Genomic DNA, 144,179 nt, shown 5'->3' on the forward strand with positions numbered 1-144,179 from the left:
AACGTCAGCACAAGAACTGTTAGTTGGGAGCTTCATCAAATGGGTTTCCATGGCTGAGCAGCCACACACAAGCCTGAGATCACCATGCAAAATGCCAAGCGTCGACTGGAGTGGTGTAAAGCTCGCCGCCATTGGACTCTGGAGCAGTGGAAATGCGTTCTCTGGAGTGATGACTCACGCTTTACCATCTGGCAGTCCGACGGAAGAATCGGGTTTGGCGGATGCCAGAAGAACACTACCTGCCCCAATGCATAGTGCCAACTGTAAGGATTGGTGGAGGAGGAATAATGGTCTGGGGCTGTTTTTCATGGTTCGGCTAGGCCCCTTAGTTCCAGTGAAGGGAAATCTTAGCCCTACAGCATACAATGACATTCTAGACCTTTCTGTGCTTCCAACTTTGTGGCAACAGTTTGGGGAAGGCCCTTTCCTGTTTCAGCATGACAATGCCCCTGTGCACAAAGCGAGGCCATACAGAAATGGTTTGTCGAGATCAGTGTGGAAGAACTTGACTGGCCTGCACAGAGCCCTGACCTCAACCCCATCGAACACCTTTGGGATGAATTGGAACGCCGACTGCAAGACAAGCCCATTGGCCAAACATCACTGCCCGACCTCACTAATGGTCTTGTGGTTGAATGGAAGCAAGTCCCTGCAGCAATGTTCCATCATCTAGTGGAAAGCCTTCCCAGAAGAGTGGAGTCTGTTATAGCAGCATTGGGGGGACCAACTCCATAATAATGCCCATGATTTTGGAATTAAAAATTTGACGAGAAGGTGTCCACATACTTTTTATCATGTAGTGTATGTCTGTTCTTAGCGCAGGGCTTATTGCAGAGCTAGACTACACTTCTGTTCTGGGGATCTGATTAACGAACATTGTAATTTGAGTGATAACTGTTAAATAACTGTTAACTCTCTAACTGTTAACTCTTAAAAACACAAACACCTGAAAAAAAAACACACACACACACACACACACACACACACACACACACACACACACACACACACACACACACACACACACACACACACACACACACACACACACACACACACACACACACACACACACACACACACACACACACACACACACACACACACACACACATATATCTTTGTTTGTCTTGGGTTTTTAAAATCTAATGACATTTTCAACTCATCTATTGTTTGTAGTGAACCAACCTCCAATGTATATTGGTTTTGTGTGACCGGGGGTTGGTTCACAATTTACAATATTTCTGATGATGTCTGAGGTCTGGGGATATAGTCTATGTTAGCTCTGGCTGAAAATGAAAGGATCTTAGTGAAGCTTCAAATAAGTGATGTAATGAAAACTATTTACATAGAGATGGTCCCGTGTGGCTCAGTTGGTAGAGCATGGTGTGTGCAACGCCAGGGTTTTGGGTTCGATTCCCACAGGGGGCCAGTACAAAAAAAATGTATGAAATGTATGCATTCACTACTGTAAGTCGCTCTGGAAAATGTAAATGTAATGTAATGTAGAAAGGTCTTGTGGGGTTGGGAGAGAGGCCTCTACCTGTTTAACCTGAATTTTTTATTTGATTTACTGGCTGTCACTCTGGTCCCAATGGCTGAAGGGTCTGCTGGAATCTGGAAAAATAATGATCCAGAGCTACTGATCTTGAAGCACAGGACACCGAGAATATTTACTCTCTGGCTGTGACAGAACACTCATGCCCCCCTCTGCTGGCTAGACCTGGTAACTGTCATCTGAGTTCACACAAAACCAGGAAGTGTTGACAGAAAACAAGGGCTTCCAATACATAACACAGCAACAAAATCAGACTCCACAGTCACAAAGTCAAATTTGGCTACAAAAATGTTATTTTTGGTCTTAATTTAAGGTTAGGGTTGTTTTAACTAGTGACGAACAAATACAACCTACTCAGCAGGACCCAACGCTTTGGAACGGTCAGATAGAAATAGGCTATTCAGAACTAACATACCTCTCTGACATGGGGGGGGGTGTGTGTGTGTGTGTGTGTGTGTGTGTGTGTTTTTTTCAGGTGCTTGTGTTTTTAAGGCGTGCGTGCATGCACACGTGTGTGTGTTTGTGTGTGTGAGAGGGTGGTGGTTACAAGCAAGCCCTTGCCCCCCTCCTTACTTAGACGAGGAAGGAACGAAGGAACATTCCTGAGGAGGATGTGTGGGATGAGAAATCTGCCCTGTAACTTATGCTCTCTTTCTTCTTTCTAACATTCCTTTCTTTCATTTTCTAGATCCTATTTTTTTCCTCTCACCCCCTCTGTCACTTAGTCAGTCTTTCTTTCTCCCTTACTCGGGTCTCTCTTCACCTCTCTCTTCCCTTCTCTCCATTCCCTCTCATTCCATCTCATCCTCTCTCCTTCACTTTACCTCTTTCTCTACTTCTCTCTCCCCCCCCTTCTCTCTCCAGGTGTGCCCTCCCTCCCTCTCCTCCTCCTGTGTAATCAGGAGTAGGGTGGTCACCCCTAGATGCTGACCTAAAGTCAACTTTGCATTATCCCCACTAATGGTAAAGGTTATGATTAAGGGAGGGGAAGCTGATCCTAGATCTGTACATAGGGGAGACTTCACACACGGGAGCATGGGATCACCAGACCTCAGTGGACTCCATCATTACCCAGGGGCCTCAGGGAGACTGATGTCTCCGCCCTGTCATCCTATCCAGGGGACCATTTAGAGGGGGACACACAGATTTTATTCTGGAGGGGATCGTTTAGTGGGGGGGACACAGAGTTCATCCTGGAGGGGATCGTTTAGTGGGGGGGACACAGAGTTCATCCTGGAGGGGACCGTTTAGTGGGGGGAGGGGGGTAGAGCTATACCACCCACTCACTCGGTGTAATTATAGAGACAACCAACTATAAAGACAGAACTAACTCTGTCAACACTGACAGACAGGCATGCCAACACAGAGAGAAGACCATGGGACACCGAGGAGGTGATATATCAGGGTTGGGCAATTCCAGTCCTCCAGGGCCTGATTGGTGTCACAGTTTTGCCCCAGCTAACACACCTGACTCCAATAATCACCCAATCATGATCTTCAGTTTAGAATTCAATATGATTAATCAGCTGTGTTTGCTAGGGATGGAGAAACAGTGTGACACCAACCAGGCCCTCGAGGACTGGAGTTTCCCACCCCTGTGATATATCATGAGACTGAGACATAAGGAAAAACATACAAAGAGACAAGACAGAGACAGACTTAAGACTATATGGACTATGTAGACTATGTATTTCTCATGTTGTCCTTTCAGCATACTGTGGCCACCTTCACACTAGCGTTAAAGTTGGCTGCATGGTTCTCATCGAAAATATGTTCAATCTAAAAGTTGACCGAAAGGGAGGGGAGGAGGAAAGGAGACTTGGGCCCCTGTGGAGCCCTGCTTCCAACAGTGGGGAAGAAAACAGCCGTGGAGGCTGCCAATAATCAATGTGAAAACTGGAGAGATCGTGTCTGCGGCCACCGGCCTCACAGCGCAAACAGTCAGTCATGGGACCACGAAGCAGTTGGCCAGCTGGCTCGGGGAAAAACTTTGATGTGTGATGCACCAGGGAGAGATGCTGTCTTGAGGTCGCTGCTAGGAGGGAAGTACGCTCACACACCATTTGTTTTACATTGTAGTCATTTAGCAGATGCTCTGGACTTACAGTAGTGAGTGCATACATTTTCATACTTTTTTCCCCCATACTGGTCCTCCACGGGAATCAAACCCACAACCCTGGTGTTGCAAGTGCCATGCTCTACCAACTGAGCCACACAAATAAATGATGTTGATGAGCAGGTCTGTTCTCTGTTTATATTGCCCCTTCTTTCAGTTTGACAACAGATATAGGCCCTAATGATGGCTAAATAGTTACTCATGACAAATGGATTTGGATGACCTATTGTATTTTAGTTATTTGCCTCTATTTTCTTTTCTGTTTTTATAGTAGCTTGCCTAAGGCTATAGATATTGGTTCCCTAAAATTAGGTCAAATTAGTTTTATATTGGATATATGGTGGAAATTCGGTTTTCTCTCATCAAAAGCTATTAAACCAAGCATGCCTTGACTATTCTGAATCAGGGGAGGATGGACAAAAATACACAGCTTTAGTTTTTTTAGTTTATTATTGTATTTTTTGCTTTCAATCTTCCATAGCTCTTAGACAAAGCTTGCCATGACTATGTGTACGGATCGACGCTGGTAGAAACGAGAAGCAGGTACAGGGAGTGAACATTTAATTATCAACAGACATGGATTGGAACAGGACAGGGCAGCGTCTGCACAAGAACACATAACGACATTAATGCAGACACAGGGAACAAACAAGGGAGCAGTTCATTATATACGGGGCAATCAACAAAGTAAAGGAGTCCAGGTGAGTCCAATGAGCGCTGCTGCGCGTAATGATGGTAACAGGTGTGCGTAATGAAGGGCAGCCTGGCGCCCTCGAGCGCCAGAGAGGGAGAGCGGGAGCAGGTGTGACAATACCCCCCCTCTAGGGGCGCCACCCGGCGTCCCACCTGGGCGAGCCTGACGGGCCGGCCGAGGCATGGGTACTGGACAAGCCGGCTGGGGCATAGAAGCCTGACGAACCGGCTGAGGCGTGGGAGTCTGACAATCCGGCTGAGGCATGGGAGCCTGATGGGCCGGCTGAAGCATGACGTGGGGTGGGCGCCTGCAGAGCCATCTGAGGCAAGACAACCTTTCGAGCCAGCTAAGGCATGGTAGCCCGACGAGCTAGCTGAGGCACCCTCAGTTCCCTCGGCAACGGCACCCGGACCCAACGTCACCAACCAAAACTCCCTGATGCTTCTTTTAGTGGTGTCTGCATTCTGTAGGGATCGACGCTGGTCGAGATGAGAAGCAGGTACAGGGAGTGAACATTTAATTATCAACAGACATGGAAGGGAACAGGACAGGACAGAGTCTGGACAAGAACACATAACAACATTAATGCAGACGCAGGGAACAAACGGGGGAGCAGACAGTTATAGATGGGGCAATCAACAAAGGGAAGGAGTCCAGGTGAGTCCAATGAGCGCCGCTGCGCGTAATGATTGTGACAGGAGTGCGTAATGAAGGCCAGCCTGGCGCCAGAGAGGGAGAGTGGGAGCAGGTGTTACTATGAAAATATATTCGTTACTATTATATATTCTGAATCGGGGGAGGATGGATAAAAATCCACTGCTTTTATTTTGTAGAATTTATTTATTATTTAATTGCTTTCAATCTTCAATAGCTCTTACACAAAGTGTGCCATGACTACGAAAACGCTATATTCTGAATCAGGCTTAGATTTTTTTGAAATGTCGTATTAATTACAATTGTTTTGCCTTCAGTCTTCAATAGCTCTTAGACAACGCGTACCATGGCCATAAAAATCACATATTCTGGATCAGCGGAGGATGGCCAAAAATCCACTGCTTTTTGGGGGGATATCTTTAAATCAAATCAAATCAAATCAAATCAAATTTATTTATATAGCCCTTCGTACATCAGCTGAAATCTCAAAGTGCTGTACAGAAACCCAGCCTAAAACCCCAAACAGCAAGCAATGCATGTGAAAGAAGCACGGTGGCTGGGAAAAACTCCCTAGGAAAAACTCATGAGAAAGGCCAAAAACCTAGGAAGAAACCTAGAGAGGAACCAGGCTATGAGGGGTGGCCAGTCCTCTTCTGGCTGTGCCGGGTGGATATTATAACAGAACATGGTCAAGATGTTAAAATGTTCGTAAATGACCAGCATGGTCAAATAATAATAATCATAGTAATTGTCGAGGGTGCAACAAGCACGTCCGGTGAACAGGTCAGGGTTCCGTAGCCGCAGGCAGAACAGTTGAAACTGGAGCAGCAGCATGGCCAGGTGGACTGGGGACAGCAAGGAGTCATCATGCCAGGTAGTCCTAGGGCTCAGGTCCTCCGAGAGAAAGAAAGAAAGAAAGAAAGAGAGAATTAGAGAGAGCATATTTACATTCACACAGGACACTGGATAAGACAAGAGAATACTCCAGATGTAACAGACTGACCCTAGCCCCCCGACACATAAACTACTGCAGCATAAATACTGGAGGCTGAGACAGGAGGGATCAGAAGACACTGTGGCCCCATCCGATGATACCCCCGGACAGGGCCAAACAGGCAGGATATAACCCCACCCACTTTGCCAAAGCACAGCCCCCACACCACTAGAGGGATATCTACAACCACCAACTTACCGTCCGAAGACAAGGCCGAGTATAGCCCACAAAGATGTCCGCCACGGCACAACCCAAGGGGGGGCGCCAACCCAGACAGGAAGACCACGTCAGTGGCTCAACCTAATCAAGTGACGCACCCCTCCCATGGACGGCATGGAAGAACACCAGTAAGTCAGTGACTCAGCCCCTGTAAAAGGGTTAGAGGCAGAGAATCCCAGTGGGAAGAGGGGAACCGACAAGGCAGAGACAGCAAGGGCGGTTCGTTGCTCCAGCCTTTCCGTTCACCTTCACACTCCTGGGCCAGACTATACTTAATCATAGGACCTACTGAAGAGATAAGTCTTCAGTAAAGACTTAAAGGTTGAGACTGAGTCTGCATCTCTCACATGGGTAGGCAGACCATTCCATAAAAATGGAGCGCTATAGGAGAAAGCCCTACCTCCAGCCGTTTGCTTAGAAATTCTAGGGACAATTAGGAGGCCTGCGTCTTGTGACCGTAGCGTACGTGTAGGTATGTACGGCAGGACCAAATCGGAAAGATAGGTAGGAGCAAGCCCATGTAATGCTTTGTAGGTTAGCAGTAAAACCTTGAAATCAGCCCTTGCCTTAACAGGAAGCCAGTGTAGGGAAGCTAGCACTGGAGTAATATGATCAAATTTTTTGGTTCTAGTCAGGATTCTAGCAGCCGTATTTAGCACTAACTGAAGTTTGTTTAGTGCTTTATCCGGGTAGCCGGAAAGTAGAGCATTGCAGTAGTCGAGCCTAGAAGTAACAAAAGCATGGATTAATTTTTCTGCGTCATTTTTGGACAGAAAGTTTCTGATTTTTGCAATGTTACGTAGATGGAAAAAAGCTGTCCTTGAAGCAGTCTTGATATGTTCTTCAAAAGAGAGATCAGGGTCCAGAGTAACGCCGAGGTCCTTCACAGTTTTATTTGAGACGACTGTACAACCATCCAGATTAATTGTCAGATTCAACAGAAGATCTCTTTGTTTCTTGGGACCTAGGACAAGCATCTCTGTTTTGTCCGAGTTTAAAAGTAGAAAATTTGCAGCCATCCACTTCCTTATGTCTGAAACACAGGCTTCTAGCGAGGGCAATTTTGGGGCTTCACCATGTTTCATTGAAATGTACAGCTGTGTGTCGTCCGCATAGCAGTGAAATTTAACATTATGTTTTCGAATGACATCCCCAAGAGGTAAAATATATAGTGAAAACAATAGTGGTCCTAGAACGGAACCTTGAGGAACACCGAAATTTACAATTGATTTGTCAGAGGACGAACCATTCACAGAGACAAACTGATATCTTTCCGACAGATAAGATCTAAACCAGGCCAGAACTTGTCCATGTAGACCAATTTGGGTTTCCAATCTCTCCAAAAGAATGTGGTGATCGATGGTATCAAAAGCGGCACTAAGATCTAGGAGCACGAGGACAGATGCAGAGCCTCGGTCTGACGTCATTAAAAGGTCATTTACCACCTTCACAAGTGCAGTCTCAGTGCTATGATTTAATAGCTCTTACACAAAGCGTGCATGTAACGATTGGCGTCGGGTGATGAGGAAGTGGACCAAAACGCAGCTGGGAGCGAACACATGTTTATTCTTACACTGAATTAAACACGTACACAAAACCAAGAAAATGCCTGATCATTAACTGCTCAAACAAAAGAGACAACAACCCACAAACATCGTGGGGGGAAAGGAACTTAAATGTGATTCCCAATCAGACATAACTAGCGACAGCTGTCTGATTGGAAATCACCCCCAGCCCAACATAGAAATAAACCACAAAGAAAGGCTATAACAAAACATAGAAAATAAACCATAGAAATACCACACCCTGACCAAAATAGCAGAGTTCCCCTGGTCAGGGCGTGACAGTGCAATTACGATGAAAGTGATATATTCTGAATCAGGGAGGATGGACAAAAATCCACTGTTTTTATTTTGTATTATTTTTATTTATTTGATTTTTGCTTTCAGTCTTCAACAGCTCTTACACAAAGTGTGCCATGACGATGACAATAATATGTTCTGAATTGGGGGAGGATGGACAAAATCGAAATTTGTAAAAAACTAAAGCCTTAGATTTTTGTCTATCCTCCCGATTCAGAATATATATAATTGTATAGACTTGGCACACTTTGTGTAAGAGCTATTGAAGATTGAAACCAAAACAATATATATAATACTTTTTTTCAAAGCCGTGGATTGTTGTCCATCCTCACCTGATTCCGAAAATATAATGTTCATATTCATGGAACGCTTTGTGTAAGAGCTATTAAAGATTGATAGCCAAAATCTTATTATTAAAAAAAAGTTGATGTGGCTTTATCTCCATCCAATCTGATTCAGAATATACCATCTTCATAGTCATGGCATGCTTGGTTCAAAAGCTATTGATGAGAGAAAACCGAACATCTACCGAATATCCAATATAAAACACATTTTACCTTGGTCTTTCCTAAACTGTTATTCCCATTAAGTCATCATGGTGACAGAGAGCTACAGTGTTTGAACAGGTGTACGCTTCAAATCCGTTATTCTCGCAAGGGTTAAATCTTGCGTTAGGACCACCGGAGCGCAGTGGAAGGGCATATTTTACGCACCTCTCTCATTCCCACAGCAATGAGCATCACGAACAAGGGGCATAGAACTGCAAACCACCGGCACTTCGGATGCACTTGTCCAAGCTGAGGCGAAGTGCGTAGAAATACAATGTTGGGAAGAATATAGGCTCGTGGTGGAATTACCATGCATGGATGAAAAAATCTAGAACAACAACATCTGTGCGTAACACCTTTGGGACATTTAATTCCGGACTATATGTTGCAAGCCTGAAGCTTCATGATTAAATTGTAGCCAAAAGGCACAGCATCTGTAAAGGATGCTGCGATTCAGCGCTGACTTATCTATGTGAACCCTTCCGTCTCCCCTCTCTCGCCATGAGGCTTTGGAGCAGACCCTGGCACTGCCGGCGGATGATGCTCTGTCTGACTGCTTATTTTCGCACTCTCCGTGGCCACGCTGGGCCTCACGGACCTGGTCTTTCGGGATCAAACCCAGACACCTCCCAGATTTGACCTGCCGTCCCGTCCAACATCTCTCCGGTGATCGTGAACTCCTGGAACCGGGCTAAACCGGTCTCCAGTTGCTTAACTTGCTGCAGGAAGGCCAGCTTCTCTACATGCCCTCAGCCCAGGTGAGGAACCCAGCTCTTCCACCGAGGAAGGGGAGTTACCGGGTGGTTATATTGAGCGCCAAGAAGGAATCGGCAGTCCCGGTGCTACCGACGCGCGAAGATATGGGGAGACCGGTGCGGTTGAAGCTGGAGGGGCTGGAGAAGGACATGAAGAAGTCTGCTTTGCAGAAATACGGCTTTAACGAGGTGGTGGGGAGTGAAAGGATGTCACTGCAGCGGACTGCCCGAGGAACGTCATCCTGCGTAAGTGTCCTGCATGTGCCGAAGGAGTGGACCACGGTAAAATAGCTTTTTTTTCTTCATTTAAATTTATTTAACTAGGCAAGTCCGTTAAGAACAAATTCTTATTTACAATGACGGCCTACACCGGCCAAACCCGGACGACGCTGGGCCAATTGTGCGCTGCCCTATGGGACTCCCAATCACAGCCGGTTGTGATGCAGTCTGGATTCGAACCAGGGTGTCTGGATTGACGCCTCTAGCACTGAGATGCAGTGCCTTACACCGCTGCCAAAATTACGAGATAACTCGATCAAGGATAAAAATGTCGTCTATTTTCAACATATCCCTACCCCGAAATATGGTATATTGTTCATGGGTAGCCTATGGGTTCATGCGTAATTGCCCACCCCCTCTCTATTCTCCTGCCAATCAATGGGAAAGCTTTGACTGGTGCCTCGTGGAACGTTACAGTGAGTCCCTGCCGTCCGAGAGCGTAGTGGATCTGTTTCCATGACGAGGCTTGGTCTACGCTTCTGCGCACTGTGCACAGCATGCCCAACACTGCGCCAAAGCAGCATCTGCTCAAGGTCCTTCTCGTGGACGACTTTTAGTCAGTATGGTGCATAAAGAAGACACAGTACTCAAACACAAGACAGGAGGTGTATCTCAATAGGCTAAAGTACCACTACAACATAACTGCATATCAAACTAAACTTGTTCACTTTCTTCTCACCCCCAAGTGCCCCAATTAGTCGATCTGAGTGGTGCTTTGCCCATTTTACAACTGTGCCCATCCATCCCAAGGGTTCATTTGGAATTGGGCATTTGTCTGACCCTGACCCTACATCCCTTATCTCTAGGTCACCTGAACCTACATCCCTTATCTCTAAGTCACCTGAACCTGACCCTACATCCCTTATCTCTAGGTCACCTGACCCTGACCCTACATCCCTTATCTCTAGGTCACCTGAACCTGACCCTACATCCCTTATCTCTAGGTCACCTGACCCTGACCCTACATCCCTTATCTCTAAGTCACCTGAACCTGACTCTACATCCCTTATCTCTAGGTCACTTGAACCTACATCCCTTATCTCTAGGTCACCTGACCCTGACCCTACATCCCTTATCTCTAAGTCACCTGAACCTGACCCTACATCCCTTATCTCTAGGTCACCTGAACCTACATCCCTTATCTCTAGGTCACCTGACCTCAACCCTACATCCCTTATCTCTAAGTCACCTGAACCTGACCCTACATCCCTTATCTCTAGGTCACCTGACCCTGACCCTACATCCCTTATCTCTAAGTCACCTGAACCTGACCCTACATCCCTTATCTCTAGGTCACTTGAACCTACATCCCTTATCTCTAGGTCACCTGACCCCAACCCTACATCCCTTATCTCTAAGTCACCTGAACCTGACCCTACATCCCTTATCTCTAGGTCACCTGACCCTACATCCCTTATCTCTAAGTCACCTGAACCTGACCCTACATCCCTTATCTCTAGGTCACTTGAACCTACATCCCTTATCTCTAGGTCACCTGACCCCAACCCTACATCCCTTATCTCTAAGTCACCTGAACCTGACCCTACATCCCTTATCTCTAGGTCACCTGACCCTACATCCCTTATCTCTAAGTCACCTGAACCTGACCCTACATTCCTTATCTCTAGGTCACCTGAACCTGACCCTACATCCCTTATCTCTAGGTCACCTGAATCTACATCCCTTATCTCTAGGTCACCTGAACCTACATCCCTTATCTCTAGGTCAGCTGAACCTACATCCCTTATCTCTAGGTCACCTGAACCTACATCCCTTATCTCTAGGTCACCTGAACCTGACCCTGCATCCCTTATCTTATATCTTATATTTGCTCACATTGTATATAGACTTATTTTTCTACTGTATTATTGATTGTATGTTTGTTTTACTCCATGTGTAACTCTGTGTTGTTATGTGTCGAACTGCTTTGCTTTATCTTGGCCAGGTCGCAATTGTAAATGAGAACTTGTTCTCAACTTGCCTACCTGGTTAAATAAAGGTGATATAAAATAAATAAAATAAATAAAATCTCTAGGTCACCTGACCCTGACTCTGCCTCTCCTATCTGTAGGTCACCTGAAGAGTGTGCAGAGTGAGTATGTGTCGTGGCTGGAAGGGGTGAGTCTGGTCCGCAGGACGTGGCATCTGGGCGTGGCAAGTCGTCGCCCTCTGGGTGCAGCCAGCGCTGTGGGGGGGGGGGCACTGGTCTTCATGGACTCACACAGCGGGTGCCACAGTGGCTGGCTGGAGCCACTACTGGAGAGAGTGGCACAGGACAGGTATCCACACATCAGGACCGCACGCACACAAACATCTCTATCCCTTATGTCTCTGTGTATTATATCCAGTCCTGAACTGCCTCCGGACCTACAGTACGTAGCTGGTGTGCAACCGGGCTGAGCTTTGTCCAGCAGGGTAGCAGCCATTAAGACTAGTTGATTAAACAGAGTCCTTATCCTACTGCCTGGCACTACTCCACCTCTCTCTCCCCCCTCGCTCTCTCTCCCTCTCTTTCTCCCCCCCTCTCTCTCTCTCACCTCTCTCTCTCCCTCTTTCTCCCAACTCTCTCTCTCCCCCTCTTTCTGTCTCCCACCTCTCTCTCTCCCCTCTATCTCTCTCTCTCCCCCTCTCTTCCCCCCCTCTCTATCTCGCTCTTCAGACCCTTTATTTCCTACTGTCTCCATCCCCCTGCTCCTTTTCCATTATCTTTATTTCCTACTGTCTCCATCCCCCTGCTCCTCTTCCATTATCTTTATTTCCTACTGTCTCCATCCCCCTGCTCCTCTTCCATTATCTTTATTTCCTACTGTCTCCATCCCCCTGCTCCTCTTCCATTATCTTTATTTCCTACTGTCTCCATCCCCCTGCTCCTTTTCCATTATCTTTATTTCCTACTGTCTCCATCCCCCTGCTCCTCTTCCATTATCTTTATTTCCTACTGTCTCCATCCCCCTGCTCCTTTTCCATTATCTTTATTTCCTACTGTCTCCATCCCCCTGCTCCTCTTCCATTATCTTTATTTCCTACTGTCTCCATCCCCCTGCTCCTCTTCCATTATCTTTATTTCCTACTGTCTCCATCCCCCTGCTCCTTTTCCATTATCTTTATTTCCTACTGTCTCCATCCCCCTGCTCCTCTTCCATTATCTTTATTTCCTACTGTCTCCATCCCCCTGCTCCTCTTCCATTATCTTTATTTCCTACTGTCTCCATCCCCCTGCTCCTCTTCCATTATCTTTATTTCCTACTGTCTCCATCCCCCTGCTCCTCTTCCATTATCTTTATTTCCTACTGTCTCCATCCCCCTGCTCCTCTTCCATTATCTTTATTTCCTACTGTCTCCATCCCCCTGCTCTTCTTCCATTATCTTTATTTCCTACTGTCTCCATCCCCCTGCTCCTCTTCCATTATCTTTATTTCCTACTGTCTCCATCCCCCTGCTCCTCTTCCATTATCTTTATTTCCTACTGTCTCCATCCCCCTGCTCCTTTTCCATTATCTTTATTTCCTACTGTCTCCATCCCCCTGCTCCTCTTCCATTATCTTTATTTCCTACTGTCTCCATCCCCCTGCTCCTCTTCCATTATCTTTATTTCCTACTGTCTCCATCCCCCTGCTCCTCTTCCATTATCTTTATTTCCTACTGTCTCCATCCCCCTGCTCCTCTTCCATTATCTTTATTTCCTACTGTCTCCATCCCCCTGCTCCTCTTCCATTATCTTTATTTCCTACTGTCTCCATCCCCCTGCTCCTCTTCCATTATCTTTATTTCCTACTGTCTCCATCCCCCTGCTCCTCTTCCATTATCTTTATTTCCTACTGTCTCCATCCCCCTGCTCCTTTCCATTATCTTTATTTCCTACTGTCTCCATCCCCCTGCTCCTCTTCCATTATCTTTATTTCCTACTGTCTCCATCCCCCTGCTCCTCTTCCATTATCTTTATTTCCTACTGTCTCCATCCCCCTGCTCCTCTTCCATTATCTTTATTTCCTACTGTCTCCATCCCCCTGCTCCTCTTCCATTATCTTTATTTCCTACTGTCTCCATCCCCCTGCTCCTTTTCCATTATCTTTATTTCCTACTGTCTCCATCCCCCTGCTCCTCTTCCATTATCTTTATTTCCTACTGTCTCCATCCCCCTGCTCCTCTTCCATTATCTTTATTTCCTACTGTCTCCATCCCCCTGCTCCTTTTCCATTATCTTTATTTCCTACTGTCTCCATCCCCCTGCTCCTCTTCCATTATCTTTATTTCCTACTGTCTCCATCCCCCCTGCTCCTCTTCCATTATCTTTATTTCCTACTGTCTCCATCCCCCTGCTCCTTTTCCATTATCTTTATTTCCTACTGTCTCCATCCCCCTGCTCCTTTTCCATTATCTTTATTTCCTACTGTCTCCATCCCCCTGCTCCTCTTCCATTATCTTTATTTCCTACTGTCTCCATCCCCCTGCTCCTTTTCCATTATCTTTATTTCCTACTGTCTCCATCCCCCTGCTCCTTTTCCATTATCTTTATTTCCTACTGTCTCCATCCCCCTGCTCCTCTTCCATTATCTTTATTTCCTACTGTCTCCATCCCCCTGCTCCTCTTCCATTATCTTTGATGAAATGATTCTGGTTATGAAATGGTTACTTGCAGATAACTATATCCAGCCAGTCAGAAATCAGCAGCAGAATGGCCGAACTGATTTTTGGTTGCTATGATACAAGTCCCCCCAGATAAACATATTATAGAATTTTTTAATATTTTAGTCATTTAGCAGACACTTATCCAGAGCGGCTTACAATTAGTGCATTCACCTTAAAATAGCTAGGTGAGACAGCAACACATCACAATCGTATCAAATACATTTCCCCTCCATTTGTCGAGGTTGCGCTTGATGTAGAGGGTTGACATCCAAGCTGAGATGTCTGCCAGGCATGCAGAGACATTTTGACATGATAGAAAAAGTCATGGAGTCTGAGTGGACTCAATGGAGACTCTATGTATGTGTATGTATGTATGTATGTATGTATGTATGTATGTGTGTGTGTGTGTGTGTGTCTGTCTGTCTGTCTGTCTGTCTGTCTGTCTCTAAATCTATCAACTGTCTGTCTGTCAACTCTGTGTCTGTCTCTAAATCTATCAACTGTCTGTCTCTGTCTGCCAACTGTCGGTCTCCGTGTTTACCACCTGTCTGTGTCTGTAAACAGTCTCTGTCTGTCTCTGTGTCTGCCAACTGTCTGTCTCCATGTTTGCCACCTGTCTGTGTCTGTCAACTGTCTGTGTCTGTAAACAGTCTCTGTCTGTCTCTGTGTCTGCCAACTTTCTGAGTCTGTCTCTAAGTCTGACAACCGTCTCTGTCTGTCTCCCAGTCTGTCAACTGTCTGTCTCTATGTCTGTCAACTGTCTGTCTCTGTCAACTGTCTGTCTCTGTGTCTTTCAACTGTCTGTCTCTGTGTCTGTCAACTGTCTGTCTCTGTGTCTGTCTCTGGTCTGTCAACTGTCTGTCTCTGCTGTATGTCTGCCAACTGTCTGTCTCTGTGTCTGTCAACTGTCTGTCTCTGTGTCTGTCAACTGTCTGTCTCTGTGTCTGTCAACTGTCTGTCTCTGTGTCTGTCAACTGTCTGTCTCTGCTTTATGTCTACCAACTGTCTCTGTCTGTCAACTGTCTATCTGTCTGTGTGTCTCTGTCCAGGGGTAGTTGTGTGGGGGATTCCATTGAGGTGGTCCCCTGTCCTACCCCCTCCCTGACCAGGACATCCTCCAGAGGAACAACATCCGCATCGCTGACAGCTGGCTGGAAGATCTACTATCAGAGAGATCACTTCATCAGACAGGTAGGGTGTGTGTGTGTGCATGCGTTTATATCAGTGGAGGCTGCTGAGGGGAGGATGGCTCATAATAATGGCTGGAACGGAGAAAATGGAGTGGCATTAAAAACATGGAAGCCATGTGTTTGATATATTTGATACCATTCCACTCCAGCCATTACCAAGAGCCCATCCTCCCCAATTAAGGTGCCACCAACCTCCTTTGGTTTGTATCCATAGGTGTGTGTGTGTGTGTGTGTGTGTGAGCGTGAGAGAAAGCGAGAGCGTGAAAGAGAGAGAGATTGTCATTGATCTCAAATGAATTTGTGTGTCCTCTTCTCTGTGTAGTCTGAGAGTCCTAACATTGGAGAGCTAGTAAGACTGAAGAAGAGACCGGGCTGCAGAAACTTCCACTGGTTCCTGACTGATGTCTACCCAGACCTCTATATACCACAGGACAGACCTTCGCTCTCAGGGGAGGTAGGAGTCTCTCTCTCTCTCTCTCTCTCACACACACACACACACACACACACACACACACACACACACACACACACACACACACACACACACACACACACACACTTTGAATAGCCTTATCTGTATTTTTATTTTATTTATATACTTTTTTTTCTCTTGTATGTTGAACATGTATCCTGTAATATATTATGCCTGTATTTTTTAAGCTGTACAATGTTGGCACTGGCTATTGTGTAGATTACCCTGGAGGATGGGGTCCATAGCACCCTGCAACAGCAACGGGTACCAGGTAACCATGAGGATGATGACAGTGATGATGATAATGGTGGTGATGATGATGATAATGGTGGTGATGATGATAATAATGGTGGCGATGATGATAATGGTGACGGTGATAATGGCGGTGATGACGATGATAATGGTGGTGATGATGATGATAATGGTGGTGATGATGATGATAATGGTGGTGACGATGATGATAATGGTGGTGATGATGATGATAATGGTGGTGATGATAATGGTGATGATTATGATATTTGAGACTGTGAGAGCAGATTGTAAATTCCTAAATCAAAACGTCATGATGATTCTGATATAGTGATAAAGACTAGAGTTTTACTTCCCTGTCTGTTCTCTCTCCACCACTGTGAGCTGAACTCCGTGGTCGAGGTGCTTTGGGGGCCAGAAAAGGCAGCTGTGTTTTGACGCCCAGGGGGAGAAGGTGGTACTAACGCCCTGTCCCGCCCATCAGCTGCCCCACAGCAAACCACAGTGGAGGGTCATCAAGGTCAGTGACAGGGCAAAGGTTATGAAGTGACATCAATGCCCACAACTGCAAACTTCAACAAAATAAATCATTTATATTTGTATGAAATGTTACTTATTTACAGTGTCTTCAGAAATTATTCATACTCCTTCACTTATTCCAGCCTGAATTCAAAAGGGATCAAATAGATTATTTTTCTTACCCATCTACACACAATACTCCATAACTACAAAGTGAAAACATGTTTTTAGAATAGGTATTCACACCCCTGAGTCAATACATGTTAAAATCACCTTTGGCAGCGATTCCGGCTGTGAGTCTTTCTGGGTGAGTCTCTAAGAGCTGTAAGTCTTTCTGGGTGAGTGTCTAAGAGCTGTGAGTCTTTCTGGGTGAGTCTCTAAGAGCTGTGAGTCTTTCTGGGTGAGTCTCTAAGAGCTGTGAGTATTTCTGGGTGAGTCTCTAAGAGCTGTGAGTTTTTCTGTGTGAGTCTCTAAGAGCTGTAAGTCTTTCTGGGTGAGTGTCTAAGAGCTGTGAGTCTTTCTGGGTGAGTCTCTAAGAGCTGTGAGTATTTCTGGGTGAGTCTCTAAGAGCTGTGAGTTTTTCTGTGTGAGTCTCTAAGAGCTGTAAGTCTTTCTGGGTGAGTGTCTAAGAGCTGTGAGTCTTTCTGGGTGAGTCTCTAAGAGCTGTGAGTCTTTCTGGGTGAGTCTCTAAGAGCTTTCCACACCTGGATTGTACAATCTTTTACCATTAATCTTTTAATTTGCTCTGTCAAGTTGGTTGTTGATCATTGCTAGACAGACAATTTCAGGTCACCATAGATTTTCGAGCTGATTTAACTCACAACTGTAACTCGGCCACTCAGGAACATTCAATGTCGTCTTGGTAAGCAACTCCAGTGTAGATTTGGCCTGGTGTTTTAGGTGGTACTCAGTGATGTGTTGTGTTGGATTTGCCTCAAACATAAAGCTTTGTATTCAGGACATAAAGTTAATTTCTTTGCCCAAATTTTTTGTAGTTTTACTTCAGTGCCTTATTGCAAACAGGATGCATGTTTTGGAATATTTTTACTATGTACAGGCTTCCTTCTTCTCACTCAATCATTTAGGTTAGTATTGTGGAGTAACTACAATGTTGTTGATTCATCCTCAGTTTTCTCCTATCACAGACGCTCTAACCACTAGGCTACCTGCTGGTTACTGGCCCAACGCTCTAACCACTAGGCTACCTGCTGGTTACTGGCCCAACGCTCTAACCACTAGGCTACCTGCTGGTTACTGGCCCAACGCTCTAACCACTAGGCTACCTGCTGGTTACTGGCCCAACGCTCTAACCACTAGGCTACCTGCTGGTTACTGGCCCAACGCTCTAACCACTAGGCTACCTGCTGGTTACTGGCCCAACGCTCTAACCACTAGGCTACCTGCCTCCCCCCTCTAACCACTAGGCTACCTGTCTCCCCCCCTCTAACCACTAGGCTACCTGTTTCTAACCACTAGGCTACCTGTTTCTAACCACTAGGCTACCTGTCTCCCCCCCTCTAACCACTAGGCTACCTGTTTCTAACCACTAGGCTACCTGTCTCCCCCCCTCTAACCACTAGGCTACCTGTTTCTAACCACTAGGCTACCTGTCTCCCCCCCTCTAACCACTAGGCTACCTGTTTCTAACCACTAGGCTACCTGTTTCTAACCACTAGGCTACCTGTTTCTAACCACTAGGCTACCTGTCTCCCCCCCTCTAACCACTAGGCTACCTGTTTCTAACCACTAGGCTACCTGTCTCCCCCCCTCTAACCACTAGGCTACCTGTTTCTAACCACTAGGCTACCTGTTTCTAACCACTAGGCTACCTGTTTCTAACCACTAGGCTACCTGTCTCCCCCCCTCTAACCACTAGGCTACCTGTTTCTAACCACTAGGCTACCTGTCTCCCCCCCTCTAACCACTAGGCTACCTGTTTCTAACCACTAGGCTACCTGTTTCTAACCACTAGGCTACCTGTTTCTAACCACTAGGCTACCTGTCTCCCCCCCTCTAACCACTAGGCTACCTGTTTCTAACCACTAGGCTACCTGTCTCCCCCCCTCTAACCACTAGGCTACCTGTTTCTAACCACTAGGCTACCTGTCTCCCCCCCTCTAACCACTAGGCTACCTGTTTCTAACCACTAGGCTACCTGTTTCTAACCACTAGGCTACCTGTCTCCCCCCCTCTAACCACTAGGCTACCTGTTTCTAACCACTAGGCTACCTGTTTCTAACCACTAGGCTACCTGTCTCCCCCCCTCTAACCACTAGGCTACCTGTTTCTAACCACTAGGCTACCTGTTTCTAACCACTAGGCTACCTGCCGACCCAACAAAGGGGTTGAATACTTATGGACTCAAGACAGTTCAGCTTTTCATTTATTTGTAAAGATTTCCCCCCAAAATAATTCCACTTTGACATTACGGGGTATTGTGTGTAAGCCAGTGACACACAATCTCCATGTAATCCATTTAAAATTCAGGCTGTAACACAAAATTTGGAAAAAGTCAAGGGGTGTGAATCAGTGGAGGCTGCTGAGGGGAGGACAGCTCATAATAATGTCTGGAATGGAGCTAATGGAACGGCATCGATCACATGGAAGCCACGTGTTTGATACTATTCCACTCCAGCCATTACCACGAGCCCGTCCTCCCCAATTAAGGTGCCACCAACCTCCTGTGGTCTGAATACTTTTTGTGTGGTTACTTGACATGATGATACAGACACAATTCATTATTTAGATTTTTCTTCAGCTGAGTGGCCAGATGGTTCACCTGCAGACCCAGAGATGTCTAGAAGCTGTGAAGGAGAAGGGGGGTGAGAAAGAGAAGGACACGGAAGATCACCAGAGATGGGCCAACGCTACCCATGTGGCATCAGCATCTTGCCTCCGTCGATACCTGTGTTTCTGTTAAGGATATAATGCAAGTGCTATGGTGTGGAAATAATTTAACCATACATTACAAAGGAAATTAACTATGATTTTGTACAATGCCGCACATAAAGGAATATTCTATTTTATGAAATTGCCAGATTTTGTTGGCAAAAGCCTATAATGTAGGCTTAATGATTCATCTTTTTATTTGTTTTTATTGAAAACAAACACAAAACAGGCAGGTACAATGCACAAGTTACAATTACATCATCTTTGAATCAGTCAATTTCCAATTCTGAATCCCATTTCTCCCAGCATTCCTGACCTCTCTCATTCTGTGTTCTAAAGGTCATAGTAATGAAGCCTATGTGATATGGTGTGTTGTGTTCTGCCGTCTTAAAAGAGGAGTCGTGCTGAGGGTCTGACCTTTATTCACACATCTGGTTCACAAGGCAAGAGGAAAGGGGACATCAGGGCTGGACGTCATACAGGCTATACAGCGCATTCAGAAGTATTCAGACCCCTTCCCTTTTTTTCACATTTGGTTACATTGTATCTATTTTACAATAAGGCTGTAATTATAAAAAAAATCCCTCATCAATCTGCACACAATACCCCATATTGACAAAGCAAAACAGGTTTTATACGCAACAGAAATAACTTTTTTACATAAGCATTCAGACCCTTTGCTATGAGACTTGAAATTGAGCTCAGGTGCATCCTGTTTCCATTGATCATCCTTGAGATGTTTCTACAACTTGATTGGAATCCACCTGTGGTAAATTCAATTGGTGGAACATGATTTGGAAAGGCACACACCTGTCTATATAAGGTCCCACAGTTGACAGTGCATGTCAGAGCAAAAACCAAGCCATGAGGTCGAAGGAATTGTCCGAGACAGGATCTGGGGAAGGGTACCAAAAAAATTTCTGTAGCATTGAAGATCCCCAAGAACACAGAGGCCTCCATTATTCTTAAATGGAAGAAGTTTGGAACCAACAAGACTCTTCCTAGAGCTGGCCGCCCGGCCAAACTGAGCAATCGGGGGAGAAGGGACTTGGTCAGGGAGGTGGCCAAGAACCTGATGGTCACTCTGACAAAGCTCCATAGTTCCTCTGTAGAGATGGTTGTCCTTCTGGAAGGTTCTCCCATCTCTGCAGCACTCCACCAATCAGGGCTTTATGGTAAAGTGGCCAGACGGATGCCACTCATCAGTAAAAGGCACATGACAGCCCGCTTGGAGTTTGCCAAAAGGCACCTTAAGGACTCGTGACCATGAGAAACAAGATTATTTGGTCTGATGAAACCAAGATTGAACTCTCAGGCCTGAATGCCAAGCATCACGTCTGGAGGAAACCTGGCACCATCCCTACGATGAAGCATGGTGGCAGCATCATGCTGTGGGGATGTTTTTCAGAGGCAGATACTGGGAGACTATGTACAAAGAGATCCTTGATGAAAACCTGCTCCAAAGTGCTCAGGACCTCAGAACTGGGGCGAAGGTTCACCTTCCAACAGGACAACGACCCTAAGCACACAGCCAAGACAACACAGGAGTGGCTTCGTGACAAGTCTCTGAATGTCCTTGAGTGGCCCAGCCAAAGCTTGGACATGAACCGGATTGAACATCTCTGGATAGACCTGAAAATAGCTGTGCAGTGACGCTCTCCATCCAACCTGACTGAACTTGAGAAGATCTGCAGAGAAGAACGGGAGAAACTGCCCAAATACAGGTGTGCCAAGCTTGTAGCGTCATACCCAAGAAGACTCAATGCTGTAATCGCTGTCAAAGGTGCTTCAACAAAGTACGGAGTAAATGGTCTGAATACTTATGTAAATGTAATTTTTTTTGTTTTTGCAAAAATTCGATTTTTTTGCTTTGTCATTATGGGGTATTGTGTGTAGATTGAGGGGGGAAATGATTTAATCAATTTTAGAATAAGGCTGTAATGTAACAAAATTTGGAAAAAGTCAAGGGGTCTGAATACTTTCCGAATGCTCTGTATTTGCTATGCCTCCCCTAGTTCAGATGGAAACAGTTCCAATTAGTGTATTTCTTTAACAATGCCTAAACATTGGGTCACATTGGGGGGGGGGGGGGCATTTTCTGAAGATAACTGACTGAATAATTTTGTATTAGTGTAAACAATCAAGATTTGAGCCATACAATTCAGACCATTCAGACGGCAGACTGATCAATTCGCTGACTGATAACTTTTGTTTCTCTTTCTTAGGCTTTGTCACCATGAGTCAGCATACAGTAATATTATTTCAAATGAAATGAAAATGACAAAAGTACTAAAAAGGGTGTTCATTAACAAAACAATGTAACTATGATCTACTATACTGAAGAAAAATATAAAACGCAACAATTTCTAAGATTTACTGAGTTACAGTTCATATAAAGGAAATCAGTAAATTAAAATAAATAAATTAGGCCCTAATCTATGGATTTCACATGACTGGGAATACAGATATGCATATGTTGGTCACAGATACCTTAAACAAAAAAGTATGGGTGTGGATCATAAAACCAGTCCGTATCTGGTGTGACCACTATTTGCCTCATGCAGAGTGACATCTCCTTCACATAGAGTTGATCATGCTGTTGATTGAGGCCTGTGGAACGTTGTCCCACTCCTCTTCAATGGCTATGCGAAGTTGCTGGATATTGGTGGGAACTGAAACACGCCGTCATACACGTTGATCCAGAGCATCCCAAACATGCTCAATGGGTGACATGTCTGGTGAGTATGCAGGCCATGGAAGAACTGGGACATTTTCAGCTTCCAGGAATGGTGTACACGTCCTTGCGACATGGGGCCGTACATTATCATTCTGAAACACGAGGTGATGGCGGCGGATGAAGGGCACAAGAATGGGCCTCAGAATCTCGTCACAATATCTCTGTGCATTCAAATTGCCATCGATAAAATGCAATTGTGTTGGTTGTCCATAGCTTATGCCTACCCATACCGTAACCCCACCACCACTGGGCATTTTGTTCACAACATTGACATCAGCAAACCACTTGCTCACACAATGCCATACACATGGTCTGCGGTTGTGAGGCTAGTAGGATGTACTGTCAAATTCTCGAAAACGACTTGAGGTGGCTTCTGGTAGAGAAACTAACATAGCATTTTTCTGGCAACAGCTCTGGTGGACATTCCTGCAGTCAGCAAGTCAATTGCACGCTCCCTTAAAACTAGAGACATCTCTAGCATTGTGTGTCGTGACAAAACTGCATATTTTTGAGGGGCCTTTTGCCCCCCAGCACAAGGTGCACCTGTGTAATGGTCATGCTGTTTAATTAGCTTTTTGATATGCCACACCTGTCAGGTGGATAGATTATCCTGGCAAAGAAAAAATGCTCACTAACAGGGATATAAACAAATTTGGCACAACATTTGGGAGCAATAAGCCTTTTGTACGTATGGAAAATTTCTGGGATCTTTTATTTCAGCCCATGAAACATGGGACCAACCCTGTACATGTTGCGTTTCTATTTTTGCTCAGTATAATAATGTTTCAATGTATTCCATGACTATATAACGCTATTGTTTCACTGTGGTGGATTAATCTAAAAGTGATTCCTATGAATACAATGAATTTCATAATAAAAAGGTGTCATAAAAAATGGCAACCATGATCATTTACGACATCTAGGCAGGTGTTTGGAGAGGTGTGCTTTCCGAGTGAAGCTGAAAAGGCAGTGGGGGCAGGGATACGGTCTCTCCCCTGTGTGGGTCTTCATGTGGACTTTGACGTGACTCCGTTCATAAAAGCTCTTCCCACATTCTTGGCAGGAGTATGGCTTTACATCACGGTGAGTGTGGGTCCTCATGTGACTTGTCAGAGAACCAGAACGGTTAAACCGGCTGGGGCATTCAGGGCATTCAAATGGCTTCTCCCCAGTGTGTAGGAGCTTGTGCTTGGACAGATCCCCAGACTGAGTGAAGCTTTTACTGCACTCGGTACAGGTGTATGGTTTCTCACCCGTGTGAGTCAGATGATGGTTCTTCAGGTGTGAGAGTCGAAAAAACTTCTTGTCGCACACTGTGCAGTGGTAGGGCCTCTCCCCGGTATGTGAGCGCATGTGTAACTTCAACAACCCCAGCCTCAAGAACGCCCGCCCACAAACCCCACAGTGGTAGTTCTTCTCGTTGCTGTGGATCTTCAGGTGTGTTTTCAGATACGCTTTGTCAGCAAAGTCTTTACCACAAACGGTGCATTTGAAAGGTCTCTCCCCCGAGTGTGTTCGCAGGTGAAGCTTCAGATGGGCCCTGCTTGCATACCTCTTATCGCATTGGGTGCAGGAGAACTTCCGCTCACCAGTGTGAACCGACAGGTGAGTCCAGAGGAGCGACTTCCGTTTGAAAGTCTTCCCACAGTCCTGGCATTTGAACGGCTTGAGCCCCGAGTGTATTAACGAGTGATAACGGTAACCGCTGTTCTCTGAGAAGCGCTTGCCGCACTCCTTACATTCGTATGGCTTCTCTCCAGTGTGGATGCGCATGTGAGTGTCCAGGCTCGTAGGAGTACTGAGGATCTTCCCACACTCTGAGCAATGGAAGCCGACTTCCAGACAGACCACAGTCTTAGTGTCCTTAGGTTTAGTGCCCTCTGGTTCTTGACACCGGTGTGGCCCTAGTCCCCAGCAATTCTCAAAGCTCTTCCCACAGTCAGCACAACTGATGTGGCCATCGGTGCGAAAAACAGCCATTTTGTGCAAATTCTTGCAGTGCTTCAGCAGGGTTCCCAGGTACGGGAATCTACGGGCACACTGCGGGCAGGGGTGGAGTTTCCCCGGAACCCTGGGGGGACGGGCAGGTTTCTGGGGAAGGGCAGAGGGGTGGGCCTGGCGGGTGTGGATGTGTAGCTGTCGTGGGGTATGGAACATGCAGCTACACTGGGGACAGCTGTGTGTGGGGGCGTACACCGTTTTACTCTTTGAGACGTGGCTTTTCAACATGGCCAGGTACTGCTTCTGGTGTTTGGTCTTGATGTGGTTCTCCAGGAAGTAACAGTCAGTGAAGGAGATGGTGCAGTGTGGACAAGGAAAGAACTGCGGAGAAGAGACTGAGGGAGAGGGATAAAGAGGTGATTAGGCCTTGAACTCAGAATAGCCTATGTTCTGTTCAGCTTGAGAAGGAGAGCGTGAAGATGAGGAAGACCGGAGATCAACTTTGATAGCTTGCTACTACTATAATAGATTATTAAAAACAATATGTTTTTTGCCCGTTATGTATTTATCAGTTATTGACCTCACAATAAGCCATATTCGAGTAACTTACATTGTGGTGCTGAAACTTGAAGAAGCAGCCGCAGCACAATCGAAAATGGCTTATGGTGCAGAAAGTAGGTAAATTTGAGTAGGCATAATTTCAAGGTCTTCATTTTAAATTAGACTTTACTAACAACAACAGGGCTTTGTGTTGGAGCCTATTTCTTCCCATTTAAGAAATGAGGTAGGCCTACAAACAGACTAAATTAGGCTATATAGTCTGCTATATCCATGGATTGTATTGGTCAATTCCTCCACCCAATATCCACTCTTTAAGCGGGTATGCCATAGACCTACCTTTAATTAAAGAAAATGACAAAACGCACAGGCCTACCGTTGTTAGCTTAAGATTTAAGAAAATAAAACACATCTAATTAAATAAAGTGATATACAGTTGAAGTCGAAGTTTACATAAACTGAGTTGACTGTGCCTTTAAACAGCTGGAAAATTCCAGTGGGTCAGAAGTTTACATACACTGAGTTGACTGTGCCTTTAAACAGCTGGAAAATTCCAGTGGGTCAGAAGTTTACATACACTGAGTTGACTGTGCCTTTAAACAGCTGGAAAATTCCAGTGGGTCAGAAGTTTACATACACTAAGTTGACTGTGCCTTTAAACAGCTGGAAAATTCCAGTGGGTCAGAAGTTTACATAAACTGAGTTGACTGTGCCTTTAAACAGCTGGAAAATTCCAGTGGGTCAGAAGTTTACATAAACTGAGTTGACTGTGCCTTTAAACAGCTGGAAAATTCCAGTGGGTCAGAAGTTTACATACACTAAGTTGACTGTGCCTTTAAACAGCTGGAAAATTCCAGTGGGTCAGAAGTTTACATACACTAAGTTGACTGTGCCTTTAAACAGCTGGAAAATTCCAGTGGGTCAGAAGTTTACATACACTAAGTTAACTGTGCCTTTAAACAGCTGGAAAATTCCAGTGGGTCAGAAGTTTACATACACTAAGTTAACTGTGCCTTTAAACAGCTGGAAAATTCCAGAAAATGATGTCATGGCTTTAGAAGCTTCTGATAGGCTAATTGACATAATTTGAGTCAATTGGAGGTGTACCTGTGGATGTATTTCAAGGCCTACCTTCAAACTCAGTGCCTCTTTGCTTGACATCATGGAAAAATCTAAAGAAATCAGCCAAGACCTCAGGAAAAAAAAATGGTAGACCACCACAAGTCTGGTTCATCATTGGGAGCAATTTCCAAACGCCTGAAGGTACCACGTTCATCTGTACAAACAATAGTACTCAAGTATAAACACCATGGGACCATGCAGCCGTCATACCGCTCAGGAAGGAGACGCGTTCTGTGTCCTAGAGATGAACGTACTTTGGTGCAAAAAGTGCAAATCAATCCCTTAACAACAGCAAAGGACCTTGTGAAGATGCTGGAGGAAACAGGTACAAAAGTATCTATATCCACAGTAAAACGAGTCCTATATCGCCATAACCTGAAAGGCTGCTCAGCAAGGAAGAAGCCACTGGTCCAAAACCGCCATAAAAAAGCCAGACTACGGTTTGCAACTGCACATGGGGACGAAGATTGTACTTTTTGGAGAAATGTCCCCTGGTCTGATGAAACAAAAATAGAACTGTTTGGCCATAATGACCATCGTTAAGTTTGGAGAAAAATGGGGGAGGCTTGCAAGCCGAAGAACACCATCCCAATCGTGAAGCACAGGGGTGGCAGCATCATGTTATGGGGGTGCTTTGCTGCAGTGGGACTGGTGCACTTCACAAAATAGATGGCTTCATGAAGGAGGAAAAGTATGTGGATATATTGAAGCAACATCTCAAGACATCAGTCAGGAAGTTAAAGCTTGGTTGCAAATGGGTCTTCCAAATGGACAATGACCCCAAGCATTCTTCCAAAGTTGTGGCAAAATGGCTTAAGGACAATAAAGTCAAGGTATTGGAGTGGCCATCACAAAGCCCTGACCTCAATCCCGTAGAACGTTTGTGGGCAGAACTGAAAAAGCGTGTGTGAGGAAGGAGGCCTACAAACCTGACTCAGTTACACCAGCTCTGTCAGGAGGAATGGGCCAAAATTCACCCAACTTATTGTGGGAAGCTTGTGGAAGGCTACCTGAAATGTTTGACCCAAATTAAACAATTTTACGGCAATGCTACCAAATACTAATTGAGTGTATGTACACTTCTGACCCACTGGGAATGTGATGAAAGAAATAAAAGCTGAAATTAATCACTCTACTATTATTCTGACATTTCACATTCTTAAAGTAAAGTGGTGATCCTAACTGACCTAAGACAGGGAATTTTTACTAGGATTAAATGTCAGGAATTGTGAAACGGAGTTTAAATGTATTTGCCTAAGGTGTATGTAAACCTTCGACTTCAACTGTACAACAGCGCTTTGGTCTGCGATGCTTTATGCTAGAAACAAGCTGTAAAATCCCCGGGAAAGACGTGACTCCAATGCATATGGGGATATATAATGCTTTGTTTCTTTGACATTCAGAGGCTAAGCTACACGCTTGTATAGCAGAGGAGACAAATGTATTTTGCTTGGGAAGTAATCTAATTCTGTCACTATTAAATGATTAAGCTATTCACCTTCTGTACAATAGAAGATGTTTAAACCCAGACAGCTTTTGGGGAAACATTTGTTACCTTCTCTCATTGGGTTAAGCCACGGAAGAAGAGTAGCCAGCAGTTAAAGCTGTAATTTTTCTGCGTCGGTAGACCTACTCTGCCTTGGGTGGAAAGGTAGTCCTAACATTTGAAAGTACCATGCTCAAATTCCTAACGATGTCTCAGATTGAATTATTTGCAAACAGGGACAGTTTGGTTGCAAACAAGACAGTGATTTGGCATTAGAGAAATATGATAAGATGAACACAGGCCTCGCTCTCCGTCCATTACTATTATCCTGTCATTTGTGTGATATTAAAAAAGATTCTGCTAATATGTACAATTGCATGAAATGTTTAAAAAAGGCAATTTTTTCTCTGACCTGCAAACACAAAGATAGATTCATGCAATGATTTTACAATAAAGGAGATCTTTCCACCCCAACTCTTGTCCACGGCGAACCCACAACCTTCTGACTCTCAGCCCTGTGTGCTATAAAAATTCCTGCGTGGCCATCTAATGCTTACAGGACAAATAACAGTTTATAAAACTACATATGTAAGGCTCTAGTCTGTCCAAGAAGTGAGGGTAAATGCTATGCATGTTTTCTGCTACCCGCTTTGTGTTTTAATTTTTTATTTGGGGTATAGGGGAGGGTGACTTGTTTTTTTAAAGTGTTCAGGGAGGGTTTAGGTCAAATATATTTTGCTGAAGGGAGGCCATCCATTTTCATTAGAGGTCTGATTTTCATCATCTAACCCTTATTGTAAATAATGTTCACTCCCTATGGGGTGGTAGAGGGAACAAACAAAAAAGAGAAATGCCATTTTCCTAATTCAAGAATAAGGAAACAATCCCTGCTGATCTTCAGTAATTCATCACCCATTTTCACTGCAGTATTGGGTGTAGATTGGAGTATGTACATGTCCTACCTTCATTGTAGTCTTCTTCCCTCCTGGCATCCGTCTCCTCCTTCACCAAACGCACTTTAGCTTCTCTCAGAAGAGTCTTCAGCACCACCTTATAGATTACAAAGATGAAGAAACCGCAGTAAGCATAAACCAACAACTACACTGAACAAAACTAGAAACGCAACATGCAACAATTTCAAAGATTTTACTGAGTTACAGTTCATAGAAGGAAATCGGTCAATTAAAATAAATTAGGCCCTGATCTATGGATTTGGCCTGTGTAAGGTTTTCCCACTCCTCTTCAATGGCTATGCGAAGTTGCTGGATATTGGCGGGAACTGGAATATGCTGTCGTACACGTCGATCCAGAGCATCCTACTCTTGCTCAATGGGTGACATGTCTGGTATGTATGGCACGACAATGGGCCTCAGGATCTCGTGTATTCAAATTACCATTGATAAAATGCAATTGTGTTTGTTGTCCGTAGCTTATGCCTGCCGATAACCTAACCCCACCACGGGGCACTCTGTTCACAACGTTGACATCAGCAAACCACTCACCCACACGACACCACACATGCTGTCTGCCATCTGCCCGGTAGAGTTTAAACAAGGATTCATCTATGAAGAGCACATTTCTCCAGCAGGTCAGTGGCCATCAAAGGTGAGTATTTGCCCACTGAAGTCGGTTACGAAGCCGAACTGCAATCAGATCAAGACCCTGATGAGGACGACAAGCACACAGATGAGCTTCTCTGAGACGGTTTCTGACAGTTTGTGCAGAAATTCTTTGGTTGTGCAAACCCAGTTTCATCAGCTGTCTGGGTGGCTGGTCTCAGATGATCCCACAGGTGAAGAACCCGGATGTGGAGGTCCTGGGCTGGTGTGGTTACCACATGCCAAATTCTCTAAAACGACGTTGGAGGCAGCTTATGGTAGAGATATTAACATTCAATTCACTGGCAACCGCGCTGGTGGACAGTCCTGTAGTCAGCATGCCAATTGTGGCATTGTGTTGTGTGTCAAAAACAGCACATTTTAGAGTGGCCTTTTATTGTCCCCAGCATAATGATCATTCTGTTTAATCAGCTTCTTGATATGTCACACCTGTCAGGTGGATGGATTAGGAGAAATGCAAACAAATTTGTGCACAATAAGCTTTTGTGCATATGGAACATTTCTGGGATCTTTTATTTCAGCTCATGAAACATGGGACCAACACTTTACATCATTTGTTTATGAGCTGTCCATTTTCGATTGATTGTGCTGCGGCTGCTGCTTTAGTTTCAGCACAATGGAAGTTACTCAAATCTGGTTTATTGTGAGGTCAATAACTCTGATAAATGGGCAAGAAACATCATTGATTTAATTAAAAACAATATAGTAGTCGCAAGCTATCAAAGTTGACCTCCGGTCCTCATCTTCGCACTCTCCTTCTCAAACTGAACAGGATACAGGCTAGTCTGCGAGCAAGATAGTTCATCTTTTGGACTAGGCCTAATCAAAAATGATTTGCGGAAGAAGCCTTTGACTCTCTTGCTGAACTGCCACTGTAGGCCTACACAGCACAGCCATTGGTTAGGCAGATCAGTAAGAGCAGAGCAGGGCTCGGGGTTGGAATTTCCATTGCAGTGTGTAATGCAGCCTAGTTGTATTTACACCATCCCAGCAGCTATCTTAGAAATATAACTTTGCTCTGTGCATCACACTAAAGCCAATACGCTCATTTGATATTGTGCGCCCAGCTGAGAATCAGAGATGAGGGGCAGCATCAGGCACGTCGATATATAGCATAATAAGCAACTCATTCTAAAACTGAGAAAAATAGAAATTTCATAAATGACATGACCCTCCCCTGGACTAGATTTTCCTCCAGGTAACCATTCTGTAAATGTCGATCCATCCCTAAAAGTCACATGTTGATGAAAGACTACTAACTCATCTTACGTTGGACAATTTTGTTAGTATCACCACAGGACTCCTCGATATCTTGTTATACCGGGTCGCTTGGACGGACGTAGTTTGATGTTGCTTGACGTGCTTTTGCTGCTCCAGCAAAGGACGTTTGGAATGGTCACCAATTTCCTTCCGTTCAAAGTCTCCTGGTTCTTTTTTTATTCGGATGGAGTTGAAAGTAACCCCATTAGTGTTGGACTGTTTAGTCCTCTTGGTTGTGTTGCTTTGCTTTTTCCCTGGTTTGTTATTCATCGTGTGGACTTGAGTACCTCCGTCGACACCTTCCCCTTCCTTTGAATTCTGCGAGAAAGACTAGCTAGGTAACGTTAGACTGAACTCAAGACCAGCTCATCACAATGATATCCTATCCAACACACACAAAAAAAGTTTACATTAGGCTGCACTATCCAAAAATTAGATCCACAGAATTATGAAGAAACCATACATCTGCATGACCCAAATGCTGAAGCCTGACTGATTATTGACAGAACATCCATGTGGCGTGCGCAGTGTCTGCGCAAATATGAACACGCCGTCAATCACTTCCGGAGTCAACAGATCTCCCACACGTTTCAGGAAGGTTATCTAACTTGCAACAAGATCATATCAAACATATTCTCATACATTGGCAAGACTTCCTTTTCACAGAGACTAGCTATATTCCGTAGGGAATGTAGTCAAAGCTACGATAGGTGTAAATGTTAAGTGAAAAGGTGTGACTGGGCTGGCTGAGCTAGCTGGCTGAGCTAGCATCATGCTATGGATTTCTCCGTTTTAAAAACGGTGTAGCTAGCATGCTACACCAAACGTAAACGTTAGCTAACTCGTTAGCTAGTATCTACAAATGACTCACCTGCTTGCTGTCATCTGTTAAATATGGTTTAGATCACTATAGCGTCAGCTAGCTAGCCACCAACACCAACTTTCTCCCTCAATAGGTTGCCTCTCTAAAGAAAAGGTAAAGTGACATTATATTGCACATGAGCGTCCTCTGTATACTTTCCATGGCTACTCAAAGCTTCACACTGCCGGGGGCGTCCGGCGGGCTGATACGGTCGCGGGTATTGTGTTCGATCACACGGTGAGTTGGGTTTCATATATAACATGTCAAGTAGCCCGTCACCCCTCTGTCACTGTTGGGGGGTTAGGAGCGGGCTTGGGGCTGGTTGTGCGGCTACTACACTTTTGTCACGTCTTTAACAACACCAAAGCTGCCATACACTCGGAACTACTCGCCTGTTTTTAGATGATCAGGATTTACATGAAGTTCGCAGGACCCATCTGACAATAGGTACACGTCTATTTATTGTTTGTTTTGACGTCGCACACAGGTGAGACTACAGTCTCTTTCTAGGGGCCATTGAGGTTATACATGTAACCGACCTTTGTGGTGATTAGCTTGGCTACATTATTTTCTGATAGACAGACGTGTTTAAATAAAGTAGGCACTTTTGTTGTCTTTTCAGGAAAATGTCATCCAGAAGACAAATGGGCCATCTAGAGAGGACAGCCAGCAACTACAGACAAGATGTGAGTAACCATCCACCTGTGTTTGTACTGTAGCAACAAACCTGTGGCTTATGCAATCCAAAGCTGAAAACAGTTTTACGATCTGATGTGTTATGTGTTATGATGAGACTGACAATATCGAATACATTTTGTTAATCCGTGTATGTCTAGGCTAAAGGTTTCTAATGTACAGATTTTCAACTATTTCCACAGTTTAATTGTGTTAATCTTCATGATTGATTGACAGGTTATTTCATTTGTAAACTGTGTGTTGGTGTGTGTGTCCAGCGTGTATATCTGGCGCGGGTATGTGGCATCATGGATGAGTCTGAGACAGTGAAACGCCTCCAGCTAGCTGTCCATCCAGACTTCACTTTCAGAGCTGGACAGTGGTGAGTAGTACAGTACTGTCATTTGTTTGGCTACATTCATAGCTCATTGAAAGGAGACTGAATATAGCATTTACACCAATGGCTTTGGGGAGAGGATGTTTACACCTATCCAATCCTTTCAGATCTGCACAAGTGCGTAGGTTATAGGTATGGGTAGACACGGTATAGGGGGACAGGCAGTGTGTTGTCACAACCTCTTACATCTAGGCGTTCCACTAGCGGAACCCCTAGCCAACAGCCAATGGGATCGCATGGCGCGAAATACAAAAACCTCAAAAATCCAATAATTAAAATTTTTCAAACATATGACTATTTTACACCATTTGAAAGATAAACCTCTCCTGAATCCAACCAAGTTGTCCGATTTCAAAAAGGCTTTACAGCGAAAGCAAAACATTAGATTATGTTAGGAGAGTACATAGACAAAAATAACCACACAGCCATTTTCCAAGCAAGCATATATGTCAATAAAACCCAAAACACAGCTAAATGAAGCACTAACCTTTGATGATCTTCATCAGATGACACTCCTAGGACATTATGTTATACAATACATGTATGTTTTGTTCAATGAAGTTCATATTTATATCCAAAAACAGCTTTTTACATTGGCGTGTGATGTTCAGAAAATGTATTCCCACCAAAAACTTCCGGTGAATTTACAAAAATACTCATCATAAACCTTGACAAAATACATAACAATTATTTGAAGAATTATAGATACAGAACTCCTTTATGCAAACGCTATGTCAGATTTTAAAATAGCTTTTCGGCGAAAGCACATTTTTCAATATTCTGAGTACATAGCTCGCCATCACGGCGAGCTATTCAGACACCCGCCAAGTTCGGCGCAACCTAAACTCAGAATTAGTATTATAAATATTGTATTACCTTTGCTGATCTTCGTCAGAATGCACTCCCAGGACTGCTACTTCCACAAGAAATTGTGTTTTTGTTCGAAATAATCCATAGTTATGTCCAAATACCTCCATTTTGTTTGTGCGTTCAGGTCACTATCCAAAGGGTAACGCGCGAGCGCATTTCGAGACACAAAAAGTCAAAATGTTCCATTACCGTACTTAGAAGCATGTTTAAAATAAATTTTTATGGTATTTTTAAAGTGAAATTGCGATAATATTCCAACCGGACAATAGTGTATTCATTCAAGGAGGAAAAGAAAAAACAGCGTGCTCGCGGGAACGCGCATATCCAATCCCTTTGTTGCCAGGCAGACCACTCAGTAACTGAGCTCCTATACTCTGCCCAGAGACAGGAGAAGGCTCTAGACAGCCAATGGAAGCCTTAGAAAGTGCAACGTAACAGCACAGATACTGTAGTTTCGAAAAGGACTAGAAAGAACAACATTTCTCAGATCCTACACTTCCTGGTTGACTTTTTCTCAGGTTTTTGTCTGCCATGTGAGTTCTGTTATACTCACAGACACCATTCAAACAGTTTTAGAAACTTCAGAGTGTTTTCCATCCAAATCCACTAATAATATGCATATTCTCGTTTGTGGGCAAGAGTAGTAACCAGTTTAAATCGGGTACGTTTTTTCATCCGGCCGTGAAAATACTGCCCCCTATCCATATCAGGTTAACCAGTATATCACATCAACAGTTTGTTGGACAAAAGGTCCACACAGGGTTATAGAGGTTATCAAGTTCATTATCTGACACAGGCTGCTGTCAATCATCATGCGCAGTAAGAGAAATTACCTGCTGCAATCCATCAAGGTCGTGCGCAATCCTCTTTTTCTAATGACTGTAATACCTTTACTAGGCACTAGAGGGAAGTGTTGTATTGAATGTGTGTTACGCTATTTAACAGTGTTGCTCTCCCCTGCCACTGTTCCACAGGTCATTGTGTTAAAAGACAATGTTCTCAATCAACCCACTTGGTTAAAATACAGGTAAATAAATAAGTTGATAAACAAATGCATATGATGACAGCAGGAAGCAGTTAGGGGGGATTTCCAACTTGCAAGATTGTTTCAGACCCACTAACAGGCTTCATAACATGTTCCATTTAGCACTCTGTTTTTCCAAAGCGACTTAGTCATGCGTGCATTCATTACCAATGGGTTGTCCCGGGAATGGAACCTACTACCTGGCATTACACGTGGCACGCTCACTGAGCTACAAAGGAAAACGGCATTAGTGTTGTAGCTAAAAGCAAAGCACACATCCATAAACATGTTTCATTTATGGGATAATATAAATATCTCCTTCAACTCTGTGGTCCATACTGTTGGTGGGCGGTTTGTGTTGTGGATAAACAGAAGGGCTTGGTGAGTTGTCCCGCCGGTGTTCAGTAATGGATGTAAAACAGATGTAAATACTTTGGTTACACCTCCTCCAGTCCATATGACAGGTGGGTGGGAGAAACATATGTGTGTCTCTGTTTAGGTGTCAGAGAGGGAGAGATGCTTGCTAGTTGTTATTGCCTTGGAGGGCTGTGTACTTTTTTGGGGGGGAAAGTTACCACTTCCTGTGGTATGTTATGTAGAGATATGTGAGAGACATGGACACATTCTGTACATTTTGAGGTTGAGTTTGAATCCGTTAGATTACGTTCTCAGTTGGACATGCTTTGCATTACTTAACAATAAGGATGCTCTTTTTGTCTCTCTGTCTCTCTGTGTGTCCAGGGTGGACTTCTTCATCCCTGGTATGGAGAAGGTAGGAGGATTCTCTGTGTGTCCAGGGTGGACTTCTTCATCCCTGGTATGGAGAAGGTAGGAGGATTCTCTGTGTTCCAGTCCAGGTCTGCTCCAGAGAGAGGGCGTTATCGAGCTGGCTGTCAAATACACACAACATACCCCCGCACATTGGATACACACCAAGGTGAGTGTGTGTGTGTGTGTCTACATTGAAATGAACATTTTCACATGTAGTTTTAGTTTCTGCCTCAATCAATAGCAGTGTCTGTCAGTCTTTCTGCCTGTCTCTCCATCTGATGTGTGTGTTTATAGGTTGTATTGTAAGTCTGATCTCATCCAGTAGCTGTGTGTGACTGGTTGTCGCCACATAAAGCTGTCTGATATTCCACAGTAAAGTGGTTGGAGACTGTACTCAGCCCTGGGATTGTTTGATGAGCCTGTTGTTAACTCTTCCTCCCATCTGTACTGGGTTAGAGTGTGGGGACTGTGACAACAGATAAAGCAGAGGAGTGTATACGTGTGTGTGTGTGTATAAAGGGAAAGGGAAAAGGGGAGGGAATTTGCTGCTGTTGTCTTCGAAATACCCCCCTACCAGCTATAAGATCTCTCTCTCCCATCGTGTGTGTGTGTGTGTGTGTGTGTGTGTGTGTGTGTGTGTGTGTATAGCAGCGTCTGTGTCTCCTGAGACTCCAGTCAGAAGTATCTTAACCAATGCTGCACTGGAAGTTGTTTTTTTTTAATCTTTAAAACAGACTTTCTCCACAATAGGGAACAGAAAGCAGACTTCTAGAATGTGGACACATCTCATACCTGAGTTATTTATCATTACAAAATAAACAATATTTTTATTCTTTCTCTCTCCTCAGTGCACCATGGACTCCCATGTAGCGATGCGTGTGGGCGGTAACTTCTTCTTTGACCCTCTGACCCCTGTGTTGACCTGTTGTTGAGGGCGTGGGCATTAACCCTTTATACTCCATCCTGCTTCACACCGCTGACCTGCTACGACAGAACCCCACTATCGTAGGGAGGGGCTACAACATAGGCTCCACCCACCTCTGCTACAGCGCCAAGAACGCACAAGAGCTGCTCTTCAAAGTGAGGGCGGGGTACGTGGGTTGACTCATAACCCGCAGACCCTGTGGTTATATCCGCGGGGCGAGTGGGTTTAGGGTCATGAAATATTGTGTGGATAAAAAATAAAATCAATGTACCCTATACTGTACATATAATTCATATCTATAGGCTACATTGAGGTTTTTCTTTTATTTATTATCTGCTGTTAGTGCGTAGCCTAAGGGACTTCATACACATATTTAGCAGATGTTATTGCGGGTGTAGTGAAATGCTTGTGTTCCCAGCTTCAACAATGCAGTAATATCTGTCAAAATTGCACGTCAAGGGAACTGTACTGTTCATATGGGTTAAATGGAATAGTAACCTAACTGAAATCTGAACTGTAGGTCTATAACTTCTCACATTGCCTAATATAACATTAACTCCTGCAGAATGAAGCATTTCTTGCAGTAAAATTAAACACCAAATGTACATTTTGACTCGGGAACAGGAGTGGAGAAAAATGATTTATTTATTTCAGCATAGAGAATGAATACACGGTTAGCACTACCACATTTACAGATGGTCCCTATCTTTATAAGCATCATAAAAGCTGATTTTAGTAATTCAACCACATAAAATATGCATCTAAGCCAAACAAAACATTTTTTGGGGTCGTTTTAACAGCTTTTAATTTCCTTAAAACCGGTCAAACTGATGTCAGTTTGAAAATGTTGCTTTTTTTGCATTATTGCATTTTCTCCCCAGTCCCTAAACATCTTTGCTGTGTGAGAGAAGCAGAGGATTTTGATTTGATTTTATTAGGTTCCCCATTAGCCGACGCCAATGGCGACATCTGATCTTTCTGGTGTCTGACACAGAACAAAAAAGACTACAGACAAGACTTTACAACCTACATGCATTCAAAAACATTAACATGTAGTGTGTGTGTGTGTGTGTGTTTTTCTATCAGTTCCACATACGTCAGTACATACACACAACAAGTAGGTCACATGGGGGAGAGGCGTTGTGCCGTGTTGCTTTATTTGTTTTTTGAAACCAGGTTTGCTGTTCACTTGCGCTATGGAAGGGAGTTCCATGCACTCATGGCTCTGTATAATACTGTACGTTTCCTTGAATTTGTTCTGGACTTGAACTGTGAAAAGATGTCTGGTGGGGGAAAGTGTGTTTCTCAGTGCTGTATGTAAGTTGACTGTGCAACAATTTGGAGTTTCTTATAACTTGAAAGTGATGCAGTCAGTCTTTCCTCAACTCTTAGCCAAGAGAGTCTACCATGCATAGTATTGATATCACCCCTCTGATTACAATGAAGAGTAAAATGTCCCGCTCTGTTCTGGGCCAGCTGCAGCTTAACTAGGTCCATCTTTGCAGCACTTGGCCATATGACTGGACAATAATCAAGATGACCATCCTTGATGCATTAATTCTATCGATTTATGACATTCTGTTGAGCAAGGGTTTACAGTTGAAGTCGTAAGTTTACATACAACGTAGCCAAATACATTTAAACTCAGTTTTTCACAATTCCTGACATTTAATCCTAGTAAAAAGTCCCTGTCTCAGATCAGTTAGGATCACCACTTTATTTTAAGAATGTGAAATGTCAATAATAGTAGAGTGATTTATTTCAGCTTTTATTTCTTTCATCACATTCCCAGTGGGTCAGAAGTTTACATACACTCAATTAGTATTTGGTAGCTTTGCCTTTAAATTGTTTAACTTGGGTCAAATGTTTCAGGTAGCCTTCCACAAGCTTCCCACAATAAGTTGGGTGAATTTTGGCCCATTCTTCCTGACAGAGCTGGTGTAACTGAGTCAGGTTTGTAGGCCTCCTTGCTCGCACACGCTTTTTCAGTTCTGCCCACAAATTTTCTATAGACTTGAGGTCAGGGCTTTGTGAAGGCCACTCCAATACCTTGACTTTGTTGTCCTTAAGCCATTTTGCCACAACTTTGGAAGTATGCTTGGGGTCATTGTCCATTTGGAATACCCATTTGAGACCAAGCTTTAACTTCCTGACATGTCTTGATGTTGCTTCAATATATGCACTTCATTTTCCTCCCTCATGATGCCATCTATTTTGTGAAGTGCACCAGTCCCTCCTGCAGCAAAGCACCCCCACAACATGCTGCTGCCACCCCCGTGCTTCACAGTTGGGATGGTGTTCTTCGGCTAGCAAGCCTCCCCCTTTTTCCTCCAAACATAACGATGGTGATTATGGCCAAACAGTTCTATTTTTGTTTCATCAGACCAGAGGACATTTCTCCAAAAAGTACGATCTTTGTCCCCATGTGCAGTTGCAAACCGTAGTCTGGCTTTTTTATGGCGGTTTTGGAGCAGTGGCTTCTTCCTTGCTGAGCGGCCTTTCAGGTTATGTCGATATAGGACTCGTTTTACTGTGGATATAGATACTTTTGTACCTGTTTCCTCCAGCATCTTCACAAGGTCCTTTGCTGTTCTGGGATTGATTTGCACTTTCTGCAACCAAAGTACGTTCATCTCTAGGAGACAGAACGCGTCTCTTTCCTGAGCGGTATGACGGCTGCGTGGTCCCATGGTGTTTATACTTGCTTACTATTGTTTGTACAGGTGAACGTGGTACCTTCAGGCATTTGGAAATTGCTCCCAAGGATGAACCAAACTTGTTTTTTTCTGAGGTCTTGGGAAAATCAGCCATGTCAATCAAAGAGGCACTAAGTTTGAAGGTAGGCCTTGAAATACATCCACAGGTACACCTCCAATTGACTCAAATTATGTCAATTAGCCTATCAGAAGCTTCTAAAGCCATGACATCATTTTCTGGAATTTTCCAGGCTGTTTAAAGGCACAGTCAACTTAGTGTATGTACATTTCTGGCCCACTGGAATTGTGATACAGTGAAATAATCACAAAGTGGAAAGTAGATGTCCTAAACGGCTTGCCAAAACTATAGTTTGTTAAGACATTTGTGGACTGGTTGAAAAACTAGTTTTAATGACTCCATCCTAAGTGTATGTAAACTTCTGACTTCATGTGTATTTCGTCTGCTGGGGCAACAAGTAATGACAGAAGATAAGCTGCATGGATCTAATTATAGACAAGTTGACTAACAAACAGCCTCTCAAAAAATCGTTCCGCTGTCTGACTGTAGACTACTGTGCATTTTCTAATTTAGTGTCGGGTGTGGGCCTCAGATCTTCACTTTATCACATATAGTCGGGTGGTTGCGGCTGGGTTATTAGCAATTGTGGGCGGGTGAAAAAACAGCTGACCCGCGCATCACTAGTGTGTGTGTGTGTGTTACTGAGCTACAGTTCATATAAGGAAATCAGTCAATTGAAATAAATTCATTAGGCCCTAATCTATGGATTTCACATGACTGGGAATACAGATATACATATGTTGGTCACAGATACCTTAAAAATAAAGTATGGGCGTGGATCATAAAACCAGTCAGTATCTGGTGTGACCACCTTTTGCCTCATGCAGCGCGACACATCTCCTTCACATAGAGTTGATCATGCTGTTGATTGTGGCCTGTGGAACGCTGTCCCACTCCTCTTCAATAGCTGTGTGAAGTTGAAAGTCCCAAACTTGCTCAATGGGTGACATCTGGTGAGTATGCAGGCCATAGAAAACTGGGACATGTTCAGCTTCCAGGAATTGTGTACAGATCCTTTTGACATGGGGCTGTGCATTATCATGCTGAAACATGAAGTGATGGCGACGGATGAATGGCACAACAATGGGCTTCATGATCTCGTCACGGTATCTCTGCATTCAAATTGCCATCAATAAAATTCAATTGTGTTCGTTATCCGTAGCTTATGCCTGCCCATACCACAACCCCACCGCCACCATGGTACAGTTGAAACCTGGATTCATTATTGAAGAGCACACTTCTCCAGCTTGCCAGTGGCCGTTGAAGGTGAGCATTTGTCCACTGAAGTCATTTACGACACCGAACTGCAGTCAGGTCAAGACCCTGGTGAGGACGACGAGCACACAGATGAGCTTCTCTGAGATGGTTTCTGACAGTTTGTGCAGAAATTCTTTGGTTGTGCAAACCCAGTTTCACCAGCTGTCCGGTTGGCTTGTCTCAGATGATCCAGCAGGTGAAGAAGCTGGATGTGGAGGTCCTGGGCTGGTGTGGTTACACGTGGTCTGTGGTTGTGAGGCCGGTTGGCTGGTCTCAGATGATCCAGCAGGTGAAGAAGCTGGATGTGGAGGTCCTGGGCTGGCGTGGTTACACGTGGTCTGTGGTTGTGAGACCAGTTGGACGTACTGCCTAATTCTCTAAAATGATGTTGGAGGCAGCTTATGGTAGAGAAATGTAAATAAAATGTCTTGTGAAACAGGTGTGGTTGACATTTCTACAGTCAGCATGCCAATTGCACGCTCCCTCAACTTGAGACATCAGTAGCATTGTGACAAAACTGCACATTTTAGAGGGGCCTTTTATTGTCCCCAGCACAAGGCGAACCTGTGTAATGATCATTATGTTTAATCAGCTTCTTGATATGCCACACCTGTCTCAGGTGGATGGATTATCTTGGCAAAGCAGAAATGCTCACTGATAAATTTGTTCACAACATTTGAGAGAAATAAGCTTTTTTGTGCGTATGGAACATTTCTGGGATCTTTTATTTCAGCTCATGGGACCAACACATGTTGCGTTGATATCTTTGTTCAGTGTTTATATACACTGCTCAAAAAAATAAAGGGAACACTTAAACAACACATCCTAGATCTGAATGAAAGAAATAATCTTATTAAATACTTTTTTCTTTACATAGTTGAATGTGCTGACAACAAAATCACACAAAAATAATCAATGGAAATCCAATTTATCAACCCATGGAGGTCTGGATTTGGAGTCACACTCAAAATTAAAGTAGAAAACCACACTACAGGCTGATCCAACTTTGATGTAATGTCCTTAAAGCAAGTCAAAATGAGGCTCAGTAGTGTGTGTGGCCTGTATGACCTCCCTACAACGCCTGGGCATGCTCCTGATGAGGTGGCGGATGGTCTCCTGAGGGATCTCCTCCCAGACCTGGACTAAAGCATCCGCCAACTCCTGGACAGTCTGTGGTGCAACGTGGCGTTGGTGGATGGAGCGAGACATGATGTCCCAGATGTGCTCAATTGGATTCAGGTCTGGGGAACGGGCGGGCCAGTCCATAGCATCAATGCCTTCCTCTTGCAGGAACTCCTGACACACTCTAGCCACATGAGGTCTAGCATTGTCTTGCATTAGGAGGAACCCAGGGCCAACCGCACCAGCATATGGTCTCACAAGGGGTCTGAGGATCTCATATCGGTACCTAATGGCAGTCAGGCTACCTCTGGCGAGCACATGGAGGGCTGTGCGGCCCCCCAAAGAAATGCCACCCCACACCATGACTGACCCACTGCCAAACCGGTCATGCTGGAGAATGTTGCAGGCAGCAGAACGTTCTCCACGGCGTCTCCAGACTCTGTCACGTCTGTCACGTGCTCAGTGTGAACCTGCTTTCATCTGTGAAGAGCACAGGGCGCCAGTGGCGAATTTGCCAATCTTGGTGTTCTCTGGCAAATGCCAAACGTCCTGCACGGTGTTGGGCTGTAAGCACAACCCCCACCTGTGGACGTCGGGCCCTCATACCACCCTCATGGAGTCTGTTTCTGACCGTTTGAGCAGACATGTACATTTGTGGCCTGCTGGAGGTCATTTTGCAGGGCTCTGGCAGTGCTCCTCCTGCTCCTCCTTGCACAAAGGCGGAGGTAGCGGTCCTGCTGCTGGGTTGTTGCCCTCCTACGGCCTCCTCCACGTCTCCTGATGTACTGGCCTGTCTCCTGGTAGCGCCTCCATGCTCTGGACACTACGCTGACAGACACAGCAAACCTTCTTGCCACAGCTCGCATTGATGTGCCATCCTGGATGAGCTGCACTACCTGAGCCACTTGTGTGGGTTGTAGACTCCGTCTCATGCTACCACTAGAGTGAAAGCACTGCCAGCATTCAAAAGTGACCAAAACATCAGCCAGGAAGCATAGGAACTGAGAAGTGGTCTGTGGTCTCCACCTGCAGAACCACTCCTTTATTGGGGGTGTCTTGCTTATTGCCTATAATTTCCACCTGTTGTCTATTCCATTTGCACAACAGCATGTGAAATTTATTGTCAATCAGTGTTGCTTCCTAAGTGGACAGTTTGATTTCACAGAAGTGTGATTGACTTGGAGTTACATTGTGTTGTTTAAGTGTTCCCTTTATTTTTTTGAGCAGTATATATCTAGTTGTATTATATCAGTGTTTGTGTGTGGGAATGAGACCAATAATTGTTCCTCCTTGTCCCTGCTCTTCTTCTCTGCTCTCAGAAAACCATCATAGATGTGTGTAAAGAATTCCCAGAGAAATTCTCCTGTGACTTCCACATCACTGCACAGACGGCAGACATCAACCAGGAACTCCAACCGTCCATGATCCGGAAGTACTACAGAATGACCTTAACACAACCACAAATGTTTACTGAGACAATCTGCGATGGGTTGGAAATGAAATTATCTATAGTTTAAGTGGATATGTTTCCGTTGGCTGCTAGAAAATACATTCCCAATGAATTTAAATGGATGCTAGTCCATAAGACGACAGCACTACATGAAAGTACATTTTCCATGTCTTTTTAGTTTTTTTAAATAAATGTTGATTTGATCTTCCACATGTGGGAGGCTATCAGAGGGGGAGTTGCGTCGCCATGTCGACCCTAACACTACGCTGTGTTACCTGTGTGGCCCTCCACCCATGATAGAGAGCTTGGTCCAGACACTACTCAGCCTAGGCCTATCCCAGGACAGGATACTGTTTGAGAAGTGGTGGTAGTGCATACTGGAGACAGACCTCTTCATCAAATATCCACTGCTGCGTCACTGGATATTGTATATCAATGGTGGGAGGACCCACCCTGCTCTCTCCCCCAGTCCCTATGAATTCTAAGACCAACCCAGCACACACCACCCAGACCACGCACCCGCCCACGTTACCATGGCAACATTTTTGGGGCCTTTGGACCATATTTTTCAACAGGTGTGACCTGACCGCATCATTTGATTTATTTTACCTCGCCTAAACGTGTATTTCTACCAGGTACCAACTTGTACAACTGGCTCGACTCGGCTACAATTTGAACAAATTAACGCATAACTGAACATTCAACTCAACTATCACCTGACTGGGGTGTTCACCAAATGCAATGAACATCATTTGTACACCTGAGTGTGTATGGGGCCATTGATCTGAGCCTGGTTGATGGTGACCTCTGACCTGTGTGAAGTGCAGTATAATGTGTGTATATATAGCTTTCCTGATTATCCACTACAAGGGTGGAGAAACACACTCAAACTGTCCTCAACTCAGTGACAGTTATAAACTGAATCCTGTAGGGATGGGGGGGGGGGGTTGGATCACAGCTGTCTAAGAAAACGAGTGATCCGCGTTTGGAGCAATACTGGCTGTATCCAAGGCTCCGCCAATCGTTTACATAACAACAGAATGTAGCGCAGCACGCGACTGACACGGAACCCAAACCGGCTGCGGACGTGCGCCATCGTGCATAAATGAATTTTGTCCCCCTACACCAAACGTGATCACGACACGCAGGTTAAAATATCAAAACAAACTGAACCAATTACATTAATTTGGGGACAGGTCGAAAAGCATGAAACATTTATGGCAATTTAGCTAGTTAGCTTGCACGCTGTTGCTAGCTAATTTGTCCTGGGATATAAACACAGGGTTGTTATTTTACCTGAAATACACAAGGTCCACTACTCTGACAATTAATCCACACATAAAACGGTCAACCGAATCGTTTCTAGTCATCTCTCCTCCTTTCAGGCTTTTTCATCTTTGAATTTATATGGTGATTGGCATGTAAACTTTCATAGTATTACTATGACGACCAGCAAGACAGTTCGAGGGTATAACCAATGAGGAGATGGCACGTGGGTACCTGCTTCTATAAACCAATGAGGAGATGGCATAGGCAGGACTTGCAGCGCGATCTGCGTCAGAAATAGAAAGGACTAGTTTATCCCTTGGCAACGTTGATGCGTGCGAGCAGTGTGGGTGCAATAATTGAATAACAGATTTCTAAATTTATTTTGCAACGCTCGTGCACGCGACGCGAGTGGTGTGGTCAGCCTGTTAAGAAAGAAGAGACAGCCAATTTACTAGTTACAGCATCAGCGTGCGCACTGGAAAGGCAGCTTGTCAGTTACAGCAGCGCGCCCCAAGAACGGTAACGAAGAGGTAACGTTACAGGCTGACCACAACGCTCACGTCGCAAAATAAATTTAGAAATCTGTTATTCAATTACTGCAGCCACACTGCTCGCACGTGCCAACGAGCGTCTGCGTTGACAAGGGCTAAAATAGAGGTTCTATTTTAGACGCAGATCGCACTGCAAGTCCTGCCTCTCCCAACTCCTCATTGGTTTATAGAAGCAGGTACCCACGTGCCATCTCCTCATTGGATGAACCCACGTGGGTGACTGAAAGATGAACGAGGTCGGTGGCGGTAACGCACCTAATTTATGACATTTTCCAATCGCAATATAAAGTCAATAGAAGAAAAAGCCTGGAAGGAAGAGAGATGACTAGAAACGATTTGGTTAGCGTTTTAATATGTGGATTAATTGTCAGAGTAGAGGACCTTGTGTATTTCAGGTAAAATAACAACTCAATGTTTATATTTGACAGTAACACGTGTGGGGGGGGGGGATTATCTATATATTTTGTTTTACTCTGAACGTTATTTTTGCACACATGTAGCCTTGTGCACTTGATCAATGTCTATAGTGGCCACTAATAATAGAGCAAACAGAATGAAACAGGCATTCTATTTCTACTTTAAGTTGTTTTGCAATATTTGTGTGTGTTCACAAGTGTTCTATTATAAAGGCTGTCAATGCTAACTGCAATATTAGTGTCGTTTTTTTCTCAAGACTTGAGTGTCATTTGCAGTAAAGTCTAGGCAACAAATAACATTGGATTGCTTTCTTTACATTAACCACGTTTATTTTACACACAGAGACTGATCATATTCTTTGTTGTTAAAAGCTGCATTTCCCCATAGCAGGGATTTGTTTTGCATGTTTCAGTGCAACAAAAAGTGCCACCTTTTTGGGCCCTCACTAGTTTGCACCCCTGATCCTGCCCTCTTATAGACCTATTTTCTGAGTGACTTTTTCTGTATCAAAATACTCATTTAATTCAGGGGTATTGTATTTGAGTAAAGAATGTGTATGTACAATTCTGTACAGGATAATTATTTAATAACTGAATCTTATTTCTTGCTGCAGAGGTCATTTATAAAGGAATGAGTTTGACAACCCACCCACCAGAAGCCCTGTTTATACCTGGTGCTAAAATACATCCTGATATTGTCCACATTCTGATTCTGCCCACATTGTCAGCTCAAGCGTTGGAGCTGTCAAAATCGGTGAGCAGCAGCTCTTGATCATTGTCATGAAGCCACACCCCACACGCGTTAGAAATTCAGAATGAGCAAGTGTAGCTATATAGAAATGACACTAACAAAATAGTGATGATTTTTACCAGCCTAATCGAGGTGTGGATTACATCTCACATTCCAGTGTTCGAAAGGCTGCATGGGATTTCTCTTAATGTGACTACAGTGCAGCCAATGGCAATGTCTGCTTTAGACATGCCAGGAGCCACTTGTGGATTTGACAGCTCTAACATGTCAAACCAACCGCTAAGCAGATGTCAGCTAAAGCAGATCTGATTGTGATCAGATCTTCCTGACCACCTTCGGAGGTAGTCAGGGACGATTTGATTGGTTGAATGAAAGCTCAGTGGGTGGAGATTACAGGTGAGAGTCAAATAAAAGAAACCAGAAGGTCCCAGGTTTTAATCTTGCAGATGCCCCCTCTCAAAGTTATTCATAGCACTGGTTACACCTCGCATTAACATGTTTTTTGTGTGATCCGATTTTGTTTATTTTATTTAACTAGGCAAGTCAAGTAAGAACAAATTCTTATTTACAATGTTGGCCTACTCCGGCCAAACCCGGACGACGCCGGGCCAATTGTGCGCCACCCTATGGGACCCCATTTACGGCCGGCTGTGATACAGCCTGGATTCGAACCAGGGATTGTAGTGACGCCTCTTGCACTGAGATGCAGTGCCTTGCGCCACTCGGGAGCAAATCAAGAATCCAATCACTATCAGGGACAATCAGAATGTGGACAATATCAGGACACATTGTTAGCACCAGGTATAAAGGGGCTAGAGAGATCACACCAGCAATAGTATTTATAGAAAGCGAAAACTATGTAGACCTTAAAACATATCTCCCACACATCCTGGCAAATGTCCCCTTATCCCCTCTCTTCCGTTGACTTGCACACACATCACGACTTCAATCACACACTCATACAGGCCTGAAATCACACACGTCTCACATGCACAAATGAGTTTGCGTACAGGGGCAGAGGGGATCTCCCATGGTGCACTGTAATGGAACCTCTAGGTGGTGCCTGATTGGTCCATAGCATGACGTCTCTCTCTGAGATTGTTGTGAGATTCTCATTTTGCCGTGATGATTAACACATTTTTCTGAGTTTTTGCTCCTCAGAGGTGGGGAGACTGAGTGGATAACACAGACAGCAGTATCATTGGAATACAGGGTGAAATAAAATAAAATGGAATCCACATATTGTTTTGAGAACTGTTTATTCCTCCTGTTTGTCTGTCAGGAGGTTAAATCCCAAATAGCACCCTATTCCGTACATAGTGTACTGCTTTTTACCAGCCCTGAATGGGAATATGTTTCCATTTGGGATACTACCAAAGACTTGCTAACCACACCACTCACACAACACACTTCCAGAGCAGAAAGGGGACTATGGTGGCGTACAAATATTCCTAAAACGTATTCCGTAAATCCCTTCCGTAAAGTATAATCACTGACCTGACACATGATAGGTGAAAGCTATGCAGCGGAACCATGACACCTATCCAATCATGATATGCAGATTAAGTACTCACTCAGGGCCATAGACCTTGACTATAATGGGTTAAATAGAGTATCTACTCAAATGTACAGTATTATTTGATACAGTGATCCATAGGTAGGAGAAAAACATTGATGTTACCATGGCAATTAAAGCTCTTACCTCAAAATCCTGACCTACATTATGTGCACATTCTCATTGGCCATTACATGAACCAATGACACTAGCCAAAAGCAGATGCATAACAACTGTACAAATGCATGTCCATATATTAATGCCTAATAGGCTAGTACATTACAACACTCTGGGGTGAAGTTTCCCATAGGTACAGATCTAGGATCAGCTTTCCTGCCCCAATCCTAACCATTGGTGGAGGAAATGTTAAACTGACCCAAAATCAGCGTCTAGGGGCAACTTCACCCTACTCCACATGACAACATCTGATGCAACAGGTCAAATGTGTGCCTTGAAGGCTGATTGAAGCCGTTACATGTTGGAAGCAGTCCATATGAACATACACAGATCCATATGGAAATCTATATATATGACAATACCAGGAATATAAAGGCTTTGAACTAAATCACCATTCTGGTAAGTTCCTTGGTTTCCATTGATGAGCTACTTGTTCTTAGAATATACACATAGTTTTTCATCTTCTGTCATACTATATATTTCTTTATTCCAGTCCTGGGACTAAATAGTTTGAAATCTTACAATTTCTGCAAGCCTGCCTAGAGTGTCATGTGGGCTGGGTTTGGAAATATTCCATTGGTTCCATCCAGGCAAGGCACCATGCAAACTCAAATACTATTTGAACCCAGGTCAGGGCCTGTATTCACAAAGCATCTCACAGTAGGAGTGCTGATCTAGAATCAGTTACCCCTGCTTATTCATTATGATTTAGGAGATAGAACTGAACCTAGATCATGGGGGCATTCATTACGATCTTTAACGGAAACCGTTTAAGAACCAAACGGAAGCAAGTGGAATGAAATGGGGAGGGACCTACCTGATTTTGTCCAATAGAAACTCTCGTTTCCGTTGCAAAACATTTTCCGTTTGGAGCAAACAATTTCTGTTTGCAAAATGTTTAGCAACAGAATCGCCATAATGAATACACCTCAGCACTCCTCCTCTGACACTTTATTGTGCACAGATTCTATCTGTCAGTTCTTAATTAACATACTCCAGAAAACAGCGCTCTTTCACTCAGCTGCTGTGTGATCTTCTCCTCTGACTTCACTTCATCATTCTTCTGATTGACATACGCAAACCTAACAGCCTTCTCCTGTCTGGCCAATGGGACTTTGCCATTCTCCCGCTCTACTTCCTGGTTGAGGTCTGTGGCCACACCCTCTGTACCCTGGGGGAAGTCTTCTTGAGATTCTGTCTCACACTCTCTCTCCTCCTCTTCTCTCTTGAGTCCTCCTCTCTCTACGGTTCTCCCTTTCTCATTTCTGTTGTTGTCCCAGTTTCTTCTCGCCTCGCTCTCCTCCTCTTCCGTGTTTCTCTTCTGTTCATCCATCCCTCTCTCCATCACTGGGGACATGTTCTTTCTCTCCTCTTTCAGCATTTCTCCGGCAGAGTTTTTCTTCGCCTTGTTCCGACCCCTGAGGTTCAACTTCTGAAAGAGACATTTTAAAGAGATACTTTTTTTCTTTCTTTAAACTCTGTCTTCAGACACCTGACAAAATCACTACAAAATCTATCTCGGTAATGCTTCTCTCTTGGACAGTTAACCGCAAATAATTGACCAAATCTCCTTTGGACTGTAATGTACTAAGAAATGCCTATTATTAGACAATATAACTGTCCCTCTGAGCGTTAACAGTACCAGAGTAGACCTATATCAGCTGGCTTATCTACCGCTATATTTAGAAGTGACACCAACTGTGACACAGCATTCTGTAGGTTGTGTGTGAGAGAGTGTGTGAGAGAGTGTGTGAGAGAGTGTGTGAGAGAGAGAGTGAGTGAGTGAGTGAGTGAGTGAGTGAGTGAGTGAGTGAGTGAGTGAGTGAGTGAAAAAGGGCAACCAGTGAAGAACAAACACCATTGTAAATACAACCTATACTTGTGTTTTTTTATTTTCCCTTTTGTATTTTAACTATTTGCACATCATTCCAACACTATATAGACATAATGACATTTGAAATGTCTCTATTCCTTTGGAACTTTTGTGAGTGTAATGATTACTGTTCATTTTTGATAGTTTATTTCACTTTTGTTTATCTTTTTCACTTGCTTTGGCAATGTAAACATATATTTCCCATACCAATAAAGCCCCTTGAATTGAATTAAATTGAGAGGGAGGAGAGAGAGAGAGCAAATAAGCAGATGAGCTCCTGCATTTTTCAGCATGTTTTCACAAAAAATAGAGATTTAGAGTTAGATAAACTTGGATTTTTCTACAAGGACATACACAGGATACTACCCTCCACAACACAACCATTACTCCAAATCAAAACTCCGAACCTACAACCTGATTTTGGACTAAATTACCGGAAGGATTCCTACTATCAAAGATTCTTATTTGCAAGGACTATACAGCAAATGCTCTGGCAAACCAACGACCTGCAAAAGAAGCACAACAGAAATCTGAAAACACCATCCAATCTGGAACTGAGTGAGTAATGTTTAGTCTGAAGCTACTTTTAAAGCCAACAAGAAAAATACAATTACAATAATATATTTTACTTTATAAGAACTGAATGCTAAATTAAGGCTACCAAGCTTGCTAGGAAAGAACATATCTGACTGCAACTTCAATTAGCACTGAGGTGTGAAGTGAGCGGTATCAAAGCCCTTGAACCCAACAATGTCAGGAGAGTGTCTGCACTCTGGACTGTGGTGAGACAACTTCAACAGGTGAAAGATCAGGAGTGGAAGAAGGAGGCCCAGCGGCAGGAGAAGATGAGAGCAGAGCAGGAGAAGAACAGCGCACTAGAGGAGAAGGTGGGAAAGATGACATGTGACAGAACAACCCATTAGAGAGCTGGCCACTCCCGCAGAGAAGCCAGAACAGCAGCCCACCTCTGATCCTGACCAAAGTCTTAACACCACAGCAGAACAGTCCACCCCAGACCATAGCCTCAAAACCACAGCAGAACAGTCCACCCCAGACCATAGCCTCAAAACCACAGCAGAACAGTCCACCCCAGACCATAGCCTCAAAACCACAGCAGGACAGTCCACCACAGACCATAGCCTCAAAACCACAGCAGAACAGTCCACCCCAGACCATAGCCTCAAAACCACAGCAGAACAGTCCAGCCCAGACCATAGCCTCAAAACCACAGCAGGACAGACAAATGAAGAACCCCAAGCTCAGGGGAACCCACTCCCTCTGAACACCCCTCGTCAGCCACCCTTTTTTCAATTTAACTAGGCTCGGAACAGACAGCCTAGGAACAGTGGGTTAACTGCCTTGTTCAGGGGCAGAACGACAGATTTTACCTTGTCAGCTCGGGGATTTGATCTTGCAATCTTTCAGTTACTAGTCCAAGGCTCTAACCACTAGGCTACCTGCCGCCCCAGGAGGGACCCTGATAGCCCTCCTGACAACCCCACCACACCCACTGAGGACATACACAAGCCACAGATTGTACTCAAATGGGAAATGAATACAAGAAAATACACTTTTTCCCAAACAAACAGTGTCTTAACACTCAGCGCGCCCCAGACCTTCTGTCTGAGGACCAACTAGGGTCACCTAGCCACATAATAATACACACAGGCACAAACGACCTGAGAGCACAGCAGGAAAGGGTGGCCACAGCTCTCAAGGGAGTGATTGAAAAAGCTTCTTCTACTTTCCCCAACACACAAGTGGTTATCTCCACCCTGCTACCATACAGCGGGTAAACGCAAGTATTTCCAGTGACTGTGCCTCAAAACCAAATGCTTACCTGGCCCACCACTCCACCCTGGACTTTATGACCATGTCCACCTATACAAGACAGCAGTGCCCACCTTCGCCAGGACCCTAAAGGACATCGCCATCAACCGCAGCCTCAATACCTCACACAGGAGCAACAGATCAACAGACACCCCGCTCAGACCAGCGAGACACTCTTCCAGACCTGAGGGACCCCCCCAGACCTACACAGAGGATCCACGCTGAGAGGACCCACATTCAGACCACAGCACCACCAGCCACATCCACACCCCCACCAATCAATATCCTCCCAAACCAACCATGCCCACACCCCATATAGGTCAGATCAGACCTATGCCCCTCCAGCCCATCCCATGCCCCCCCACTCCCACAAAGAGGGCCTCAACATGAAAGTCACACATACGCCCAGGCCGTGAGCAGGCAAACAGGCCCAACCCCCATTCTTACACTGGCCCAAGCCAATGGCATGTATCAGATGCTTAGCAGGCTCTGCTCACACTTACTGGTCTGAGGCCAAACCACACATTAGACACTATGAAACACAACGCCTTCACTATCTCAGCTGGTAGTCCCATCCACCAAACTACCAGGAGTAAAACAGGGAAGGGACTCAGGGGGTATGCTAATTTGGTATAGAGCAAACCTAACTCACTCTATTAAATTCATCAAAACAGGAACATTTTACATTTGGCTAGAAATTCAAAAGGAAATGATCTCAGAGAAAAATGTCCTACCTATATCCCCCCACTAGAATCCCCATACTTTAATGAAGACAACTTCTCCATCCTGGAGGGGGAAATCAATCATTACCAGGCCCTGGGACATGTACTAGTCTGTGGCGACCTAAACGCCAGAACTGGACAAGAACCTGACACTCTCAGCACACAGGGGGACAAACATCTACCTGGAGGTGACAGCATTCCCTCCCCCATATGACCCCCTAGGCACAACTACGACAACATAACCAACAAAAACGGGTCACAACCTCTTCAGCTCTTTCGCACGCTGGGTATGTACATAGTCGATGGTAGGCTTCGAGGGGACTCCTACAGTTGGTACACCTATAGCTCATCTCTTGGCAGTAGTACTGTAGACTACTTTATCACTGACCTCAACCCAGAGTCTCTCAGAGCATTCAGTCAGTCCACTGACACCCCTATCAGATCACTGCAAAATCACACTACTTGAACAGAGCAATACTCAATCATGAGGCATCAAAGCCAAAAGGAACTGAATAATATTAAGAAATGCTACAGATGGAAGGAAAGTAGTGTGGAGCCCTACCCCAAAAGAATTAAGCAACAACAAATTCAATCCCTTTCAGACAACTTCCTGGACAAAACATTTCCCTGTAATAGTGAAGGTGTAAACTTGGCAGTAGAAAACCTAAACAGTATATTTGACCTCAGTTTCCCTATGGAATCTAAAAATGTTGAGCAGAAAACCTAAGAAAATTAACAACAACGACAAATGGTTTGATGAAAAATGCAAAAACCTAAGAAAGAAATTGAGGAACCTATCCAACCAAAAACACACAGACCCCGAAAACCTGAGCCTACGCCTTTACTATGGCGATTCACTAAAACAATACAGAAATGCAGTACGGAAAAAGAAGGAACAGCACGTCAGAAATCAGCTCAATGTAATTGAAGAATCCATAGACTCAAAACATTTCAGGGAAAATTGGAAAACACTAAACTAACACCAGTCTCAACGTCAACAGTAAAGAGGCGACTCTGGGATTCTGGCGTTCTAGGCAGAGTTCCTCTGTGCTGTGTCTGTTCTTTTGCCCATCTTAATCTTTTCTTTTTATTGGCCAGTCTGAGATATGGCTTTTTCTTTGCAACTCTGCTTAGAAGGCCAGCATCCTGGAGTCGCTTCTTCACTGTTGACGTTGAGACTGGTGTTTTTGAGGGTACTATTTAATGAAGCTGCCAGTTGAGGACTTGTGAAGCATCTGTTTCTCAAACTAGACACTCTAATGTACTTGTCCTCTTTGCTCAGTTGTGCACCGGGGCCTCCCACTCCTCTTTCTATTCTGGTTAGAGCCAGTTTGCGCTGTTCTGTGAAGGGAGTAGTACACAGAGTTGTACGAAATCTTCAGTTTCTTGGCAATTTCTCGCATGGAATAGCCTTCATTTCTCAGAACAAGAATAGACTGACGAGTTTCAGATGAAAGGTCTTTGTTGCTGGACATTTTGAGCCTGTAATCAAACCCACAATTGCTGATGCTCCAGATACTCAACTAGTCTAAAGAAGGCCAGTTCTATTGCTTCTTTAATCAGCACGGCAGTTTTCAGCTGTGCTAACATAATTGCAAAAGGGTTTTAAAATTATAAACTTGGATTAGCTAACACAACGTGCCATTGGAACACAGGAGTGATGGTTGCTGATAATGGGCCTCTGTACGCCTATGTAGATATTCCATAAAAAAATCTGCTGTTTCCAGCAACAATAGTCATTTACAACATCAACAATTTCTATACTGTATTTCTGATCAATTTGATGTTATTTTAATGGGCAGAAAATGTGATTTTCTTTAAAAAACAAGGACATTTCTAAGTGACCCCAAACTTTTGAACTGTAGTGTATATCAATGAATTGGCTTGGGCACTAGAACAGTCTGTAGCACCTGGCCTCACCCTACAAGAATCCGAAGTTAAATGTCTACTGATTATCTGGTGCTTCTGTCCCCAACTAAGGAGGGCCTACAGCAGCATCTAGATCTTCTGCACAGATTCTGTCAGACCTGGGACCGGACAGTAAATCTCAGTAAGGCAAAAATAATAGTGTTCCAAAAAAGGTCCAGTTGCCAGGACCACAAATACAATTTCAATCTAGACACCGTTGCCCTAGAGCCCACAAAAAACTCGACATACCTTGGCCTAAACATCAACGCCACAGGTAACTTCCACAAATCTGAACGATCTAAGAGACAAGGCAAGAAGGGCCTTCTATGCCATCAAAAGGAATGTGTAACCTTTATTTAACTAGGCAAGTCAGTTAAGAACAAATTCTTATTTACAATGACGGCCTACCCAGGCCAAACCCGGACGACGCTTGGCCAATTGTGCACCGTCCTACGGGACTCCTAATCATGGCCGGATGTGAGGCAGCCTGGATTCGAACCAGGTACTGCAGGGATGCCTCTTGCACTGAGATGCAGTGTCTTAGACCACTACGCCACTCAGGACAACATTCGACATGCCAATTAGGATCTGGCAAAAAATACTTAAATTAGTTATAGAACCCATTGCCCTTTATGGTTGTGAGGTCTGGAGTCCGCTCACTGAACAAGAATTCACAAAATGGGGGACATACCAAATTGAGACTGCATGTAGAATTCTGCAAAAATATCCTCTGTGTACAACGTAAAACACCAAATAATGCATGCAGAGCAGAATTAGGCCGATACCCGCTAATTATCAAAATCCAGAAAAGAGCAGTTAAATTCTATAAGAAGCGATTCACAAACCTTCCATAACAAAGCTATCACCTACACAGAGATGAACCTGGAGAAGAGTCCCCTAAGCAAGCTGGTCCTGGGGCTCTGTTCATAAACACAAACAGACCCCACAGAGCCATCACCTACAGAGAGATGAACCTGGAGAAGAGTTCCCTCAGCAAGCTGGTCCTGGGGCTCTGTTCGCAAACACAAACAGACCCCACAGAGACCCAGGACAGCAACACAATTAGACCCAACCAAATCATGAGAAAACAAAAAGATAATTACTTGACACATTGGAATGAATTAACAAAAAAAAAAACTGAGCAAACTAGAATGCTATTTGGACCTAAACATAGAGTACACAGTAGCAGAATACCTGACCACTGTGACTAACCCAAAATTAAGGAAATATTTTACCATGCACAGACTCAATGAGCATAGCCTTGCTATTGAGAAAGGCCACCGTAGGCAGACCTGACTCTCAAGAGAAGACAGGCTATAAACATACTGCCCACAAAATGAGAAGGAAACTGAGCTGCACTTCCTAACCTCCTGCCAAATGTATGACCATAGAGACACATATTTTCCTCAGATTACACAGATACACAAAGAATTCGAAAACAAAACCAATTTTGATAAACTCCCATATCTACTGGGTGAAATACCACAGTGTGCATCACAGCAGCAAGATTTGTGACCTGTTGCCACAAGAAAAGGGCAACCAGTGAACAATCACCATTGTAAATACAACCCATATTTTTGTTTATTTATTTTCCCTTTTGTACTTTAACTATTTGCACATAATATGACATTTGTAATGTCTTTATTCTTTTGGAACTTTTGTGAGCGTAATGTTTACTGTTACATTTTAATTGTTTATTTCACTTTTGTTTATTATCTATTTCACTTCCTTTGCCAATGTAAACATATGTTTCCCATGCCAATAAAGCCCTTTGAATTGAATTGAAATTGAATTGAGAGTGAAAGTGAGAGAGAAAGAGAGAGAGAGGGAGAGAGAATTCAGGAAAAAGGATGGTGAGGAACCTTGAAGTCTTTCCTTTTGCGTTGCAGGGTAGGTCTCTGGAGGAAGAGGATCTGCTTAGTGGACAAGCTGCCATCACTGAGGAAAGAACAGTGCTATTAATACCATGTGAATCACATCAGTACTGGCTTCACATCTTGTAAAAACTTTTAGTCTTATTCTGGGTCTTTTACTTTTACTGGGTCTGTAATGTGACAGAAAATGTGAAAGGTAATTGTGTTCCAAATGATGTGCAGTGTTTCAATGTTGAGTATGGTTTAGAGCAGGGAAGGGCAACTTTGATGGGGGTGGGGGACACCAACAATCGGAATGCAATTGCTCACGTGTCTGCATACCCACATCCATACCCCCCCCTTTTAGTGGCCCTCCTCTTTGACAGAAGAGCGAAATGTAGATAATTTCGTGCAATTCTACACATTTTGCCATGGAGCGGAGAGAAGATTTTGCACTTTTATAACTCATTTTATGCAATTCTACTCACTTGCCATGTGGCGGAAAGGGAAATTAGCTGTTTTACAATTCTACACATTTTCCCATAGGGTGGAGGCAAATGCTTGCAGTTTTTGATATGATATCTGAGTGAGACTGACTGATGAAGGCCCCCCGGACAGTAATTCAACCAGGATAACAAGTTTAGATAGATGGCCACTAAACTTACTTAACAATCTAAAAACAATTGCTGACATGGACTAATTGACTTACTATCAGTAACTGACATAAGAGAAAAACTGCTCATGCACAAACACATTTCTAACTTGCACCTTGTTTATTCTACTATTCTAACTAGCAAAACTAAGTTGAGACTCCGACTGAGTTCCTAAAATTAAAAAAAAATATATATGTATTTTTTGGGGGTTGGAAATTGATCCAAGGGCCTTCAAAAAGGGGGCGGACCACCAGTTGCCCATCTCTGGTTTAGAGAAATACTGTAAGTATTAGTCCGTACTAGGCTGGTATAGTGCCTAGTGCCTAGTGTTCCTGACTGGTGGGTTGGGACAGTACCTGTTGGTCTTAACGATGGGAGTAGGCAGAACACACATCAGTCTCCAGCCATAGGGAGCCAGAGACTGGAGCAAGGGAATGTAGTCAGTCCTTACCACTACACCCTGGAGAGGACAAAAAGAGTGTTACACACACGTCGACAATGAACGGACACACACACACACACACACACACACTAACATCGACAATGGTCCACTGCTCCACCACGATGGCGTCGTATGAAGTGGGTGGGGTTTCTTCTGAGGAGCTCTGAAAGATGAACACAATGTCCACAGAGAAGACCCCGCTGTCTGAAAGAGAGAGAGAGAGAGAGAGAGAGAGAGAGAGAGACAAACAGACAGAGAGAGACAGAGAGACAGAGACACACACAGAGACACGAGAGAGAGACACAGAGACAGAGAGAGAGAGAGAGAGAAGTCATGCAGAAGAACAGCTCCTGAGTTGGTATAACTTTTGGTTGTTAATTGACGCGATTAAATTTGCAAAAAATGTATAGGTAATCAAATTGTATAACTGAAGATCAACACAGGAGGAAAAGATTGACAGAGAGTGAGTTAAAAGACCAATCTTCACCGTGGTAGCTAGCCAAATTCAAATCTGTCAGCTAGCTCACCGTCTAGCTCTAACCGTTTACTGGTGGTAACCATAGCAACATGGCCACTGAGGCAGCGCTAGCAGCGACAGCAACTGCAGAGACAGAGACTTTCTCCGCTGTTTTTTGAATACCCAGCAGAAATCAAATCAGAGAAGGGAAGAATCAACTTTAAACACAGAATTCTGAGGGAGAACCCAGAAACTTTGTTTGCCGACTGCTCACAAAACGGGACTGTTACAAACCTATTATTTTACACAGACCACACTACTGCCTGGCATACAGCTGTAACCAGGCATTTCAGCTATACCACGAAGAAAGGCATCTGCAAGGGAAGACAAATCCACATTTTTGAGGACAGCGATAAGGACCAGGAAAACAGGTTTGACGGTAAACATGTATCAGAACGGCACTAGCATGGTCCAGGGCAGTGAGGCTGCACTCAGCTCTGTTGTGCAGGACTTCCCCACCCTAAGGAAGATGGCAGAAAGCAAAAAAGACAAGGACAGCACCCCGACCTCTCCCCTCACCTCAGGCACCCCAACAGCAGGACTATCCTCCCCCCTGCCTGCCTACAACCACCAGAGCCAAGACCACACTACCATCAGCCTGTTGAGAGACAGGCTGGCTCTGTTAGAAGTATGGGTTACTGAGCTGAAGGAGCAGCCCCCCAGCTACACCACCTCCAGCCCAGACACAGAGCTTCTACAGGACCAGATCAACCAGTGCAGGACCCAGCTGAAGAACTCTGTCTAGGAGCTGAGAGAGAGCCTTACCACAGCTCTTGAGGAGGTAAAGGCCACCATGAGGAGAGAGCTAGTGCAGGTAAAGGAGGAGATGGCAAAGGAGTTGTCTGTCATCAAGAGGGTACTACAGCACAGAGAACAGACTGTAGAGACTCCCAGAGAGAAGCTGCAGCCACTCACCACCCCTAACAACCCCACTGACCCACCTTCACCCACAATCCCCCCCCATACCGACAACACTTTACCCACACCCCCAGTCAACAAAGAGGCCCACATAGAGACACCTACTACAGAGAGAAGCTCTCTGGCCCCCCCTGACACACCCCCACACACCCCTCCATGTACACAGGCCCTGTGTACTCCAGCCCCAGACCGAAAACGCACTAATCTGGTAAATCCCACTGAGGTGGCCATCCTCATTGACTCAAATGGGAAATTCATTCAAGAAGATAAACTCTTCCCCCAACACAAGGTGTGCAAAATATGGTGCCCAAAAACACAAGATGCACACCACATCCTGTCCCAGCCTGACTTTGGCACACCAGGCCACATTATTATTCACACCGGCACCAACAACCTGTGAGAGGAGCAGGAGAGAGTAGGCAGCCTGGTCAACAGAGTAGCAGAGAGGGCCTCTGTGGTTCCCCAACTCCCACATCACCATCTCCACTCTGCTGCCCCGCAAAGACTTTCATCCCCGTACCATCCAGAAAGTCAACGCTGACATCACCAGAGGGTGTGGCCTACTCCCGAACATACACATTGCTCACCACCCAACAATCACCCCAGAGCATCTACACGACCACTCCCACCTGAGGAAGCAGACAGTAGGGATGTTTGCCAAGTCCCTAAAGGACGTAGCACTTGGTAGACAAACACCCCATGCTGTACTGGACAGAGGAGCACCCAGAGACCCCTACCAGACCACTGCACCACCAAGGAGCCCCAGGCCCCTTGAACGCCACACCAGACCCAGTGCACCCCACAGGCCCCACCCACCCCCAGAGCATCACCACTTCCATCGGCTTAGCCAGACCAGACCGGACCCAGCCTATTATCCCGCACCAGACCACCACCCCTACCAGACCAGAGAGGAAGTCCCACGGCCCAGACCTGGCCCCCCTCCACCTCACAGGGCCCAACAGCAGGACCAGCGCAGCTACGCGGAGGTCGTCAGAGGACAGGAGAACCCTGTAGGATTAAGTGAGATTAAACAGCTCCTCCAATACATCTGCACTAAACTGCACTAAACACACACGGACGCATACACACACACCCACACCTATTGTACTAGAATTTACTTGTTCAATGAATAGGAATATTTAACAGAATAACAGAATAAATGTTAGCTGATATCCTGTTTATCTCACTCTTAACAACTTATTAGTTAATTGTTACTGTTTTTCTGACTGCTATTCTTTCTTTTTGCAACATGAAATCACTATCAGTTAGCATGTGGAACATTCAGGGTCTAAACTCAACAACCTTTGGTCTGAAGAGTTTAGCACTGGAGTTCAACAAAAATCTGAAAGATGTTGACGTCATCATTCTGCAGGAGACATGGTGTAAGGCTGACGTTGTCACTCACTGTCCCACAGGCTACAGAGAGGTCATTGTGCCATCACAGAAACAGCTCTGTCAATAGAGGCAGAGACTCTGGAGGATTGATCATTTGGTACAAATCCGAACTACAAAATCTAATTGATCCCCTCAAAATTGGCAAATACCACATTTGGTTAAAACTAAAAAAAGAACTTGTACTGACAGAAAAAGATGTGTTCCTTTGCGCAATATATATCCGCCCCTCAGAATCCCCATATTACTCAGAGGAGATCTTCCCCACCCTCGAGGAAGAGACGTGCCATTTCCAGGCCCAGGGAAATGTGCTCATCTGTGGGGACACAAATGCGCGCACAGGAACACTACCTGATCTAACGAGCACACGAGGGGACAGCTTTATTACAGGCCATACTGTTTCTAACTATCTTAATCTCCCCCATAGAAACAACAGTGACAGCAACGTCAACAAAAATGGAAGGGATCTTTTGCAGCTCTGTAGAAGCCTGGGTCTGTACTTTGTCAATGGTAGGTTACGGGGGGACTCTTTGGGGAGATTCACCTACTGCTCACCTCTTGGCCACAGTACAGTAGACTATATGACTACATGGACCCTTTCTCTCTCAGCTCATTCACTGTCAAGCCACTAACACCTCTGTCTGATCACAGCCAAATTACGTTGTTCCTCAAAAGAACAGACCTGGAAACAACCACACATTCACAGCCCAGTAAGCTGTACAACATCAGAAATTCATACAGATGGGCCCAAAACAGCACAGAAGAATACCAGAAAGCAACCTGGAACCAAAATATCCAAACACTCTTAGATAACTTTCTGGATACCACATTCACTCACAGTAAAGAAGGCATCAATCTAGCAGTACGAAACATCAACTATATATTCAGGCAAACGGCAAAAGAAGCACAATAGAAATTGATAAAAAACAAAACAAAAAAAAATCACAGATGACAACTGGTTTGATGCAGATTGTAAAATTATAAGGAAAAAACTTAGAACACTATCCAACCAAAAGCACAGAGACCCAAATAATGGTGAATTACGCCTTCATTACTGTGAGACTTTAAAACTCTATAAACGTACACTCAGAACCAAAAAAGCACAGTACAACAGCAAGCAGCTGACACTAATTGAGGAGTCCATAAACACAAACAACTTTTGGCAAAATTGGAAAAAACTAAAAAAATCTAAACAAGAGGAATACAAAGAGCGATACAAAATGGTGACATATGGACAACCCATTTCAAAACACTCTACAACACCGTTCAAATTGACACAAACGCAGAACAACGCCAAATCCATGAGAAGTTGAATGGATTAGAAAAAGCTATAAAGGACAATCAAAACCCATTGGACTCCCCAATTACTGACCAGGAGCTCTATAAGAAACTTCAGGCTCTCAAATTTAAAAAAGCCTGCGGACCTGATGGCATCCTAAATGAGATGCTCAAACTCACTAGTGCAAAATTTCAATTGGCTATATTAAAACTGTTTAATTTGATCCTGAGTGTAGGTTATTTCCCTGACATCTGGAATCAAGGACTCATAACCCCAATCTTTAAGAATGGAGACAAATTTGACCCTAACAATTACAGAGGCATTTGTGTGAACAGTAACCTGGGGAAGGTTTTCTGTAGTATCATCAATGTAAGAGTTCTAAACTTCCTTAATAAGCACAATGTCTTGAGTAAAAGCCAAATTGGATTTATACCAAAACATCGCACAACTGATCATATTTACACCTTACACACCCTGATAGATAAACATGTCCACCAAAATAATACCAAAATATACACTTGCTTTATCGACTTCCAAAAAGCATTTGATTCTATTTGGCATACAGGACTGTTCTACAAAGTTATTGAAAGTGGTGTAGGGGGTAAAACATATGACATAATTAAATCAATGTATACTGGCAATACGTGCAGCATTAAAATTGGTAAGAAAATAACAGAATTCTTTAACCAGGGGCGGGGCCTTCGTCAGGGTTGCAATCTGAGCCCTGCACTCTTCAATATTTACATTAACGAATTGGCCACTATTCTAGAAAAATCCTCAGCCCCTGGTGTTAGTCTCCACAATTCAGAAGTTAAATGCCTACTCTTCGCAGATGACCTATGCCTGCTGTCACCCACAGCACCTGGCCTACAGCAGAGCCTGGACCTGCTAGAGCAGTACTGCCAGACCTGGGCCCTGGCAGTAAACCCCAAAAAGACTAAAATAATGATTTTCCAGAGAAGATCCAGATCTCAGGGAATTAGACCAAAGTTCTCAATTGGTACAAAATATATAGAGTACTGTACACACTACAATTACTTAGGTTTAAAAATAAGCTCAACTGGACACCTTAATGAGGCAGTGAATGAACTGAGAGAGAAAGCACGCAGGGCATTCTACGCCATTAAAAAGCTAATTCAAATTGAAATACCTATTAAAATTTGGCTAAAACTAATTGAATATGTCATTGAACCAATTGCACTTTATGGCAGCGAGGTGTGGGGTCCACTTGCAAAACAAGATTTCATCAAATGGGACAAACACCCCATTGAAACCCTACATGCAGAGTTCTGTAAGATTCTCCTACGTGTCCAGAGGAAAACTACAAACAATGCATGCAGGGCAGAATTAGGCCAATATCCACTAATAATAAAAACTCAAAAAAGAGCAATTAAGTTTTGGAAACATCTCAAATACAGTGACCCCCTCTCATATCATTACCAAGCCCTGCAATGCCAAGAGCTGAGCAAAGAAAAGAGTCCCCTCATCCAGCTGGTCCTGGGGCTGAGTTCACAAACCTGTTCTACTAACACACTGAAGCCTCAGCACCAGAACATCCAATCAATCAGAATAAACCAAATTACAACACAGTCAAAACAAAACTACATTGCTTATTGGGAAACAAGCACAAACACAAAGCAAAAGCAGTGCTATCTGGCCCTAAATCGACAGTACACTATGGCTAAATATTTGACCATGGTTACTGATCAGAACCTTAGAAAAACCTTGACAAAGTACAGGCTCAGTGAGCACAGCCTTGCCATTGAGAAGGGTAGACACAGGAAAACCTGGCTCCCTGTAGAGGAAAGGCTGTGCAACCACTGCACAACAGCAGAACCTGAGACGGAGCTGCATTTCCTGACAAAATGTAAAAAATATAAAACAATTAGAGAGTGTCATTTCCCCAAATTTGAAACCCTTATTCAAGGTTTTAAAGACCTCTCTGATGAGGATAGGCTACCCATCCTGTTAGGGGAGGACGCAGAGAGCTGTGGGTTGGCAGCGCACTACATTGCTGCCTGCCATAAGTTGAGGGACAGTGTCTGACAGACCAATAAACCTGCACATGTCCTCAACTGTATGATTATTGTTATTGTTGAATGTATGGTTATATTGACCGTTGGTTATTGTTGTTACTGTTGTCCCGTTGACAATTTTTGATTCTCATTTTTATATTGTAAATATGCAAAGTAAGCTTTGGCAATATGTACATTGTTACGTCATGCCAATAAAGCGAATTGAATTGAATTGAGAAAGAGAGAGAGACAGAGAGACACAGAGAGAGAGAAAGAGAGAGAGACAGAGAGACACAGAGAGACACAGAGAGAGAGAGAGAGAGAGAGAGAGAGAGTGAGACAGAGACACTTGCTTTGGCAATGTTAACATATGTTTCCCATGCCAATAAAGCCCTTAAATGGAATTGAATTGAGAGAGAAAGACAGAGAGAGAAAGGGAAGCCCAACTTATTCTGTTACAGTTGAAGCTCTTCCACAGATTTGGAAGAGACAGAGTTGATCGGATCTGGTCTTTGCATGTAGTTCCATGCATCATGGGTGAAGGAACATGGATAAGGCTGAGCCTACACACTTTCCAAGTAGGCCTTTAACATTTTCCCCTAAATTCAAAACGTTTTCAGTATATTGACATGGTAAACACTATAACCTGATGACGTGATGAAGATCCTTGCAGGATGGAACCGTTTGTTTGTGAATAAAGGTACATGGTGAAGTTATGAGTGTGCCAGCTCCATTTCTTTAATCACTACTACATCACTGGCCTTGTCCCAGATCTGTTTGTGCTCTTGACAACTCCAGTGCTCATTGACAAGTCAGTCTGGCCTCTTAGCAATCTTGAAATATCAACATGCTACCATTAATGAGCTTGAGGAGAACAGAGTGTTTGGCATGCCAAAGAGTGACAATGAGTTGCCATGACAGCACAAACAGACTGACACTCAGGCTACTATAACACGTCACCATTGTCGTCTCCAAGGTGAAAGAAACCGTCGATGAGGCGAGCTCCACTGATGAAATGCTGGGTCATGTGATCTAGCCAGTGGGCATCGACCTCTGTCACTAGCCCCGCCTCTCTCTGCAGCCCCAGTGGAACCCTAAGGGAGTAAGACCTCAGAGAGCTGGACAGCTCCCCTGTGTGGTTGTACAGGGCAAACAGCTGCCCTCCTACACACGCACGCACGCACACACGCACACACATACACACACGCGCACACACACACGCATGCACACACACACAGAGAGAAAGAGAGGCACATATCATTTGTTTATATTTTTTTGCCAGGAAGTACACGACTGAAATTAATCAACATTGCAATATTCGGTATAAACTTCAACTCATGGCAATGCCAAATCAAAGTTTCTGAGGAGCCAGAAGCAGAGCTGCCCTATCTGTCAGCATCATCTCACACCAGCAGCCTGTCAGTAATGCAGTCGTAACAGTAGTAGATCCCACACTCACTGCTCTGTGCTGGTGGAGACCCCACAGCCCTCTTATCTCTGTCTGGACTCTTGACCCGAATGTGATTGTTGTTGTTGTGGGGCGGGCCTCTGCTGCTTCTCTGATACTTATCCAGGTCACCCCCCGTACCCCTGTTTCCATGGTTGCGCCCCCTCTCAGTCCAGGATTCCGACCCGCGGTCGCCGTTGTCTAGTTCTGGTGACCGGACCAGGTTGTCTGTGCCATGGTCCTGTTTTGGTATCAGTCTCTGGTTCTGTGTCTGAGGGCTTGGACTCTGTCTGTCTCCCTGGTGCCGTCTGTCTGCATCTGGACCACCAAGTCCATGTGTTAACTCTGCTGGGCTGAAGTTTGGTAGTAGAGTCCTGATGAAGTCTACTTGGCTTTCATTCTGTTGTCCCTCTATACATGTGGTCTCTATTGGGTTGCAGGACTGTAGTTGATCCTGGTCGCTACTGAGTTCAGTTGGGACATGGTTGTGGTGGTCACAGGCTGGATCTATTGGGCTGGGACTCTGCAGTCTCTCTGGTGGGTCTGCTGCTTCATCTGGACTATGGTTTGGTTGATCCTCTATTGAGGGTATTCTGACTGGACTGTGATTGTGTTCCCTGTCTGTTGATTCTACTTCAGTAGAGTCCTGCGTGTTCTCTACAGGTTCTGTTGAGCTCCAGTCCAGCTCCACCTGACTGGTATCTGTAGGATTCTGTTCAATTGTTCTGAGTTCTACCGACTTGTATTCTGGTGTTCTCACTTCTGTGTTCCGGTCGTGTTCTGGTTGTAAGAGATTCTGGTGGGGTTCCGTAGACTCTGTAGAGATGAGGTCTGGTATAGTGGGTTCTGAGGGGCTGGCCGTGGTACTGACAGTGGTACTGGCGGGGTGTCTGCGTATGGGGGAGGGGCTGGAGTGCAGGGAGGACAGGTCTTCAGGGTCCATGTGCCCCAGGAAACAAGGTCCCCCACCAGGCTGCTGCAGGAAGCCCACAAACAGAACACCCTGCTCCGCTGCATCCTGGATCTGGATACACACACACACACACACACACACACACACACACACACACACACACACATACACACACAGTAGGCAGGTTTCCATTGACCCAGGTTTATTAGACAAAAGCAATGTCGCAAAACAAATAATTGCGACATGTGTAATGGAAATGGTGGATATAGGAGACATTTCTGAAAGATGAATTTGATCTGTTCAACAGGGGAGGATTTTAATTGTCTAACTTCCTTTACTGCGACAAATAATGATCCACACTTTTTCAAAAAAAGTTAACCAAATACAACCACCGTTGCTGTTGCTCTAAGATGGCCAACAGCACAAATGCGCATGTGCCAATTGAATCTCAACAAAGGAAACAGTCGGTGGTTGTATTTGATTAACATTTATTGAAAAAGTGTGGATTTCAGCAAACAAAGAAAGGCATGCTACTACAGAGGACAAACATAGGTATAAGGTCGACGTTTCATAATTCATATTTTTTGAAGTATTGAACTTGGGCTAATGATTCAGTCAGAGCTAAATTACATAAAGCCTGGTCTCCGCTCCACTCTATTGGTGGAAACTTCCATGACCATAGAGTGGAGATTTGTCCGCTGTAATACCCCACACAGTGACGTGACAGACCGGGAGCTGTAATACCCCACACAGTGACGTGACAGACCGGGAGCTGTAATACCCCACACAGTGACGTGACAGACCGGGAGCTGTAATACCCCACACAGTGACAGACCAGGAGCTGTAATACCCCACACAGTGACAGACCGGGAGCTGTAATACCCCACACAGTGACGTGACAGACCAGGAGCTGTAATACCCCACACAGTGACGTGACAGACCGGGAGCTGTAATACCCCACACAGTGACGTGACAGACCGGGAGCTGTAATACCCCACACAGTGACAGACCAGGAGCTGTAATACCCCACACAGTGACAGACCGGGAGCTGTAATACCCCACACAGTGACGTGACAGACCAGGAGCTGTAATACCCCACACAGTGACAGACCAGGAGCTGTAATACCCCACACAGTGACGTGACAGACCAGGAGCTGTAATACCCCACACAGTGACGTGACAGACCAGGAGCTGTAATACCCCACACAGTGACGTGACAGACCAGGAGCTGTAATACCCCACACAGTGACGTGACAGACCAGGAGCTGTAATACCCCACACAGTGACGTGACAGACCAGGAGCTGTAATACCCCACACAGTGACGTGACAGACCAGGAGCTGTAATACCCCACACAGTGACAGACCGGGAGCTGTAATACCCCACACAGTGACAGACCAGGAGCTGTAGGCGACTAATGTGATTGATCCATTCAGCTTCATGCAGTGATCTGTCGTTAGGCACGTCAACACACAGGATTGATGGGCAGCTACAGAAATAGAAACGGCCCGGGCTATATTTATAATTATCAACTGGGTGGTTTTTGCCCCGAATGCTGATTGGTTGAAAGCCGTGATATATTAGACCGTATACCATGGGTATGACAAAAATATACTTTTTACTGTTCTAATTACATTGGTCACCAGTTTATAATAGCAATAAGGCGCCTCGGGGGTTTGTGGTATATGGCCAGTATAACACAGCTAATGGTTGTATCCAGGCACTCTGCGTTGCGCCGTGGTTAAGAACAGCCCTTAGCCGTGGTATATTGGCCACATACCTCCTCGGGCCTTATTGATTCATTCTGTATTCTAATAGCTACAGATCTGGCCAGTGAGGCCTTTGGCTGCCATTGTCAGTTAGCTCTGGTGTACTGTTGTATGAATGACATGCTTGGTATATTGATTCACATACAGTACGTCATTTACACACTCACCAACACAGAGGCTCATTTACACACTAGACATTCTGCAAAACATTCTGCAAAATAACAGCCAACCTAATCATCCCTAAAGATCAAATATTCTAATGACAAAGGAACCTAATTATCCACTGTGTGTGTGGGTCATTATCGTGTGTGTGTGTATGTGTGTGTGTGAGTCTGTCATTAGTGTGTGTGTGTGTGTGTCTGTCATTCTCCTTCTCCCTCACACGGAGCTCCTCTGGTTAATTGTCAGTTGATTTTAACGCTGACAGTTTGAGTGGGGCTCGTCAGAGAGAACACAGAATGCTAACTACCACACAAAATAATGAGACCTCTTTCCCCATTATCATCCCTCCACCAATCACAATCAACACAATGACAATCAACACACACACATTTTGTGGGGCGAGACAGATGAATAAGGGAGACACTGAACAGACACTGCCCACCAGTTGAGTCTGTCAAGATTGGGGTGAAAATACAAAATATATGCGCGCGTGTGTCACACACTCCCACCCAAAGGTTCATTATACCTCCTTGACATTTACTTCTTCATATTTAGTGTGTGCATGTATGTGTATCATAGGGAAGCAGGGCTCACCTCTGCAGTGTGATAAGACCGGTCTCTCTGTCCCTCACTCTCCTATTGGCTCCTGTCTGTGGTTCTTTTCAGCTATTTCCTGGCAGCCAGGCTGCCATCTGATTGCCTATTCATGTCATGCTGCCTGACCATATCACATTATACTGAGCCCTGTGCATTTCAATCCAATCACCGCTCCCCTTTGTGCTCCGCCTGTTCACATGCAAATCTCCTCAATAAGGCCTGTTCACTTCTCATGGTCGCTGTAGAATAAAAGGAATTCACAACTATATTGTTATACTAAGAGGGCTTTTGTGGTTGTTCAATTATGATGTCACAGCTGATAGTGACATTAGGGGGCATCTCAATAGTCTAAAGTGGCTTCCTCTCCTAACTTCTCCTTTTCTTTCCTCCACTCCATCTACATGGACCTAAAGAATGATACAGGTGAACATAACCAGTAGGGGAAGGAGCTGAGGAAGGTAAGCGCCATCCAAGGGAAGTAGGATGAGCTTTCCCCTAGTCTCTTTTCTGTCAAATATTTAGGTTAGATTTTGGGGAGGAATTCCGGAGTGTAATGTCCCTTTAAGCTCAAATTTGGGAGGAATTTGTTGATGCTAGATCTGTGCCTATGGGCAACTCCTCCCAGAGTGGAGCTGAGTGGGAGTAGTAAGCTGATGCTAGATCTGTGCCTATGGGTAACTCCTCCCAGAGTGGAGCTGAGTGGGAGTAGTAAGCTGATGCTAGATCTGTGCCTATGGGCAACTCCTCCCAGAGTGGAGCTGAGTGGGAGTAGTAAGCTGATGCTAGATCTGTGCCTATGGGCAACTCCTCCCAGAGTGGAGCTGAGTGGGAGTAGTAAGCTGATGCTAGATCTGTGCTTTAGGACTAATGGTGACCTTCTTCACGTAGTTCTGGATGACATCCGGGTCGGGGGCCTGTTGACCCGCCACACACACGTCTGCCTCCAGGCGACGGCCCGCCCACTTCAGCTGGGTCTTCTCTGAACTGGAGAGAAATGAAAGAGGGATTAAGGAAGACATCAGCATTTCTTTTAAATGCGTACAAAATGGCATCCTATTCCCTATATAGTGCACTACTTTTGGCCAGGGCTCATAGTGGTCCATAAGGCTATGGTCAAAAGTAGTGCACTATGTATGGAATAGTCATTTAGGATGCATACTTACTTTCTTCTCAAAGAAACACATGAACGTGCAGAAAGGACTGACGAACGTGCAGAAAGGACTGACGAACGTGCAGAAAGACTGATGAACGACTGATGAAGGAGTGAATATAACTATGGATCATCATGTGTGTATGCTGGAGCCTAGTCATCTCTTCTGCTTCAGGGAAATTATAACATCTTCAGACAGCGTCTATAACACATCTACAGCATCTTCAGACAGCGTCTATAGCATCTTCAGACAGCGTCTATAACATGTGCAGACAGCGTCTATAACATGTGCAGACAGCGTCTATAACATGTGCAGACAGCGTCTATAACATGTGCAGACAGCGTCTATAACACATCTATAGCATCTTCAGACAGCGTCTATAGCATCTTCAGACAGCGTCTATAACATGTGCAGACAGCGTCTATAACATGTGCAGACAGCGTCTATAACATGTGCAGACAGCGTCTATAACATGTGCAGACAGCGTCTATAACATGTGCAGACAGCATCTATAACACATCTATAGCATCTTCAGACAGCGTCTATAACATGTGCAGACAGCATCTATAACATGTGCAGACAGCGTCTATAACATGTGCAGACAGCGTCTATAACACATCTATAGCATCTTCAGACGGCGTCTATAACATGTGCAGACAGCGTCTATAACATGTTCAGACAGCGTCTATAACATGTTCAGACAGCGTCTATAACATGTTCAGACAGCGTCTATAACATGTTCAGACAGCGTCTATAACATGTTCAGACAGCGTCTATAACATGTTCAGACAACGTCTATAACATGTTCAGACAACGTCTATAACATCTTCAGACAGCGTCCATAACATCTTCAGACAGTGTCTATAACACATCTATAGCATCTTCAGACAGCGTCTATAACATGTGCAGACACCGTCTATAACATGTGCAGACAGCGTCTAACATGTGCAGACAGCGTCTATAACATCTTCAGACAGCGTCTATAACATCTTCAGACAGCGTCTATAACATCTTCAGACAGCGTCTATAACACATCTATAGCATCTTCACACAGCGTCTATAACATGTGCAGACAGCGTCTATAACATGTGCAGACAGCGTCTATAACATGTGCAGACAGCGTCTATAACATGTGCAGACAGCGTCTATAACATGTGCAGACAGCGTCTATAACATGTGCAGACAGCGTCTATAACATGTGCAGACAGCGTCTATAACATGTGCAGACAGCGTCTATAACATGTGCAGACAGCGTCTATAACATCTTCAGACAGCGTCTATAACATGTGCAGACAGCGTCTATAACATGTGCAGACAGCGACTATAACATCTTCAGACAGCGTCTATAACATGTGCAGACAGCGTCTATTACACATCTATAGCATCTTCAGACAGCGTCTATAACATGTGCAGACAGCGTCTATAACATGTGCAGACAGCGTCTATAACATGTGCAGACAGCGTCTATAACACATCTATAGCATCTTCAGACAGCGTCTATAACATGTGCAGACAGCGTCTATAACATGTGCAGACAGCGTCTATAACATGTGCAGACAGCGTCTATAACACATCTATAGCATCTTCAGACAGCGTCTATAACATGTTCAGACAGCGTCTATAACATGTTCAGACAGCGTCTATAGCATCTTCAGACAGCGTCTATAGCATCTTCAGACAGCGTCTATAACATGTGCAGACAGCGTCTATAACATGTGCAGACAGCGTCTATAACATGTGCAGACAGCGTCTATAACTTGTGCAGACAGCGTCTATAACATGTGCAGACAGCGTCTATAACATGTGCAGACAGCGTCTATAACATGTGCAGACAGCGTCTATAACATGTGCAGACAGCGTCTATAACATGTGCAGACAGCGTCTATAACATGTGCAGACAGCGTCTATAACATGTGCAGACAGCATCTATAACACATCTATAGCATCTTCAGACAGCGTCTATAACATGTTCAGACAGCGTCTATAACATGTTCAGACAGCGTCTATAACATCTTCAGACAGCGTCTATAACATCTTCAGACAGCGTCTATAACATCTTCAGACAGCGTCTATAACATCTTCAGACAGCGTCTATAACATCTTCAGACAGCGTCTATAACATCTTCAGACAGTGTCTATAACACATCTATAGCATCTTCAGACAGCGTCTATAACATGTTCAGACAGCGTCTATAACATGTTCAGACAGCGTCTATAACATGTTCAGACAGCGTCTATAACATGTTCAGACAGCGTCTATAACATGTTCAGACAGCGTCTATAACATGTTCAGACAGCGTCTATAACACATCTATAGCATGTTCAGACAGCGTCTATAACACATCTATAGCATCTTCAGACAGCGTCTATAACATGTGCAGACAGCGTCTATAACATGTGCAGACAGCGTCTATAACATGTGCAGACAGCGTCTATAACATGTGCAGACAGCGTCTATAACATGTGCAGACAGCGTCTATAACATGTGCAGACAGCGTCTATAACATGTGCAGACAGCGTCTATAACATGTGCAGACAGCGTCTATAACATGTTCAGCTAGCGTCTATAACATGTTTAGACAGCGTCTATAACACATCTATAGCATCTTCAGACAGCGTCTATAACATCTTCAGACAGCGTCTATAACATCTTCAGACAGCGTCTATAACATGTTCAGACAGCGTCTATAACATGTTCAGGCAGCATCTATAACATGTTTAGACAGTTTTGAAACAGAAAACCACAGTCCCTCTGGTTTCTAAGGTTTCTGATGACAGCCTCCTGGGTGATGGGAGAAAAGGAGAGGAGGAGAGAGGGATGGAAGAGGAGGAGCGAGAACGAAAGGGGATTGATGGTAACGGAGGGATTAGACGAGGAGCGATAAGAGGATATATGGAGAGGAGAGAGATGGAGAGGATGGAGAGGAGAGAAGGAGAGGAGAGAGATGGAGAGGGGAGAGAGAGATGGAGAGGAGAGAGAGAGAGAGGAGGGAGAAGAGAGAGAGATGGAGAGGAGAGAGAGATGGAGAGGAGAGAGATGGAGAGATGGAGAGAGAAGGAGAGATGGAGAGGAGAGAGAGATGGAGAGGAGAGAGAGATGGAGAGGAGAGAGAGATGGAGAGAGAGATGGAGAGAGATGGAGAGAGATGGAGAGGAGAGAGAGATGGAGAGGAGGAGAGGCCTCATGGTTCCCCTCTCTTGCACATTGTTCCCCTCCGGCGGGTGCTGACGATACAATCAGCCGTCTCCACGGTGACAGGTGCCACTTGACAGGAGGGGCATCAAAGGAGCAGCCAAGCACCCAACTCTGTGTGTGTGTGTGTGTGTGTGTGTGTGTGTGTGTGTGTGTGTGTGTGTGTGTGTGTGTGTGTGTGTGTGTGTGAGTGAGTGAGCGAGCGAGCGAAAAAGATGGTAGGGTATGTTTGTATGTGTAAGCATATGTGTGTGGGAGTATGAAAGAAAAATATGCTGTATACATTTCCCATTCTACACATATGCTTCAAGAATTCCACGGTTGAGAATAGATCTCTCCCAAAAATCCCAGGAAGAGAATAGGATTCTGCTTCCATTTCACAGATTCTGTGGGTGAGAAAAGGATTCTGATGAGGCTCCTGCTGGTGAGAAAGGTCTTAGCTAACTATGTGTCTCTATGTTCTGTGTAGCAGTTATTGAATGAAGGAAATGGGAGTGTATGTATGTATGTATGTATGTATGTATGTATGTATGTATGTATGTATGTATGTATGTATGTATGTATGTATGTATGTCAAGTGCCAGTCAGATGTTTGGACACCTTCTCATTCAAGGGTTTTTCTTTATTTTTACTTATTTTCTACATTGTAGAATAATAGTGAAGACATCAAAACTATGAAATAACACATATGGAATCATGAAGTAACAAGAGTGTTAAACAGATCCAAATATATTTTATAGTAGCCACCCTTTGCCTTGATGACAGCTTTACATTATCTCAACCAGCTTCACCTGGAATGCTTTTCCAACAGTCTTGAAGGAGTTCCCACATATGCTGAGCAGTTGTTGGCTGCTTTTTCTTCACTCTGCGATCCAACTCATCCCAAACCCCCTTAATTGGGTTGGGGTCAGGTGATTGTGGAGGCCAGGTCATCTAATGCAGCACTCCATCACTCTCCTTCTTTGTCAAATTGCCCTTACACAGCCTGGAGGTGTGTTTGGGTCATTGTCCTGTTGAAAAACAAATTATAGTCCCACTAAGCGCAAACCAGATGGGATGGCATATCTCTGCAGAATGCTGTGGTAGCCATGCTGGTTAAGTATGCCTTGAATTTTAAATAAATCACTGACAGTGTCACCAGCAAAGGACCCCCACACCATCACACCTCTTCCTCCATGCTTCACAGTGGGAACCACACATGCAGAGATCCTCCGTTCACCTACTCTGCGTCTCACAAAGACACAGCAGTTGGAACCAAAATTTGCAAATTTGGACTCATCAGACCAAAGGACAGATTTCCAACGGTCTAATGTCCATTACTCGTGTTTCTTGGCCCAAGCAAGTCTCTTCTTATTATTGGTGTCCTTTAGTAGTGGTTTCTTTGCAGCAATTTGACCATGAAGGCCTTATTCACACAGTATCTTCTGAACAGTTCATGTTGAGATGTGTCTGTAACTTGAACTCAGTGAAGCATTTATTTGGGCTGCAATTTCTCAGGCTGGTAACTCTAATGAACTTATCCTCTGCAGCAGAGGTAACTCTGGGTCTTCCTTTCCTGTGGCAGTCCTCATGAGAGCCAGTTTCATCCAGGCGCTTGATGGTTTTCCAACTGCACTTGAAGAAACTTTCAAAGTTCTTGACATTTTCCTGATTGACTGACCTTCATGTCTTAAAGTAATGATGGACTGTCGTTTCCCTTTGCTTATTTGAGCTGTTCTTCTCATAATATGGACTTGGTCTGTTACCAAATTGGGCTATCTTCTGTATACCACCCCTACCTTGTCACAACACAAGTGATTTGCTCAAACGCATTAATGACAGAAATTACACAAATGAACTTTTAACAAAGCACACCTGTTAATTGAAATGCATTCCAGGTGACTACATCATGAAGCTGGTTGAGAGAATGCCAAGAGTGTGCAAAGCAGTCATCAAGGCAAAGGGTGGCTACTTTGAAGAATCTCAAATATAAAATATATTTTGATTTGTTTAACACTTTTTTGGGTTACTACATGATTCCATATGTGTTATTTCATAGTTTTGATGTCTTCTATTATTCTACAAGGTAGAACATTTTCAAAATAAAGAAAAACCCTGGAATGAGTAGGTATGTCCAAACTTTTGACTGGTACTGAATGTGTGTGTGTGTGTGTGTGTGTGTGTGTGTGAGAGAGAGAGAGAGAGAGAGACTGTGTGTGTGTGTGAGTGAAGGGGTGTGTGTGTGAGAGAGAGAGAGAGAGAGAGAGAGAGAGAGAGAGAGAGAGAGAGAGAGAGACTGTGTGTGTGTGTGTGTGTGTGTGAGTGAGTGTGTGTGTGAGAGAGAGAGAGAGAGAGAGAGAGAGAGAGAGAGAGAGAGAGAGAGAGAGAGAGAGAGAGAGAGACTGTGTGTGTGTGTGTGTGTGAGTGAGTGAGTGAGTGAGTGAGTGAGTGAGTGAGTGAGTGAGTGAGTGAGTGAGTGAGTGAGTGAGTGAGTGAGTGAGTGAGTGAGTGAGTGAGTGAGTGAGAGAGAGAGAGAGAGAGAGAGAGAGAGAGAGAGAGAGACTGTGTGTGTGTGTGAGTGAAGGGGTGTGTGTGTGAGTGAGAAAGAGTGCGTGAGTATGTAAGGAAGTGAGTGAGACTGTGTGTGTGTGTTTCCGTACCTGTGTGTCTCTCTGATGAGGACGGCTCTGTGTAGCTGGCGTTGGACGCGTGCGGGCCTGGGGCCACAGGGGTGGACGAAGGGATGGACGGCCACCAGGACAAAGCCCTGACCATACAGCTCCCTCACCTGGACTGGTAACTCTCTCACTGACGACAGACACAGCACTGACGACACAGACACCTCTGGGAAAACGAAGAGTGTGTGTGTGAGAGAGAGAAAGCAAGTGTGTGTGTGTATATATATATATGTTAGTGGTGAGTGAGTGTGAGTGTTGGAGAGAAAGCGTGTGTGAGTGGTAGACACACAAAGACAAAGATGGAGAAAAGGAGATAGAGAGTATGTGTGAGAAGGTTATGATTAGGGAGAGAGGGTGTTGGGAGAGAAGAGGGGGGAGACAGAAAGAGACAGACACAGAGAGACAGAGAGAGAGAGAGAGAGAGAGAGAGAGAAGAGGGAGAACAGAGGGGGGGCAGACAGAGAGAGAGAGAGAAGAGGGAGAACAGAGGGGGGGCAGACAGAGAGAGACAGAGAAGAGGGAGAACAGAGGGGGGCAGACAGAGAGAGAGAGAGAAGAGGGAGAACAGAGAGGGGGCAGACAGAGAGAGAGAGAGAAGAGGGAGAACAGAGGGGGGGCAGACAGAGAGAGAGAGAAGAGGGAGAACAGAGAGGGGGCAGACAGAGAGAGAGAGAGAAGAGGGAGAACAGAGAGGGGGCAGACAGAGAGAGAGAGAAGAGGGAGAACAGAGGGGGGCAGACAGAGAGAGAGAGAGAAGAGGGAGAACAGAGAGGGGGCAGACAGAGAGAGAGAGAAGAGGGAGAACAGAGAGGGGGCAGACAGAGAGAGAGAGAAGAGGGAGAACAGATGGGAGCAGACAGAGAGAGAGAGAAGAGGGAGAACAGAGAGGGGGCAGACAGAGAGAGAGAGAAGAGGGAGAACAGATGGGAGCAGACAGAGAGAGAGAGAGAGAGAGAGAAGAGGGAGAACAGAGGGGGGGGGCAGACAGAGAGAGAGAGAGAGAGGGAGAACAGAGGGGGGCAGACAGAGAGAGAGCGTATTGTTTAGTTATTATAGTTTGAATTGAATAATAACATATGGCATCTTCATGATAAATCTGCTGCTGATTAAACCATAACTCCTGTTTTAACATGGTCATAACATGGATCATTTTCTATTTGATTTAGAATTTTAGGAGCCCTGTAGGTATCAATGATTTATTTAACTAAAAAGTGTGGGGGTCGTAGAGCAAAACGGAGAACACCATCGTGTCCGTGAGACTCTCATCTTTACATAGAGTGTAGCCCAAACCGTTCAGACGTTAGACATTTTTGTGAGAAGACTGATTTTCAGGATGTCTTCTGGTCTGACAAACACTGGGGTAGATTTGTCACTTAACAACGCAGACGCTCAAGGGGGACATAGCGGATGCAGTGAATTGAGACGCAGATATTTCTAGTTTAAACAGACTGATTTTGTTGGGGATTTTTGGATTATGTTAATTAGCGTGGCCGCGTCAATCAACTCTAGGGGTTTTGGTTAGGACACACATACATACACACACACACACACACACACACACACACACGGTGCACACAAACACACACGCACACACATGGTGCACACAAACAAACACACACACACACACACGGTGCACTCAAACACACATTCATACACACACACACATACACGGTGCACACAAACACACACGCACACACATGGTGCACACAAACAAACACACACACACACGGTGCACACAAACAAACATACACACACGGTGCATACAAACACACACACACACACACGGTGCATACAAACACACACACACGGTGCATACAAAAACACACACACGGTGCATACAACCACACACACACACACACACACACACCCAGTGCACACAAAAACACACACACGGTGCACACAAACACACACACACACACACACACACCCAGTGCACACAAAAACACACACACAGTGCACACAAACACACACACACACACACACACACACACACACACACACACACACACACAGTGCACACAAAAACACACACACAGTGCATACAAACACACTCACAGAAGTAAACCACACCTGTTTGGCTCTTCCAGGGGCTGTGTACAATAGCTCTCCCACAGTGCAGAGTGAGTGAGTGTGTGTTCTTGTGTTTTCCTGCGTGTGTGTGAGCTCTCTTTCTCTCCTTTGGCATAGGGATAGCATGGCTTAGCTGTGATGATGTCTGTATGAGCGTGCCGTATTAGCGCTTACAGCTAGCAGGATCAGCTCATGGTTTACCCCATTACAGAACACAATGGAGAGAGGAGCCATTCGCTTCAATGGGACTAGAAGACAGCTTATCATATAGGCTCTAATCGTCATGGTTACCCCCAAGGGAAATATGCTGTGTTTGTGTTTCAAATAGTAATATCCTATGAGATGCGTGTGTGTATACACAGTATATATTATATATATTTCTATGTGAGAATTGAGTTGTATGTGTAATAAGGTGTGTGCTTGTCATCCTCTCTCATTCCGTCTCATTTGCATATGGGCCTGGAGAGAAGATAGTCTGAATAAATTAACTGAGCCACACAGAGATGTGTTAGCCATCTCATTCTCTATCTGTTCCCCAGATCATCATCTGGCCTGTTCACACACACACACACACACACACACACACACACACACACACACACAGAGATGTGTTAGCCATCTCATTCTCTATCTGTTCCCCAGATCATCATCTGGCCTGTTCACACACACACACACACACACACACACACACACACACACACAGAGATGTGTTAGCCATCTCATTCTCCATCTGTTCCCCAGATCATCATCTGGCCTGTTCACACACACACACACACAGAGATGTGTTAGCCATCTCATTCTCCATCTGTTCCCCAGATCATCATCTGGCCTGTTCATACACACACACACAGATGTGTTAGCCATCTCATTCTCCATCTGTTCCCCAGATCATCATCTGGCCTGTTCATACACACACACACAGATGTGTTAGCCATCTCATTCTCCATCTGTTCCCCAGATCATCATCTGGCCTGTTCACACACACACACACACACACACACACACACACACACACACACACACACACACACACACACACACACACACACACACACACACACACACACACACACACACACACACACACACAGAGATGTGTTAGCCATCTCATTCTCCATCTGTTCCCCAGATCATGATCTGGCCTGTTCACACACACACACACAGAGATGTGTTAGCCATCTCATTCTCTATCTGTTCCCCAGATCATAATCTGGCCTGTTCACACACACACACAGAGATGTGTTAGCCATCTCATTCTCTATCTGTTCCCCAGATCATCATCTGGCCTGTTCACACACACACACAGAGATGTGTTAGCCATCTCATTCTCTATCTGTTCCCCAGATCATCATCTGGCCTGTTCACACACACAACTCAGACAATCTGAGGAGTTTATTTTCTGAACCACAACTTAATACCTCAGATACTAAAACCTGAATCTACAGACGGATTCAGCCCACCCCTCCCCCCATCTCTCTCCCTCCCTCCGGTTGTCATAACATCTGGAGATGAATACAATATGATTGTGTCACTAAACAGTCATTTAGGCATCATTATCTTAACACTCCTATTACAATAACCAGTAAGATATCCACAACATACTAGGCTAATTCCCCCCTGCAGGGAGGGAGGGAGGAGGGGGAGTCCTTTCATTTATACGTTTACCACAGTGGTTTTAAGAGGGCTATCATTCCGCTCTGCCAAAGGAACAGCTTGAGGCACAACACTCTCTGGAAGTTTACAATGCCAGGTTCAGACAGTGGGGATGTTGGATACCCTCTCCTCATCACTCTGGAGTTGTTGACCAGTGGGACAGATGACCTCTCCTCATCACTCTGGAGTTGTTGACCAGTGGGACAGATGGCCTCTCCTCATCACTCTGGAGTTGTTGACCAGCAGGACAGATGTCCTCTCCTCATCACTCTGGAGTTGTTGACCAGTGGGACAGATTGCCTCTCCTCATCACTCTGGAGTTGTTGACCAGTGGGACAGATGACCTCTCCTCATCACTCTGGAGTTGTTGACCAGTGGGACAGATGATCTCTCCTCATCACTCTGGAGTTGTTGACCAGTGGGACAGATGGTCTCTCCTCATCACTCTGGAGTTGTTGACCAGTGGGACAGATGGCCTCTCCTCATCACTCTGGAGTTGTTGACCAGTGGGACAGATGGTCTCTCCTCATCACTCTGGAGTTGTTGACCAGTGGGACAGATGGTCTCTCCTCATCACTCTGGAGTTGTTGACCAGTGGGACAGATGTCCTCTCCTCATCACTCTGGAGTTGTTGACCAGTGGGACAGATATCCTCTCCTCATCACTCTGGAGTTGTTGACCAGTGGGACAGATGGCCTCTCCTCATCACTCTGGAGTTGTTGACCAGTGGGACAGATGATCTCTCCTCATCACTCTGGAGTTGTTGACCAGTGGGACAGATGTCCTCTCCTCATCACTCTGGAGTTGTTGACCAGTGGGACAGATGGTCTCTCCTCATCACTCTGGAGTTGTTGACCAGTGGGACAGATGGTCTCTCCTCATCACTCTGGAGTTGTTGACCAGTGGGACAGATGTCCTCTCCTCATCACTCTGGAGTTGTTGACCAGTGGGACAGATGGTCTCTCCTCATCACTCTGGAGTTGTTGACCAGTGGGACAGATGGTCTCTCCTCATCACTCTGGAGTTGTTGACCAGTGGGACAGATGTCCTCTCCTCATCACTCTGGAGTTGTTGACCAGTGGGACAGATGGTCTCTCCTCATCACTCTGGAGTTGTTGACCAGTGGGACAGATGGTCTCCTCATCACTCTGGAGTTGTTGACCAGTGGGACAGATGTCCTCTCCTCATCACTCTGGAGTTGTTGACCAGTGGGACAGATGGTCTCCTCATCACTCTGGAGTTGTTGACCAGTGGGACAGATGGTCTCTCCTCATCACTCTGGAGTTGTTGACCAGTGGGATAGATGGAGGAAGTAGTGAATCACTGTTCAGCTGTTAATCAGCACTTCACTTTTCTCCACAGGCACTGGCCTGAGAGAAGACTGAGAACCAGCATGAGAACCACTACACTCCAGAATGGGAATTTTGAATTCTGGAATCAGAACCTTGAGCTTCCAATGCTCTTGTAATCTTGACTGGTGACGGTCTGTCTGTGTGTGTGTGTGTGTGTGTGTGCGGGTGATGGGGATTATTACTCACTCCCAGACCAGGGTTTATTATACCTCCTTGACATGTCTTCAGTATATTTGAATGACTAGAGTTGAGCAGGAATGTACGTGCCAAACACTGACTATAAAATACACGTCCTAAAGCCCTGAGGTTCCCACCGTCGAGGTATGACCCACACACAGCTGAGGTATGACCCACACACAGCTGAGGTATGACCCACACACAGCTGAGTGTGTGTGGGTCATACCTCAGCTGTGTGTGGGTCATACCTCAGCTGTGTGTGGGTCATGCCTCAGCTGTGTGTGGGTCATGCCTCAGCTGTGTGTGGGTCATGCCTCAGCTGTGTGTGGGTCATACCTCAGCTGTGTGTGGGTCATCTTTCAGCTGTGTGTGGGTCATCTTTCAGCTGTGTGTGGGTCATACCTCAGCTGTGTGTGGGTCATACCTCAGCTGTGTGTGGGTCATACCTCAGCTGTGTGTGGGTCATACCTCAGCTGTGTGTGGGTCATGCCTCAGCTGTGTGTGGGTCATGCCTCAGCTGTGTGTGGGTCATGCCTCAGCTGTGTGTGGGTCATACCTCAGCTGTGTGTGGGTCATACCTCAGCTGTGTGTGGGTCATACCTCAGCTGTGTGTGGGTCATACCTCAGCTGTGTGTGGGTCATACCTCGACGGTGTGTGGGTCATACCTCGACGGTGTGTGGGTCATACCTCGACGGTGTGTGGGTCATACCTCAGCTGTGTGTGGGTCATACCTCAGCTGTGTGTGGGTCATACCTCAGCTGACCCACACACAGCTGAGGTATGACCCCCACACAGCTGAGGTATGAGCTTGCGGGTTAGACTGCTGTTGGTCAGGGTCATAACACACAGGCTACATCCCAAATGGCACCCTATTCCCTACATAGTGCACTACTTTTGACTAGGGCCCATAATGTCCTGTATGTTGGAAACAGGGTGCCATTTGGGAGCTAGACAAAGTCTCAGTTCTTCTAGAGCATCCATAGTACAGGAAATGTTTGACCAGGTCAGAGTTCAGATGAACTGCCTGAAAACACCCCATGACATGTCTGTAGTTTAGAGAGCAGAATATTGCTTAGTCTGACTAGTCATCCAGTCCAAGTTACATTTCAAATTCTACCAGTAAACCTCTTCATGCATTCTCTAAAGAGCTGAATATTCCCACCTCACACACTGATAGGTTCCCAAAAACACACACACTCCCAGGCATCACTTATATTCTGACAGCTCAATATATCATGTGTTTTGACAGCTCAATATATCATGTGTTTTGACAGCTCAATATATCATGTGTTTTGACAGCTCAATATATCATGTGTTTTGATAGCTTACATTCATCATAAATTCTATTTACAGTGCCGTGAAAATGTATTTGCCCCTTTTCTGATTATATCTATTTTTGCAATATTCAACCACAAGCTAATATTAGATAAAAAAAACCTGAGTTAAGAAATAACAACAAATTAACAAAGTTACGCATAACTTTGTTTCTGAAATAAGTATGTAATTGTGTTATTTGTTCCTCAGGTTCCCTTGATCTAATATTAGGTATTGGTTGAAGATTTGATAACATTCCGTTTCAAAAATATGTAATATGGGGTTCAAGGAATCATCATTGTCAATGCTGAAGGAATCCCTATCAAAACCACCCTTGACTACTCCAGCACAGTGCAGTATGCTAGACTCATTCACCAGTTAGTGATGAAGGCACTTAGCACAGTTAGGGACATTGACCCCCAGAATGACCTTCCCTTCCTCAGGGTCCTCTCCAAGAAGAATGAGATTATGATTGCTCCAGTTAAAAACTATTTCTTCATTGTCATGCAGAACCCCTCAGACTGAGAGGGTCACCTCCACCATCTCTTTGCTGTAAAAGTAGAGAAAATTAGAAAGGGGGCAAATACTTTTTCACAGCAGTGTATCTGAATACATCAAACTTCAGCAGCTTTATGTACACTATATATATGACAGATGGATAAACTCGAGGACACCGCCATGCAATCTCCATAGACAAACATTGGAAGTAGAATGTCCTTACAGAAGAGCTCAGTGACTTTCAACGTGGCACCTTTCCAATAAGTCCGTTTGTCAAATTTCTGCCCTGCTAGAGCTGTAACTGTAAGTGCTGTTATTGTGAATTATACAACGGGTGGGTCTAATCTTGAATGCTGATTGGTTAAAACCGCATTCCAGCTGGTGTCTATTCCACAAGTTACCACCGGCTAAATCTATGACTTTAAAATGCCTATTTACTCTGTTCCATCTGACTGCGCAACCCACGCTCTCATCAGGCCAGCCAAGCAATTTATAAACTCGATCTCCACTATAAAAAGCATCTAGACATTATCTCATTTCCTTTAGACTAACATTTCGTTTTCAACACCAGAGATTTGTATAAACCTTGCTGTCTGTCTCTCCGACATTTACAACATAGTTTCAATATTCAAATTCGATCTCCAGCTGTCCCATAGTAATGAACATGTCGGGAGTCGGGACGACACAGACAGGTAGGCAGCTTTTCTCAGCCAGTCGTAAAACGAAATGAAGTGCAGCTAGTTTGAAGTCTTTCCAGCTTCAGTTTGAAGTGATTGTGTTAGCTGTGTTGTTGGCTAGCTCCTCTGAACAACAGTGTCCTGAAGAGAGAACACATTTTCTATGCCAGGTGAAATCGCGTATCATTAGCTCATTGTTATGGATGTATCCAAATAAATGTCACTAGAAAATGGCTTCAACAAATGCAAATAGGCTACTTCGTTGTTATTCTGGCTGCACTCTTTGACGTGACTGTAAGTTAGCCTTAGTTGGCTAGCTAGCAAGCAAGGGATGAGAACGTTGGCAGCCAGTATGGCAATGGAACATTTAGAACGACCGACTGGGTCGCGTCCACAGATACAAAACAAAAGATTGAACGACTGGGTCCCGTCTCTGGCAGCCCAACTGATAGAACAAACGACCAGCTGGTTTGGGTAGCAACCCGTGGTTCGTATCGGGTCTGTGTCTTGTGGAAGAATGAAATAGTATGAATAAATTCGTCAAAATAACGTTTTTAATGAAAATATGTCAATCATTATTTGAATATGTTGGTAACCCGTTGTATAAAAGTGATAATGCCCTTGAAGCCGGTGTTTGTCTCGGGCCTAAAAACATCTGTGCCAAAATATCCTCCAAACACCGGGCTTCTCGTGCATTATCAGTTAAGTAGAAACGTCTTGGAGCAACAACTGCTCAGCTACGAAGTGGTAGGCCACACAAGCTCACAGAACGGGACCGCTGAGTGCTGAAGTGAGTAAAAATTGCCTGTCCTCGGTTGCAATACTCACTACAGAGTTCCAAACTGCCTCTGGAAGCAACGTCAGCACAAGAACTGTTCATCGGGAGCTTCATGAAATGGGTTTCCATGGCCGAGCAGCCTCACACAAGCTTAATATCACCATGTGCAATGCCAAGCGTCAGCTGGAGTGGTGTAAAGCTCGCCGCTATTGGAATTTGGAGCAGTGGAAACGCGTTCTCTGGAGTGATGAATCATGCTTCACCATCTGGCAGTCTGACAGACAAATCTGGGTTTGGCGGATGCCAGGAGAACGCTACCTGCCCGAATGCATAGTGCCAACAGTAAAGTTTGGTGGAGGAGGAAAAATGGTCTAGGGCTGTTTTCAGGGTTCGGGCTAGGCGCCTTAGTTCCAGTGAAGGGAAATCTTAACGCTACAGCATACAATGACATTCTAGACGATTATTTTCTTCCAACTTTGTGGCAACAGTTTGGGGAAGGCCCTTTCCTGTTTCAGCATGACAATGCCCCTGTGCACAAAGCGAGGTCCATACAGAAATGGTTTGCCGAGATCAGTGTGAAAGAACTTGACTGGCCTGCACAGAGCTCTGACCTCAACCCCATCGAACACCTTTGGGATGAATTGGAACGCCGACTGCAAGACAGGCCCAATCGCCAAACATCCCTGCCCGGCCTCACTAATGCTCTTGTGGTTGAATGGAAGCAAGTCCCCGCAGCAATGTTTCAACATCTAGTGGAAAGCCTTCCCAGAAGAGTGGAGGATGTTATAGCAGCAAAGGGGGGACCAACTCCATATTAATGCCCATGATTTTGGAATGGCATGTTCGAGGAGCAAATGTCCACATACACTACATGACCAAAAGTATATTGCTCTCTCTCACACACATGGGTGAACACAGCAGATACACACACAGACAGACACGCACCAATTGAAGCTCCTATTCTGATTGATGGGATTTATAGCCTTCACATTCAGTCAGAAGAGTGTTTCTTTCTCTACATGCTCTAAACCTCATCAGCTGACTTCAGAGCCCCGATGTGTCAGTTGAGGAGAGAAGCTTTAGTCACTGTGATCACACCTGACTCATTTTCCCACCCTCACTCTCCTCCTGTCTCTCCTTTTCCCACAACTATTCGCTCCCACTCTTTCTCCTTTAATGGCCCCTCCCTCCCCCGCTCCCTCCCTCCATCAGCGCGACTACCTCCCATTTTCTATCACTCCCTCCATCTCTCTCCCCCAATCTCTCTCCCTCATCACCCCCACCATCTCTCTCCCTCATCACCCCCACCATCTCTCCCCCTCCATCACCCCCACCATCTCTCTCCCTCATCACCCCCACCATCTCTCTCCCTCATCACCCCCACCATCTCTCCCCCTCCATCTCTCTCCCTCCATCACCCCCACCATCTCTCTCCCTCATCACTCCCACTTTCTCTCTCCCTCCTTTATCAACCGGTCCAGCCCTCTCTTCTGCCAACGAGTCCTCTCTTTTCTTTGGTAGTCTGCAGAGTCCACTCACTGGTCACACTGGTCTGAATCAATGGCTACATCCCAAATGACACACCCTATATAGTGCACTTATTAGGGCACTAAAGGGGAAATAGTGTGTCATTTGAGATGATGATGATGTAATAAAGCAGATTGTTTTGTTATATTCCTTCAACTGACTGTACTGCTCTGCCACTGTTACTACTATAGAGGGAGTAGGGAGCCATTTTGGACAAATCTGTGGTTGATTTATGGTCAAAATGGTCCAAGTGGTTTCTCTGCTGCGTTGGAGGATAAAATCCCCAGCCAAGCCAATGTGTCTGACTGAATAAATAAATGTAACACAGTATCTAGGTATAGATAGTCTGAATGGATATGAACACACAGACATGGTTAATTATTTGTCATTACTGTGTGAGAGTCATGAAGTCACAGAGGGTGAAATAATATTTCTAATGGAAACTAAATGGAATTAAACCGTGAATTAAACCGTGAATTTGACCGTGGGTTCTCCTCAATGTCAGACTGAGAGACAGGCCGATTCCTCACTAGACACACTGTCTCTCTCACATATACACACGTGTTCACTCCCACACGCACACACAAATAAATCCCATTGCTGGGAATGAATCTCCACAAAATCAGATAATCCTTCACTCGCTCTCTTGGTCTCTCTCCATCACACACACACACACACACACACACACAGACACAGACACATTGAGAGTATCTTCCTTGATCACCTGAGCAGAGCACTGCTATGCAGACGTAAGGAGCTCAGGTGACAGAAATGAATTGACCATATAAATGACCTGCCTGTCTGTCTAGAGACATGATGACAATACGACCCAGCCTGAAAACTGTCCTGTGTGTATTTATTTATGTTTGTGTGCAGTCAAGAGAGGTTGTGAGTGTTTTAATGTGAGGTTTTGTATGTGTGTGTGTGTGATGCATGGGTATGTGTGTGTACATGTGTGTCTACAGTACATGTCGCGGATCCCTCAGGAACTTTCATCACGCACACCTGTCCTCTATTCCCACTGATTAGTATATATGTGCCCTTTGGTTTCCATGGTTTTGCTGATTACTGTTCCCATGTCCGTTTGTGGTGTGAGGACCTAACACTTGGTGCAGCTGTTTCGCTTCGTGCTTTATGTATTGTGTATTACGGGAATCGTCCCGTGTAGTTCAACGAGGTTTACCCTCGCTCTTTAGTTTGGGTACAGCCTAGTGTTTTTGTATACGTGTTTGTTTTGGGTGTATTAAAAACCCCTATTGTGTATTCCTGCGTCTGTCTCCAAAATCCTTTATACCAGCGTGACAGTACACTATGCATGTGCTCCCATCTATCTTATAATGAGCTTATCAGAAACAGAGGCGGCTGAATTCAGAGCTGTTGTCTGGTTGGTCATGACTTTCTCTGCTAGTGGTTTGAGTTTCAAATAGCAACCTACTCCCTTTATTGTGCAGTATTTTTGACCGGACCCTTATAAGTAGTGCACTTTAAAGGGAATAGGGTGCCATTTGGGATGCAAACACTGTACTGGGCTGGCTGCTGAAAGTTCTGAATATGTAGCAAATTTAACAACTGACTTTGACTCAACTTCCTGCATCCATTAAATACAAGGTGAAAGAAAATGAATCTTAACATGGACAAATGGTGAGACTTAACAATCCAGAAACATCTCCCCAACTCTCTTTTTTCACTCTCTGCACAATCCCTTGTGTCCTGTCACAATAGCAGAATTAGTATATTTAGAACCCAGCAGCCTCCTGGGGCTTCTCATCAAACAGTTCCAAAATGCTGCAAGCACACACACAGACACACACAGACACACACCATTCCCTAAACACAGAACAAAACTTAAACAACACTACTCTCTCATCTTCCTTTTGTTTTCAGAGGTAGGGAGAGGGCGTGGATTAGTCTGTACTTTAAAGCTGAATCTTGGGATGCCTCCTCAAACCGAGAGTATGTTTAAATAACAGTATAAATGTCAACCCAGTTCCTGAAGACCAAAGTATACTTTTTTTTGGGGGGGGGCTACTTTTTACCCTGTTTTCTTCCCAATTGGTAGTTACAGTCTTGTCCCATCTCTGCAACTCCAGTACGGACTCGGGAGAGGCGAAGGCCGAGAGCCATGCGTCCTACGAAACACAACACTGCTTCTTGACACACTGCTCGCTTAACCCGGAAGCCAGCCACACCAATGTGTTGGAGGAAACACCGTCCAACTGGTGATTGTGTCAGCGTGCATGCACCTGGGCCCGCCACACGAGTCGTAGAGCGAGATGGGACAAGGAAATCCAGGCCGGCCACACCGTCCCCTAATCCGGACGATGCTGGGCCAATTGTGACCCGCCTCATGGGTCTCCTGATCGCGGCCGGCTGCGACACAGCCTGGGATCGAACCAGGATCTGTAGTGACGCCTTTAGCACTGCGATGCAGTGCCTTAGACCGCTGCGCCACTCGGGAGGCCAAAAATAGACTTCTAGCAAATCAAATCAAATGTATTTATATAGCCCTTCTTACATCAGCTGATATCTCAAAGTGCTGTACAGAAACCCAGCCTAAAACCCCAAACAGCAAGCAATGCAGGTGTAGAAGCACGGTGGCTAGGAAAAACTCCCTAGAAAGGCCAAAACCTAGGAAGAAACCTAGAGAGGAACCAGGCTATGAGGGGTGGCCAGTCCTCGCTATGAGGGGTGGCCAGTCGAGGGTGCAACAGCTCAGCACCTCAGGAGTAAATGTCAGTTGGCTTTCATAGCCGATCATTGAGAGTATCTCTACTGCTCCTGCTGTCTCTAGAGAGTTGAAAACAGCAGGTCTGGGACAGGTAGCATGTCCAGTGAACAGGTCAGAGTTCCATAGCCGCAGGCAGAATAGTTCAAACTGGAGCAGCAGCACATCCAGGTGGACTGGGGACTGCAAGGAGTCATCATGCCAGGTAGTCCTGAGGCATGGTCCTAGGGCTCAGGTCCTCCGAGAGAGAGAAAGAAAGGAGAGAAAGAGAGAATTAGAGAGAGCATACTTAAATTCACACAGGACGCCGGATAAGACAGGAGAAATACTCCAGATATAACAGACTGACCCTAGCCCCCCCGACACATAAATTACTGCAGCATAAATACTGGAGGCTGAGACAGGAGGGGTCAGGAGACACTGTGGCCCCATCCGATGATACCCCCGGACAGGGCCAAACAGGCAGGATATAACCCCACCCACTTTGCCAATGCACAGCCCCCACACCACTAGAGGGATATCTTCAGTTGTACATCTGCCACTTCATATAAATCTGGATGGAGTCCTGTCTAATCTATTCTGATGACTAAGAGTCAAATTGGAATTGACTACTGGATCTAGAAGAGTGTGTGTGTGTGTGTGTGTGTGTGTGTGTGTGTGTGTGTGTGTGTGTGTGTGTGTGTGTGTGCCTGTCCGTATACGTACCTTCTTTCCCTAGCAGGAAGTCCAGGAAGTGGTAGGTGTAGGCCACGCCCACCTTGGTCTCCACCTGTGGCCGTCGGAGGGTGGAAAAAATCTTTCCGGGACTCCTCTCCTCCCCCTCCCTCCGCAGCTTAGGAAGCCTGCAGCCCATCACCCTGCAGAGAGAGGGCTGGGGGGAGAGAGAGACAGAGAAAGAGGAGATGGACAATTGAAAGGAAGAGAGAAAGCCAGGGAGATAAGAGAGAGAGGGGGGGAGAGAATGAGATGGAGAGAAATAGGAGTGAGAGAGAGAAAGAGAGAGAAAAGAGAGGAGAGAAAGAGGGAGGAGTGAAAGAGAGATGGAAGGGGAGAGAGAGAGAGATGGAAGGGGAGAGAGAGAGAGATGGAAGGGAAGAGAGAGAGAGAGAGATGGAAGGGAAGAGAGAGAGAGAGAGAGAAGGGAAGAGAGAGAGAGAGAGAGAGAGAAGGGAAGAGAGAGAGAGAGAGAGAGAGAGAGAGAGAGAGAGAGAAGGAAGGGGAGAGAGATGGAGAGAAAGAGGAGTGAGAAAGAACAAAGATGGAGTGAGAGAAAAAAAATATTTGCATAAAGAAAAACTTGTTTCTAAATATATAACAGTCAGAGACAAGGTGTTGCATCAGAGCATTAAATCCTCCCTCTGCCTGCCGTGAGAGACACAACCATGGGGTATAATGTGTCACAACACACACACACACAAAAAAAAGCAAACACACAGGCACACACACAGACACACTCACGCACACAGGTGGCTAAAAACAGACCTCCCTACATCTTCTGCCAACTTGCTACCTATGGCCCGGCTAGCTGTCTGAATCTCACATTTATGATCACTCGGCTAAGCATGTCTCTCCTTAATGTCAATATGCCTTGTCCATTTCTCTTCTGGTTAGTGTTTATTGGCTTATTTCAGTGTAGAGCCTCTAGCCCTGCTCATTATACCTTATCCAACCTTTCAGTTCCACCACCCACACATGCTATGACATCTTCTGGTTTCAATGATGTTTCTAGAGACAATATCTCTCTCATCATCACTCAATGCCTAGGTTTACCTCCACTGTATTCACATCCTACCATACCTTTGTCTGTACATTATACCTTGAAGCTATTTTATCGCCCCCAGAAACCTGCTCCTTTTACTCTCTATTCCGGTCGTCATAAACGACCAATTCTCATAGCTTTTAGCCGTACCCTTATCCTACTCCTCCTCTGCTCCTCTGGTGATGTAGAGGTTAATCCAGGCCCTGCAGTGCCTAGCTCCACTCCTATTCCCCAGGCGCTCTCTTTTGATGACTTCTGTAACCGTAATAGCCTTGGTTTCATGCATGTTAACATTAGAAGCCTCCTCCCTAAGTTTGTTTAATTCACTGCTTTAGCACACTCTGCCAACCCGGATGTCTTAGCCATGTCTGAATCCTGGCTTAGGAAGTCCACCCAAAACTCAGAAATCTTCATCCCGAACTACAACATTTTCAGACAAGATAGAACGGCCAAAGGGGGCAGTGTTGCAATCTACTGCAGAGATAGCCTGCAGAGTTCTGTCCTACTATCCAGGTCTGTAGCCAAACAATTTGAACTTCTACTTTTAAAAACCCATCTCTCTAAAAACAAGTCTCTCACCGTTGCCGCCTGCTATAGACCACCCTCTGCCCCCAGCTGTGCTCTGGACACCATATGTGAAGTGATTGCCCCCCATCTATCTTCAGAGCTCGTGCTACTAGGTGACCTAAACTGGGACATGCTTAACACCCCAGCCATCCTACAATCTAAGTTTGATGCCCTCAATCTCACACAAATTATCAATGAACCTACCAGGTACCACCCCAAAGCTGTAAACACGGGCACCCTCATAGATATCATCCTAACCAACTTGCCCTCTAAATACACCTCTGCTGTTTTCAACCAAGATCTCAGCGATCACTGCCTCATTGCCTGCATCCGTAATGGGTCAGCGGTCAAACGACCTCCACTCATCACTGTCAAACGCTCCCTGAAACATTTCAGTGAGCAAACCTTTCTAATCGACCTGGCCCGGGTATTCTGGAAGGATATTGACCTCATCCCGTCAGTAGAGGATGCCTGGTTATTGTTTTTAAATGCCTTCCTCACCATCTTAAATAAGCATTCCCCATTCAAGAAATTTAGAACCAGGAACAGATATAGCCCTTGGTTCTCTCCAGACCTGACTGCCCTTAACCAACACAAAAACATCCTGTGGCATTCTGCATTAGCATCGAACAGCCTCCGTGATATGCAACTTCTCAGGGAAGTTAGAAACCAATATACACAGGCAGTTAGAAAAGCAAAGGCTAGCTTTTTCAAGCAGAAATTTGCTTCCTGCAACACAAACTCAAAAAATTTCTGGGACACTGTAAAGTCCATGGAGAATAAGAACACCTCCTCCCAGCTGCCCACTGCACTGAGGATAGGAAACTCTGTCACCTCTGATAAATCCACTATAATTGAGATTTACAATAAGCATTTTTCTACGGCTGGCCATGCTTTCCACCTGGCTACCCCTACCGCGGTCAACAGCACTGCACCCCCACAGCTACTCACCCAAGCCTTCCCCATTTCACCTTCTCCCAAATCCAGTCAGCTGATGGTCTGAAAGAGCTGCAAAATCTGGACCCTACAAATCAGCCGGGCTAGACAATCTGGACCCTTTCTTTCTAAAATTATCTGCCGAAATTGTTGCAACCCCTATTACTAGCCTGTTCAACCTCTCTTTCGTGTCATCTGAGATTCCAAAAGATTGGAAAGCAGCAGCTGTCATCCCCCTCTTCAAAGGAGGGGACACTCTTGACCCAAACTGCTACAGACCTATATCTATCCTACCCTGCCTTTCTAAGGTCTTCGAAAGCCAAGTCTACAAACAGATTACCGACCATTTCGAATCCCACCACACCTTCTCCGCTATGCAATCTGGTTTCAGAGCTGGTCATGGGTGCACCTCAGCCACGCTCAAGGTCCTAAACGATATCGTAACCGCCATCAATAAGAAACAATACGGTGCTGCCGTATTCATTGACCTGGCCAAGGCTTTCGACTCTGTCAATCACCACATCCTCATCAGCAGACTCAATAGCCAAGGTTTCTCAAATGATTGCCTTGCCTGGTTCACCAACTACTTCTCTGATAGAGTTCAATGTGTCAAATCGGATGGCCTGTTGTCCGGGCCTCTGGCAGTCTCTATGGGGGTGCCACAGGGTTCAATTCTTGGGCCGGCTCTTTTCTCTTTATACATCAATGATGTCGCTCTTGCTGCTGGTGAGTCTCTGATCCACCTCTACGCAGACGACACCATTCTGTATACTTCTGGCCCTTCTTTGGACACTGTGTTAACTACCCTCCAGACGAGCTTCAATGCCATACAACTCTCCTTCCGTGGCCTCCAACTGCTCTTAAATACAAGTAAAACTAAATGCATGCTCTTCAACCGATCGCTGCCTGCACCTGCCCGCCCGTCCAGCATCACTACTCTGGATGGTTCTGAGTTAGAATATGTGGACAACTACAAATACCTACAGTGGGGGAAAAAAGTATTTGATCCCCTGCTGATTTTGTACGTTTGCCGACTTACAAAGAAATTATCAGTCTATAATTTTAATGGTAGGTTTTTTTGAACAGTGAGAGACAGAATAACAACAAAAATATCCAGAAAACGCATGTCAAAAATGTTATAAAATGATTTGCATTTTAATGAGGGAAATAAGTATTTGACCCCTCTGCAAAACATGACTTAGTACTTGGTGGCAATCACAGAGGTCAGACGTTTCTTGTAGTTGGCCATCAGGTTTACACACATCTCAGGAGGAATTTTGTGCCACTACTCTTTGCAGATCTTCTCCAAGTCATTAAGGTTTTGAGGCTGACGTTTGGCAACTCGAACCTTCAGCTCCCTCCACAGATTTACTATGGGAATAAGGTCTGGAGACTGGCTAGGCCACTCCAGGACCTTAATGTGCTTCTTCTTGAGCCACTCCTTTGTTGCCTTGGCCGTGTGTTTTGGGTCATTGTCATGCTGGAATACCCATCCACGACCCATTTTCAATGCCCTGGCTGAAGGAAGGATGTTCTCACCCAAGATTTGACGGTACATGGCCCCATCCATCGTCCCTTTGATGCGGTGAAGTTGTCCTGTCCCCTTAGCAGAAAAACACCCCCAAAGCATAATGTTTCCACCTCCATGTTTGATGGTGGGGATGATGTTCTTGGGGTCATAGGCAGCATTCCTCCTCCTCCAAACACGGTGAGTTGAGTTGATGCCAAAGAGCTCCATTTTGGTCTCATCTGACCACAACACTTTCACCCAGTTGTCCTCTGAATCATTCAGATGTTCATTGGCAAACTTCAGACGGGCATATATATGTATTCTTGAGTAGGGGGACCTTGCGGGCGCTGCAGGATTTCAGTCCTTCACGGTGTAGTGTGTTACCAATTGTTTTCTTGGTGACTATGGTCCCAGCTGCCTTGAGATCATTGACAAGATCCTGTGTAGTTCTGGGCTGATTCCTCACCGTTCTCATGATCATTGCAACCCCACGAGGTGAGATCTTGCATGGAGCCCCAGGCCGAGGGATATTGACAGTTATTTTGTGTTTCTTCCATTTGCGAATAATCGCACCAAATGTTGTCGCCTTCTCACCAAGATGCTTGGCGATGGTCTTGTAGCCCATTCCAGTCTTGTGTAGGTCTATAATCTTGTCCCTGACATCCTTGGAGAGCTCTTTGGTCTTGGCCATGGTGGAGAGTTTGGAATCTGATTGATTGATTGCTTCTGTGGACAGGTGTCTTTTTTACAGGTAACAAGCTGCGGTTAGGAGCACTCCCTTTAAGAGTGTGCTCCTAATCTCAGCTCGTTACCTGCATCTGGGAGCCAGAAATCTTTCTGATTGAGAGGGGGTCAAATACTTATTTCCCTCATTAAAATGCAAATCAATTTATACCATTTTTGACATGCGTTTTTCTGGATTTTTTTGTTGTTATTCTGTCTCTCACTGTTCAAATAAACCTACCATTAAAATGATAGACTGATCATTTCTTTGTAAGTGGGCAAACGTACAAAATCAGCAGGTGATCAAATACTTTTTTCCCCCACTGTAGGTGTCTGGTTAGACTGTAAGCTCTCCTTCTAGACTCACATCAAACATCTCCAATCCAAAGTTAAATCTAGAATTGGCTTCCTATTTCGCAACAAAGCATCCTTCACTCATGCTGCCAAACATACTCTCGTAAAACTGACCATACTACCGATCCTCGACTTCGGCGATGTCATTTACAAAATAGCCTCCAATACCCTACTCAATAAACTGGATGCAGTCTATCACAGTGCCATCCGTTTTGTCACCAAAGCCCCATATACTACCCACCACTGCGACCTGTACGCTCTCGTTGGCTGGCCCTTGCTTCATACTCGTCGTCAAACCCACTGGCTCCAGGTCATCTACAAGACCCTGCTAGGTAAAGTCCCTCCTTATCTCCGCTCACTGGTCACCATAGCAGCACCCACCTGTAGCACACGCTCCAGTAGGTATATCTCAATGGTCACCCCCAAAGCCAATTCCTCCTTTGGCCGTCTCTCCTTCCAGTTCTCTGCTGCCAATGACTGGAACGAACTACAAAAATCTCTGAAACTGGAAACACTTAGCTCCCTCACTAGCTTTAAGTTACCAGCTGTCAGAGCGGCTCACAGATCACTGCACCTGTACATAGCCCAGCTATAATTTAGCCCAAACAACTACCGCTTCCCCTACTGTATTTATTTATTTTGCTCCTTTGCACGCCATTATTTCTATTTCTACTTTGCACTTTCTTCCACTGCAAATCTACCATTCCAGTGTTTTACTTGCTATATTGTATTTACTTTGCCACCATGGCCTTTTTTGCCTTTACCTCCCTTATCTCACCTCATTTGCTCACATTGTATATAGACTTATTTTTCTACTGTATTATTGACTGTATGTTTGTTTTACTCCATGTGTAACTCTGTGTTGTTGTATGTGTCGAACTGTTTTCCTTTATCTTGGCCAGGTCGCAATTGTAAATGAGAACTGGTTCTCAACTTGCCTACATGGTTAAATAAAGGTGAAATAAATAAATACACAACCATGCACACACACCAATAATACAGGAATATGAATGTGTCAACCATTACATGCCTGGCCGCCTCGGATACGGCCATCCGGTAATCAAATCTGGGCGATTGGGAGCGACATGTTTGATCAGAATGAATTAAAGCAGAAATGAGAGACTGATTTCTTGCCCTGTTGACCATGACAACATTAGGACTGGAGGAGACGAGAGAAGGAAAGGAGGGGAGGAGGAGAGGAGGGAAGCTAAGGAGAAGACATACTGATAAAGGGTCAAAGTGTAGAGCACATTATAGAACCATAGAGGAGAAAAGAAGCAAACAGAACTAAGGGACTAGGGATGACAGTTATGGAACTAGGGATGACAGTTATGGAACTAGGGATGACAGTTATGGAACTAGGGATGACAGTTATGGAACTAGGGATGACAGTTATGGAACTAGGGATGACAGTTATGGAACTAGGGATGACAGTTATGGAACTAGGGATGACAGTTATGGAACTAGGGATGACAGTTATGGAACTAGGGATGACAGTTAAGGGAAAGGGGGATACCTATTCAGTTGTACAACTGAATGTATTCAACTGAAATGTGTCTTCTGTATTTAACCCAACCCCTCTGAATCAGAGAGGTGCGGGGTGCTGCCATAACTGACATCACGTCTTCGGCGCACGGGAACAGTGGGTTAACTGCCTTGTTCAGGGGCAGAACGACAGATTTTTACCTTGTCAGCTCAGGGATTCAATCTCGCAACCTTTTGGTTACTGGCCCAACACTCTAACCAATAGGAACTATGGATGACAGTTAAGGAAAAGAGGAAAGCAGAGAAAGAAGGGGAAAGGCAGAGGAGAGGAACGGAGGAGAAGAGAGGAGCGGAGTAGATGAGGATTTAGAGAGGAAAGGGGATATGAGCGAGAAAACAGGAGAGAAGATAGGAAGAGGAGAAGAAGAAGAGAGGAACGGAGGCTCCAGAAGTCAGTTGGGTGGAGCGGAGCATCGTCAGGCTAATCCGTTGTGACAGCGTCGCTACGCTCAGACCGTCTCTGCGGTTACGTTAATATCCCTGCCAGACATGGCTGGTTAGAGCCGCACGGAGACCACAGTGTGTGTGTGGGGGGTTAAAGTCACACTGAGCCGATACGGAAAGGTGTGTGTGTGAATGTGGACCAACCTCAGCCAGGCAGGGTGTGTGTGTGAGCAGAGTGTATAATGACACAAAGTCCCTTTAGGCTCACAGCAGCTCAGACACAGACATTAACTGAACTAACAGCAAAACAGACTGCATAGAGTCACAGATTTACAACATATAGCCTAACTCACTGCTGGTGATGAAGTGTGTTTGTGCAGCAGAGAGTAACATGCTTGCCTAAAAGTTAAAAACTTCTAATGAACGCATAGTCATGGGAAATAGGGGTGCTGCAGCAACCCCTGAGAAATCAGAATAAAAAATAGATTTTCTCTACTAGTCCTGTATTTGCTAACTGTTCGAACTGAATTTGGTAGAAGGGTTTTTATGTACTCTGCGCCATCGGCTTGGAACGACTTACAAAATACTTTAAAACTGGAAGAACATGTCCCGATTGGTGTTTTTAAATCATTGATGAAGGATTTTGAGGCTGATTCCTTGACCTGTCAATGTTTTTAATTTGCTGTTTTATGATTGTGTTGTACTCCTGTGAATGAAATGTTTTTTTTTACTAGATTACCTGTAGTTTTTCATGTTAACTCTCTGGAATTGTGTAATGACTTGGTGCTGCCTATCTTGGCCAGGACGATCTTGAAAAAGATTTCAAATCTCAAATCAGCACTTTCTGGTTAAATAAAGATCCATCTGCAGCGAGGGAAATACTGCACTGTACCTTTACAGCTATGAATCAACAACATTTTAGATGCAATCACATTATTCATTGTTTTCTCTCCTTACTCATTTAGGTAAACTCATGGAGAACATGCCTTCATTTTCAATAACTACAAGAGGAGACTCATCTTCAGGCTGTTCTGTAATGAGTTGGAGAGCAAATTCACACACGCACGCACGCACGTGCGCACACACAGAGAGAGATTGAGAGAGGGAAGATGGAGTGAGAGATACTCTCTTGCTTCTCTCTCTCCATCTTCCCCCTCTCAATGTCTCTCACCAGAGTGAGAGAGAAAAACAAGAGTGAGTATAGCAGGGAGAGAGTGAGAGGAGAGGAGAGAAACCTCCAGACAGACCTAGCCTCCACCAGACTCTCCAGTCGACGAGCATCATCGCACAGAGACAAGAGACAAAGTATTGCCATGGGAACTGGCTCCTTCACAGAACAGGCACTGGCTGTCATTCATTCCCTGCCTGTCTTCCTTCCTTCCTGTCCTTCGCTCACCTCTCTCCATCCTCCCGTTTGACTTTAGTCAGTCTCCATCACTTCCATCTCCCTCCCTCTTACATTTACCATCTATTCCCTCAACCCCGTCCCTACATTCACCATCTATTCCCTCCATCCTGTCCCTACATTCACCATTTATTCCCTCTGTCCTGTCCCTACATTCACCATCTATTCCCTCCATCCCTACATCCACCATCTATTCCCTCCATCCTGTCCCTACATTCACCATCTATTCCCTCCATCCTGTCCCTACATTCACCATCTATTCCCTCTGTCCTGTCCCTACATTCACCATCTATTCCCTCCATCCTGTCCCTACATTCACCATCTATTCCCTCCATCCTGTCCCTACATTCACCATCTATTCCCTCCATCCTGTCCCTACATTCACCATCTATTCCCTCCATCCTGTCCCTACATTCACCATCTATTCCCTCCATCCCTACATTCACCATCTATTCCCTCCATCCTGTCCCTACATTCACCATCTATTCCCTCCATCCCGTCCCTACATTCACCATCTATTCCCTCTATCCTGTCCCTACATTCACCATCTATTCCCTCCATCCTGTCCCTACATTCACCATCTATTCCCTCCATACTGTCCCTACATTCACCATCTATTCCCACCATCCCTACATTCACCATCTATTCCCTCCATCCCGTCCCTACATTCACCATCTATTCCCTCTATCCTGTCCCTACATTCACCATCTATTCCCTCCATCCTGTCCCTACATTCACCATCTATTCCCTCCATACTGTCCCTACATTCACCATCTATTCCCACCATCCCTACATTCACCATCTATTCCCTCTATCCTGTCCCTACATTCACCATCTATTCCCTCCATCCTGTCCCTACATTCACCATCTATTCCCTCCATCCTGTCCCTACATTCACCATCTATTCCCTCCATCCTGTCCCTACCTTCACCATCTATTCCCTCCATCCTGTCCCTACCTTCACCATCTATTCCCTCCATCCTCTCCCTACAGTCACCATCTATTCCCTCCATCCTGTCCCTACATTCACCATCTATTCCCACCATCCCTACATTCACCATCTATTCCCTCCATCCCTACATTCACCATCTATTCCCTCCATCCTGTCCCTGCATTCACCATCCTGTCCCTACATTCACCATCTATTCCCTCCATCCTGTCCCTGCATTCACCATCCTGTCCTTACATTCACCATCTATTCCCTCCATCCTGTCCCTACATTCACCATCTATTCCCTCCATCCTGTCCCTCCATTCACCATCTATTCCCTCCGTCCTGTCCCTCCATTCACCATCTATTCCCTCCATCCTGTCCCTACATTCACCATCTATTTCCTCCATCCCTACATTCACCATCTATGCCCTCCATCCTGTCCCTACATTCACCATCTATTCCCTCCATTCACCATCTATTCCCTCCATCCTGTCCCTACATTCACCATCTATTCCCTCTATCCTGTCCCTACATTCACCATCTATTCCCTCCATCCTCTCCCTCCATTCACCATCTATTCCCTCCATCCTGTCCCTACATTCACCATCTATTTCCTCCATCCCTACATTCACCATCTATGCCCTCCATCCTGTCCCTACATTCACCATCTATTCCCTCCATCCTGTCCCTACATTCACCATCTATTCCCTCCATCCTGTCCCTACATTCACCATCTATTCCCTCCATCCCGTCCCTACATTCACCATCTATTCCCTCCATCCCTACATTCACCATCTATTCCCTCCCTCCTGTCCCTACATTCACCATCTATTCCCTCCATCCTGTCCCTACATTCACCATCTATTCCCTCCATCCCTACATTCCCCATCTATTCCCTCCATCCCTACATTCACCATCTATTCCCTCCATCCCTACATTCACCATCTATTCCCTCCATCCCGTCCCTACATTCACCATCTATTCCCTCCATCCCGTCCCTACATTCACCATCTATGCCCTCCATCCTGTCCCTACCATCACCATCTATTCCCTCCATCCTGTCCCTACATTCACCATCTATTCCCTCCATCCTGTCCCTACATTCACCATCTATTCCCTCCATCCCTACATTCACCATCTATTCCCTCTATCCTGTCCCTACATTCACCATCTATGCCCTCCAACCTGTCCCTACCATCACCATCTATTCCCTCCATCCTGTCCCTACATTCACCATCTATTCCCTCCATCCTGTCCCTACATTCACCATCTATTCCCTCCATCCTGTCCCTACATTCACCATCTATGCCCTCCATCCTGTCCCTACCATCACCATCTATTCCCTCTATCCTGTCCCTACATTCACCATCTATTCCCTCTATCCTGTCCCTACATTCACCATCTATTCCCTCCATCCCTACATCCACCATCTATTCCCTTCATCCTGTCCCTACATTCACCATCTATTCCCTCCATCCCGTCCCTACATTCACCATCTATTCCCTCTATCCTGTCCCTACATTCACCATCTATTCCCTCTATCCTGTCCCTACATTCACCATCTATTCCCTCCATCCCTACATCCACCATCTATTCCCTTCATCCTGTCCCTACATTCACCATCTATTCCCTTCATCCTGTCCCTACATTCACCATCTATTCCCTCCATCCCGTCCCTACATTCACCATCTATTCCCTCCATCCTGTCCCTACATTCCCCATCTATTCCCTCCATCCCTACATTCACCATCTATTCCCTCTATCCTGTCCCTACATTCACCATCTATTCCCTCCATCCTGTCCCTACATTCACCATCTATTCCCTCTATCCTGTCCCTACATTCACCATCTATTCCCTCCATCCTGTCCCTACATTCACCATCTATTCCCTCCATCCTGTCCCTACATTCACCATCTATTCCCTCCATCCTGTCCCTACATTCACCATCTATTCCCTCCATCCTGTCCTTACATTCACCATCTATTCCCTCCATCCTCTCCCTACATTCACCATCTATTCCCTCCATCCTGTCCCTGCATTCACCATCCTGTCCCTACATTCACCATCTATTCCCTCCATCCTGTCCCTGCATTCACCATCCTATCCCTACATTCACCATCTATTCCCTCCATCCCGTCCCTACATTCACCATTTATTCCCTCTATCCTGTCTCTACATTCACCATCTATTCCCTCCATCCTGTCCCTACATTCACCATCTGTTCCCTTCATCCCTACATTCACCATCTATTCCCTCCATCCTGTCCCTACATTCACCATCTATTCCCTCCATCCCGTCCCTACATTCACCATTTATTCCCTCCATCCTGTCCCTACATTCACCATCTATTCCCTCAGACAAAACAGAGATGCTTGTTCTAGGTCCCAAGAAACAAAAAGATCTTATGTTGAATCTGACAATTAATCTTGATGGTTGTACAGTCGTCTCAAATAAAACTGTGAAGGACCTCGGCGTTACTCTGGAACCTGATCTCTCTTTTGACGAACATATCAAGATTGTTTCAAGGACAGCTGATTTTCCATCTACGTAACATTGCAAAAATCTGAAATTTTCTGTCCAAAAATGATGCAGAAAAATTAATCCATGCTGTTGTTACTTCTAGGTTAGACTACTGCAATGCTCTACTTTCCGGCTACCCGGATAAAGCACTAAATAAACTTCAGTTAGTGCTAAATACGGCTGCTAGAATCCTGACTAGAACCCAAAATTTTTATCAAATTAGTCCAGTGCTAGCCTCCCTACACTGGCTTCCTGTTAAGGCAAGGGCTGATTTCAAGGTTTTACTGTTGACCTACAAAGCATTACATGGGCTTGCTCCTACCTATCTTTCTGATTTGGTCCTGCCGTACATACCTACACGTACACTACAGTCACAAGACGCAGGCCTCCTAATTGTCCCTAGAATTTCTAAACAAACAGCTGGAGGCAGGGCTTTCTCCTATAGAGCTCAATTTTTATGGAATGGTCTGCCTACCCATGTGAGAGACGCAGACTCGGTCTCAACCTTTAAGTCCTTATTGAAGACTCATCTCTTCAGTAGGTCCTATGATTGAGTGTAGTCTGGCCCAGGAGTGTGAAGGTGAACGGAAAGGCACTGGAGCAACGAACCGCCCTTGATGTTTCTGCCTGGCCGGTTCCCCTCTCTCCACTGAGATTCTCTGCCTCTAACCCTATTACAGGGGCTGAGTCACTGGCTTACTGGTGCTCTTCCATGCCGTCCCTAGGAGGGGTGCGTCACTCGAGTGGGTTGAGTCTCTGACGTGGTCTTCCTGTCTGGGTTGGCGCCCACCCTTGGGTTATGCCGTGGCGGAGATCTTTGTGGGCTATACTCGGCCTTGTCTCAGGATGGTAAGTTGGTGGTTGAAAATATCCCTCTAGTGGTGTGGGGGCTGTGTTTTGGCAAAGTGGGTGGGGTTATATCCTGTCTGTTTGGCCCTGTCCGGGGGTATCATCGGATAGGGCCACAGTGTCTCCTGACTCCTCCTGTCTCAGCCTCCAGTATTTATGCTGCAGTAGTTTATGTGTCAGGGGGCTAGGGTCAGTCTGTTATTTCTGGAGTATTTCTCCTGTCTTATCCGGTGTCCTGTGTGAATTTAAGTATGCTCTCTCTAATTCTCCCGTTCTTTCTCTCTCTCGGAGGACCTGAGCCCTAGGACCATGCCTCAGGACTACCTGGCATGATGACTCCTTGCTGTCCCCAGTCCACCTGGACGTGCTGCTGCTCCAGTTTCAACTGTTTTGCCTGCGGCTATGGAACACTGACCTGTTCACCGGACGTGCTACCTGTCCCAGACCTGCTGTTTTCAACTCTCTAGAGACAGCAGGAGCAGTATAGATACTCTCAATGATCGGCTATGAAAAGCCAACTGACATTTACTCCTGAGGTGCTGACCTGTTGCACCCTCAACAACTACTGTGATTATTATTATTATTATTATTATTATTATTTGACGCTGCTGGTCATCTATGAACATTTTAACATCTTGGCCATGTTCTGTTAGAATCTCCACCCGGCACAGCTAGAAGAGGACTGGCAACCCCTCATAGCCTGGTTCCTCTCTAGGTTTCTTCCTAGGTTTTGGAATTTCTAAGGAGTTCTTCCTAGCCACCGTCCTTCTACACCTGCATTGCTTGCTGTTTGGGGTTTTAGGCTGGGTTTCTGTACAGCACTTTGAGATATCAGCTGATCTAAGAAGGGCTACATAAATAAATGTGATTTGATCCCATCCCTACATCCACCATCTATTCCCTCCATCCCGTCCCTACATTCACCATCTATTCCCTCCATCCTGTCCCTACATTCACCATCTATTCCCTCCATCCCGTCCCTACATTCACCATCTATTCCCTCCATCCTGTCCCTACATTCACCATCTATTCCCTCCATCCTGTCCCTACATTCACCATCTATTCCCTCCATCCTGTCCCTACATTCACCATCTATTCCCTCCATCCTGTCCCTACATTCACCATCTATTCCCTCCATCCTGTCCCTACATTCACCATCTATTCCCTCCATCCCGTCCCTACATTCACCATCTATTCCCTCCATCCTGTCCCTACATTCACCATCTATTCCCTCCATCCTGTCCCTACATTCACCATCTATTCCCTCCATCCCGTCCCTACATTCACCATCTATTCCCTCTATCCTGTCCCTACATTCACCATCTATTCCCTCTATCCTGTCCCTACATTCACCATCTATTCCCTCTATCCTGTCCCTACATTCACCATCTATTCCCTCTATCCTGTCCCTACATTCACCATCTATTCCCTCTATCCTGTCCCTACATTCACCATCTATTCCCTCCATCCTCTCCCTACATTCACCATCTATTCCCTCCATCCCGTCCCTACATTCACCATCTGTTCCCTCCATCCTGTCCCTACATTCACCATCTATTCCCTCTGTCCTGTCCCTACATTCACCATCTATTCCCTCCATCCCGTCCCTACATTCCCCCTCCTCAGTCCTTTTCCTTACCATGTTCCTCTCCTTACATTTCCCCTCTGTGTCCTTGTGTCTCTCATACAGTAGCCCTCATCAACTTAGACATTCCCTTCCTTCCTGCCTCCCTTCCTCCCCTACTCCCTCCCTTCCTCCACCACTCCCTTCCTCACCCACTCCCTCCCTCCGGTTCACATCTCCTATTGCTCTAACAGCAGAAGATGCTTTTCCCATAAAGTAGTCCAACCACATTCTCCACCAATCCTGTAAGAGACTGCTTCCGTTATTAGAAGACACAGATAAACTACAGCCACACTGTACTCTGTGCCCTCGGCCTGTAAGCACACTGTTTGTATGCTAGCTAGCACACAGGGAAAACATGAAGGTTAAAGTAGGACAGGAGGAGACACACTTTTAATTGGTTCTACTGCTGAAGCTTTTAAAGGCCCAGTGCAGTCATTTTTATCTCAATATCAAATCATTTCTGGGTAACAATTAAGTTCCTTACAGTTGTTATTTTTTTCACTTAAAAATGTACAAAAAAATAACTTTTTAGCAAACAGCAATTTCTCAAGCAACAATTTTGCTAAGACTGTCTGGGAGTGGTCTGAGTGAGGAGCCTAATTGGTTGAGTGAGGAGCCTAATTGGATGAGTGAGGGGCCTAATTGGATGAGCCTAACGGGAGGGATCTGTGACCTAAAAACAAGCTATTATTGGCAGAGAGGTTTGAAACTCTTTGTTATTGGTCTATTAACTTACACCACATGGTGATGTCACCAGGCAGGCCAAAACTCATGTGAACTTTTCAAACAGCTCTTATACTAAAATGACATTATCTTAACTTTCACAATATTATTCCAAGCTCAGTGTGGAAATATATATAAAATGTTTTTTGACTGCACTGGGCCTTTAACTGGTTCTACTGTTGAAGCTTTTAACTGGTTCTACTGTTCTGTTCCATGCTTTTAACTGGTTCTACTGTCCTGTTCCAAGCTTTTAACTGGTTCTACTGTTGAAGCTTTTAACTGGTTCTACTGTTGAAGCTTTTAACTGGTTCTACTGTTGAAGCGTTTAACTGGTTCTACTGTTGAAGCGTTTAACTGGTTCTACTGTTGAAGCGTTTAACTGGTTCTACTGTTGAAGCTTTTAACTGGTTCTACTGTCCTGTTCCAGCGTTTAACTGGTTCTACTGTTGAAGCGTTTAACTGGTTCTACTGTTCTGTTCCAAGCTTTTAACTGGTTCTACTGTTGAAGCTTTTAACTGGTTCTACTGTTGAAGCTTTTAACTGGTTCTACTGTCCTGTTCCAAGCTTTTAACTGGTTCTACTGTCCTGTTCCAAGCTTTTAACTGGTTCTACTGTTCTGTTCAAGCGGTTAACTGGTTCTACTGTCCTGTTCCAAGCTTTTAACTGGTTCTACTGTTCTGTTCAAGCGGTTAACTGGTTCTACTGTCCTGTTCCAAGCTTTTAACTGGTTCTACTGTCCTGTTCCAAGCTTTTAACTGGTTCTACTGTTCTGTTCCAAGCTTTAACTGATTCTACTGTCCTGTTCAAGCTTTAACTGGTTCTACTGTTTTAAGCATTTAACTGGTTCTACTGTTCTGTTCCAAGCTTTTAACTTGTTCTACTCTTCTGTTCCAAGCTGTTAACTGGTTCTACTGTCCTGTTCCAAGCTTTTAACTGGTTCTACTGTCCTGTTCCAAGCTGTTAACTGGTTCTTCTGTTCTGTTCCAAACATTTACCTGGTTCTAATGTTCAAGCTTTTACCTGGTTCTTCCTGCGTGTGGTTTGAAGAGTTGGGCTTGTATGATGATGATGATGCACTGTGGTCCCTAATAACTGCTCAGCGCTACCTGTGGGGATAAGTTACCCTTTAGCATCATCATCATCATCATCCTCCTATCACAAGGTTGAGGGGTGAGGCATCTAAACCACCACTAAAAAGAGTCCTTAGGAGCTGGAAGAGGACTGGGGTTTTAGGAGCTTTGCGCTGGGGTCTTTTTGTTGAAGTGTCATCATTTCAAGGAGCGAGCACACACACACACTGGCAGACTTACCATTAGGCAGAAGAGGCAATTTTCTCAGGCCTCACATCATCAAGGGTCCTCAAGAGCAGGGCATATATAATTTCAATATAATTTCACAGTTTGAGGACCCCCCATGCTCCACTCTACCCCGACAGAGTTCCTGTGCTTTGTTTCACGTGATATGATTGAAAACGTGACTTTCACTGAAATTAAGCTGCAGCAATGAGGCGTGTTCAGAGCAGAGAAAATAAAAATTAAAAATTACCAAAGTTAATGCATTTCTTTCACAAAAAGATAGGTACTGTACTGCTGATAATACTGCCATTGTCGTCAAGGCCCATGTCATAATCTTTTTGGCCAGACAGCATCAGATACATGGGCTACATATAGTAAGACAGAGGGGCGCTGTTTCGCTCGCTCGGATGCTTTCTCTCCGGTAAAATGGTTTTGGAATAGAATTATTTATTTGGGGATGAACCCGCAAAGGTAACCTACTTTTTGAAGTGATTTGTTTGACAATCAGATGAAAACATGAATGGTTGTGTTCATGGCACATTAAAAGGTAATACATTTTTACATTCTAGTAATTTTGCAGACTCTCTTACTCAGGGATTCAAACCAGCAACCTTTCGGTTACTGGCCCAATGTTCTTACTGTAACTGCTGGCTACCTGCCACTGTATTGCATTTTTACAGTTAAAATACATCTTTATTATAAAACCATTTATAGTACTGGCCTCTGCCTGGGGCCTCCAAATCACTAAATCCACCAATGCACGCACACACATACACACAGGCAGGCAGGCTGACAGACAAACAAACACTAAACTCTAGCATTAAATGAGCATCAAAGCAAGGAGGAATGAGGAAAGAGAGAGAACAGATAGAGAGACGAAGGTAGGGGGGCATCTCATTAGAGCTGCTCTCCTAACAGAGTGTTTTTAAATGACAGCGCAACCAAACACGGATTACACGCGAGGATAATCCGTCTGTGCTGTGCCAACGCTCCTCTCTCCGCAATCTTCTGGGAAACGCGAGGGTGCGGAGAAGCGCCATTCATCTGCCGCTGAGAGCGAGTGCGGGATAGGCACACAGATGAGAAGACACTAAATATAGAAGGAGATGCAAGGGAGAGGATGAAAAGAGAAAGAGAGTGTGTAGGAGAGTGTCAAATCGCTCAAAGGGAGGCATGATCCCTGAAGAAATAAAATTAACCTAAACGGGTGTAGGCTATATAATGAATACGATTTTGCACTTAAGAGGAAAAACCTTCTTTGACATTCATGCATTGCCTGCAAACAATGTCATCCAATTCATTTCAATGTGTAGCCTAGCCTACTTTCAATGATTTGGACCAGAAGTACTGTGTAACACCAAGTCCTATGAATTTTTAAAAACGTTTCATTTGTGATGATTTAAAAACCTTAAAAGGCCCATTGCAGTCAAACGTATTTTATATATATTTCCACACTATGAGGTTGGAATAATAGTGTGACATTCTGAAAATTATGATAATGCCATTTTAGTGTAAGAGCTGTTTGAAACGACAGGCTAAAATGCCATCCCTGAAATTTCAGGCTGTTTGGTGACGTCACCTGGCGGTAAATTAGTTAATAGACCAATAAGAGAGTTACATACCTCTGCCAAAACAGCGAGTTTTCCCCTCCTTACTCAGACCACTGCCAGACAGTCCAAGCAAATTCTTGCTTGAGAAATTGATATTTGATAAGACGCTATTTTTATTTCTGGTTGACCATTTTGATTAAAAATAATCACATTAAGGTACTTAATTATTACTCAGAAAATATTTGATATTGAGATAAAAACGGCTGCATTGGGCCTTTAAGAAAACGCCAAAGGCAAATTGCACGAGTTTGCGTGACACATGGAGTGCGGCTGTGGGTTTGCCTTTTTGCGCCTGCACGCTCACCGCATGTGGCGAACTGCTTGGTGCGCATTATAATGATGGCAGTTTAGCAAACGGGAAATTATACATGACAGGTCGCTTACGCACGGAATCACTCTCTCCACATTTCCCCCGCTCACTCCATCTCTCCAGCTGCGCTTGACACAATTTACTCTCTGTCACGAATATCTGGGCTGTAGTCTCTGCTTGGAATACAAACCACATAGTATCTGGCACAGGCATCACAATCAACATCATACAGGAGACATGACTCGTTTAGGCAACAGGTTTTGGCAGAACGTAAGTAGACTATTGGAGAGAATTGTTGGGTGTTAACCGTTGCGACCTGAACTTGTGACCTGAACTGGTGCTGTGCCCATCAAACGAGCCCGTGTTACTTCCCCCGCCGTCAAAAAAGTTAACGCTGCACAGTTGAGCCTACACACCTCTCATAAAACATCTCCCAATAATTATGTTTTGTATTTGAGGCCCGAGAGATGTTGCCACTACAACAAATACATTCTGAGAATACTTGGTTTCATCCAGGAACATAACACACGTGAACTCTGACCTACATTTCAACATCTCAAACATATTTGGTTTGTTTTTAGAGTAGACAAACAAAAGGAGCCTACCGTTTGGAATCACCCGTAAGAGAAGTCTCTCGACAGTCAGGACGCATGCGCAAGCAATGTGCTCATGTTACCGACACACAAACAAGCCGAACTTTCTGTAGTGTCAATCCCCTGTCCTCTGCGTGATCACCCCGGATGACGAGCCACAAACAGCCGTTAAGGTCATGCTGCTCCGGTAACGGGAAAGCACGAATCCTCCCTCTGACAACTGTACGGTACTGTATCTCTCCGGCAGCCCGATGCGCGTGATAACAGTGTGTGAGGAGTTCTCTCCTCCTGCTCCCTCCCTATATCTCCCTCTGTGCGAGAGCGTCGGGGAAGTCTGCCTTTCCATTTCCCTCTGCTTATTGAAGTCGCTACAGTTGCAGAAGGCTGATTTAATATACAAGGAGGGAAGATTAAGAGTGTATGTGCAGAGGATGCCACAGAGACTGTAAAAGTCAAGCTTAAGTATTAATCAGAACTACAAGAGCATGCTACAGCAAATGCTTTAAGTCGTCTGGGTTCAGTTAGTCATGGACACAAGTGTTTTTATGGTAAGGGGTTCAAATGTTACAAGGGAGTCAATGTGTGTTTGGCATGGTGTGTGTCCAGGGTGTCTGGGATTCATGTTAGACAGCGGTCGCCACTGTAAATTCATATTTCATAAGGCCTATCCAGACTGCTCCATAATTCAGAGCAGTCTGTCGGTGGGGGGTGGGGGGCAGTCACACCATCATACTGTCGTTTGTGAGAACAAAATGGTCTGTGACAGAAAATTATGGTCAGTTATGTTGCCATGACAGAAAGTCAGCTCTGACCAACCAGCAGCCACTTCTGGGGTGTATGCCGAATCAGAGGGACTAATTTGAATTTGTCCAATAAATTGTTTTCCGTTGCAAAATGTTTTTCTAAGGTGTGCACTAACGAATACACAGACAACAAATAACCACCCAGGGTCACAAATTGTGTGCCTACCGTCACCAAATCCTAACAAATAAAACTAAGCTGACTTAAGTTAGGGCCAGCTTCATACTTTAATTGACTGTAGTAGAATCGTTTGGCATGTCTGCTCTTTGGATCACACTCTGGGTCTTGACCAACTTCAGATGTCAACCAGTCCACAGTGAAGACAGAGCATCTATGTAACAATAAACAGATACATATTTCAGAAACAGTGTACTCTTCTGGGAAAAAAACTACAAGGGTTATAATACAACGCAGGATCACTGAGTTAGCCAACTTTCACAAACACCTATAGATTGTCTGGTTCATTATAACAAAGCTAAACTTAGGTGTGTTTTTGGTTGTTGAGTCAATTCTTAGACAATTACAATTTCAAGGTAAAAAAAAAAAGTATTTGGGAAACATTGGCTTAGAAGACAAAGACAGGGAGTCAACAAATTTCTGAACTGATGTATCAAAATAATAAATATATTGAAATGCAAAATGTGTTTATCAATTTTAAATGCAACCAGTTAACCTGTCAGGCTGAAAAGTGATTATAATCAAACTGAAAAGATTGATGCATTAATACAAACAAACACATCAAAACACACCACCTCCAAAAAGAAACTAAAACATTCTTACAAAACACACTGTCAACAAATCAATCAGTGCAACAACAAATATATATATATAAGTGAACTTTAAGAGAACTTAAACCAGTAGTGATGGAACGCATTGCTGTTAGTTATGTCCTTCATTTCAGAGTGAATTAAAACAGGTTTCCCGACCCAGGCTGCATTATAAAAGTAGTTTATCATCAACACCGTCAGGTGAAATTGACTCAATGATTTTCCTCTTGGCGACGTACTGCAAGAGCTGGAACCGTCTAAGAAACATTGGCCACAAGATCCATAACTTAAGAAAACGGCAACACTCAAAGGCCTCCGTGCCAAATAACACCATATTCCCTATAGTTCACTACTGTTGCTCAGGGTTCTAGTCAAAAGTAGTGCACTAAATAAGGACAAGGGTGCCATTTGGTACACACTCTAAAAAAAACCATTGGCCACAATAAAAGGATTCATAACTTTCTAAACAGCAAAACTCGAGATGATATCAGTGCATCCCAATTGTAAATACACTAACATCGATTCAATTAAACCCTCAACAAAAAAAGCAGGCAGGCACTTCTAATTCACTGAAGTAAATCGAAATAAAAAGGTGATTTAAGTAGCTTAAGACAGGAACCTGTCAAGAAATGATATTAAAGAGCACTAAGGCAACAGGAGCGCCTGAAAAATAATTTGCCAGTGTTGTCCTCAATTCTGCCCACAATAATTTGATGCATTAGTTTCTTAAATCAGAGGAAAATGGGGATGGAAACTTGAATTAATAATAGAAAAAGTCAAAATCAACACACTATTCTAAAGACTAATTTGTTGTATTACAAATCTATGTACAGAAGCCCAGCAAAAAGCTTTACACCCAAACAAACTGACATTAAACTTTCAACATAAATAGTCAAACATAAAATATAAATATGCACAGATGAGCTTAAAAGTAGTCTTTTTGGGGGTTATCAAAACCAACCCCCACCCTCCCCCAAAATAAATAAAAAAGGCAGACACCACGCGTTGCTCTGTGCTGTAAACAAGCTGAAGCTCCAAAACCACTTCCACTCTTCCCTGTTTGAGATGGGTTGAAAGCGGTCCAAACGCCAGGACCATGGTCCTAGCCAAGCCAAACATGGTCACAGTGACCACGCCCATTGGGTGCAGGTGCAAGTGTCGAGCCGCCACGGTCGGGTCTCAAAGTGAGCAAGAGATGTCGTAGAGAGAAAGCATCCTGAAAGTGTATATTTTTAAAGTCTATTGCTGCTAGCTCTCTAAAGGCCAGGATGTCACCTTGTGCTGCAGTCTGCATGGAGACGTCGCCCCCTTGTGGTGGAGAGGAATAACAAGCATTCAGTCAACTATCAGCTAGGATTCTAGAGCTTTTTCCAGAATGGGAGAATATTCATTGCATTTATTTTATTCCTCGCGTCCTTTCCGCGCCTCCTTCTCAAAACCCATTGGGTTACCTCGTCCTCAAATTGCATTGGAAAAGAAGGCCTGAGGGGCAGGACCTTGGTCCATCTCCTCCAATTTGATCGAGAAGGAGGTGAGGAGATAGGATGCGAGGAATTGCAAGACAAATTGAGACTGTCCACAGTCTGACAATTAGAGGAAAGAGAATAGAGTATGTTCCTGAAGATGGACAGATTCTGCCATCATCCCTGACAATACACAGACAGACAGATAATTCATTAATTGAGCATTTGAATCAGCACTTAACACTTGCTCCACAATCACTAATTACTTAAATGACTGAAGACTGGAGAGAGAACAATTGAGATGAATTGTAAGAACAATGAAGAGATGGAGAAAGACTTGATAGAAATGGCAGATGAGATACAGGAGGGAGGGGGAAGATGGATAGAAAGGTTAGCAGAACAAAAAGAGACAAATCAGGAGGGTCTGAGTGAGTGAGTGAGAGTGTGTGTGTGTGTGTGTGTGTGTTCACCTGGTACAGCAGGAGGGTCAGTGGACTACAGCAGAGTGAGCAGAGTCTGGACTCCGCAGTCCACAAAGTTCTGGAAACGGGGCATCACATCACATAATGAGCCGGCTGAAACAACCACAGTGAACCTTAACACAGGAACTACTACAGTAAACACACCCTTGGGAGAAAAATCAGTCATCCTTAGCCAACACATGAATTACTGCAAATACTGATACACTGGCATGCAGATGGTCAATATGATATCCGCTTAAAGCACTCACACCAACATGACAATATAGGCTTTACCCTACATTGCCACTTAGTAGCCATTACTCGATCAGATGACAGAATACACATCAGGGATGGGCTACTGGTTGCCTGGAAACTTGACATTGAATTATACGTCGGGTTGAAATGAGCATTTGAGTCAAGTCAGAATGTGGAATAAAATGATATTTTAACGTACCTCACCGGTTGTCCGTGTGGTTGGTCCATTTGGCAGTAGGAATGTGAAACATATCCACAGGAAAGTAGAATTACATCAACGTTTCAAAGCATTTTATTCAACATTCTGGCTTGTAGAAGTCGCGAGACGAAAAGGAAATGTCTGCCCAATGTAAAATTCAATGCCGGGTTTCCAGGCAAGGCAACTGGCGGTCCACGGGGAACTCAGTCGAGGTCTTAACTTACTGTTGAGAGTTAAAATAGTGGTGTTATTATTTTTTTTTGGGAGGGGGGGAAATTGTGCACCAGCTGTTCTCTTGTTTTGTCAGTCACTGATAGTCACTTAATTATCCCATGTCAGCTAACATTTTTTAGAAGTTAGTCTAGACAGCTGTCAAATTACCAACCAGGGGACCCCCCCACAATTTTTTGTCACACATTCAGATATATTAAAAACTGCAAACATTGGTCCCCGAGTGGCGCAATAGTCTAAGGCACTGCATCACGGTGTTGCGGCGTCACTACAGCCTGGGGTTCGATCCCAGGCTGTGTCACAACCGGCCGTGACTGGGAGTCCCATAGGGCGGTGCACAATTGGTCCAGCATCACCCTGGTTAGGGGAGGGTTTGGCCGGGGGGGCTTTACTTGGCTCATCACACTCTAGCAACTCCTTGTGGTGGGCCAGGCGCCTGCAGGCTGACTTCGATCGTCAGTTGAACAGTGTTTCCTTCGACACATTGGTGCGGCTGGCTTCTGGGTTTGGCAGGTCATGTTTCGGAGGACGCATTACTCGACCTTCACCTGTCCTGAGGCCGTTGGGGAGTTGCAGCGATGAGACAAGATCGTAACTGGATTGCAATTGGATATCACGAAATTGGGGACTGAAGGAGGTAAAAATGTTATATAATATTTTTTTTAAAATTATGCTAACATTTCTCTCCGCCCATGGCAAAATGTGTAGAATTGCAGTAAATGAACAGTAAAACGCCCCTACAATAACATATGGCTTAGGACCCACAAAAGGCTAGGGCCGGGTCTGACATTAACTTTTTTAGCTTGTTATAAAGCTGAAGTCACTTGTCAACAAACAAAAAAGGTCCATTAACACCATATGCCAAAAGGGTGAACTTGAAAATGAGCGAAGTACATAGGAGGGATCTGAAATCATTTTCTGTGCTTGCCCATAGACCACGTGTCAAACTCGTTCCACAGAGGGTGTCTACAGGTTCCTCTCCTCCCTTTTACTTAATTGATGAATTAAGGTCACTGATAAGTAAGGAACTCCCTTCACCTGGTCATCTTGGGCTTAATTGAAAGGAAAAGCTAACACTAGGCCCTCCATGGAATGAGTTTGACACCCCTGCCATAGACCATGTTATCACCCCTTAACGGCCATCCAAAATAATGTACCCAAAAACTAAATAAAAAGGACTGCTACATTTAGCTGGCATGTTCCAGGAGGGACGAGAGGAATCATGACATTGACAAAATATACTGCTCCAAAAAAACTAAGGGAACACTAAAATAACACATCCTAGATCTGAATGAATGAAATAATCTTATTAAATACTTTTTTCTTTACATAGTTGAATGTGCGGACAACAAAAATTACACAAAAATAATCAATGGAAATCCAATTTATCAACCCATGGAGGTCTGGATTTGGAGTCACACTCAAAATTAAAGTGGAAAACCACACTACAGGCTGATCCAACTTTGATGTAATGTCCTTAAAACAAGTCAAAATGAGGCTCAGTAGTGTGTGTGGCCTCCACGTGCCTGTATGACCTCCCTACAACGCCTGGGCATGCTCCTGATGAGGTGGCGGATGGTCTCCTGAGGGATCTCCTTCCAGACCTGGACTAAAGCATCCGCCAACTCCTGGACAGTCTGTGGCGCAACGTGGCTTTGGTGGATGGAGCGAGACATGATGTCCCAGATGTGCTCAATTGGATTCAGGTCTGGGGAACGGGCGGGCCAGTCCATAGCATCAATGCCTTCCTCTTGCAGGAACTGCTGACACACTCCAGCCACATGAGGTCTAGCATTGTCTTGCATTAGGAGGAACCCAGGGCCAACCGCACCAGCATATGGTCTCACAAGGGGTCTGAGGATCTCATCTCGGTACCTAATGGCAGTCAGGCTACCTCTGGCGAGCACATGGAGGACTGTGCGGCCCCCCAAAGAAATGCCATCCCACACCATGACTGACCCACCGCCAAACCGGTCATGCTGGAGGATGTTGCAGGCAGCAGAACGTTCTCCACGGCGTCTCCAGACTCTGTCACATGTGCTCAGTGTGAACCTGCTTTCATCTGTGAAGAGCACATGGCGCCAGTGGCGAATTTGCCAATCTTGGTGTTCTCTGGCAAATGCCAAACGTCCTGCATGGTTTTGGGCTGTAAGCACAACCCCCACCTGTGGACGTCGGGCCCTCATACCACCCTCATGGAGTCTGTTTCTGACTGTTTGAGCAGACACGCACATTTGTGGCCTACTGGAGGTCATTTTGCAGGGCTCTGGCAGTGCTCCTCCTGCTCCTCCTTGCACAAAGGCGGAGGTAGCGGTCCTGCTGCTGGGTTGTTGCCCTCCTACGGCCTCCTCCACATCTCCTGATGTACTGGCCTGTCTCCTGGTAGCGCCTCCATGCTCTGGACACTACGATGACAGACACAGCAAACCTTCTTGCCACAGCTCGCATTGATGTGCCATCCTGGATGAGCTGCACTACCTGAGCCACTTGTGTGGGTTGTAGACTCCGTCTCATGCTACCACTAGAGTGAAGGCACCGCCAGCATTCAAAAGTGACCAAAACATCAGCCAGGAAGCATAGGAACTGAGAAGTGGTCTGTGGTCACCACCTGCAGAACCACTCCTTTATTGGGGGTGTCTTGCTAATTGCCTATAATTTCCACCTGTTGTCTATTCCATTTGCACAACAGCATGTTAAATTTATTGTCAGTGTTGCTCCCTAAGTGGACAATTTGATTTCACAGAAGTGTGATTGACTTGGAGTTCCATTGTGTTGTTTAAGTGTTCCCTTTATTTTTTTGAGCAGTGTATATTTAGTGGAGTCAAATATTTTCAAATAGCCTATTCCACTCTGGCGTTCTGTGGTACCAACAAGATGTGTAGTAGCCCATCTGGCTTTCTGTGGTACCAATGAGGTGTGTAGTAGTCCATCTGGCTTTCGGTGGTACCAACGAGATGTGTAGTAGCCCATCTGGCTTTCTGTGGTACCAATGAGGTGTGTAGTAGTCCATCTGGCTTTCTGTGGTACCAACGAGATGTGTAGTAGCCCATCTGGCTTTCTGTGGTACCAATGAGATGTGTAGTAGCCCATCTGGCTTTCTGTGGTACCAACGAGGTGTGTAGTAGCCCATCTGGCTTTCTGTGGTACCAACGAGGTGTGTAGAAATAAAATATACTACAAAAATAAACGTATTTACTCAAAATGATGGCGCAAAATCAACGACGACTTTTCACAGTGAAGAAGCTGTATCCATGTTGGTTTGTGATAAGGATTTCGGACACATCCTTGCACTTTGAAAGCGATGATGTCGAGGTGAGTGAAATAAGTAAACAGCAGATATACGTTTGGTGTTGTTGATGTTTGATGCTGTGAAACGTGGGGAAAAGTAAATCATGTCACGATCACTTGGTTGGTACAGCTAGTACAGGCGAGCACATAAGCATGGAGCAGGAGATCCCACGGTTGCTCTCTGACTCATGGAAATAGTTGCAGTGTTTAGCTGTATATAGATATACATTCTCTCAAATGTTGTGCACAAATTTGTTTACATCCCTGTTAGTGAGCATTTCTCCTTTGTCAAGATAATCCATCCACCTGACAGGTGTGGCATATCAAGAAGCTGATTAAACAGCATGATAGTTACACAGGTGCACCTTGTGCTGGGGGGGAATAAAAAGGCCACTCTAAAATGTGCAGTTTTGTCACAATGCCACAGATGTCTCAAGCTTTGAAGGAGCGTACAATTGGCATACTGACTGCAGGAATGTCCACCAGACCTGTTGCCAGATAATTGAATCTTAATTTCTGTACCACGGACCACGTAACCACACCAGCCCAGGACCTCCACATCCAGCTTCTTCACTTGCAGGATCGTCTGAGACCAGCCAACCGGACAGCTGATGAAAGACAGTCTCAGGGAAGCTCATCCGAGTGCTCCTCATCAGGATCTTGACCTGACTGCAGTTCAGCGTCATAAGCAACTTCAGTGGGCAAATGCTCACCTTAGATGGCCAGTGGCCCGCTAGAGAAGTGTGCTCTTCATGGATGAATCCCGGTTTCAACCGTTCCGGCCAGATGGCAGACAGCGTGCATGGCGTTGTGTGGGTAAGAGGTTTGCTGAGGTTGTGAACAGAGTGCCTCATGGTGGCGGTGGGGTTATGGTATGGGCAGGCATAAGCTACGGACAACGAACACAATTGCAGACACCCTGCTGAGATCCATTGTCATGCCATTGATCCCTCACCATCACCTCATGTTTCAGCATGATAATGCATGAGTGTTAATTGTTTTTTTTGATAGTGAGGGTCTTTACATAATAAACGCCAAAATGAGTGTTATTCTTACTGACATGAATGTGGTGTCATATTAAAGAAGAGGTTGTGCTCTTTAAAAAACTAGGTTAATTGTTTTTGCACAAGGTATGTTTGTTTGAAATTCTGAGTATTCTACAGCAGCAGCCCAAAATTCTATTGGGATCTAAAGGGTTAATAGGCAAAGTCAGATTCATATCAAATGGACAGAAAATAGACCATTTGGGCTTCTATAACGATAAGACATTGGAGTGTCCCTATAAAAACAGACTTCGGCTATTGGCCCTTATCATTCGAGAGAGAAAAATATAGATTTAGCACTGCTTTGGTAAGACTCATAGCTCTATCTACAATTTGTTCTATTGCTTTGTGTAAATATAAAATACTTATTGAAATAGGCTATAGCAAATGGGAATATAGCCAATTTACTGCCCTGCTGTGTGCTGCCACTGCCTGATCCAATTCTGATTGGAGTAATTGTTTCATATTGTGATATTTTTTACTTGTCCATTCAGACAACTTAAATCTATATTCTGGTTGTCCAACATGTTTTATTTTTCTACTTGCCCCCGACAAGGGGACGAGCCCTGGCATGTATGGGTATGGAACTCATGATGAGTTTACATTTTTTGTGGCCCCACCCCCATCAAAGTTGCCCATCCCTGATACAGATAGATAGTAAAAACGTCACGTCTACATAGCTTTTCCAATCAGTTAAAATAAAATATTGGGAATGCATCTTAGCAGTTTGCAAAATGTAGTCATTCAGAGGAAGTGTCACCTGGTTGATGAGCCGTGTCCTCTGCTCCCCAGTCCAGTGTGGTGAGGCGTACTGGGAGAGGAGAGCAGGGGTCAAAAGGTCAATACATACATGTGTAAAATGCATCCTTTTCCTCAATAAGTTATATGGGGAGAGGAACAGGTGGGAGTGTGTTTATCATGCTATGGTACAGTATTAAAGCAGATGTATGTGTGTGGTCTCTAGCATGTCACGCATGTATATTAGTTTGGATTAGTATTGATGCGGAATGTGTCATGTTGTAGTGCATGTTTTCATACCAAACGCCACTAGGAGTTCTCCAGGGAACAATACATTTATTCAATGAATACATTATCCCCCCCCAAAAAAGGTTATCTGCCTGCATGAGTGTGTTTGTTTGTTTGTTTGTTTACCTGGTACGCGTAAGCGGTTTGCGAGTAGCTCATGGGCATCTGTGGAATCATGACTCCTGGAAAGCCGTTGTACGAGTAAGGCTGAGAAGACAGGAAGGAGAAAACCGCAGTGTCAAAGGTAGATGTACGCAAAGTTCTATCTGCAACGTTCCACAATGTTTGCCTACTGAACATGGCCCTGGTGTGCTGGGCGGGCAGGTTGAGGTTGGTGCACTTTTGGGACCACTAGTCCTAAAGTGTGAACTGATTCAAGCCCATCTTGCAACACAGTGCATGTGTCCCAAATGGCGCCCTGGTCAAAAGTAGTGCACTTCCTAGGGAATAGGGTGACATTTAAGACACACCCAGTGGCTTTGAAGTGATGACAGGGCCTTACCTGGAAGTAGGGATTGCCGCCATTGAGTACAGGTGAAGGCTGAGCCATGCCCCCGCCCATAGGAGAGCAGCAGGTGCAGTAGATGTACTGGGAGGGGGTTATCCAGGGGGCCTGACCAACCAGGTGAGACGGCATGAAACCTGGGCGGGTAAACAAATAAACCTTCATTCGCATTCTACGCTGACTATAATTAAAGACATGCCAGGCTTCACAATGCCTAGATGGGGGTTTGACATTTCAACTAACCACTAATAATTTGATATAGCAATTTGATGGCCGACTGCAGTCGATCTGGCATGCAACCATTGGTTGATGCAATGTCTGCAATGTGGTCAACGTAAAACACGTTTAGCCACAACCCAGACTTCTGTTGTGGCAATGGAGTACCAAAGGCAAGGAGCAGAAGCCATAAGAAAATGTTGAGACTAAGACATATCAATGGACCAAATGCACACAAGCAACACTCACGTGAGCTCCTTTCCTTCATGATTGCTGGACCCAGCTTGAGTTTCCTCCCTTTAAAACTGATCTGTTGCTACAGAGTAAACATGGTGAAGACGAAACACATTAGCTTGTGAGTAGAGTGAAGGCAAAGTTTGAAAGACTTGAATGTGACCATGTTAAATTACTCTTACTTCAACGATGGTTTGGATGTCGACGTCTTCATTGAAGTAAACAAATCCATAACTACACAAAATCAAAGAGTGACATTGTTCCATATGACAATGTTTACGGGGATGCACTTTTCTTGAATAAAGGTGGAGCCTACTAATTTCAGACTTACCCTTTGCAGATACCGCCACGGTAAGTGATGATTTTCACTTCCTTCACGGCACCAAATCTCGCAAAGAAGTCCCGGATTTCGTTCTCATCCACCTAGAAAGGACAATATGAGCAAGTTAAATGATGACGATGTATCCCAATCCGTTTGGAAATCATTTGAGCAACTCACCTTCATGTCGATTCCTCCAACAAAAAGTGTGTTTGGAGTCATTTTACCTTCAGGTAAAATATAACCATTTGACAGCTTCAAACTTGCGGAAGTCTGACATCCGTTTCTCTGTTTCTGGATATCCTGGAAGAAATGAAAGTAGCTAGACATTGGTCATACCAGTTGCCTTTCACTTTTCTACAACTTCCAATCACAACATGCTCAAGTGGGCAGAAAGATTGTAGCCATCTCAGAGTAAGCCTCATCAGATGGAGAATCTATTGATCCAACTAGCTTGCTCAGTCACAGGTGAAAGGAATGAGTTATGCCCTGTGCTCAACCATCCTATCCAGGATTAGACCGTCAAAAAGGCAAGGGGGAACTGAGGGCAATCCACTTCTATTTCAGCCATCAGGATATTGTCATTGTCCACCCTTTCCCGGCTAGTTAGTTCCTAACTAACTTAACTATAGAAAAACTTGATTAGCTAAAGTTGACTATACCAAATGATTATTATTCATATGTGACAAAACTAGCTAGTTAGCCAGCCAGGTAATGAACGATTGCCCATCTTGGATGGCCGGGCCCTAGCTTGCTAGCGTAACAAGGACACAGAGGAGCGACTAACTTTAGCTAGCTAGGTACTTTATGTTATTAACTAGAAACGTGGTCGTTTATTGGAGGGAAAAGTATTAACTAGTTAACTAAACGACGTAGTTTTAATGTTATGAGCTGAATTTATCAAGCATGAGAACTGGCGATACACTTCGTTAATGTTAAGTATTTTTAACTTGCTAGCTAACCTAGAAGTGTGATATGTAGCTTGCTGACTTTAGCTAACTCACTCCTGACAAATTGGACTGCGATTTTTATTTTTCTCACTCTCGCTGTGGTCGAGGGTGATTTATTCCTTACTTAAAAATTATACATATGTTTGGGTCATTCTCAAAACACAGATGTAGCTAGCTACTCACCATTTGTAAAACCGTTAAAACAGAATAAGTTAAACACACTGCCGCGCAAACTTTCCCCGCTTGAAGTGCACGAAAAAACGTTGAACCGATTGTCAACAGCCACGCGCAAGCTTACGCTCGCTGAACCTAATTGGGACGTTCCAAAAAAGTACATTGGTTGCTTTTGTGTGTTTTTATTCTGTTGTTTTTTTACGCGTAATTTCGTTACACGAGTAAAACTTTGTCGAAAAAAAGGTTAACACTATTTAGGGGTGTAATTCTTTAAATAAAGACGTCTGATATCAAGCGTCTAGATGTCATCTCCCTCCGCAAATAAAAGATAATGTAATGAACCAGGGAGCAGGTCTCGGACTCTCTAGCACAGAAGTCCACACTACTCCCTTCTTTCAAATAGCACGTCCTCGCTAGCCTGCGACTCAACGTCTTATAGGAACGGGCTCACCGGCCAAGCACAAGCACAGTCGTGGATGGAAGGTCCGATCACTTCTGACACCATTGTAATGAAACAGCAGGGAGCAGGTCTCGAACCCTCGACCTTTCGGGCTATCGACTGCTGCAAAATCATGCTCAAGCGGCAGAGTCGATATCCGTGCTTATAAACCCAGGGTTGTTACAATAAGTTTCACAAAGATCAAGAATGTAGCTAACGTTAGCTGTTTAACGTGTGTGTGAAAGTATAGGATTGTTCACAAATGGCGCCTGTGTTGACATTCAGCTCCATTGCAACCAATAACTAATTAACCACAATGTGGCATTAAGTACAGTAATCAAATCCATTCCTTTGATGACATTTAGCTAATCAGAGTCAGGTCATGATCAATCGAGCTGCCACATGATATTGCTGAGGGAGAGTAAAATCAAAGATGTTTTTTACAACTAACCCAATATAGACCATAACCAGACGTTTCCAATGAGCCAATGAATCATACTGGGCAGAACAAGGAATGAGACGGGCAGAGCCAAGCACGCGCTATTGAGATCCTATTTCGGCGTTCCCGTTAGGGAACCCCTCTACTGTGTTAAGTGCGCGGGTGCTATAACTCAATTCGCCCTTGCACTCCTAAACTTTGGCAAAGGGTTAAGTCCACAAAATGCAGTGCACTCTGTTTGTTACAGATTGTAGTTTTGGAAATAGAAAACTGTATTGACATCAAATGTTTCATCGGTGAGAAAATTAGCCAAAATCTATTTCGCTCCATCATCTCCCACTGCCGGCCACTAGGCTCCCGCTCATCACCATATGTGGTAGTAAATGGAAACGCCAAGCGGATGCTTCACATTTACACATCCGGTGAAATATTTGTTTTTTCCTCGTTAGCTGCTGCCAAGGCAACAGCTACTCTTCCTGGGGTCCAGCAAAATTAAGGCAGTTTATACAATTTTAAAAAACATTACAGTACATTCAGATTTAAATATCTGTCTCATTGTTCTATCTATGGTGACATGCAGGACAGGCGTGACTCTAGTCTAGACAGAGTTAGAGTGTCCTCTTGTGTCTGCATTTCATACGGTTGAGTTTCTATCAGAGCTCCCAACAATGGCCACTAGAGTTCACTATACTACTACTACTACTATACTACTGTTGAATGTGTCGTGTCAGTTGTGTGTGTGTGTGTGTGTGTGTGTGTTTGTGGTGGGGAGGGGTCCCAATCACAAACTACTTTGATTTATGTAAAACCTTTTTGATGCTTCATGTTGTATTTATTTAGAATTCACTGCACATCACTTAACTGCATCTAAGTAGCATCACTAGCAAACCCCTTGTTTTACTGCCAGACGTTAAGTTCATAGAGAACCAATATAGTACGTGTTCTTTGTACATATTCTCCATCAGTCAACTTCTCTGGGTGAAATAAAAAAGTAAACAACTGTTCATCTTTTCCATTCACTTCACAAGCCCCCTTTGCTCCATGTTGGAAATGAGGTGGAAACAACGTTGATTCATCCAGTGTGATGGATGTCCTCCAAATGTCAAACAGGCCATACTGATAGTTCCCCTGAGAGCTCCCTCTCTCCATGACACACCAGGGACTGGGTGGAGTATATAGATTGGACACACGCACACACACACACACACACACATCAGCCCATTGCCTTTTAAGCATAAGTGCCAAAAAGGAGTGTGGGAGTGAAATCCCTTAGGAAAATGATCACACACTGTGTCTATTGATTATTGATTTGGAATTGAGGCCCACGTAGACTAATGACATATTTGTCAACATGCTCTAATTAGCATTCCATTCTCCTTCATCAGTACAGACTATGATGCAATAATGCAGCAGATATGAGAGAGTATGGAATATCTAGGGTCCGTATGTATCAAGCGTCTCAAAGTAAGAGTTCGATTTAGCATCAGTTTTACTTTTTAGAGCACAATGAAAAAAGTTACATGGACAGGGAAGACCTGATCCCAAATCAGTACTCCTATATGGAATTATTTTGTAGGCCTAAAAGTTAAAAGGCTGATACAGATGTCAGCATATTACCCAAGACAGTGTAATAATTATGACATTATAGAATATTGGAGGCTCTCTAGCTGTATTTTGAAGTGTGTCATGAATTCATATGGACATAACTGTTCATCGAGCCCATCCAGGTGTACAAACGAGTCATTGCAAGGGGCAGAACAGGGATTGTTCCTCTTGCACTTATAGGTCCTGGATGCCCTTGCTGCAACTTGTCTTTGCAGGAATAGGTTGGTGTCTTTTTGTTTTGAAGGAAGAACAAAATAAAACACAGACATTCATTCAATGCATCTGGCTGGCATTTACCCTTGAAGAAGAAAGGCTCCATAATAATGCCCCTCAGAAGCCCAGCTAATGCAATATATTGTGTTATTCATCCCATGACATTCAATTCAACTTATTTTTAAAAGGGCATCCAATATGAGGTTGCTATACAAATGACAAGGACATTTGCAGCAGATCAGTGCAGATCAGAAAAGAGCCACTTGTGCAATTTTCCCTACAAGTTGTCTTACAGAATAGAATAGTGTTTATTAATTCGGAGCCTGGATATGTCCATTGGAATATTGGCACAATTACATTTGTTTGCCCAATAACTTTTTATGGGAAAATCCAATCATTATTATCAAAAAATGAAAAACTCACTACTGAAAGTCGCTCTGGATAAGAGCGTCTGCTAAATGACTAAAATGTAAATGTTATATTCTCATGAGACACCATTTTTAGATTTGTTTTATTGTAATATAACATAAGAAAAAAGAAAAGCATGTTACCAAGAAAGACATTTGAAAAATATAATCTTTTATTGTAAGTGCAAAATTGTCCTCTGTAGTTGTCATTAGGACATAAATAAGAAACAAAAAGTACATTACAGTCAATGGGTACAGTAGATGAAAAACATTTACATTTACATCCCTCACTAGCTTTAAGCACCAGCTGTCAGAGCAGCTCACAGATCTCTGCACCTGTGCATAGCCCATCTTTAATTTAGCCCAAACTACTACCTCTTCCCCTACTGTATTTATTTATTTTATTTATTTTGCTCCTTTGCACCATATTATTTATATTTTAACTTTGAACTTTCTTCAAACCACAAATCTACCATTCCAGTGTTTTTCTTGCCATACTTTATTTACTTTGCCACCATGGCCTTTTTTTGCCTTTACCTCCCTTATCTCACATCATTTGCTCACATTGTATATAGTGTTATTTTTTTCTACTGCATCATTGATTGTATGTTGTTTTACTCCATGTGTAACTCTGTGTTTTTGTATGTTGTCGAACTGCTTTGCTTTATCTTGGCCAGGTCGCAATTGTAAATGAGAACTTGTTCTCAACTTGCCTACCTGGTTAAATAAAGGTGAAATAAATAAAAACATTACTGTTAATGGGTATAGTAGAGGAAAGCATAGCTGTGACATCTGGGTGTCCACTACAGAGGACATTTCTTGATAATCTCAGATTTAGCTCTTATTTAATGTGGGAAAAAATATTACACAGTCCTGACAACTCACTTAACTATTCCTTACTTACTAGAAACAATTTGAATATCAAAAAAAGGTAATACTTACACACTTCTTTTCAAATTTCCATAAAATGTGCTAATTTTCTAGGCAGACATTTTTTATGAACCAGGAAGGTAAAGTGGTCAAGGTAACACCCGCACACGTGATATTGGAAAGGCCAGAATGTTTTCTCAAATGGACTACAGGACTTAACACAGTGGCTTGAATGGCCTCAGAGATACTGACCAATAACTGATGTCCACTAGAGAGGACAAAAATGAATTCCTGGGTCTCAGGAGGATATGCTGTTTAATGCCATGTGGGGATCACCACGGATCACACTTACCAGTCAAGAAGAAGTGGGCATGTTTATGGAAACGTAGCCAATATTGCATCCGTACTAGGCTGTTGTATGATAAACCATCAATAGGTAGGTGCCCAAAGTGTAAGACTCGCGCCCTGTTTCCACGCAGACAGTGAATAAATTCGACAACAGCTGGAATATATGCTGCTCATCTACTGTAGCAGTATAGACTATGCCGATGCTACAAGGGTTAGGTGGCGAGAATGACAAGTCAAGCCCCTGAAGCAGTTTTGTCTAGAAGGGATACAGCTCGTCAAACTTGACTTTTCGTAGCAGGCTTAGGAGAACTTACGCAGCAGGTTAGGATAATTAGGTTAAGGTTTGCTAAAATGCACAAAAAAACTACTTTTGACGTCAATTTGACAAAAGCTGTATCCCATCTAGACAGTTGCCTCCACTTCCCTGTCATGAAGATGACTATAGCGCCGTCAGGAGTGGTTACAACTGCGCAGGGCACTTGAGGTGTGCCATCCGGTTCATTGTAACAAAAATCTCTTTTTGAATTTCCATTCTGGTGAGTCGCCGGCAGAAGGTGATGCTGCTGATTATTTGTATCATTGGCATTCCCATTCTCGTGTAAAGCAATGTCTACCGACGTAGAATCAAGATTTATAGAGGCTATCTTTTGGGTAGTCTACTTGGCAAGATAACACGGGCTGTGTGGCTGTCTGTTAAAGCCTTGAGTCGCTTTGGCGCGCCGGAGCATCGTGGATCGTATTATTGTCAGTTATTTCACGTAGCGAGGCGATCACCAATCAAGACATACACACAGCTAACGTGAACGAAAATCATTTATAGCGGACTTAAAGACCGTTAGGGTGCGCGCCCACCTGTTGCTGGGATGAAACTCTCGCCAGGCAATGGAATGAGCCTCGAGACTCATCGAAAGGATTTACTGTCCAACGGAGGCTGCGGGGTGTCAGACACCGTGACTGCTGTCCAACCCGAAACTGGTCCCGGATCCCCAATGACTGACAAACCGGGAGCGGGAGAATCTACAGATGCCAAAGGAATCCCTAGGCGGAGCAGTATTATCAAGGTAAAGGTTGGGGGTATTAAATACTATTTCTCCCTGTCTCCTGTTTCCTCTCCTTTCTCCCAGTCTCCTCTTCCTCTCCCGGTCGCCTCTTCTTCTCCCAGTCCCTCTCTTTAGACCACACTGATTGGCAAGACCTGGACAGGTGATCGCTTTCACCTATCCTGTCTTTTCAGATCAATGCAGATAAAGGGAAGGATACAAGGAGAGGAAGCGCCTTTAGACTATTGAGATGCACCCCAGATCCTTGAGCTCCAGCTGCTGGCAATGAATGCAAGAAATGCTTGAAATAAATAGGCATTAAAACACTGCCAAATAGTAGCCCATCTCTAGGCCTATTACTAAACTAGCTTTGCGTTGCCTTCGTAGTGAAGACAGAAAGACAGAGACTTATTCGTAGATCTTTGGACTGGGCTGGATGGAATGACTCAGCTCCTCCCTCTTTATTCTTCTACTTTAGACAGACTTCATTCCTGTTTTAAACTTTGAAATAAGTCCTTAATCTTCACATCCCGAAGGTAATCTGACAACTGGTGAGAAGGACTCAAGTATGTGATGAAATCATTGCTTGATCTGTGATCACAGCAAGACTCATGTTTCTTTATGGGACTTTAATGTAATTCATGAACTTTGGGCTTGTCCAAACAGTTCATCTTGTGTTGTAGGTTTTGCTGAATGTTTTCTTAGGCCTTGTATTGATCTCTTGCGTTGCCAGTTTTGTATGATACTGCTCCCTACAGAGGAATGACTTGTCGTCAATGTTGGCTCTGTGCCGGTCTGATTCGCTCCCAGCGCTTGGCAGGGCAGGAGTTGGCCAATTTCCTCACATTTAATGTTGCAATGCTGCTTTGAGTCACGGACAGTTAGAGATACTGATGACTCTCTCTCTCTCCTCTGTCTAACGTTCTCTCACACGTTTTGTTGCTCGCCCTCTCTCTCTCCCCCTCTCTCATGTTTTGTTGCTGTCACTCTCTCTTTCATACTCTCTCTAACTTCCTTCCTGTCTCCTTTTCTCTTTCTATTCGTTGACTTTATTCGTTTCTGCGTTGCCAGTAAAGGATTGTCAGAAACACAAATGTGTTTACCTTTCTGTCATGCTTCAGAAAAGTTGTGGCGCCTAAAATATCCAGCTCTGCCCCACGCTGGGCTGTAAGTGGCGTTAAATGACTTCTCTGCAAGGGCGGTGCTGCTCGACGTACGCGGCGGAGTGTGGAGCCACAGCGCTGCTATCTGCTGCTGTGTTTGTTTGATGTGGTGGTGATATCTACTGCACACGTCTAACTTGCAACACAAACTGTATCTTCAAAGGGCAGCAGAGAACAACACAGCATGGGACAACTGAACATAAAGCAACATACATACAGTTGAAGTTGGAAGTTTAGATACACCTTAGCCAAATACATTTAAACTCAGTTTTTCACAATTCCTGACATTTAACCCTAGTAAAAATTCCCTGTCTTAGGTCAGTTAGGATAACCACTTTATTTTAAGAATATGAAATGTCAGAATAATAGTAGAGGGAATGATTTATTTAAGCTTTTATTTCTTTCATCACATTCCCAGTGGGTCAGAAGTTTACATACACTCAATTAGTATTTGGTAGCATTGCCTTTAAATTGTTTAATTTGGGTCAAACGTTTCAGGTAGCCTTCCACAAGCTTCCCACAATAAGTTGCGTGAATTTTGGCCCATTCCTCCTGACAGAGCTGGTGTAACTGAGTCAGGTTTGTAGGCCTCCTTGCTCACACATGCTTTTTCAGTTCTGCACACACATTTTCTATAGGATTGAGGTCAGGGCTTTGTGATGGCCACTCCAATACCTTGACTTTGTTGTCCTTAAGCCATTTTGCCACAACTTTGGAAATATGCTTGGGGTCATTGTCCATTTGGAAGAACCTTTTGCGACCAAGCTTTAACTTCCTGACTGATGTCTTGAGATGTTGCTTCAATATATCCACATCATAACTCTGTCTCATACGCCTGGAGATCACCTCTCCTATATTTCTGTCTTTCCTCCCTATTGCTCTTCTTCTCTTCCCTCCTATCCTCCTCTTACCCCCTCTTCCTCTCTCCATCCTTGGCCTCCTGGGCTGCATCCCACATGGTGCCCTATTCCCTGCATGGTTAACTTCTCTGGGACAGAGGCCTGTTCAATCCTCTCTTCTGGTCTGGTGTACGTGCAGGCTGAGTAGGTATGTAAGGGTGCTCTGAGTGGTACCCTGTCTCTGAGTGGTACCCTGTCTCTGAGTGGTACCCTGTCTCTGAGTGGTACCCTGTCTCTGAGTGGTACCCTGTCTCTGTCTAGTTCTCTGTCTCTGATCCTGTCTCTGTCTAGTACCCTGTCTCTGATCCTGTCTCTGTCTAGTACCCTGTCTCTGTCTAGTACCCTGTCTCTGTCTAGTACCCTGTCTCTGAGAGGTTCTCTGTCTAGTAGCCTGTCTCTGTCTAGTAGCCTGTCTCTGTCTAGTACCCTGTCTCTGTCTAGTACCCTGTCTCTGAGTGGTTCTCTGTCTAGTAGCCTGTCTCTGTCTAGTAGCCTGTCTCTGTCTAGTAGCCTGTCTCTGTCTAGTACCCTGTCTCTGTCTAGTACCCTGTCTCTGTCTAGTAGCCTGTCTCTGAGTGGTTCTCTGTCTAGTAGCCTGTCTCTGTCTAGTATCCTGTCTCTGTCTAGTATCCTGTCTCTGTCTAGTACCCTGTCTCTGAGTGGTTCTCTGTCTAGTATCCTGTCTCTGTCTAGTACCCTGTCTCTGAGTGGTTCTCTGTCTTGTTCTCTGTCTAGTACCCTGTCTTGTTCTCTGTCTAGTACCCTGTCTCTGTCTAGTATCCTGTCTCTGTCTAGTATCCTGTCTCTGTCTAGTACCCTGTCTCTGTCTAGTACCCTGTCTAGTATCCTGTCTAGTTCCCTGTCTAGTATCCTGTCTCTGTCTAGTATCCTGTCTCTGTCTAGTACCCTGTCTCTGTCTAGTACCCTGTCTCTGTCTAGTATCCTGTCTGTCTAGTATCCTGTCTAGTATCCTGTCTAGTATCCTGTCTCTGTCTAGTATCCTGTCTCTGAGTGGTACCCTGTCTAGTTCCCTGTCTAGTACCTTGTCTCTGTCTAGTACCCTGTCTCTGTCTAGTACCCTGTCTCTGTCTAGTACCCTGTCTCTGTCTAGTACCCTGTCTCTGTCTAGTACCCTGTCTCTGTCTAGTACCCTGTCTCTGTCTAGTACCCTGTCTCTGCGTATGGAGGGGCAGCGGGGTGGTTAGGTGTAGTGAGTTTGTTTGGAACTTGAGTGGTATATTTTCAACTGTTTGGATGACAAATCTGGTCTGTGTTTGTAGTATTGTATGAGTTTTAATGATTGCCCAGTGTGTGTGTGTTCTGACTGTGAGAACAGTGTTAGCCTGGGGGGTTGGCAGACAGCTGGAGAAGGATATGGTTTGAATTGTAGCTCCTCCAACCTGCTACTTTGGTTAACATTGATTGACATCTTTGGCCCACTTTAGCATGCTTTGGCCTACTTTAGACCACTTCCGATTGCTTCAGGCTGTTTTAGAGCAAGTAACCACAGCAAACCAACAAGTTTAAGTATTTTTCCTTCAGTGGTTGTGATGGAACAAATGACGTTTTCTGAATCACACAGCTAATCCAGTTTTCCATACATACATACATACATACATACATACATACATACATACATACATACATACATACATACATACATACATACATACATACATACATACATACATACATACATACATACATACATACATGCCTGCAGTGCCTTCAGAAAGTATTCACCCCCCCTTTTCCCATATTTTGCTGTGTTAGTCTGAATTTAAAATTGATTAAATTGAAATGTGTGTCACTGGCCTACACACAATACCCCATAATGTCAAAGTGGAATTATGTTTTTAAAAATGTTTACGAATTAAAATGAAAAGCTGAAATGTCTTGAGTCAGTAAGTTTTAAACCCCTTTGTTATGGCAAGCCTAAATAAGTTTAGGAGTAAAAATGTGCTTAACAAGTCACATAATAAGTTGCATGGACTCATTCTGTGTGGAATAACAGTGTTTAACATGATTGTTGAATGACTACCTCATTTCTGTACCCCACACATACAATTATCTGTAAGGCCCCTCAGTTGAGCAGTGAATTCAACCACAAAGACCAGGGAGGTTTTTCCAATGCCTTGCAAAGAAGGGAACCTATTGGTAGATGGGTAAAAAAACAGACATTGAATATCCCTTTGAGCATGGTGAAGTTAATTCCACTTTGGATGGTGTATCAATACACCCATCTAGAGGCAAAAGAAACGTACACCTGTTGCGGCGAGGTGCTGGCTAGTGGAGTAGAACACTAACAATTTAAGGAGAGCCACACACTCTAGGAGCTCAGATGCAATAATTTAATAATCAACGTTTCAACAGACAAGCTGTTTATATAGTGTCAAAGGACACACACAGGTGTCTGTAATCATGGCCAGGTGTGGCTTGATATCATTGATTAATCTTCAGATATCAAAATAACATACCAAAAACATGGATCGCATACGATCATAGATACATAGGCCTACAAACATTTACAATAGCAAAATCACAAGACTGGCTTCAGATCAAAGTCTTTGTTGAGACCGAAGGGAGCAAAGGGCCTTTATATTAAAGATCCAGGCAGCCTCTCGTTTTAACAATAAATTGTAGAGGTCACCCCCTCTCCTAGGGAGGGTGACATGTTCGATGCCGATATAACGTAGGGATGAAATCGGGGTGGTTTGCTTCCAAAAAGTGGGCCCCAACTGGGTAAGTCCAGTTTTACCACCTAATGGTGCTACGATGCTCCGAGATTCGTACTTTTAATTCGCTCTTTGTTTTACCCACATACATTTTACTACAAGGACAAGTTATAAGATAAATAACTGCCTTAGTGGAGCCCGTGATAAAACCTTTAATTGGGATCGGTTTCCGTGTTTGGGGGTGTTTGAAGGAGATACATTTCTAAGTGCCATTGCATTGAGCACAGCCATTACACTTGTAGTTTCCATTCCATTATACCCTGATGAAGACAGCTTGTCTGTTGAAATGTTGGTTATTAAATTATTGCATCTAAGCTCCTAGAGTGTGCGGCTCTCCTTAAATGTTTCAAGTATCAATACACCCAGTCACTACAAAGATACAGGCGTCTTTCCTAACTCAGTTGCCGGAGAGGAAGCAAACTGCTTAAGGGATTTCACCATGAAGCCAATGATGACTTTAAAACAGTTACAGAGTTTAATGGCTGTGATAGGAGAAAACTGAGGATGGATCAACAACATTGCAGTTACTCCACAATACTAACCTAAATGATTGAGTGAAAAGAGGGAAGCCTGTACAGAATAAACAATTTCCCGAAACATGCATCCTGTTTGCAATAAGGCACTAAATGTAAAACTGCAACAAATCTGGCAAAGAAATTAATTTGCATGTTGTTTGGGGCAAATCCAACACATCACTGAGTACCATTCTTAATATTTCAAGCGTGGTGCTGGCTGCATCATATTATGGGTATGCTTGTCATCGGCAGGACTAGAATTTGTTTTAGGATAAAACGAAACGGAATAGAGCTAAGCACAGGCAAAATCCTAGAGTTAAACCTTGTTCAGTCTGCTTTCCAAAAGACACTGGGAGACAAATTCACATTTCAGCAAGACAATAACCTAAAACTCAAGGCTAAATATACACTGGAGTTGCTTACCAAGATGACATTGCATGTTCCTGAGTGGCCTAGTTACAGTTTTGACTTAAATTGGCTTGAAAATGTATGGCAAGACTTGAGAATGGCTGTCTAGCAATGATCAACAACCAACTTGACAGAGCTTGAAGAACTTGAAAAATAATAATGTGCAAATATTTTACAATCCAGGTGTACAAAACTCTTAGAGACACAGCTGTAATCGCTGCCAATGGTGATTCTAACATGTATTGACTCAGGGGTTCTTCCCACAAATTTTCTATAGGATCGAGGTCAGGGCTTTGTGGTGTCCACTCCAATACCTTGACTTTGTTGTCCTTAAGCCATTTTGCCACAACTTTGAAAGTATGCTTGGAGTCATTGTCCATTTGGAAGACCCATTTGCGACCAAGCTTTAACTTTCTGACTGATGTTTTGAGATGTTGCTTCAATATATGCACATAATTTTCCTGCCTCATGGTGCCATCTATTTTGTGAAGTGCACCAGTCCCTCCTGCAGCAAAGCACCCCCATAACATGATGCTGCCACCCCTGTGCTTCACGGTTGGGATGTGTTCTTCGGCTTGCAAGCCTCCCCCTTTTCCTCCAAACATAACGATGGTTATTATGGCCAAACAGTTCTATTTTTGTTTCATCAGACCAGGGGACATTTCTCCAAAAAGTACGATCTATGTCCCCATGTGCAGTTGCAAACCGGAGTCTGTCTTTTTTATGGCGGTTTTGGAGCAGTGGCTTCTTCCTTGCTGAGCGGCCTTTCAGGTTATGTCGATATAGGACACATTTGACTGTGGATATAGATACATTTGACTGTGGATATTGTACCGGTTTCCACCAGCATCTTCACAAGGTCCTTTGCTGTTGTTCTGGCATTGATTTGCACTTTTCGCACCAAAGTACATTAATCTCTAGGAGACAGAACGCGTCTCCTTCCTGAGCGGTATGACGGCTGCATGGTCCCATGGTGTTTATACTTACGTACTATTGTTTGTACAGATGAACATCGTACTTTCAGGCGTTTGGAAATTGCTCCCAAGGATGAACCACTTGTGGAGGTGTACAATCTTTTTTCTGAGGTCTTGGCTGATTTATTTTGATTTTCCCATGATGTCAAGCAAAGAGGCACTAAGTTTGAAGGTAGGCCTTGAAATACATCCACAGGTACACCTCCAATTGACTCAAATTATGTCAATTAGCCTATCAGAAGCTTCTAAAGCCATGACATCATTTTCTGGGATTTTCCAAGCTGTTTAAAGGCACAATCAAGTTAGTGTATGTAAACTTCTGACCCACTGGAATTGTGATACAGTGAATTATAAGTGAAATAATCTCTCAGTAAACAATTGTTGGAAAAATTACTTGTGTCATGCACACAGATGTCCTAACCGACTTGCCAAAACAAATGTTTGTTAACCAGACATTTGTGGAGTGGTTGAAAAACGAGTTTTAATGACTACAAACTAAGTGTACTGTATGTAAACTTCCGTCTTCAACTGTATGTGTGTGCGTAAGTCTCTGTAATAACAATCACCAGATTCATCACCCCCTAACTCACCAAGGCTTCACTGAGGCGTCCTACATTTTAAACAAATACCCTGCTCATGCCGAAACAACCAAACAAATATTCACAATGTGCTTGATAGCTCAAACTCCACTACCCTCCAGCCTCTGGTGGTTTAGTAGGTTTGGGGTTGAACTGAGGGCCTACAGGACAGCTGAGGGCTGCTGTCACCTTTTAAGCAGAAACTGTGGTTAACTCGTTGTCTGAATGACCTTAATCATGGCCTTTTACCTGAGAATCATCCTCAAACATGCATCTCATCTGGAACATCAAAGATTTGTACAGAAGGAGAGATACTTCTGGTAAGCTCTTAGTTGGTGGTTTTGACTTGAGGAGAGATACTTCTGGTAAGCTCTTAGTTGGTGGTTTTGACTTGAGGAGAGATACTTCTGGTAAGCTGTTAGTTGGTGGTTTTGACTTGAGGAGAGATACTTCTGGTAAGCTGTTAGTTGGTGGTTTTGACTTGAGGAGAGATACTTCTGGTAAGCTGTTAGTTGGTGGTTTTGACTTGAGGAGAGATACTTCTGGTAAGCTGTTAGTTGGTGGTTTTGACTTGAGGAGAGATACTTCTGGTAAGCTGTTAGTTGGTGGTTTTGACTTGAGGAGAGATACTTCTGGTAAGCTGTTAGTTGGTGGTTTTGACTTGAGGAGAGATACTTCTGGTAAGCTGTTAGTTGGTGGTTTTGACTTGAGGAGAGATACTTCTGGTAAGCTCTTAGTTGGTGGTTTTGACCTGACTAAGTCCATCTGCTGGTTATGGGTTGGTGTGGGTGTTGTGAAGTGAGTGGTGTGTTGAATCATGTTGTTGCTGAGGGAATGACACAACCACTTCACACTTCCTGTTTCTCCTCCCCGTTGTAACAGTGACTTCCTTTCCCATACTGTATCATGTACGTGCGCACACAAAGTGCATGAATGTCATACACACACAGTTGAGGAAGTGAGACAAAAATTATCATAGTTAGGCCTACACATACCACTTTTTTAATTCTACGACTCCTTGTCCAGAACATTTATTTAATTTCTTTGCGTGATGGTTTTGGTTGTGTGTGTGTTTGTTTTTAGCACAGAGCTCTCAGATAGCCGTGTGTTTTACGCCTGCTGGTACCTACTGTGTGTCTCTTGGTCGTCTCTTAATTAGTAGTCTGCCCACTAATGACCTACTGTACATCCTAATTCTTTTAAAAATATTTTTCTTTCATGTTATAAACAATTTACAAAGACCACTTAACATTCCACAAACATAGCTCCACTAAACTAGACATGATGTTGGCTGGGACTGCCCAACCTTCAGCATACAGAGAAAAACACCAACTCAGACATGCATGCATTTCAACAAACACTGATGACATCATAATTGCTCAGACCCACATGCTCCCACTGTATTCATACCCATCCTGTCCGTCTCACAATAACACCCCTTCTCGTTTCACAGTTTTGGGATATCTTCAGTGCTTGTAACACTTTATGCCATATGGCTTCAAATTGCACAGTTTTGTTTCTCTCTGTAGCCCACATTTTGTCAATATTTAAATCATTTATTTGATTAATCCTCTGTTTTAACGATGGAGGATCATTTGATTTCCAGTTAAGTCAAGTTTTTTGAAAATAATTGATGAGAAGAGTATGGTCCAACCCATTGGGTATCTCACCGCACCATCATATGCCGTGTCTTGAACTATGCAGATAGATGGATTAAAAGTAAACTTACATTGTAAAACTTCTGACAGCCAACTTTCTAACTCCGCCCATAACTTTTGGACTTTATACCACTCCCAGAAAGCATTAATTATTGAGTAATTTGTAGTTTTACACTTAAGACATGACCCTGCCGTTGTGCTGTCGAATTTGTACATTTAGTTTTTTTGAATAATCCATTCTGTACATTAGTTTATACTGGATTAAGCGTACATTTTCTTTCACTGTAATTTATTTCTCCATCTTGTGCCATTATATCAGTTATTTTTAGATCTTGGTTCTAATAGTTTAGTTTACATTTTTTTTCTAAGAGATTGTAAGTTGGATATGCTCTCTGCAAGGTTTCATATCTTAACTATTATATGAATTTCATTTTCTGACTAAAATAGAATTACTTCAACATGCTCTCATTTCCAAAAGATTTCAAATAAAAATGTTGTGATATACAGCTTTTAAGTTGCATGTATTTGAAAATGTCACATTGGTCAGTCCAAAATGGCTTTTTAATTCTGTCATGGAAATAATTGTATTTCCTGTAACCAAGTCATTTATTTTATACCTTTTAGTTTTCCATGTGGGTGAATTTATTTGTGAATTCTGAAACGCTATCAAAGGATTGCTCAATAGGGGTGTGTTTTTAGGAGTGATATTGGTTCTTGTAGAATCAGTTTAATCTTCCATCAATCTGCTAATGGGATAACTTTATCTTTATATATTTGTTTCTTTGTCACTTATTAAGCATCCTAAGTATTTCATATTTTTTGTCGTCCACTTAAAGGATAATTCCTATTGCCATTATTTAATTTGAATTTTTTTATATCCTGAGATTTTCCAGTATTCTGAAAACATTCTAATTCTGCTGACTGGAGTGTTCTGTAATTAGGCTCATTCTGGGTGGGTGTTGATTACACACGTGTGTTCTGAGACCATGATTTGAAGACCATGTTTGCATCTGAAGTTGCTAAGTGACAGCATAGATAGACTAGAGACTACCTGCTGCAAGGCACCTATCCATACAACGCGCCCACACACTTTCACACACTTTCACACACAGCTTTATCTCCTGGAATTAGGTCAGAGGTTAGAGAATGGTTGATTAAAGGGTCTGTGATTTAGGAATGTGGTCTGTCCATGTGCCAAAGCTTTCAGTATTATTGCATTCCAGGAAAGGCTTGGATTTATTTAGCACACACAGTATTCTCTGTTCCGACCTCCATCCCCCCACGTCTATCTCTCTCCTCGCTCTCTTTCGGCATACCTCGATCTATCACAGATGAATCTTTCATTTTAGCTATATCCTCTGTTTATTCCGCATACTTCCCCTCAGAACCTCAACCTCTCCCTGCTTCTCAAGGCCTATCTGCCGTTTCCTTCTCTTGTTCTCCATCTTTCTCTCTCTCCCCCCATCTGTTCATTCACCCATATAATCCAGTAAAATGGATCTCTCCTGTCTGCTCAGGCCACACTTGAATGTCTAAAACTAGATAGAATATGTAGAAATGATGATGGACCTACATGTATATATTCAGGGAAGGCTTTCCACTAGATGTTGGAACATTGCTGCAGGGACTTGCTTCCATTCAGCCACGAGCATTAGTGAGGTCGGACACTGATGTTGGGCGATTAAGCCTGGCTCGCAGTCGGTGTTCCAATTCATCCCATGTTCTTCCACACCGATCTCGACAAACCATTTCTGTATGGACCTCGCTTTGTGCACGGTGGAATTGTTATGCTGAAAAAGGAAAGGGCCTTCCCCAAACTGTTTCCACAAAGTTGGAAGCACAGAATCTTCTAGAATGCCAGTGTATGCTGTAGCGTTAAGATTTCCCTTCACTGGAACTAAGGGGCCTAGCTGAACCATGAAAAACAGCCCCACACCATTATTCCTCCTCCACCAACCTTTACCTGCCTCAATGCATAGTGCCAACTGTAGTGTTCACCTGCTATCTGCTAAGCCCAGATTTATCTGTTGGCCTGCCAGATGGTGAAGCGTGATTCATCACTCCAGAGAAGGCGTTTTCACTGCTCCAGAGTCCAATGGCAGCGAGCTTTACACCTCTCCAGCCGATGCTTAGCATAGGCTTGTTTGCGGCTGCTCGGCTTGTTTGCAGCTGCTCGGCCATGGAAACCCATTTCCATAGCCAAGTAGCCGTTCTTGTGCTCACGTTGTTTCCAGGGGAAGTTTGAAACTCGGTAGTGAGTGTTGCCACCAAGGTCAGAGGATTTTTATGAGCTTCAGCCCTCGGCTGTCCCGTTCTGTGTGCTTGTGTGGCCTACCACTTCGCGGCTGAGCTGTTGTTGCTCCTAGACGTTTCCGCTTTACAATAACAGCACTTACAGTTGACTGGGGCAGCTCTAGAAGGGCATACATTTGATGAACAGACTTGTTGGAAAGGTGGCATCCTATGACAGTGCCACGTTGAAAGTCACTGAGATCATAAGTAAGGCTATTCTACTGTCAATGTTTGTCTATGGAGATTGCTTGGCTGCGTGCTCAAATTTATATACCTGTCAGCAACGGGTGTGGCTGAAATAGCTAAATCCACTAATTTTAAGGGGTGTCCACATACTTTTGCATATATAGAGTAGATATACATTTGTGATAAAAAACATTCACAAGGCTTCCCAACAACTTAATTTCAGAGAACACAACTCTGGTTTCAATGCGTCTACAATCTTGTTTGTCCCCTATGGGCCCTGGTCAAAAGTAGTGCACTACGTAGGGAATAGGGTGCCATTTGGATGCAGATTTGTCTCATGTCTAGGAGCTTGGCTCTTCAGTTCAGTTCTTCCTGTGATGCCCCAGACCACCACAGGAAGTTGCTTTGTGACTGACCACTGCTTCCAACTGTTTCCTGTTTTGAAGGCTTCAGAGTGGCGATGGGAGGTTTTCACCATATGTCTCGAATCTATGAGAAACACTGGCGACAAGGAGAGAACTGTTGAGGACAAAGATTTTGTTTCTTTCTCTTTCTCCCACCGACGCATAAACACACGCGCACACACAGACTGAGTGTGGTTAAAGTAGCGTGGCTAATTATATCGTTCAAGCAGAGGTTACAGATCGTTAAAGGTTACATGACTCTTTGGCAAACATTTTAGAAGACAGTGTACACTGTGTGTGTGTGTGTGTTTGTTTTTTTTCCTCAGAATGCTTGTCTTTATAAGCCTGCGTACAGGTGCACATTGGTCACTTGTATACAACTGAATGAGTGTGTGTGTGCCCAGGTACTCTCTTTTCAAGGTCATTTGTTCAGGGTCTATATTGACGTCCGAGGTGTGTGTATGTGTGTGTTGATACGTGCACTGAGGTTGTGTGTAGACATATGACAAATGAAGGGGCCCTATAGAGACTGTAATTGAATCAGTCTATTGAATAGGTCACATGGCATTTGCTCCTCCAGATCAACACAAACCTCTGTCTGTGAGACGAAATCCTCATAGAACTACATATCATTCTCTAGAGACTTGTTACGGACCTCTCAGATAGCCGTGTGTTTTACGCCTGCTGGTACCTACTGTGTGTCTCTTGGTCGTCTCTTAATTAGTAGTCTGCCCACTAATGACCTACTGTACATCCTAATTCTTTTAAAAATATTTTTCTTTCATGTTATAAACAATTTACAAAGACCACTTAACATTCCACAAACATAGCTCCACTAAACTAGACATGATGTTGGCTGGGACTGCCCAACCTTCAGCATACAGAGAAAAACACCAACTCAGACATGCATGCATTTCAACAAACACTGATGACATCATAATTGCTCAGACCCACATGCTCCCACTGTATTCATACCCATCCTGTCCGTCTCACAATAACACCCCTTCTCGTTTCACAGTTTTGGGATATCTTCAGTGCTTGTAACACTTTATGCCATATGGCTTCAAATTGCACAGTTTTGTTTCTCTCTGTAGCCCACATTTTGTCAATATTTAAATCATTTATTTGATTAATCCTCTGTTTTAACGATGGAGGATCATTTGATTTCCAGTTAAGTCAAGTTTTTTGAAAATAATTGATGAGAAGAGTATGGTCCAACCCATTGGGTATCTCACCGCACCATCATATGCCGTGTCTTGAACTATGCAGATAGATGGATTAAAAGTAAACTTACATTGTAAAACTTCTAAACTTTCTAAACTTTCATTTGTCCTATTTAGCTAGTTTGCTGTTGCTAGGTAATTTGTCCTATTTAGCTGGCTTGCTGTTGCTAGCTAATTTGACCTGGGATATAAACATTAGGTGGATATTTAACCTGAAATACACAAGGTCCTCTACTCCGACAATTAATCCACACATAAAACGGTCAACCGAATCGTTTCTAGTCATCTCTCCTCCTTCCAGGATTATTCATCTTTGAATTTATATGGTGATTGGCATGTAAACTTTCATAGTATTACTACGACGACCGGCAACACAGTTCGTCTTTCAATCACCCACGTGGGTATAACCAATGAGGAGATGGCACGTGGGTACCTGCTTCTATAAACCAATGAGGAGATGGGATAGGCTGGACTTGCAGCGCGATCTGCGTCAGAAATAGAAAGGACTTCTAGTTTAGCCCTTGGCAGCGCAGACGCCCGTTGACTCGAGCGAGCAGTGTGGGTGCAATAATTGAATGACATAGATTTCTACATTTATTTTGCAATGCTCGCGCACGAGACCGAGCAGTGTAGTCAGGGTATTACGAGCCTGCTGCCGCCTACCACCGCTCAGTCAGACTGCTCTATCAAATCATAGACTTAATTATAATATGATAAACACATAAATACAAGCCGTTGGCCATTAATATGGTCAAATCCGGAAACTATCATTTCGAAAACAAAACGTTTATTCTTTCAGTGAAATACGGAACCGTTCCGTATTTTATCAAACGGGTGGCAACCCTAAGTCTTGTTTTCGTTATAAGATAAGTTTAATGCTAGCTAGCAACTTACCTTGGCTCCTGGCTGCACTTGCATAACAGGTGGTCAGCCTGCCACGCAGTCTCCTCGTGTAGTAATCGGGATTTAAAAAAATGCCGATTACCGATTATGAAAACTTGAAATCGGCCCTAATTAATCGGCCATGCCGTTGGACCTCTAGCAAAAACATGTAGGTTTATATTATGTGCAATTTCAATAATCTAGTATGCTTTAAATAGAGTGCCATCTGGGACACCTCTGATTAGGGAAGTATCAGTAACGGAAGTCTGGTGTATAAGCTATACATGGTACAGACACAGGCCTTTAGACTGCAAGATAAAGAAGTCGTTGATTGCATTTAGATGGTATTTATGTCCAGTCATTATCACTTGGTCTCAAGGCGCTTTATGTGCACCTGAGTGTGAATGGCCGGGAGAAACCACACTGGTGCTGATGAAGTACTGTAGAGCTTGTCTGTCTGTCTGTCTGTCTGTCTGTCTGTCTGTCTGTCTGTCTGTCTGTCTGTCTGTCTGTCTGTCTGTCTGTCTGTCTGTCTGTCTGTCTGTCTGTCTGGCGTGTAACCAGGGTTTCTCCAAAGATATTCTCAAAGAAGCAGCAGAGAGCAAAGGGATACTCTTTTTTTTTCCAGGAACAGAAAAAGAGTGGGAATAGAGAAGAGAGAAAAGGGAACCATGAGTTGATGAATAAAGGAGGTATGATGATCAGACATAACTGATCCCTGTTGGGAGAACACCTGTTTGAGGTGGAGTTACATGAAGGAACATGGACTTAAAACCCACCACCACTGTTCTCTCTCTCTAGCTATCCCCCGTTCACAAGTTCATTCATACTCCTCAGATTAAACACTGCTGCCCTTCGGTGTTCTCCGAACTCCTTGCCCCCTCTCCGTGTGATCACACTCATGTGTACATACCAGGATTTCTCTCTCTCTCGCTCTCTCTCTCGCTCTCTCTCTCTCAAGTGAAATAGATAATAAACAAAAGTAAAATAATCAATGAAGTGAACAGTAAACATTACACTTATTAAAGTTCCAAAGAATTAAGACATTTCAAATCTCATATTATGTGTGTATATATACACAGTGTTGTAACAATGTGCAATTAGTTAAAGTACAAAAGGGAAAATAAACATTAAATATAGGTTGTATTTACAATGGTGTTTGTTCTTCACTGGTTGCCCTTTTCTTGTGGCAACAGGTCACAAATCTTGCTGCTGTGATGACACCGAAATCTCTCTTCCTCTTTTTACCAAACAGTCCTGCTGTTACAGTTGAACGGTCAAAGGGGCTGTATGATGAAGTCACCCTTAATGATATGGCATAGATAAAAGGATGTGCTAAATGACTGAAGCTTCTGAACAAGGTATCTGGGTGTCCTCTTGGACAATAAGCTTCAGTGGTGTAAATGTACAGACCTGATCAACAAAAAGAGCCAACGGAGACTGTACTTTCTCAAAAAGCTGGAATCTTTTAATGTTAGTTGTACTATACTGACTCTGTTTTAGAAATCTTTCATTGAGAGTATTTTAACTTTTTGTATTGTTTGTTGGTTTGGCAATTCCACTGTCAGCCAGAGAAATATGCTGAGAAGGATTATCACCACAGCAAGCAAGGTACTTGGAGTCAAACAGACAGGCCTGGATGAGATCTTTAAGGTCAGGGCCATCCGCAAGGCTCACAAAATCATTTTAGACCCAAGCCACCCCCTGTACCCGGACTTTGAACTACTCCCCTCTGGGCGCAGGTACAGGGCACCCCTCAGCAGGAAAAACACAACTAGACAATCATTTGTGCCAGGTGTGATATCCCTCCTAAATAGCTCAGGCTTATGTTCCTATCCACCCAGTAACTGTTATGAAAGTTGTATTGTCAATTTGTTTTGTTATTTAAATGCCACTTTAAACGTGTACATGACACTGCAACAACATTTCCCCATGGGGACAATAAAGTTAGTAACGTAAAGGTTGACGCAGATGAAGGACATAGATGGGCCCATAGAATTACATTCAGAAGGCTGTGCAGCGAAGATTGCTAAGGTCCTACATCTATTTGTTTGGTGCATTTCTCTATGGGTGTTTGTGGGTTCAGATTCTACATTGATTCTACATTGATTCTACATTACTCCGATTTAAGTTGAATGTTTACCAGCGTTAGACCTATTATTGGGTATTGGCTAGGTTGATTGATAAGATTGCCAAGGTATCCATTGGCTGCGTTAGAGGCACCTTTTAATGTGTGTTAACGTGATTGGATTACAGAATGTGACCGTGCCCCCTCTGTTCTTCCCTGGTTCTCCATCATTCTGTCAGACACCACCACCACAGATTGCCTTTGACAGTAAAAAAAAAATGATCTAGAGCTAGATATATCTGTAATTGAATATACCCACCTCTCTCAATTCAATTTGCTTTATTGGCATGACGTAACAATGTACATATTGCCAAAGCTTATTTTGGATATTTACAATATAAAAATGAGAATCAAAATTGACAACAGTAACAACAATTACCAAGGGTCAAAATAACCATACATTGAACAATAACAATAAGCATACAGTAGAGGACATGTGCAGGTTGATTGGTCTGTCAGACACTGTCCCTCATCTTATGGCAGGCAGCAATGTAGTGCGCTGCCAACCCACAGCTCTCTGCGTCCTCCCCCAACAGGACAGGTAGCCTATCCTCATCAAAGAGGTCTTTGAAACCTTGAATAAGGGTTTCAAATTTGGGAAAATGACACTTTCTAATTGTTTTATATTTTTTACATTTTGTCAGGAAATGCAGCTCTGTCTCAGGTTCTGCTGTTGTGCAGTGGTTGCACAGCCTTTCCTCTACAGGGAGCCAGGTTTTCCTGTGTCGACCCTTCTCAATGGCAAGGCTGTGCTCACTGAGCCTGTACTTTGTCAAGGTTTTTCTAAGGTTTTGATCAGTAACCATGGTCAAATATTTAGCCACGGTGTACTGTCGATTTAGGGCCAGATAGCACTGCATTTTGCTTTGTGTTTGTGCTTGTGTTTCCCAATAAGCAATGTAGTTTTGTTTTGACTGTGTTGTAATTTGGTTTATTCTGATTGATTGGATGTTCTGGTCCTGAGGCTTCAGTGTGTTAGTAGAACAGGTTTGTGAACTCAGCCTCAGGACCAGCTGGATGAGGGGACTCTTTTCTTTGCTCAGCTCTTGGCATTGCAGGGCTTGGTAATGAAATGAGAGGGGGTCACTGTATTTTAGATGTTTCCAAAACGTAATTGCTCTTTTTTGAGTTTTTATTATTAGTGGATTGGCCTAATTCTGCCCTGCATGCATTGTTTGTAGTTTTCCTCTGGACATGTAGGAGAATCTTACAGAACTCTGCATGCAGGGTTTCAATGGGGTGTTTGTCCCATTTGATGAAATCTTGTTTTGCAAGTGGACCCCACACCTCGCTGCCATAAAGTGCAATTGGTTCAATGACATATTCAATTAGTTTTAGCCTAATTTTGCTTTTTAATGGCGTAGAATGCCCTGCGTGCGTTCTCTCAGTTCATTCACTGCCTCATTAAGGTGTCCAGTTGAGCTTATTTTTAAACCTAAGTAATTGTAGTGTGTACAGTACTGTCACAGGATCCAACGAGAGTGGCGCCCCTCCTCGGTCGGGCGGCGCTCGGCGGTCGTCGTTGCCGGCCTTTTAGCTGCCACCGATTGTTGTTTCTGTGTCGTTTAGTTTTGTCTGTCTGTTCCGCACCTGTTTTGTGTATGTCATTAGTGGGGACTTATTTAATGTGTGTTTTCAGTTGGGATTTTGTGCGGGATTGTTTATTGTCCACGTTGTGTTACCGACAATTATACGGGAAGGATTTACCGGGCTGCGCTCCTTGCCTTTTTGTGCCTTTGAATTATATTTTGTGTTTTATGGGAAAGTGTTTCTCCCAGGCGAACTTTGTATAGCGCCCTGTGCTTTTCGGCGTTTGTGTGTGTCTGTTTTATTAAAAGACACTCACCTCCAGCACCTCTGTCTCCTGCATTTGATTCCGCCTATCCGCCAGTCCAAATCAGACGTGACAGAATCCCGCACCCAAAACTGATGGAGTCAGCAGGAGCAGAAGCGCCATCCATGGCTGAGCAGGTCTCCCAGCATGCCGGCCTCCTCCACCGCCTAGGCTCGGCCATGGATCAGGTGTTGGCCCGGTTGGAGAGATGGGAGAGAAGTGCCTCCCCAGCAGGACCAGCTCCGGTCCCTCACCCTGCGCCCCTACCCACATCCACTGAAGCGGGTGCCAGCGGGATCCGGATTTCACCTCCCAGGGAGTTCGATGGGACGGCCGCTGGGTGCAAGGGGTTCCTCCTCCAACTGGAACTGTACCTGGCGACCGTCCGCCCCCTCCCTCCGACGAAGAGAGGGTGAGCGTCCTCGTCTCGTGTCTCACGGGTCGAGCCCTGGAATGGGCCAATGCGGTCTGGGATGGTCCAGACTCGGCCCGGGGTGACTACCCTGAGTTCACCCGCCGCTTCCGGGCGGTTTTCGATCATCCCCGGAGGGCAGGGCGGCGGGTGAGCTACTATTCCATTTGAGATAGGAGACGAGGACCGCTCAGGATTTCGCGTTGGAATTCCGTCGGGGCCTGATCGTTCCGCCTACCAGTCCTCCCGCTCCACAGCCCATGGAGATAGGGGGGGCTGCACCGAGGAGGACCGGAGGGGGGGGTCTCTCCTGCACCCGATGTGGACGCAGAGGACACACTGTGGACCGGTGCTGGAGAGGTCCCTCCGGGAGTTCGGAGGGCAGGCAGAGCACTGCTTCGGCCCCCCAGGTGAGTCCGCACCAGCCACACCCAGAGCCCCCTGTCGACCACTTGTACACCTCCGTTTGTTTTCCTAATTTTTCCCCTCACTTCCAGTATAAGGCGCTAGTCGATTCAGGTGCAGCTGGGAGTTTTATGGACCATGGGTTAGCTAAGAGGTTAGGGATTCCCGGGTTCAGCTGGACCACCCCTTCCCTGTGCACGCCCTAGATAGTCGACCACTAGGGTCGGGCCAAGTAGGGGAGGTCACCGTGCCACTGGTTATGCAGACGTGGGGGGGTCATGTGGAGCGCATCAGCCTGTTCATCATTGACTCCCCAGCGTTTCCGGTGGTAATGGGAATCCCCTGGCTAGCCACACACAACCCCCAGATTTCGTGGGGGCAGAGGGCTCTAACGGGGTGGTCGAGGGAGTGCTCAGGTAGGTGCATAGGAGTTTCCATCGGTGCGACTACGGTGGAGAGTCCAGACCAAGTCTCCACCGTGCACATTCCCTCAGAGTATGCCGATTTGGCTATCGCTTTCAGTAAGACGAAGGCGACTCTATTACCACCCCATCGACGAGGGGATTGTGCGATAAACCTCCAGGCTGACGCGGTTCTTCCTAGGAGTCACGTGTATCCTCTGTCTCAGGAGGAGACAGTGGCTATGGATACATACGTCGCTGAGTCCTTGAGACAGGGATACATTCGGCCCTCTAAATCCCCCGTCTCCTCAAGCTTCTTTTTCGTGAAGAAGAAGGAGGGAGGTCTGCGCCCGTGCATTGACTATAGAGGTCTAAATGCTATCACAGTGGGTTTCAGTTACCCGCTACCTCTCATTGCTACGGCAGTGGAGTCATTTCACGGGGCGCGCTTCTTCACGAAATTGGATCTCAGGAGTGCGTATAACTTGGTGCGTATCCGAGATGGAGACAAGTGGAAAACCGCATTTAGTACCACATCGGGCCATTATGAGTACCTCGTCATGCCGTATGGGTTAAAGAATGCTCCCGCTGTCTTCCAATCCTTTGTGGACGAGGTCCTTAGGGACATGCTTGGGCAGGGTGTAGTGGTGTACATAGATGACATCCTGATCTGCTCCGTCACACGCGCCGACCATGTGTCCCTGGTGCGTAAAGTGCTTGGGCGGCTGCTGGAGCATAACCTATACGTCAAGGCTGAGAAATGTGAGTTCTTCAAAAGAGCCGTCTCATTTCTAGGATATCGCATTTCCACCTCGGGGGTGGAGGTGGAGTGTGACCGCGTGACGGCTGTGCGTAATTGGCCAACCCCAGCCACTGTGAAGGAGGT

General features: G+C 44.5%; 5 protein-coding genes, 1 long non-coding RNA gene and 2 pseudogenes across 10 annotated transcripts in view; 5 read left to right on the forward strand and 3 right to left on the reverse strand.

Annotated features, from left to right (window-relative positions):
- The first annotated feature begins 11,703 nt into the window (after positions 1–11,703).
- On the forward strand, positions 11,704–16,215 carry LOC115175412 (polypeptide N-acetylgalactosaminyltransferase 6-like). Its single transcript, XM_029734642.1, has 4 exons — positions 11,704–11,958; positions 15,358–15,499; positions 15,821–15,952; positions 16,159–16,215. The coding sequence occupies exons 1-4, from the start codon at positions 11,891–11,893 to the stop codon at positions 16,213–16,215; spliced, it is 399 nt and encodes a 132-aa protein (XP_029590502.1). The 5' UTR covers positions 11,704–11,890.
- A 198-nt stretch (positions 16,216–16,413) lies between these two features.
- On the forward strand, positions 16,414–19,764 carry LOC115175481 (uncharacterized). Its single transcript, XR_003872043.1, has 2 exons — positions 16,414–16,739; positions 19,497–19,764. It is a non-coding gene; the product is annotated as an uncharacterized LOC115175481 (long non-coding RNA).
- Positions 19,765–23,126: 3,362 nt separating this feature from the next.
- Positions 23,127–31,251, reverse strand: LOC115175413 (gastrula zinc finger protein XlCGF57.1-like; the record flags this gene model as incomplete). The annotated part of the gene is made up of 3 exons (XM_029734644.1): positions 23,127–24,700; positions 28,434–28,521; positions 31,222–31,251. Coding segments are annotated over 3 exons (1,548 nt in total), but the record flags the coding sequence as incomplete, so codon positions are not given.
- Positions 30,879–43,508, forward strand: LOC115175480 (oxidoreductase NAD-binding domain-containing protein 1-like; annotated as a pseudogene).
- A 3,199-nt stretch (positions 43,509–46,707) lies between these two features.
- Positions 46,708–107,051, reverse strand: LOC115175482 (raftlin). Its single transcript, XM_029734730.1, has 10 exons — positions 106,916–107,051; positions 87,965–88,130; positions 74,470–74,653; positions 68,362–68,470; positions 64,059–65,070; positions 63,560–63,763; positions 56,573–56,682; positions 56,393–56,496; positions 55,393–55,468; positions 46,708–48,629 (listed from the first exon to the last, which is right to left on the reverse strand). Exons 2-10 carry the CDS (start codon positions 88,110–88,112, stop codon positions 48,183–48,185), a joined length of 2,394 nt encoding a protein of 797 aa, XP_029590590.1. The 5' UTR covers positions 88,113–88,130; positions 106,916–107,051; the 3' UTR covers positions 46,708–48,182.
- On the forward strand, positions 80,521–81,635 carry LOC115176149 (dynein light chain roadblock-type 2 pseudogene; annotated as a pseudogene).
- An 861-nt stretch (positions 107,052–107,912) lies between the features above and the next one.
- LOC115175483 (deleted in azoospermia-like) lies at positions 107,913–119,384 on the reverse strand. 3 transcript variants are annotated; one of them, XR_003872044.1, is made up of 10 exons: positions 118,845–119,255; positions 117,892–118,014; positions 117,724–117,815; positions 117,575–117,626; positions 117,408–117,474; positions 116,940–117,079; positions 116,564–116,644; positions 116,172–116,222; positions 110,405–110,509; positions 107,913–109,779 (listed from the first exon to the last, which is right to left on the reverse strand). XR_003872044.1 is itself a non-coding variant. In XM_029734732.1 (10 exons), the coding sequence occupies exons 2-9, from the start codon at positions 117,931–117,933 to the stop codon at positions 110,430–110,432; spliced, it is 570 nt and encodes a 189-aa protein (XP_029590592.1). In that variant the 5' UTR covers positions 117,934–118,014; positions 119,304–119,384; the 3' UTR covers positions 107,913–109,779; positions 110,405–110,429. The 3 variants fall into 3 exon arrangements, 2 of the variants coding, with proteins under 2 accessions (XP_029590592.1, XP_029590591.1); XM_029734732.1 differs by lacking the exon at positions 118,845–119,255 and adding an exon at positions 119,304–119,384 and having other exon boundaries at positions 110,405–110,474; XM_029734731.1 differs by having other exon boundaries at positions 110,405–110,474; positions 118,845–119,256.
- Positions 119,385–123,304: 3,920 nt separating this feature from the next.
- Positions 123,305–144,179, forward strand: part of LOC115175484 (inactive phospholipase C-like protein 2) — a 45,943-nt gene continuing 25,068 nt past the window's right edge. For 2 of the 3 annotated variants that reach the window (XM_029734733.1, XM_029734734.1), the window contains exon 1: positions 123,305–124,217. In XM_029734733.1, coding sequence (XP_029590593.1) covers positions 124,020–124,217 — 198 coding nt within the window. In that variant the 5' untranslated portion in view covers positions 123,305–124,019. The remainder of the gene's footprint in view (positions 124,218–144,179) is intronic. The other variant, XM_029734735.1, reaches the window with a different exon arrangement.

This window comes from Salmo trutta, chromosome 36 (assembly GCF_901001165.1).
Source record: "Salmo trutta chromosome 36, fSalTru1.1, whole genome shotgun sequence".
In the NCBI taxonomy this organism is placed as follows: domain Eukaryota; kingdom Metazoa; phylum Chordata; class Actinopteri; order Salmoniformes; family Salmonidae; genus Salmo; species Salmo trutta.

Excerpts from the sequence above, each read along its gene's own strand:
- LOC115175412 (XM_029734642.1), top strand. The coding sequence starts at position 11,891 with ATGGACTCACACAGCGGGTGCCACAGTGGCTGGCTGGAGCCACTACTG. Across the intron at positions 11,959-15,357 it reads GAGAGAGTGGCACAGGACAG|GGGTAGTTGTGTGGGGGATT; the intron begins GTATCCACACAT and ends GTCTCTGTCCAG. Across the intron at positions 15,500-15,820 it reads GAGATCACTTCATCAGACAG|TCTGAGAGTCCTAACATTGG; the intron begins GTAGGGTGTGTG and ends TTCTCTGTGTAG.
- LOC115175482 (XM_029734730.1), bottom strand. The coding sequence starts at position 88,112 with ATGGGCTGCAGGCTTCCTAAGCTGCGGAGGGAGGGGGAGGAGAGGAGT. Across the intron at positions 55,469-56,392 it reads CCCATCGTTAAGACCAACAG|TGATGGCAGCTTGTCCACTA; the intron begins GTACTGTCCCAA and ends TTCTTTCCTCAG. Across the intron at positions 48,630-55,392 it reads GCAAAAGGAAAGACTTCAAG|AAGTTGAACCTCAGGGGTCG; the intron begins GTTCCTCACCAT and ends TGTCTCTTTCAG.
- LOC115175483 (XM_029734731.1), bottom strand. Across the intron at positions 117,475-117,574 it reads ACATCCAAACCATCGTTGAA|CAACAGATCAGTTTTAAAGG; the intron begins GTAAGAGTAATT and ends TTTACTCTGTAG. Across the intron at positions 116,223-116,563 it reads AAACCGCTTACGCGTACCAG|TACGCCTCACCACACTGGAC; the intron begins GTAAACAAACAA and ends CTCCTCTCCCAG.